The sequence below is a fragment of the Cetorhinus maximus genome, chromosome 24, assembly GCF_964194155.1.
Source record: "Cetorhinus maximus chromosome 24, sCetMax3.hap1.1, whole genome shotgun sequence".
Classification (NCBI taxonomy): domain Eukaryota; kingdom Metazoa; phylum Chordata; class Chondrichthyes; order Lamniformes; family Cetorhinidae; genus Cetorhinus; species Cetorhinus maximus.
The window spans coordinates 23,737,796-23,881,974 of NC_135902.1; the positions used below are offsets into that span (position 1 = coordinate 23,737,796).

Consider the following 144,179-nt stretch of genomic DNA (forward strand, 5'->3'; position numbering starts at 1 on the left):
GCTGAAATACAATGGCTGAGATTTTCCAGCCCTGTCATGGCAGGACCAACCGCGTGAAAGTCCATTGACTTTTGGGCGGGGCTGGATAATCCCAGCAGTGGGCAGGATGGGAAATTCCCATCCATTGTATACTGTTCCACTGCCCTGTACTACGTGGAAAACAATACTATCACTATCAAGAAAACAGATGTTACTGACAAAAGGTGTTACAGCATCAATCTATCACAGATGATCATTCAACATCACCAGAATGAACCTGTTAAAATTTGGGTGGTCACATTCGGTCTATCTTATGGAATTCGTGGAATTCAAATAAAGTTGCTGTCAGGAGCTCAAAAGAATAGATCTATGGTCATTCAATGGCCAACAATCTGTTATACAAGAAAACCATTCCACAGGATCAAAGCATATCCACCAGCTTAAAGCAACCTTCCTGCCTGTTGGGGATCACATTGATAAATGTCTTGTAAAGAACTGCCCCCTTTGGGAGGCGAGAGATCACTTTCATAGTCTCCAAGCTGCGGGGCGGTGTGATGTAGATCTCCTTAGTATAACGGACAATGCCATCCTCAAGAGCAACGAGAGTCTTGTTCCGACCTATTGCTACCTGTAATAAGAAGACTTCATGTAAATGTTCACATGTAAAGGTATTGCAAGATTAATATTGAACCATACACATCAGCAAGCGCTATGTCCAATTAGCTGGGAAGCTGGGATAACTGAAGAGAAAACAAGCCACAACTTTGATCTCTCAGTGATCTTTGCTGGAGGGTGTATATGTATGGATATCAGGCGAGGACTAGATTGGGCTCTGCTGTGATGTCTTGCTTGATCAAGAGCCTCCCAGTTCTCAACATCCAGACTCACATATCAAGAGCAGTCTCTTGGGACAAAGACCTGGAGCACAGCTGGCACACAGCACCTTAAAGATTACCCCAGCAAGAGCCAGTGCCTTCAGGAGATGAGGGGAGAAAACAGGAACAACAAGTGTCTGGTAACAAACAAGAAACTTACATTTATATAACATATTTCATGTCCTCAGGATATCAAAAGCACTTATGGCCAATTATTGTTGAAGTCCAATCACTGTTTTAATGCAGGCAAATGCAGTCAGCCAATCAGCACACAGCATTGTTAAAATAACCACATAATCTGTTTTAACTTTGCTGGTTGAGGATTAAATATTGGCCAGGACACGGAGAACTCCACTGCACTTTTCTAAATAGTGCCATTGGACTGCTTATGCCTGCTTGATAGAGCCTCAGTTTAAAGACAGAACATCTGATGGTGCAGCATCCCCTCAGTTCACCAAGGAGCCTTATCCCCAAAACAATCCACACAGGTTGTCAAAGCAGTTTACAAAAATAGAAAAGAATTTATAATTATTTTTCTTCATAGTAACTAGAAATGGGAGGATAGGTTGATTTCATTCATAGCCCTAACCCAGTTCAAGAACACCATATGGACTCATTCCACCTTTGGCTGATCTGGGGGAAACACATGGCTCACAGTGGCAAGGACTCTCTGGATTCCCCTTTTTACAAGTTGCTCCTCTACATTAACCTCAATGGCCTGAGAGTTCAAGCACCTTCTTTCAGTTAGAAATCTCACTCACTCTGTCAGCTGCCATTTATTCTCAGAATTGGCAGCCTTCCTTTTATTTGTATTCATTTTTGGAACAAATGAATGGAACAGCTGCAGTTCATCTGGTATAGGTACACCCACAGTGCTGTTAGGGAGGAAGTTCCAGGATTTTGACCCAGCGACAGTGAAGAAACAGCAATATAGTTCCAATTCAGGATGGTGCATGCACGGGGATGGTCCCCTTGGAGGGGAATTTGCAGGTGGTGGTGTTCCCATAAGTTTGTCACCTTTGCTCTTGTAGGTGGTAGAGGGTTTGGAAGGTGCTGTTATAGGAGACAATAGTACATTGTTGAAAGCATCTTGTATATGGTACACATTGCTGTCACTGTGCACCAGTGATGGAAGGAGTGTTTAAGGTGGTGCATAGGTGCTGATCATGTGGGCTGCTTTGTCCTAGATGATGTTGAGCTTCTTAAGTATTGTTGGAGCAGGACTTATCTAGGCAAGTGGAGAGTATTCCATCAAACTCCTGGCTTGTGCCTTGTAGATGGTGAAAAGGCTTTGGGGAGTCAGGAGCTGAATTACCAGCTTCTGACCTGCTCTTGTGGCCACAGTGTTTAGATGGCTACTTCAAATAAGTTCCTCATTAAAGATCATTAGTGGGAGATTCAGCAATGATAATGCCATTGAACATAAAGGGGAGACGGTCAGATTCTCTCTCTTTGGAGATGGTCATTACCCATCACTTATGTGGCGTGTGGCGTGAATATTACTTGCCACTTATCTGCCTAAGCCTGAATGTTATCCAGGTCTTGCTGCATAGGGACACAGACTACTTCAGTATCTGAGGTGTTGCAAATGGTACTGAACATTGCGCAATCATCAGCTAACATCCCCACTTCTGACCGTATGATAGAGGGAAGGTCATTGATGGAGGAGCTGAATGGTATGTTCACAACATTATCAAAGAGATTGATTATCAGCCTTTAAATCCTTCCGATTATGCTGATGGCAGGCAGTAAGAGTGGGGGAGTTTCCTGGTCAGCCATCTACAGAAGGAAATGATAAACCACTGCAGTACCTTGCCAAGCATAACCATAGACCAACAAAGAAGTCTGTGGTTGCCAATGCCCTTTCAGGGCATGGTACCTAAAAAGAGAGAGGGCTCCTTGAGGCCACACTTAGCCAAATGCTGCCTTGATGTTAAGGGCAGTTGCTCTCAGGTCACCTCGAGTTCAACTTTTTTGTCCATGCTTGGACCAAGACTATAATGATGATTGGAACTGAGTGGTCCCGGCAGAACTCAAACGGGGCACTGGTGAACAAGCTCATGCTGAGTACATGCCACTTGATAGCACTGTCTATGACATCTTCCATCACTTTGCTAATGATTGAGAGTAAACTGGTGGGGTAGTAACTGGCCGGATTAGATTTGTCTTGCTTTCTGCGGTATTATGCCCAGTGAAAGCAATTCGTATTTATAACTTAAAACATGGATGGTGTTCCTGAGGAAGCTTCTGGAACTGTCTTTTAAAACTTAAAAATGGACACCCACAAGGTGGCTAAGATGGCTGTCAAGAATCAGGTGACCTTTGCTTATTCAACACAGACTATCTTAAGCTTCTGGAAAGTTCTGATTGAATCAGCATGGGTGGAAGCCTCCCTCTGGAATGGGCATACCAAGAAGAATGCTACCTGTGGTATTTCCGGATGCTATTGTCTAGTCAATTGATCTCTAGGCTTCTCATCTCCAAGGTCAATGCTTCACAGAAGAGAGCTGAAGACATCAATTATCCACAGGATACTACTCCTATCCATCTCCTATTGTATATCAATGCGTTTAGATTTAAACCAATCTGGATGCACAATGGTCATTGATCATGTGACTGAAACTGGCCTCCAATACTAAAATCCATTTTCATCCCAAGACCCAGGAGAAGACTACGGCAGTCTGCAGAAAACACTAAAAGAGACAGCAGCTACAGAAAAGGCAGTGTCATCTTTGCCATTTAAGAACCTGGAGCCTTTGAAAGTCTCCCAGCATGATTCTAAGACTCTAAGTCCATCTGTAAAGAAATTTGACCTCCTGATATGAAAACAACAAGTGCCTAGTTTTGCAACCTGCTGAATATTCATCTCTTTGAGGGAATCCTGCAGCAGTCTGGATATCTGACTTCAGCTATTTAAACCCATCTGAACTACAATCCAAGAGTGGAAAAGGACCCCTTTCTCCACCCAGCCCACAATGATTGATCTCCTACAACAAGCCTGTGAGCTGTTAACCATTCTTTTGGTTTAACACTTATAGCAGTCACTTGGGTAGCACAGCACTCGAGTTTGCTGACTAAAACAGACATGATGTGAAGTTTTTCGCCGAGCACTCACCCCCAGATTAGATGCAAGAATGCCAAATTTCAAAGGGAACAAAAATTTAAACTGCATGAGAAAAGGGGTGCTTACTGAGTAAGACGTTGCCATGGAAAATGCGAATGCACTAGGGAGCTATTATTCCCCAATAAACAAAATAAATTGAAGCATGGGCTTTTGAATAAAAGCTCCCTAGTGTATTCACCATGGCAACGTCTCAAACAATCTGAGCCGACTTGCCAACCAATCAACACCCCTTTTCTCATGTAGTATAAATTGTTGTTCCCTTTGAAATTTGGCATTCTTGCATCTGTCCTGATCAGTGCAAGACAAAAAGCCTTCTCAGCACGTCTCCTTTTACAGCAATACTCACAGAAGTGCACCATCTTCTTTAATTGCATCTTTATTTTGTGTGTGGTGTGCGATTGACATAGCGTTTAGACTCGGGGTGAGTATGTGAATAAATAATCTTTACTTTTAAACCCACGAATGTCTACTGATGGTTCTTTAAATTGACCACATGCTAAATGGGGTTTAGAAACATACATATCTACCTTTCCAAAACAACCACACTGATTGAAGACAGTGAGGGAAGGGAATTGGGTGTTTCAGTATTTTTTCTCCTACCCTGTCTTTAACAGTGGACAGGATACCTGGCCAATTTTCCATATTGTCAGATAGATGCCATTATTATAACTGTACTGCCACTCTTAGTGCTTCTTCAAAGTGGTATTCAACATAGAGGAACACTGATTCAACAGCTGAGGGAGGGCAGTAGATGGTTGATTACAGGAGGTTTCCTTGCCTATATTTCATCTGATGCCGAGACCTCATTGGGTACGGAATCAATGTTGACTCCCAGGGCCACTCCATCCCAACTACATACCACAATGCTGCTGCCTCAGCTATGTCTGTTCTGCTAGTGAGACAGGACATAGGAGGGATGGTGATGGAGGTGTCTGGTATCTGTATGTTATGATTTGGTAAGTATGACTGTTTCAGTCTGTTGCTCGACTAATCTGTGGGACAGCTCTTCCAATTTTGGCACAAGTCCCCAGATGTTGGTGAGGAGGACTTTGCTGGATCAGCTGAGCACGATGTGCCTCATTTGATTCTAGTGCCAACGTCAATGCCAGATAGTCTGTCCGATTTTCTTCTTGAATTTTTCTGTAGCAGTTTGAGGTTTGATACAATGGAATGGCTCGCTCGGCCAGTTCAAAGGGCAATTAAGAGTCAACTACATTGCTGTGGATCTGGCGTCACTTATGGATCAGGACAGCAGGTTCCCTCTCCCAAAGGACATTAAAAACTAAATTGTTTTTTTTTAAAAACGATAATCCAGTAGTTTCATGATCATTATTGAGACAAGCATATTATTCCAGATTTATTAATTATTTGAATTTAAAATTCTCCCCGCTGACATAGTGGAATTTGAACTCATGTCTCCGGAGCATCAGCCCTGGTCTCTGGATTACTAATTCAGTAACATTACCAGTGCGTTACCATTCCCCTCCTGCTTTGTCAATCCCATCATCTCTTAACACAGCACTTGTACCCAGCTGTGCACCTTCTTTGCAGGATGCAAAGAGGTGAGAACTCCATCTGCCTGTGCTACCCACCCTGTTCTCAGTCACCTGGTTTGTTCTCTGCCAGCCTATGCTGCTGTTTGATCCCCATGACCCAGAATTGCTAGATGCCAATTTCCTGTTCTTGACACTAAGGTAACCCTCAATGCTCGGACTCCAGTAATATCCCACATTTCCCTCTCCCCACACCAAATGCACTGTCCTGCTCCCAGTTTAAACAGCTTTACAAGTACTCCAGTTCATTCCTGGACTAATCCTTCATACTTGAATTAAAAAAGGTGGGTCTAAATTAACAATCTAATACTCCAGACAGCATTCCAATTGTTAAGAATCCCCATGATTTTTTCCACCCTCCGCCACCACTGGCCATTAAGAATGACTGCCATCAAAGGTGGGAGAAAGAGAAAATGTGGGGGGGAAAAAACGGCATAAAAAGTCTGTTATCTGGAAGGATCCGAAAACGAAATGAGTTAGAGTCATTTTGGCACAGAAAGAGGTCATTCGACCCATTGAGTACCAAGTCATTACCACATGTTGCATTAAAAAAGTTCCTCCTCACATTCCCCCTGAATCTCTTGCCCAAAACCTTATAACTGTGTTTGTTGGTCCTTGTTACACAAGCGAATGAGAACAGCTTTTCTTTGTCTACCTTATCCAAACCTGTCATAATCTTGTACACCTCTATCAAATCTCTCCTCAATCTCTTTTGCTCCAAACAACCTTGCAACTAAAATCCTTCATCCCTGGAACCAATCTAGTAAACCTGCTCTGCACACTATCAAGACGTTTAAAATCGTTCACAAAAATAACATATATGAACCGTCTCCATTACTTTGCCCTAAAGGCTGGTACATTAGTAACTTACATTGGCTCCTGGATGCCATCGAATCAGGCGCTGAGTTGCTAGAATGTTTCCAGTATGAACAAAATCCCCTATAAGAATAAAGGCAAATAGTCAGTCGTTACTCCAGCTCAAGGGGAGGCTGATAACAGCAGTGCTCCAGTAAGGGAGCAAAGTAGTCTATTCCCCATAGCTAAAGCCATTAAATATCTGTAACAGACTCCAGCTTGCTCTCAGTAATATTACTAGATTGCACTTCAGGTGTTCCAGTTGGTCTGGGAACCTGAAGCAGGGAAAAGGGAAAAAATAATCAGTCAGTATTTCTGGTCCTGATGACTATCTAGTATCTTTACTGGACAGTGTGTGAGAAATAACTGTGCAATCCTCCACAGTTGAACAGCCCAACGTTCATAGCAAACTAGAAAAGTGGCAAAAAGTTAATATTTTAAAATTAAATTTAGTTGAAGAATTTTCCCACCAGCATTTAGTTCAGAAGCAGATTTTAAAGAGGTAGAAAATATCACAGAATCTCACAGTGCAAAAGAGGCCCTTCGGCCCATCGAGTCTGCACCGACACGTGAGAAACACCTGACCTACCTACCTAATCCCATTTACCAGCACTTGGCCCATAGCCTTGAATGTTATGACGTGCCAAGTGCTCATCCAGGTACTTTTTCAAGGATGTGAGGCAACCCGCCTCCACCACCCTCCCAGGCAGTGCATTCCAGACCGTCACCACCTTCTGGGTAAAAATGTTTTTCCTCACATCCCCCCTAAACCTCCTGCCCCTCACCTTGAACTTGTTTCCCCTCGTGACTGACCCTTCAACTAAGGGGAACAGCTGCTCCCTATCCACCCTGTCCATGCCCCTCATAATCTTGCACACCTCGATCAGGTCACCCCTCAGTCTTTTCTGCTCCAATGAAAACAACCCAAGTCTATCCAACCTTTCTTCATATCTTAATGTTTCATCCCAGGCAACATCCTGGTGAATCTCCTCTTCACCTCCTCCAGTGCAATCACATCCTTCCTCTAATGTGGCGACCGGAAATGCACACAGTACTCCAGCTATGGCCTCACCAAGATTCTATACAGCTCCAACAATCAGCTAGGTAAATGTGGCTGAGTGACACGACGCTGTCCTTTCTGGCTCTTGTAAAGACCTCCATGTTAGAAAGAACATGCGTTTATGCAGAACTTTACAACAATGTTCCAGATGTTCCAATACAATTCACACTGAATGATTTTTGAGAGCTGAGTAAAAACAGCCACAAAGACTGTATTGTATTATGCTGCAGATAAGTTCAGCAATAACAAGTTACTGCTGTTCTTTCACGGGATGTGGGCGTCATTGGCTGGGCAAGCATTTATATTGCCCATCCCTAACTGCCCCTGAGAAGGTGGTGGTGAATCGCCTTAATGAACCACTGCAGTCCCTGTAGTGTAGGTACATCCACAGTACTGTTAGGGAGAGAGTTCCAGGATTTTGACCCAGTGACAGTGAAGGAATGGCGATACAGTTCCAAGTCAGGATGGTGTGTGGCTTGGAGGGGAACTTTCAGGTGGCGGTGTTCCCATGCAATTGCTGCCCTTGTCCTTCTAGGTGGTAGAGGTCATGGGTTTGGAAGGTGCTCTCAAAGAAGTCTTGGTGAGTTGCTGCAGTGCATCTTGCATATGGTACACACTGCTGCCACTGTGCGTCAGTGGAGGAGAGAGTGAATGTTGAAAGTGGTGGATGGAGTGGCAATTAAGTGGGCTGCTTTGTCCTGGATGACATCGAGCTTGAGTGTTGTTGGAACTGTACTCGTCCAGGCAAGTGCTAAGTATTCCAGCACACTTTTGACTTGTGCCTTTTAGATGGTGGATAGGCTTTGGGGAGTCAGAGCCTGAGACACTACCCTGAGGAACTCCTAAAGTGATGTCCTGGGACTGAGATGATTGACCTCCAACAACTACACCATCTTCCTTTGTGATAGGCATGAGTCCAATCAATGGAGAGTTTTCCTCCCAATTCCCTTTGACTCCAGTTTTGCTAGGGCTCGTTGATGCCACACTCAGTTAAATACTGCCTTCATGTCAAGGGCAGTCACTCTCACCTCACCTCTTGAGTTCAGCTCTTTTGTCCATGTTTGGAATAAGGCTGTAATGAGGTTAGGAGGCCAGGGGCCCTGGCGGACCCAAACTGAGTGTCAGTGAGCAGGTTATCACTGAGTAAATGTCACTTTAAAGCACACTGGATTGTACAGATAGCACTGTATAGTTAGTGTAAAATCACCAGTCTGTCCTGATGCCAGGGAAGGCCACGGTGAGTTAGTAAGGGCAAAAGTGCACTGATGGCCACAGAAAGAATGTGGTGAATCATTAGCCCAACTGTGGCTAAAGCCAACAGAGTAGACTGACTTATATTCATATTTACTGCTACCATTGCACAGCAATTTCCTTCTATAGGGATATCAGATATATGAATCACTCCACAGTCAGAACTGAGCTGCTCAGATGAGCATATCATGCCCTTCTCTCGCTGATAGTCCCTAAAGAAACATCTTTTGACATTATTAGATGTCGATACAAACATTGAAACAGAAGTCACATAGGATTAAGCTTTGTTACCAGACAAAATTATGCTTGCAATATTCGCCATTCCCCAGTAAAGGTACCCATGTTTAGTCAATGACTATGACTGATGCTTCAGGCATTTTTCAGGAGACGGATTCGGTTTCTTGGCCTATTGGGAACAGTTCTGGTGTAAGAGGTATCTATTCAAAAGGGATGAGTTGCACTTCAACAGGACCGGTACCAGTGTCCTCAACAAGCTGACTAGTGTGGTTGGGGTTGGTTTAAATCAAACTGGCAGAGGAATGGGCACCAGCATATAGAAGTAGAAAGAGGAGTAAGGTGCATGAAGGAGTGAGAGTGTTGGAAGTTGGGAGTGGAGAAAGTAGTAGTATACTAGAAGCAGACTGAGAAGGACCATGAGGAATACAAAGACAGATTTACAGAGCATGTATGTAAATGCACAAATTGTGGCAAATAAGGCTGGTGAGTTACAAGTACATACAACTGTGTGGGACATACAACTGTGTGGGAAAATGATGTAGTGGCAAATTATATGGAAACCTGGCTGAAAAATGGTGAGGACTGTGCACTTAATATTCAAGGATAAGAAAAGACAGAGAAGTGAAAAAAGGGCAGTGGGTGGCAGCACTGATTAGGGAAGAGGTTGGAGTGTTGGAAAGAGAGTATTTCTTTGAGAGAGCAAGGGCAAAATCCAATTGGTTAGAGTCGAGAAGCAAAAAAGGATATGATCACATAGCTGGGGTTATTCCATAGGCCTCCATGTAGTGAGAGAGAGAAACAGACAAGAAAATCTGCAAGGAAATGACAGATGTGCAAAAACTCTAGAATGGCAGTATCGGGAGTCTTTAATTACCCAAATATCGATAGGGATAACGTTAGAGTAAAGGGTAAGGTGAGGAAGGAATTTCTGAAATAGAATTTCTGAAGTTCAGAAGAACTTCCTTGACCAGTATGTTTTTGGGCCAATTAGGAAGGAGGCATGGCTGGATCTGGTGATGGGGAATGAGGTGGGCCAAGTGTCTGTGGGGGAATGCTTGGGTAAGAGTGATCATCGTATCTTTGTATTCCTCCTTTTCCTTTTTAGTCTGCTCCCATCTAATATGGTACTACTTCCTGCTCTAGTATTATTGAATACTCTCCTCTTTTATGCACCTTATTCCTCTTTTCCACTTCTATATGCTGGTGCCCATCCCCCTGCTAACTTAGATTAAACCCTCCCCTACCTGTAATCGCTAGATGTCCTTGTATCCTTTCTTGAATAAGAACATTTGCCACTGTCCAGTCCTCTGGCACCTCTTCATTACCTCGGGTCCTTCCTCTATCTTCACTCCCACTTTCTTTAGCAACCTGGAACGCAAGCCATCTGGACCAGGTGACTTATCTGCTCTAAAATTCCTAATAACTACAGCCCCCTCTATTCAACCTCAATGGGGGTAAAGTTTTAGAGACATTGGGCAGAATTTAGCCCTTGACTGGCGGGCAGGCCCCACTGGCTCGGCAGCGGGCGGGCAGCCCGACAGGAAGCACTATGCACTTCCTGTTCCAGGAGGGAGAGGGAATCCCCAACCGTCAAAGTGCGCTTTGTGCACACGCGCGAAAGAGCACACTGCTCCCTGAGGCAAAGTCCTGTCTCAGGGAGTTTGGTGAAAGGTAAGTAAAGTCAATAAATAGAGACATTTAAAAATTATTAACATGTCCCCCTCATATGACAATGTCTTATAAAATTTATTAAATTTTTTCAAAATGGTAATGAAACTTCATCCCGCCAGTGGATGAAGTTTCATTAATAATCTACAGGCCGCTGGGGCTCCTGGCCTGCCCCCCAGCCTTAAGGTTGGCCGGGCAGGGCATTTAACTATCTTAATGAGCCTGTCAATGGCCTTAATTGGCCACTGACAGGTCGTCCGGCAGACAGCTGATTTCGCTGTCTGCCCGCCTTCCTTAAGGTGTCAGCTGTGGCTCAGTTCATAGCACCCTCGCCTTTGAATCAGAGGGTTGTGGGTTCATGTCCCACTCCCGGAAACCAAGAACTGTGATTGTACTTGAAAGAGTTGCAATCTGTGACTGTTGATAACTCGAAAGAGTTTCCTTAAGATTTAAATGGCCCGGGATGATGTCGGGGATTCCTCCCGACGTCATCCCGCGTCATTTGCCCCTCGGCGAGCGGGCCCCGCCCCTAAATCGCCGAGGGGAAAATCCTGGCCAATAATCTGGAGACACTTGGAGAGGCTTGAGTTAATTAGTGAGAACAATCACAGATTTGTAAAAGGCAGATTGAGCTCGACTAATTTAATTGTTCTTTATAGGAAGTAACACAGATAATGAAGGGAATACATTGGTTGTTGTCTATTTGGATTTTAAGAAAGCCTCTGATAAAGTACTACGTAAAAAGGCTTATTATTAAATTAACAAAATTAGGCAATGGAATAGGAGGCCCAGTGTCAACTTAGATAATAAAAAATAATTTGTCTTAAAGGCAGCAAACTGTTGTTTTTCCATGCTGGAGGATGTTAGGCAGTGGTGTGCCCCAAGGATCTACTAAGGCTACTGTTTTTGATATTTCGGAGGTGTGATTTTTAGCTCTCAATGAAACCAGGTTTTAAACTCAATGATAGTTCCTGCCACCATTGCTAAGTATGCAGCATCATTCAGCTCCCATGGAAAAACATTGCCAGTCAAGGCCAGTATATACCATCTGCCTTCTTCCATCCGTAACGTCGACCTGGGCTCTTGCCGCCGAGATTTTTTGAACTGCCTCCTGCCTTTTTGGATGCATATCTCAACGTAATAACTGCTGGCTGTGGAAAAGCCAAAAATCCTATGGGAATATTAAAAGGAGAAAGCATGTTACTATAACAAAACTATTACATTAGAAGATTAAAAACATTCAAAGAGAAATTTCATTTGGACGTTCTTTAGATTGATCTATTGTTTCTAATTTACATATCTTTAGTGGAGACAGTGGTGTAGTGGTAATGTCACTGGAATAAAAATACAGGGGCCCAGGCTAATGTTCTGGGTTCAAATCCCACCACGGCAGCTGGTGGAATTTAAATTCAATTCAATCTGGAATTGAAAGCTAATCCCAGTAATAGTGACCATGAAACCGTTGTCGATTGTCGTAAAAACCCATCTGGTTCACGAATCCCTTTAGGGAAGGAAATCTGCCATCTTTACCTGGTCTGGCCTACATGCGACTCCACAGAGACATAGGAAAGTTACGTCACAGTAAGGGGCCATTCAGCACATCGTATCTGCACCAGTCAAAAAAAAAGAAACTAGCCGCTCATTTTAATCTCACTTTCCAGCACCTGGTCCGTAGCCTTGCAGGTTAAAGCTCCTCAGGTGCAGATCCAGGCACCTTTTAAATGAGTTGAGCGTTTCAGCCTCAACCACCAATTCAGGCAGTGAATTCCAGATGCCCACCTCCCTCTGGGTGAAAACCCTCTTCCTCATGTCCGCTCTAATCCTTCTGACAATCACCTTAAGTCTACGCCCCCTGGTAATTGACCCCTCAGCTAAGGAAAACCAGTCTTTCCTGTCTATCCTATCTAGGCCCCTCATAATTTTGTACATCTCAATTAGGTCACCCCTCAGTCTCTATCCAATAGCCTATCCAAAATAAAAACATAAAATGCTGGAAAAATTCAGCAGGTCTGGCAGCATCTGTGGAGAGAGAAAGAGAGTTAACATTTCAAGTCTATATGACTCTTCTTCAGAGCTAAAGAGAAGCAGAAATGTGATGTGATGGATTTTATACTGTTTAAGAGGGGGTGGAGCAGGTGAAGCAAGATAGGTCAGGGATAGGTGGGAGATAAGGAGAGATTGACAAAGATGTTATGAGTGCAAGACAAAGGGAGTGTTAATGGTAGTGGTAAGGACTAAAGAAGGTACTAATAGTGGCAGAATGTGTTAATAGCAGAACAAGGGTGAGCACTCTGTGAAAGCAGAACATAGAAACAAGTGACATATGGCCCTGTGGGGGTTGGGGAAAAAGGATTTAAAAAAATTATGAATAAATAAAAAATACATTTAAAAAAATGAAAGTAAATATTAAAAATTGAACTATATTTTTTAAATTGGATTAAAAAAGGAGGAAAGAGTTCATGGTCTGAAGTTGTTGAACTCAATGTTAAATTTGGAAGGCTGTAAAGTGCCTAATCAGAAGATGAGATGCTGTCCCTCCAGTTTGCGTTGGGTTTCAGTGGAACACTGCAGAAGGCCAAGGAGGGATATGTGGGCATGACAGCAGGATGGTGTGTTGAAATGGCAAGGTACAGGGAGATCTGGATCATGCTTGCAGACTGAGCAAAGTGTACTGCAAAGCAATCACCCAGTCTGCGTTTAGTCTCCCCAGTGTAGAGGAGACCTCAATGGGAGCAGCAAATACAGTGGACCAAATTGAAGGAAGTGCAAGTGAAACGCTGCTTCACCTTCAACAGCATCCGCAGTATTTTGCTTTCATCCTAGCCTATCCAATCTTTCCTCATAGTTGCAATTTTCAAGCCCTGGCAACATTCTTATAAATCCCCTCTGTATTCTGTCCAAAGCAATTATGTCCTTCCTGTAATATGGTGATCAGAATTGTACACAAAATTCTAGCTGTGAATTATACAGTTCCAACATTACATCCCTGCTTCTTAGTCAATACTTCGTCCAATAAAGGAAAGCATTCCATATGATTTGCCACCTTATCCACCTGTCCTGCCGCCTTCAGGGGTCTGTGGACATGCACTCCAAGGTCTCTCACTTCCTCTCAATATCCTCCCATTCACTGAGAATTCCCTTACTTTGTTTGCCCTCCCCAAATGCATTACCTCACACTTCTCTGGATTGAATTCCATTTGCCACTTTTCCGCCCAGTCAACCAAGCCATTGATATCGTTCCAGAGACAACAGCTATCCTCTTCACTATCAACTACATAGCCAATTTTTGTGCCATCTGCAAATTTCCCAATCATGCCTCCCACATTTAAGTCCAAATTATTAATATATACAACAAACAGCAAGGGCCCCAACACTGAGCCCTGTGGAATGCCACTGGAAACCATTTCCCACTCGCAAATACATCCATCGACCATTTGATTCCTGTTGCTAGATTCAACTTGCCACTTCCCCTGTATCCCATGGGATTTCACTTTTTTCACCAGTCTGCCATGTGGGACCTTGTTAAATGCCTTACTAAAATCCATCTAGACAACAATTGCTGCATTATCCTCATCAATCCTCCTTGTTATTCCTCAAAAAATTTGATTGTTAGTAAGACATTATCTTTCTCCAACAAAACCGTGTTGACTGTCCCTGATCAATCTGTGCCTTTCTAAGTGACAGTTTATCATGTGTTTCAGAATTGATTCCAATAATTTGTCCACCACCAAAATCAGACTGACTAGCCTTTCATTATCTGGCCTATCCCTCGCATTCCTTTTAAATATTGGTACAACATTCGCAGACCTCCAATACTCTGGTACCTCACCCGTATCCAGTGAGGATTGGAAAATGATCCTCAGGGAATCCGCTATTTCCTCCCTGGCTTCTTTTAACAGCCTGGGAGACAATTAATCCAGTCCTGGTGAATTATCCAAGAATGTCAGTCCCTCCAGTGCTTCTTCTCTCATTATGCTTATTGCATCTAAAATTTCACACTCCTCTTTAACTAGAATGTCTGCATCTTTAACTAGAATCTCTCTCCTTAATGAAGGTAGAGACAAAGTACTCATTGAGAACCTTGCCCAGATATTCTGCGTCAACGCATAAGTTACCATGTACATCTCTGATAGGCCCTACCCTTTCCATAGTTATTCTTTTGCTCTTAATGCATGGGTAAAATATCTTCGGGTTTTCTTTGATTTTACCTGCCAATATTTTTTCGTAACCTCTTTGCTTTTCTAGTTTCCTTTTTTACTTCACCCCTGTGCTTTCTATACTCCTCTCGGCTTTCTACAGTATTAAGCTTTTTATGACTGTCATAAGCTCTCTTTCTGCTTTATGCTTCTGGATAACCAGGGGCCTCTAGATTTGGCAGTACCACCCTTCTTTGTTGGGACATGTCTATACAGTACCTGTAGAATCTCGCTTTGAATGCCTCCCACTGGATTGTCACTGATTTCCCTTCAAGTAGCTGTATCCAGTCAACTTTTCCCAGTTCACCCCTCAGCTTTGTAAAGTTCGTCTTTCCCCAACTTAGAACTTTTATTCCTGTTCTATCTTGTCCTTTTCCATAATGATGCTAAATCTAACTGCATCATGGTCACTATCTCCAAAATGGTCCTCCACTGCTACTTCATCCACTTGCCCAGCTTCATTTCCTAAGAATTTTCCAGAATTATGCCCACTCTCATTGGGCTTGTTACGTGCTGGCTGAAAACGTTTTCTTGAGTGCAGTTCAAGAATTTTGTGCCCTTCACACTGTTTGTATCTCAACTGATATTAGGGTAGTTGAAATCTCCAACTATTGTTTTTGAACTCAGAAATGTGTCTACATATTTGGTCTTCTAATTCCTTTCCACTATTTGGGGGTCTATAGGAAACTCCTAGCAGTGTGGCTGCCCCTTTTTTATTCCTGAGCTCAATCCATATGACCTTATTTGATGCGTCATTTAATATATCATTCCTCCTCACAGATGTAATTGATTCTTTAACCAATAATCCTACACCCCCAACGTTTTTATCCCCCTCTCTATCCTGCCTGAAAACTATATCCAGGGATGTTAAGCTGCCATTTTTGCCCCTCTTTATGCCAATTTTCTGTTATAGCAATGATATCAGACTGCATGTGTCTATCTGTGCCCTCAGTTCATCGGCTTTATTTGCTTATACACCTTGCATTTACATATATACCTTTTAACAATGTCAAATTCCTGTGCTGTACACTTTTTAACCTGTGCTTTTTCAGTCTTTCAGAGTCACTCTAATTTTCCATCTCCTGTTCCTGACTCCAGACCCACAGCAACGTGGTTGACTTTTAACTGCCCTCTGAAATGACCTAGCAAGCCACTCAGTTCAAAGGCAATTAGGGGTGGGAACAAATGGTGGCCTTGCCAGTGATGCTCACATCCCATGAAAGAATAAATTTTTAAAAAATTGATAGAACCAGAAACACAACGCAAACTAGGAAATGACACCAGACCAAGAGAAGAATGGAGTTAAAATAAGCAGCTCAAAATTGGAGACTGAGTTGGATAACATGAAAAGAATGACAGGGGAACTTTTACTGTGGACAAGTGATGATAGGCATGAAGGAAATTTAGATGATACATGTACACCATAAATGACATTGGAATAGCTTAGGATCAAGTTGAAAGTGTGTCCAAATAAGCTCAACATGCCTAATCAATGCAGAGAAACATGAAGAAAGCAGTCAGCACAATGCTTGACACATTTCACTCCTTTAAAGATACTATATAAATGCATTTTGTTATTTGATCCCATTCCCTGTTATTCCACTTCAACATATAACTCTAGTAATATTCTGGATTTTCTAGGTCCATTTCACCTTAAACAGTTTCAGAAGATGTAAAAGGCAGAGGGGCAAGAGTTCCAATAATGTGTTCAGGAAAATTTACTACAGCAGTATGTTTCCAGTTCAATGAGAAAGACCTGGTTCTTGGAATGAGCTGAGCAAAGTGACAGTAGGGGAACATTTAGGAGATAGTGATTGTTGTATCATAAGGTTTAGATTAGCTATGGAAAAGGACAGGGAACATTCCAGAGAAAGAATAATTAACTGTGGAAAAGCCAACTTCAATGGTTTAAGAATGGATCAGACCTAGATAAATTGGAATCAAAGGTTGGCAAGCAAAGCCATAATTGAATAATGGGCTGCCTTTAAAGAGACAGCTCAGACACAGTCAAGGTATATTTCCTGAAGGGAAACAAATCCAGAGCTCCCCGGATAACAAAAGAGATGAAGAATGGGAAGAAGAAAAAAAAGTGCTTATGACAGATATCAGCTAGCTAATATAACTGACAGCCAGTTTGAATATAGAAGGGTCAAAAGGAATTTGAAAAAGCAAAGGAGAGAAACAAGGAGAATGTACGAGAGGAGACTGGCAGCTAACATAGAAGGGAATCCAAAAGTATTTTATAAACATTCAAATAGTAAAAAAGGTGGTAAAAAGAGGAGTGGGGCTAATTAGGGATCAAAAAGGGGACACATGGCGGCAGGGGGCATAGCTGAGGTTTTAAATGAATACTTTGCATCTGTCTTTACTAAGGAAGATGATTCTGCACAGGTCATGGTGAAAAAGGTAATTCAGACACTAGAGTTTAAATTTGATATGGAGATGGTATTGGATATGCTGTCTGTACATAAAATTGATCAGGTATCAGGACCAGATGAGATGCATCCAAGGGTACTGAGGGAAGGGAGAGTGGAAGTTGCAGAGGCACTGGCCATAATTTTCCAATTTTCTTTCAACTTGGGTGTGGTGCCACAGGACTAAAGAATTGCAAATGTTACACACTTGTTCAAAAAAGGTGCAAAGGTAATCCCAGCATCTACAAACCAGTCTGTTTAATCTCGGTGGTTGGGAAGCTTTTAGAAACAATAATTTGAGACAAAATGAATTGTCACTTGGACAAATGTGGGTTAATTAAGGAAAGTAAGCACAGATTTGTTGACAGCAAATTGTGTTTAACTAACTTGCTTGAGATTTGCGATGAGGTAACAGAGTGGGTTGATGAGGATAATGCTGTTGACGGTTTGTGAAGATTAACTGCAGCTTCTCCAGCCTTGGACCAGGGAGATGAGCACCGCCATCTTGCTGATCCAGTGGGCTGCTCTGGCTCAATAATGTTGCGAGGTGCAAGGGTTAAAGCTGTTCCAACGGCGCATTCCCTTTAAGTTTCCTTCACAAGAATAATAGATATTTTTCTATTGACGTGATGTATATGGACTTCTAAAAGACATTTGATAAATTTTGCACAACACCTTGAGCAAAGTTAGAGCTCATGGAATAAAAGGGACAGTAGCCACATAAACACAGAATTGGCCAAGTGACAGGAAACAGAGTTTTGGTTGACGGCTGTTCTCAGATTGGAGGAAGATTTATATTTGAGTTTCCCAGGGTGTTAGAACACCCTCTATTCCTGGCACATATTAATGACCTAGACCTTGGTAGACGAGGACAATTTCAAAAGTTGTGAGCAAGACAAAACTTGGAAGTTTCTGTGAACTGTGAGGATAGCGTAGAACTTCAAAAACGTATAGACAGTTTGGTGGAATGGGCAGACATGTGGCAAATTAAATTTAATGCAGAGAAGTGTGTAGTGATCCATTTTGGTAGAAAGAACATGTAGAGGCAATATAAATTAAAGAGCACAATTCTAAAGATGGTGCATGGGCAGAGGGACCTAAGTGTCTATGTGGCAGAACATGTTGAGAGAGCAGTCCAGGCTTTGTCAAAAGGCGCAGAGAATCCAAAAGGAAGAAAGTTATGGTAAACCAGTTCTGATGAAGAGTCATACGGACTCAAAACGTTAACTGTATTCCTCTCCACAGATGCTGTCAGACCTGCTGAGTTTTTCCAGCTATTTTTATATCAAACATTGGTTTGGCTTCAACTGTACTGTGTACCGTTCTGGGACACCATAGGATGTGAAAGCATTAGACAGGGTACCAAAAGATTCATGAGAACGATTCCAGGAATGAAGAAATGCAGTTATGTAGATAGAATGGAGAAGTTAGGACTGTTCTTCTTGAAGAGAAGGTTAAGAGATTTGATTGATATTCAAAATCATGAAAAGCCTGGACAGGGCAGTTAGGGAAAAACTGTTCCCATTGGTGGGAGGATCAAGAACCAGAGGGCACAGATTTAAGGTAATTGGCAAAAGAAAAAAAGGGACATGAGAAAAAGCTTTTTCATACAGCAAGTAGTTAGGATCTGGAATGCACTGCCTGAGTGTGTGGTGGAGGCAGGTTCATTCAAGGCATTCAAGAAGGAATTGGATTATTAGTTGAAAATGAAGGAGGTGCAAGGCTACAGGGAGAAGGCGGGGAATGACACTAGGTGAATTACACTTCCAGATGGCTAGCATAGATACGATGGGCCGATTGACCTCCTTCAAGGCTGTACCCATTCTATGATTCTAAATTTATACGATTTGTTACGATTAACTGCAGTTTCTCCAGCCTGGGACTACTTCTCAGTCTCTGGGACAAGTAAGCCGTGTGTGCAGCGTTAACTCACCGCTTTGAGCATAGGCTCTGACCAAGGAGATGAGCACCGCCATCTTATTGACCTCTAACCCGGCTGGGCTGCACTGGTTCAACAACGCTGCGAAGTGCAAGGGTTAAAGACCATTCCAACGGCGCATTCCCTTTAAACTTCCTTCACAAGAATAATAGATATTTTTCTATCTTTACAAGAAAAGTAAATATTTTTGTGCGAGTTTTTCTCCTCTCATCCAATGCAAAAGAAGAAAATTTCAAACCCAGCATTGGATTTTGGCTCGGCTGCTGAGAATGTGCGCGTCCCCTTTAACAGGCACTTCCTCTGAGCTCACGCAAGCCCGAGGCCGCCGGCTGGTTATGCTGCGCATGCGTTAGTTTGACAGGCGCTGAAAAAGTAAGAAACCGAATTTAGAGCAGCGAGTGGCTGTTGTGTCTTTGGGGGTGATCAACAGGCTTAACTAATTGGATATAATTTTGTGATTGGGATATTAAGTATTCAAAATTCCTAGCAACAAAATTCGACATTGCTTTAAAAAGACACGTCATCCTTCACCTATAAATATTTCTAACGAGTCTTTATTTCAATTTATACCTTGAAGCACTTTCCGGCCATTCGGGTTCATACCATATTCATATATGGTTTTCTGATTGGTCATCTAGACTGACCATCAAATCAGTCCTGCATTTCTATTGGATTGTACTAATCGGATTTTAAACTGAGTTGATTGGATGACGGGGCTTGTTCCTGAGCCACTGGGTGGCGAGTAGGCGGGGCTTGTTACACGCAGTGGCGGTTTGGAGAGGAGCGCGCGCGCTCGCCCGCCCATTCGCCGGCGGGAGCAGTGGTACCTCAGGTCTTTGTCCCAGGCGGATCCCCACTCCCCCAGATCCGTGCCCCTGGTGGACACACACCCCCCTCCCTCTCCCACACCCGTTCACTGGGTCCACTTAGGAGTGGCCGAGTCGGGGTTTTGCCTGATTCTGTGATTGCGGCCCAGGTAGGATCAGCCTTTAGTTAATTATTTCAGTGCCCCCATATCATTCCCTACGCACTCTTTATCAATATACTCATTATATATAAATGTACAGTTAGTTTATAGTTTACCACGCTTTACACATATATTCACCTCAACGCGGATTTATATATGCATGCGTTTATATGGCACATAATGAAATTCATGGTACCTTTACTGCTGCAACCATCTTACTTTAGGCCAGGCATGATTCCTTCCATTGGAGTTAAAAGCAAATTGTGTTTAACTAATTTGCTTGAGTTTTTGATATATCAGAGCGGGTAGATGAGGGTAATTCGATTAATGTGGCTGGTGTACATGGCCTGCCAAATGTATTTGATAAAGTACTGCATAACAGGCTTGTGAGCAAAGTTGAAGCCCATGGGAATAAAAGGGACAGTGTTAGCATAGCTGTCTGGAAACAGAATAGTGAGGAACAGTTGTTTTTCAGACTGGAGCGAGTTGTAAAGTGGGGTTCCTCAAAGGACCACTGTTTTTCAAAAGGGAATTAGATAAGTGTTTGAAGAGAGCAAATTTGTTAGGTGTTATGAATTCAAGGCTTTGTAAGATGATTGTTTTGGGACAAGGTAAAATGGGGTAGTGAAGAGAGTCATGTGACCTGTTCCAAATTCTACCTGGCAACTAGCCTGGATGACTTGGTCATATGATGACAGGAGGGCCCATGGTGAGACCTACTAGGAGCAAAGTATAAAACGTTTACACTTAAAAACAAAGGCAAGAGCAGCTATGGTGACTGTAGATAGACTTTCAGTCTCCGAACCTTTTGGACTGAAAAGGAGAGAAATATCTGAGTCAAAAGCTGTGTGGTCAGCGGAGAGAATAAGGCTGTGTGTTCTCTGAGAGCTAACAATCAAAAATGTAGGAGGAAGGGCGGTCTTTGGTGAAAGAAACATAAACCGAGGCAATCTAAGAAACCTGGATGATTCACCCTGATGTGGCCGGGGAGTGGGCCGGTTGGGGGAGGAGGATTGTGGGGAAGAATCACTGGAGTGGGCTTTATTGCTGGTACTTGGTTTGAGACTTCTCCAAAAACTGAGCAATGTGAGAGAAATGCCTTATGAAGGTCATTCAATGCTATGACTTGGCAAAACATGGAGAAGCAAACCTATTGGAATTTGGGAGTGATGTTGGACTGGTTCCTGTAAAAACTGCAATTCTGTGGAGGGCAGATAGTGAAGTATAACTGGTGTGGGGTTTTCAGTTGTTTAAAAAGTTAAAGATGGGATATTTTTTCTGTACTTTATAGTACTATTTGCTAAATAAGTAGGGTTTAGTCAATGTTGTTTGATTTGTAACAGTAGAAGCCTTAATTTTAAATCTTGTCATGTAATTCTTTTAAGTTGGTCACAGGGAATCCAAAAGTTCTCTGTCTCTACAGGATCGTAACAAGGTTACAGGGAAAGGACAGGGGAGGGCCATTTGTTGAGTTCTTGCAGAGAGCTGGCATGGACACAACATGCATAAAAGGGGAGGTGGTGGCGTAGTGGTATTGTTACTGGACCAGTAATCCAGAGACCCCAGGGTAATGCTCCGGGGGTCCTTGATTGCTCTCGACTCCTGCCATGGCAGATGGTGGAATTTGAATTCAATAAAAATCTGGAACTAAAAGCCTAATGATGACCATTAAACCATTGTCGATTGTTGTAAAAACACACCTGGTTCACTAATGTCCATTAGGGAAGGAAATCTGCTGTCCTACACGTGACTCCAGACACACAGCAATGTGGTTGACTCTTAAATTCCCTCTAAACAAGAGCAGTTAGGGATGGGCAATAAATTCTGGCCTAGCCAACGATGCCCACATCCCATGAATGAATTTTTTAAAAAAAGCTGAATGGTCTCTATGATTCTTGCTGCCTCCTGTGCTATAATTTCCATATTTAAATACCAGTTCTATTGAGCAAAGGCTGCTTTTAGTTACTTGTGACTTTCCAATTCACCTGAAATTTTTCTGAATGGACATTTTATTTGACACATTCGTTCATATACTTAAAGATTAGTTAGAAAATTGTTCACTCCATTCCAATACACTAAAGGAAATGCTTTTCAGTAATCAATCAGTATCTTTGTGAGGTGCCAGAAAACTGAGCAGCAAAGAGCCTCTTCATACAGCCTCCAACTCTAATTCATTCTTTCTAGGGACATCATAATAGATTCCCACCTACCTATAAGCTCCCAGTTTTTGCATGCACTTTAGCATTACCTGATTACTATTTCCTTGCTTAGCTCTCCTTGGAAATGCCCTGCAATAAGGGACATTTTTTAAAAATTTAATTTTTAAAAAAGCTGCTAAATGTAGATTGCTGCTGTTTTACTCCCAGCCCAAGACAGGATTAGCGGATAACCACAGAACTGGTCCTCCTTCCTCCGGGTTCCACCAGAATGAATTGCTGTCCTACTTAACGATCTCTGTCAAGACTAATAACTTTTAAAGAGAGAGGAATTTTCCCAGTGACCAACTTCAAGGATTGCATTGCAAAATTTCACATTGTAAGACTTTTACTGTAGCCAACATTAAAATCGACATGGACTAAACATTACTTAGTAGGGAGCTAATACAGAAAAACTACAGAAAAGAAATTTGTTTGTAACAACGCAATCCGAAACTCCATGCTGCATTTATACATTACACTACACTCTCTGTGGACATGTAGTCTGAATTAAAAGCCCGAAGCTTCTCTTGGCTCTAACATGATCTCTTCTCCCTGCCATCACCAGGGTGAATCTTCCAGTGTCTTTTTAAACAAAATCCCCTTCGCTCAACCCTATGAGGATAATCAAATTGACCTGCCGTTGTGAGGTACTTTCTGGTGATTCTGTGATCTTTAACTCTTCATAATTTTTGTTTCCTTGAACATGGGATCCCTCCCGATTAGCCCCATGCTTGGTGGTTACCCCAAAAGCAGTTCTTTTCTTCTGCTTAACATAGCAGCACTGGTTTTAGGTCTTCCTCCCCGAACTCTTGGCTTGACTCAGTCTGGCAACAGTAAGGTCAGCTGCCCCTTCCTTTGTGTCCAGGTGTTAAAGCTGGCACCTTAGTCAATAGTTTTTGGCCTGGGCCCTTGTCCCCATGACAATCAGACCACATGGCCTGGTCTCTTGGCAGAACTAGTATGAAGTCATATGGGTTTGTCTCTGGGCAGAACTAGTAAGAAATCACACCCCCTGTTCTTCAAAATACTCCATTTTACCTTAAAATAACATAACCATCTTATAAAATCCAGCAGTCGTAACACCCTAACTAGGCCCTCTGTGACTTTGAATGTTCGAGTATTGTTTATAAATATCAATGGCTATGCTCCTCTCTCAAACCAAGTTTCTGATCATTCATTCATACATCTTTTGGCTGCTTCTGAATGCAATTTTTGATGTTCTCTGCAAGACTTTTAATCGTGATGGCTCATGGTGACCTTTTCATCTTTGAGCCTTGGGTGTGTTAGATGGACTAACCAACAAATTACTCTCTTTGGTTAATTCAGAATGCAGGAAGGGAGTGTTGAGGAAGAGAATCTGCTGAAGCTGAGCTATGTTGTTAGGGTAGAGTGCCTGACTGTGTGCCTCTAATCTATGCTGTATTTGACCTGGAAGTGCTAGATACAGATACTGGATGTCTGTAGTGGGAAGTATTCTATTCCTCAGCACAAGCATTTTTCACCTTGAGCAGCACAAAATGTACCAAAAGGTCTGTAGAACCCTCTATTTATGCCACTTTCATATTTTTTTCTATTTGAGGTTTGATAGCTTGGAGTTAACCGGGGATGCTGTGGTGTGATGATGGAAGAAGAAGCTAGTGACACTGACTTAAATAATGATTCACTCGAGCTGCCCATTTTCAGCTTCACTGGCCTTCGAAGCCACACAGCCTATGATGGCATGCTGGATTCAGTTGTCATAGAAGACTCAGTCCCTGAAAGCTGTGACCCTCTGGCCAAAACTAGGTGTTCTCAGTGGAATCTCAGCCATTCTGTTAAGTGCTTGCCTAAGGAAGTAGTAACAGTTGTGAGTAGTGAGAGTGATGGTGATGAGGATCTAATTATTCCTTTATATGATAGACTGAGGACAAAGCTCACTGGGAACCAAAATGTTGAGAAGCCTGATCACTCAATTTCTAAATTTAGTCGGGAAAATTCCAGCCATAATTCTGTGCTTGAGGCTTCAATTCCCAATAACCCTCAACTTAACCAAATCGATCCTGAAATTAAGAAGACTGATGTTGTGCTCAATAAGGACCAAACCACAGGAACTACATTCATTAAACAGAGAGCTTTTGCTTCACGCTCTACATGGGACATTTCAGACTCAGATGAGGGAGATCAAGTGTGCATGTTGCAACCAACAAAATTACATGATCCTCATTTAAATTCAGCTCAACTGAGTGTTAGGAATGTGCCATCTTCCAAGGAAGTCGCATCAGATCAGTCCCACCCACAGAAAAAAATTAAGCGGAATGTAGCAGAAATAGAAAAGGCTCAACAGGAGGCACTGAGAAAACGTCAAGAACGAGAGCAGCAGCGAGCAGAGAAGGAAATTATTCGTCAGCAACGGGAAGAAGAAAAAGTGATGAGAAAGGAGTTAGCTGGCGTTGAGAAGATGTTGAGACCAGGGGAATGTCTGAAACACATGTTGATCTCCATTGATCCAGGTGAGTGGTTTTTTAAAAAAAAAGTTTGGATGTAATGAGAAAGCAATGATAGTTATTAGATCAGGGCTTAAGTTAGCCTTTGTTAAAAAAACTTATGCCATTTAATAACAATGCAAATACATTTTGAAGCTCTTGATTATAGAGTAGTTACAGCGCAGAAGGTCATTCAGCCCATTGTATGTGCCAGCTCTCTGCAAGAGCAACTCAGCTAGTGCCACTCCCCCACCGTTTCTCTGTAACCCTTCAAGTTTTTTTCAGATAATTGTCCAATTTCCTTTTGAAAGCCACAGTTGAATCTGCCTCCACATTCTTGGGCAGTGCATTCCAGATCCTAATCACTCATTGTGAAAGTAAGTTTTTCCTCATGTGGCCATTGCTGCTTTTGCCACTTGCCTTAAATTGGTGTCATCTGGTTCTCGATCCTTCTGCCATCGAGGGCGGTTTCTCCTTATCTACTCTTGTCCGGACCCATGGTGATTTTGGTCACCCTGTATTCATGTTTCCACTTCAGCTCGGCTTCTCTAGCCCTTATCTGGTTGGTTTCTTGAGCTTCATCCTACCTAAGCTCCGACTCATTCAAACCTCAGCCACCTGCGTTATATGAAATTCCTGTAATATGAAGTGCCTCTTGGCTTCCACTAGCCCTCTGTCTTTGATGCATGTCCTTCAGTCACTCCTGAATTAATTTCAAAAGCTTTGTTTGCATTCAGAAGTTCCTCTGTGGACTCATCTCACCTTACCTTCTATTTCTTAGCTTGTACCCTGTCTTTGAGCCATTGTGAGTTGGCTGCACCTCTGGCCTTTCAATTCCAGTCTGTTCAATATTCTCCCACCACTGCCTCTTCCATTTCACTACTGGTGGCCGAGCCATAAAATCATCAACCCTCTGCATATGGCATTCTTTTCCTAACCCCTTCAGCTTGTTATAATCTCTCCCCGCCTTCAAAAATCTCAATGCTCCTTCATTCACTTCCCCTAAATTCTTACTGCTGCTCCAGTTCAGTTCTACCTCATCCTCAGTGATATGCTTTGGGGTATTTCACTATATTAGAAATGCTGTATACATACAAGTTGTTAGATTTAATGCTATGCATATAGTGTTGTTAATCATCATGTACAGTGTATCTAGTATGGATGCTACTACATCCCTAAAGGCTATTCCAGAATCCTGAGTTGGACACAGACACTTTTTTTTTGTTTTTCTTCCCATCTACCGCTCTGACCTAGTTAGTACCACACTTACCTCCTGGGCCAAAATGTTGAAATCCTGTCTAGGACTTGACCATGGCACTGCTGCATTGTCTTGCCATCCATCATTTGAGATGTAGAACTGAGGACCATTTGCCTGCTCCTAATTAACAACAGTCACATACTGCTCCAAAAGTAATTTAGGAGAAGGTTTCTTAAAATTACATTTAAATTTAACATTTTTGAAATTGTTAATTGGTGACAGGAGTGCAATACCCAGCATTTTTTTCCCAATACCTTGATGAAACCTGCCAATTGCTGCTGCACATATGAGCATGATGTGTATCTGTTTCACTGCACAGGGCTGCTTCAGGTAGAAGGAGGTGGACAATTGCTGAGTACTCTACAGGCCATGGAGGTTAGCTGTGTAATAGAAAATCAGACTATTCCCCACAGTGTGACCTGGAGGAGACAAACTCGCATTGTAGGGCAGCAGATGGTATGTGATATTTGTGTGTTCTGCATGTTGGGGTTGGAAAAACTGAAGTTAACTGATGAATTATTCTCATATCCAGAATATGTAGTGGACTTAGGAATTCCTAAAAATGAGAAAATATCACATTGAAAATTTTGTCTGCTATCTATGAAGCTTTACATCGATCAAGATGTAGGGATGCTGCAATTGTCCACACCTCATGAGTGAGAGGAGAACAGTTCAGCTGGGGTTCTGCTCCTGACTACACTATCCAGTGGCTTGTGCATTTTGGATAAAGACTGATTGGGTTCAATTATGATGTTGCAGTATCACGACCACAGTGGGAACCGGTTGCTATTCACGATTTAACTTGTGCTCAGTTGCATGTGAGTGGAGGACAGTCAGAACACTTGGAGGCATGATCAAAACATAACTTGAGGAAACTTTTGCTTCTGTGTCTCTGATCCTTTGGTAGTTCACCCTTTATTCTCCTGGTTTATGTACTGGCTCAGTGCCATAGGAAATAGGAGCAGGAGTAGGCCATTTGGCCTGTTGAGCCTGCTCTCCCATTCAAACAGATCATGGCTGATCATTTACTTCTTCACCATTTTTCTTCACTATCCCCATATCCCTTGATGTCATAAGTATCCATGAATTTGTCGATTTTTGTCTTGAACATGTTCAATGATTGAGCTTCCACCGCCCTCTGGGGTAGAGAATTCCAAAGGTCCATTCACCCTCTGAATGAAGAAATTCAGATGGGAAGAATGTTTTTTTGGCTTGACAGCAGCATCCTGTCACACAAATGAGTAATATGGTATATGAATTTCAGTGCCGGCGTGATGGCACATATGTGGGCCATACGCCCTAACGACTGGTGGATCGTATCAAACATCACGTCCCTTCGGTTGTTCGCAACAAAGTACAAACCATTTCCAACCACCCACCCCGTGCTTGCAAAACTCAAAAAAAAGTAGTGTCCAATTAGATGTGATTCCATGATTAGGCAACAGTTGCTAAACAATCCTCATTGTGCTAAGAATTACACTGAAAATCAGTTTAAGATTATCAGTGGGGCTCGCAGTGTGACTCACTTACCCATGCTAGAAGCTACATATATTCCCACACAGGGCCCTGTCCTTTGCAGACAGGTGGAGTATGTCTACGCATTGTGCCTTTTTCAGCTAAACAGAAGCTTGGGCAACAGCCATTCCCTCATTCATTCCCCATGGCAGTGCCTTGACCTGCCTGGTTTGAAATTGAACAAAAACTTGGCAGTTAACTGTTCCCTGGTGCATTCTCCATGGCAATACCTCTATTAATGAGCCCATTTGCCAACCAACCAGTACCCTCTTCTCATGCAGCATAAATTGTTGTTCCCTTTACTATTGGTATTCTTGTGAAAATGTCCTGATGAGTGCAAGATGAAAAGCTTCAACAGCATGTCTCTTTTCTCTGCAATGCTCAAATTCTGTACTTCCAAACGACTTTTATCTAAGTATGCAACTTCACATTTAATTACTTTTGAGTATATTGGATCCATTTCCCCTGCATCTCCAGATGCTGGTTTAATCTATTTTCTTTGTTTAAGACCCTGACTGCTGCACATTATTATAGCTCTGCAAATTGTATAACTGCGTTCTCCAAGTGACATAAACTGAAGGTGGAGCCCAGCACACATCTCTGAGGGATCCCACTCATCAGGCCCTGTTAGGAAAGGTCCCAATTTAAAGCACCCTTTTTCTGATGCTCCTTCAGTTAACTTGTGATCTGTCTTTCAACATTTCCCTTCACACCTACTTGAAATCATGTGTTTGTCTTGCAGGAATTTCACCATCTAAAACAAAAATTGTGTCCAATCTTATTGGATCTCTAGGTCTAGTGGCCACCGCCACTGCTGTTAGATGCTACCAAGACCTACATGGATGTTCAGTGTCCTGGGATTGCCTGTCGCACCCAATCTTTTTTAATCGCTTTTATAATTAGTCTGATCTTTTATTCTCCTGTCCGAGCATCACTCCCATTTGGGGTCCTCAGTTCTCCATCCAACTTTTTCTATTGATGTAACCCCATTTTCCCCCCAGAAGATGAGGCCAAGAGGGCTCCTTACTGCCCTGCTTTCTCCTCTTACAATCTTCAAGCTTTTAAAACCTCAATAATTTGGTGCTTTACCTTGCATGCTTTTTTTTTTTCATTTGAACCTTGATGTCTTGCCCTTTGGCTTCGTCACTTTCCCATAATGAAAAATTGCTGAGAAAAGAAACATGTCTAAGCTTTCCGTCTTGCACTAATCAGGACACTCAGAGAAATACCAATATAAGGGGGAAAACAACAATTTATACTGTGTGAAGAGTATGTTGATTGGTTAGCAAGTGGTGTTGCCATGGAGAATGCACCACTGGTGACTGATGGTTAACTGCCAAGCTGCCTGATTTAAATTTCAAACAATGCTCGGCAGTTAACTGTCAGTCACCATCAGTGGTGCATTCTCTATGGCAACGCCACTTGCTAACCGATCAACACACTCTTCACACAGTATAAATTGTTTTTTTCCCCCTTATATTGGTATTCCTCTGAGTGTCCTGATGAGTGCAAGACGAAAAGCTTAGACATCTCTTTTTTTCAGCAATACTCAAGCTCTGTACTACTAAACGACTATAATGAAAAATAAAAATCTCAGTTCAACAGTTGATGTATCTGCAGCCTGTACAATGGACTCACAGGCTGGCTCAACATCAGCCATTTTGTAACTTGTTTCTATACTTTGATAATAAAATGTGTCCTGGAAACTATCTTACAGAATGAAAAGACAGACTGGGTGGATGAGCTTCATGTTCTGATCTACATTCCACTGGAGGAGTTTGTTTCTATGGTTCACAACTATAAACAGGTAACATTACACATTAAAATTGTATACATTTTCATGTGTTTCAGCCCTCTGACGCCTAGAATGGCCAAAGTCAGGCACTCAAATGCTTCTCATAGTTTGGTTGTTTTCTAGAATTCACATTTTTTTTTAATAGTCATAGAGGTCTACAGCACAGAAAAAGGCCCTTCGGCCCATCGAGTCTCTGCTGGTCAAACAAGTACCGAACTATTCTAATCCCATTTTCTAGCACTAGGCCCATAGCCTTGAATGCCATGGCATCGCAAGTGCACATCCAAATACTTCTTAAATGTTATGAGGGTTTCTGTCTCTACCACCCGTCCAGGCAGTGAGTTCCAGATTCCCACCACCCTCTGGGTGAAAAAATTCTTCCTCACGTCATCTCTAAATCTCCTGCCCCTTACCTTAAATCTATGCCCCCTGGTTATTGATCCCTCCACCAAGGGGAAATGTTCCTTCTTGTCTACCCTATCTATGCCCCTCATAATTTTATACACCTCAATCATGTCCCCCTCAATCTCCTCTGCTCCAGGGAAAATAAACCCAGTATATCCAATCTCTCCTCAACTAAAACTCTCCAGCCCAGGCAGCATCCTGGTAAATCTCCTCTGCACTCTCTCTCGTGCAATCACATTCTTCCTATACGGATTCCAGAACTGCACGCAGTACTCTAGCTGTGGCCTAACTGGTGTTTTATACAGTTCCAGCATAACCTCCCTGCTCTTATATTCCACGCCTCGGCTAATAAAGGCAAGTATCCCATACGCCTCCTTAACCTTATCTACCTGTCCTGCTACCTTAAGGGATTGGTGGACACCAAGGTCTCTCTGATACTCGGTACTTCCCAGGGTCCTACCATTCCTGTGCCTTGTTTGTCCTGCCCAAGTGCATCACCTCACACTTAATGTTTAGAATCAATTTTATTAGTAATTTCTGCCTTGACCAGAAGCCCCAGAAATCAAACACTGCCACCTCTCTTCAAAAAAATGCCCCAGAAATCAATTGTTTACTTCATTTAAAATCATGCCAGTTAGATTTGGTTTTTTCCAACCAGTTTCACCTGCAATTTCTGGCTAACAGGCCTGGCAAAAACTTTCCAGATGGCCCGGTGAGAATACAAGATCTTGGGTTTGATTCCTGCTCTCTATCAAGACAGCTGATTTCAGCTAGAAAATCAGGTGTCCCCCAGGCTAATGAGGGAAAAAATATCAACTCTGGCGCGCTCTCCCTATTTATAACTAGTGACTGCTGGTAAAGAGCACGTGTGAGCACCAAGTGAAGATTAGATTAGGCTGTGATGCCCTACATGGATGAATAGCCTATTAACACTTTCTGGCTAGGCTCATGCCTGAAGAATGGCCAATTGGTGATACACCTTCACCTGAGTCAATGAGATAAGAAACCTGATCCTAGCCTCCGGCCAGGCAAGGTCATAGTGAACCTCTTGCAGCAATGGCAGATTCAGGTTTTAGTCTTTCTCGGAAAAAATATCTAAACTATGTTAACTTCATTTGATGCATTAAGATTACGTGCAAAACACTGAGGAACAAAAAGAATTGCTGAATACATTTTCCAAAACACTAATACAAATCCTACAGTCTAATGTAATAAAAGCAGAATTTGATGGGAAGAAATAGCTGTTAGTTTCTGCTTTCAGATAGAATACGTGCCATAAAACACCATTAAAATTCTTGGAATTCCATGTAATTAAGCAACATTAGTGGTCCCTGTTGGAACTAAAATAGCCTGGCGATAAAGGATCGAACACTGGAACCTAGTGTTTAACCAATTTAAACCTTCCCTCTAAAGTGGACATAAAAGATCCCACGGCGCAATTTGACAGAATGACAGGGAAGATATCTCCAGCTAATATTTACCCATTGATTTATACAAAAATGGATTACTTTTCCATTATCACATTGCAGTTTGTGGGAGGGTGGTGTGTGCAAATTGGCTGTTACATTTCCAACATTACAACATTGACTACATTCCAAAAGTACTTCATTGGCTGTAAAGTGCTTTGGGATGTTCTGAGACTGTGAAAGTTGTGTTGTCGTCTTCATAAACATTTATCTATAGAGACACACGTTGTGTATTGTGCACCTCCAACCAGCAGCTGCACTTTGTGCCTGCTCCAAATTGTATTATATATAAATGTGTATATAGATATATGTAAGTATATCTGCACAAGTCCCCAATGAGTACCCAACACCTGACCACAATTAACAGTCCTAGTTATAACACTCATTAAACAGGCACGCTTCCCTATTATTTCCCATCCAGGAAGTGAAAGGTGCTGTTACTGAAGGCCAGGTGACATTACAGAGTTTTGCTCTTGATATCCTCCAGAAAAGTGCTAAGAGAGTTCCATGTTTGGTTGTTGTGGAATTGGAAAAGTACTTCAGGTGAGAACTGTATTGAATCTTTTTTGAAGTGTTATCTTATACCCTAAAGCAGCCTTTGTGTGCTGCAGCTCTGCCATCCTTTCAGACTGAGGAAAATAGTTGTATTTTTGAGGAGTAGATCCATAGTTAATGTGGTTAGTGGAGATTGAAGTCTGATTTAAAAAGTAACCCAGTTGTTTTTAAATGATGCCCGCCCTGAGGCTGAGCCAGGAGATATTCCTTGAGATCAGCTACTTCTTACTGGTTCACTGTCAGTGGCTGACTTCAAAAGCAACAATGCATGCTCCTCTGCACTGAAACACAGGAACTGTCATAAAACCAAATGTTACTCCCTACACCAGGATCTTTTATTTTCTGCAATAACCTTTGATGTGGCAACTTATAAAATGCCTTCTGGACATCTAAGTACGGTACATCCGTTGGTTCCCCTTTAAGCACAGCACATGTGACTCCTTCAAAGAACTCCAGCAAATTGGTTAAACATGAATTCCTTTTCACAAAACCATATTGACTCTGCCTGATTGCCACAAAATTTTCTAAGTGCCCTGCCTTAAAATCTTTAATAACTTCTGACATTTTCTCTACAACAGATGTTAAGCTGACTGGCCTGTGGTTTCCTGATCAGATCATTTCGCACACTATATCTCACAAACTCATGAATGGGCCCAAGGCTGTAACTTTTCACAGAATCTCACAGGGCAGAAGAGGCCCTTCAGCCCATCAAGTCTGCACCGACACGTGAGAAACACCCGACCTACCTACCTAATCCCATTTACCAGCACTTGGCCCATAGCCTTGAATGTTATGATGTGCCAGGTACTCATCCAGGTACTTTTTAAACGATGTGAGGCAACCCGCCTCCACCACCCTCCCAGGCAGTGCATTCCAGACCGTCACCACCCTCTGGGTAAAAAAGTTTTTCCCCACATGCCCCCCACCAAAACCTCCTGCCCCCTCCTTGAACTTATGCCCCCTTGTGACTGACCCTTCAACTAAGGGGAACAGCTGCTCCCTATCCACCCTGTCCAGTCACCCCTCAGTCTTCTCTGCTCCAATGAAAACAACCCAAGTCTATCCAACCTCTCTTCATAACTTAAATGTTTCATCCCAGGCAACATCCTGATGAATCTCCTCTGCACCTCCTCCAGTGCCATCACATCCTTCCTATAATGTGGCGACCAGAACTGCACACAGTACTCCAGCTGTGGTCCGACCAAGGTTCTATACAACTCCAACATGACCTCTCTACTTTTGTAATCTATGCCTCGATTGATAAAGGCAAGTGTCCCATATGCCTTTTTCACCACCCCACTAACATGCCCCTCCGCTTTCAGGGATCTATGGACACGCATGCCAAGGTCCCTTTTGTTCCTCAGACTTCCTAGTGTCATGCCGTTCATTGAATACTCCCTTGTCGAATTACTCCTTCCAGAGTGTATCACCTCACTTTTCAGGGTTAAATTCCATCTGCCACTTATCTGCCCATTTGACCACCCCGTCTATATCTTCCTGTAGCCCAAGACACTCAACCTCACTGTTAACCGCCCGGACAATCTTTATGTCATCCGCAAACTTACTAATCCTACCCCCCACATCGTCATCTATGTCGTTTATATAAATGACAAATAATAGGGGACCGAGCACAGATCCCTGTGGTACGCCCCTGGACACTGGCTTCCAGTCACTAAAGCATCCCTCTGTCATCACCCTCTGTCTCCTGCAACTAAGCTAATTTTGAATCCACCTTATCAAATAACCCTGTATCCCATGTGCCTTTGCCTTCTTTATAAATCTCCCATGTGGGACCTTGTCAAAGGCTTTGCTGAAATCCATATAAACTACATCAACTGCACTACCCTCATCTACACACCTGGTCACCACCTCAAAAAATTCAATCTAATTTGTTAGGCATGACCTCCCTCTGACAAAGCCATGCTGACTATCCCTGACCAAACCTGAAAGGTGCCCAGTCTACCTCAGATTACCTTGGAAGGGCAAGGTATCTGAAAAATTTGATCAACAAGTGAAGTTTCACGCTGCTGCTATGCAGTAGCAACATGAGTGATACTTGCCACTAACAGGATGTTGCCGTCAAGCCAAAAAGATGTTCTGCCTATCTCTCAAATGAGTAATGTGGTATGTGAACTTCATTGCCGGTGTGATGCTAAGTATTTTAGGCCGTACATCCTGAAGACTGGCGGATCGTATCAAACAACATGTCCGAGCCGCTGTATGCAATGGGCAAGTTACAGACTGTACCCAACCAGCCTTTGCTTGCAAAACTCAAGCACATCCAACATTAGATGTGATTCTGTGATTGGACAACATTTGCTAAATAATCCTGAGTGTGCTAACAAATGCAGTGGCAACTAATTTGATTCAGTCAGGCTCACAGTGTACTGGAACAGTGTACAGTACATGCTCAGAGTTGGGGGAGGAACTTGCAGTGAGGAGGTGGGGGGGAAGGATTCAGTCCCATGTATGTACCAATGGCATAGGTAAGACTAGGAAAGGGGTCCTGCATTGTTAATGAGGAGCTAGGCACCAAATTAAGCAGAACATCAAAGGTAATAATCTCTGTATTTGGTAGTACAGAACTTGGGTATTGCTGAAAAAGAAAGACATGTCTTGCACTCATCAGGACACTTTGCAAGAATACCAATATAAGGAGAAAGCAACAATTTATACGTATAAAAAGAGTGCTGATTGCTTGGCAGGTGGACTCTGATCGATAGAGGCGTTGCCATGGAGACTGCACCAGTGATGGGGACTGACAGTTAATTGCCAAGCATTGTTTGAAATTTAAACCAGGCAACTTGGACCTGATCGGTCAAGGCATTGCCCTGAGGAATGAGTCAGCGAATGGCTGTCACTTATTTTGTTTAGCTGAAACAGGCGTAATGTGCTTACATGTTCTTTCTCTCTGCAAGGAACAGTGCCCTGTGATTAATATATATAGCTTCCAGTACACGCAAATGACTCATTCCTCAGGGCAATGCCTTGACCGATCAGGTCCAAGTTGCCTGGTTTAAATTTCAAACAATGCTTGGCAATTAACTGTCAGTCCCCATCACTGTTGTAGTCTCCATGGCAACATCTCTACCGATCAGACTCCACCTGCCAAGCAATCAGCACTCCATATACAGTATAAATTGTTGTTTTCTCCTTATATTGGTATTTTTGCAAAGTGTCCTGATGAGTGCAAGACAAAAAGCTTTGACATGTCTTTCTTTTTCAGCAATATCCAAGTTCTGTACTACCAAATGCAGAGATTATTACCTTTGAGGTTCTGCTTAATTTGGTGCCTAGCTCCTCATTGACTATGCAGGACCCCTCCTAGTCTTACCTATGCCATTGGTACGTACATGGACCTGGATGACTGAATCCTTCCTCTCCGCCCCTCACTGCAAATTCCTCCCCAACCCTGAGCAAATGTCTCAAACCCTGGCGCCAGGCAGGCAACACAACCTTTTGTATTCTTGCTCTTGCTGCAGGGAACAGTGTCAATTCACCTTGCTATACTGTCCCCTATAGTACCAGTACATTCCTTTTTGCTCCCCCCACTTGAATGGCTTCCTGTACCATGGTGCCATGACTGGTCAGCTCATCCATCCTGCAGCCTCCACTCTCATCCAAACAAGTTGAAAGAACCTCAAACCTGTGGACGGAAGCAAAGGCGGATGCTCCTGCCCTCTTGAGTCCCCTTACGTGCCTCACTCACAGTCACACTCCCCTGCCCCTGACCACTGACCAAATCATAAGATCCTGTCTTAAGAGGTGTGCAAAGTATTCAGTCTCCCCCTCCCTGATGTGTGCGCAGCTCAGCCTGCAGCTCAATGACTGAGTCAAAGCTCCTCAAGCCGCAAACACTTATGCGGACGTGTTTGCCCTGAATCACACTGGCATCCAGGAGCACCCACATGCTGTAGCTGACACATTGCCTGCCCTGCCATTTTTAATGTGTTTTTATTAACTACTAAAATTATTGTACTCAATTCTTTTCCTTTTGTTTATATATTTTAACCTTACCACCAGTTTGTATTCTTTTCAAACTTTAGGAATAGGACATACCTTAACCACGCACCAAATATAAACAGCTAGCTTCTACCCCTGTAGTAGAGCAAGAACCAATTCCTACAGGGTGAAAAAGTTACATAAGGCAAAAGAGCCCCTGCTTCCCTTCCTCACCTAACTCCCTTAAATGCCCAATTCCAGCATTCCATGCTAAGTCATACTGAAATGTCTGTTTATATATCCTTCTGAAATTAAGGAGTTAGCTAACCCTAGTTAAAAGCTGGTTTAGGCTACTTTCCTTAATTAGCTAACTTTGCTGCTCTTCTAGTAGAGCCCTGAAAACCTGCTTAAGGCTGGGAAATTTAGCATTTAGACAGTAAATTTCAGTTAAATGCTCAATACAAACAAAATTAGACTTTTACAAAGAGATTAACACTCCTTTACTCACCCAAACTGCCAGCAATCAATTTCAGCTAGGCCAGCAACTGTGACCTGACTGTTGGTCTCAGCACCTCTGGGCTAAAAAGAAGCAAGACTACTGATCGCTATTCAGTGACCTGTGCTGGTATTTGTACATGACTGGATGCAGATACTGTAGGATTTAGCTGTGATGTTATCTAAGATTGAATAGTTTGCTGATAATTGCTAGGAATACATGTTATGAATTGAATGACATCTAGCTTTTAGCTAGAGCAGGAGAAATGGAAAATGAAAACATTTTCTCTTTTGTTTCTGCAGGCCACAGAAGAAGCACAGGTCACAGCGGACAGCGTCCAGTGAAGAACGAGACAAGCAGAGAAAGGCAAAGGGCTTTGATCAGCATATGCCTCTGATATCACGAGTGGATGTAGAAGTAGTGAGTTTTCACTGGCTTCAGGGACAAGCTGTTGCTTTGATTTCACAAAGCATCAATGTAGTAGCTCAGCAGAGATTACACAAACTATATCATTAGGAAGCAAAAGACTATGGTGAGAAACTGAAACAAAAACCATAAGCTCAGCAAACAATCATAGATCAGGCAGCATCTGTGGGGAGCACAGGGGAGTTAGCACTAGGTATGGGCTCTTTGTCCTGAACATTATCCTATCTGTTGTCTCCACACACATGCTACCTGAACTGCTTAGTGTTTCCAGTATCTTGTGTTTTTTTGTTATTTGTATATTTATTTCCCTTCAGTACCTCACTAGTGATGGGAAGTATTGGTAGGCTATTTGACCATGGAGTCCATCTTTGCTCAGTCTGATTCTGTCTTTGAGATGTTTTATGTTAAAGCTGCTATATAATGCAGGCTATTGTTGTCCCTGCTTGCTGAGATTAGCTAGCTCACTAGAGACCAGGGGAATATCCATGAAAAAAAACCAGTCAGGCCCAATTGCAGTTCACTTTGGACAGTACACATGTATTTTCAATTGGGTCAGCAGGGCTCAGTCATTAGTTTTGCTGCTGTCAAATAGCCTATTGGTCTAGACAAGTTACCTGAAACCTGTGGAACTTTTTGTGTGAAAATAAATATCCTTCAGGATAGGAGAAATAGAGTTTAAAAACAATTCTATTGTATATCATTGAGCCTGATTTAAAATCATTGTGTAGAATTCTTACTTGCTTTTCCTCCTTGTCTCAGGCTCTCGTGCACTTGCAGCTGTCTGTCGGGGCTCAGCTCCAATTGTTGGAGACTTGGAAGGAGTTTGCAGATTTTATCAGCATGTTCACCAAAGCTGTGGCTGAGGCCCCATTCAAGTAAGCTTGAGCAGAATTTTCAGCAACAAAAATGTGTTCTTTGAAATGACAGCACCAAATCAATTCCCATTGTGTACGATCAGACAGCATAAAATTTCCCTCACTTAGAAACTAAATTCGCACTCCCTCTCCAAGCATCTTCAGGGTGGCTGGTGTGGGAAGTGGAAAAGTTCACAATGATGAGATAATGGGCTTCCTCCTGAAGCAGAATGAGGATGTGGGGTGATGGACATGATTGCTATGGTGGAATAGTTTGCTAATGCTTATGAAGAATGTGATAGCTAAAGGCTCCCTGCACCCTTGGAACAGTGTCCCATAGTCAGAGCCTTGAAGGGAAAAAACAAACCAGAGCAGTTGTTGTGATATTTGCTTGTAACATGACTGTCTAATTAGCTTTTTAATTGAGTGCCACAAATGATTTTTTGAATCTTTCTCAAAAAACAATAGCGGTGGCACACATCAATTAGTTAGCCATGGGGCACTTCACAGGAAACTGCATTACTAAAAATATTGGTCCAAATCCTCCGCTCTCTGGATTGTTGGAAGTGGGACGTATGTTGGGAGATGCACGTCAGGATCCTGCGCAAGTCCTGATGCTTGACATATGTGGAAATTGCCTGGGATGTTCCGCAAATGTCACCGAACCTGAGCTTAGGGCGGATATTTGGGCCACATACGCAGGCCTTAGCTGAATACTTGCCCCCACCCCAACTTGACCCGACTACCCCCCACCAGACCAGTCATGACTACCCACCCCCGAACACCCAATTACCTCCTCCAACCAGCTAACTACCCCCCTACCCACCAATCACACGCCTACCCAAGGACTGGATCTTGTAAAACTTCTGCCTGAATATGGCAACTCTGGTCATTTAAAAAAAATGGCGTGTCTTTTCCTTCCCTGGCTCCCTTGACTTGCCCTGGAGTGCCTGCCCTGACCATTCTTGCTTCGGCCAGGATTGGAAGACCCTGGAAGAAAATGGGTGTTATTGTTGGGTCAGAAAGAACATGACATCAGCAGTAATTGCCATTGACCAGAACGTCTAGGCCATTGTTAGTAGGGCCCTCATTCCTCCTTTGAAACAAGCAGAACTGAGTAAAAAATTCAGTGCATTGCAAGATCTATGGTATAGCAAGTACCTAAAACCACTTCAATTCTTGCACAGTCCACACCCAACTCTGAGAATTCAATGACCATTTTAAGGAATGGCTGGTTTGAGTGATTTTAGTACATATATAGCTGAATCGTCCTGCTTTGTATGCCAATGGCCATTAGTCAGGATTGCAAAGTATGATTTTTTATAAAGGCTATATTGCTTACTGATTCTACTATAATGTGTATTGTGACAGCATTTACACAACAACTTCGTGTCTGTATTCTTTATACAGTGCCTGTATTTTAAAATAAATTCATTGGCTGTAAAACACTTGAGGATATTGAGGTCCTGAAAGGTGTTATACAAATACAAGCCTTTCCTTTTAATCTGAAGCAAATCAGAGATAAAAATACTGGAGAAACACAGCAGCTGTTCGAGCATCTGATCAGAGGTGAAAGACTAGATGCTGATGACCAACTGTGTATTTCAAGCTGTATTTTTTCTGCATGCTATAAATCTAAAAATAATTTTGCTTAAAATAACAGTCTGTTTTGCAAATTGGTTGGGGGAAGAAGTGACTCCATTTCTTTCAGTTAGTTTATACATAGTTGAATTTAGAGACAAATTGGCACAACAGGGTGTTGATGAAATATTTGCTGTCTTGCCAGGAGAGGACGGGAGAACAAGGGATTCTCCGTCTACTTGGAGAGTGATGGGTCCAGAGGGATGAAGGCAGATCGTTCAGGAAAAGGTCTCCTGAGCATTTGGAAGAAACAGATCCAGCAATTAAACAGAGTTAGCTCTGAGATGGCAAATGCCATAGTGTCTGCCTATCAATCACCATGGTTACTTACTCAGGTACAAATTGTCATGATTGCCTTTTCAGTGAAATAGTACTGTTATTAAAGTTAATGGTAATTTGTTGGAAGGTAGGAGATGGTAAGTAAGGATAGATGTGCGTGTTAATTCCAATAATTGTGTTGAGGAAGAATGAGTCTGACTAGCCTGTCCCAAAAAATGAGTTTATTTTCAAGACAGCAAAAGTCACAAACTCTCCCAATTCCTCCCAGATACCTAGAGTGAACTGGTTTATATACTCTTGCAATGATTCTCTAATCCTTCCCCAATTGGGGACAGCTGTGCTTAATTACCAACTTAAAGCATGAATTCTATTGCATTTGTTGTATTTTTTACATTCCACTCTAGCATTCTGCAGTAGAGCTTTCAACTTTTGTAATGCTGGGTGTGCAAATTGTCTACGCAACTTCCAAATAATCATCTGTCCACAAAACTTTTATCCCCAGAAGTTAACAAAATTGCTTGAACTCTGACGAAAAATATCTGGCTTCCTTAATGAGCAGGCAGTAATGGCCTGACTGAGTAAAATGTAGATCCATCGTTTCCCCGAACACCATCACCCTGTCATTGTCCATGTCTATGCTTCTTTCATCGAAGACCTGCTCAACTATAGAGGTATCTCGCTAGACACCACATCAGTACTGATGAAGAGACTGATCCCAGCTATCTTACAAGGGAGGATTACTCTTTTGGACGACATTAGTGTGTTAACATCCCCAAACCTAAAGTAGGTGGAGCTTCCATATTCCTTAACCTTCTGCCGATCTGTCTCAATGAGAGATTCCTGGTAGCAGTTAAGCCAATCCACCCCGCACAGTGGAAGTGCAACCGCTATCTAAAACGGCACAATTGAATAAATCGGCCATGAAAATACTCATCATGGGATTCAAACTCCCAGTAACCAACACAATTCCTTCATGGCAATCACCTTCTTCGTTTTCAGCCTCCGAATTATCTGTTTCATGCGTTATTTCAAAAACGTGATTCTTTCTGCTGTGGCCAGTTTGTAATCACACCGATTAACCATTTCTCGGGTTCAAGCACCTACGGTCGCCATCCCGTACCCGTTTTTTGTCTCAACTCTCAAATTGCCTCAAATTTGACTGCCGATTGGCAGCCCAGTCTTTGTACTGGAATCTGCGTTAAATATTTTGGCCATCTCATAATTCGGCCACCATGGAATCGTCCATCCTTTACTTTACCACAGAGTTGCCTGTATTTGATAGGAAAGTGGCTAGATATGCCTGTTTTCCGAAAACTTTTTTAGGGAAGCAGCCATTTGATCTGGGAGAGAATCTTTCCTATGGAATTGAATTCTCGTTATTAACAAAAGTCTAGCGACATGAGAAATGCGTGCACAATTGATTAACTTAAATGCCAATACAGACTCTGGGATTTCAAGGTTAAACTTTTTCTTTCTCTTATACCACTTATCAAAGTCCATACTATACTCCTCCATGAACTGATCATCTGTTTCCTTAAATCTATCAAAGGTCAACCATGCTTCATATGCTTCCAACAAATCATTCTGTAACTGAGTTTATCAGCAGCAGGTTGCTTTTTTTTTTGAGGATAGAGACGGAAAACTTCTTATTCAGCAATCAGTCATCAAAGCTTAATGTTCATCTTCTGCTACCATGTTGATACCAATAATTGTATGTTGAGGAAGAATGAGTCTGAAGCTAGCCTTACCTTTAAAATGGGTTTATTTCCAAGGCAGCAAAGTCACAGGCTCTCCCAGTTCCTCCCAGACACCCAGAGTGAACTAGTTTATGTACTCTTGCAACGATTCCCTAATCCACCCCCAGTTGAGGACTGCTGTGCTTAATTACCAACTTAAAGGGCATGTATTCTTTTCAGCACAATTTCAACATTAACAGTGTGTATTCTCGCAAATGTGAAGGGTAGTGTTCCCCAGGGACTTACTGAAGTAATAATATAGAAGCAAAATACTGTAAATGCTGGAGATCTGAAATAAAAACTGCTGAGAAGACTCAGCAGGTCTGGCAGCATCTGTGGAGAAAGAAACAGTTGATGTTTTGATAGAGCAGATGAATGCATAGCTGGAGAGATGGTGGAGGAACATGGGCTTTAGATTCATGGGCCATTGGGTCTGGTTGTTGAGGCGGTGGGATCTATACAGATCAGGCAGGTTGCACCTTGACCCAAGGTCAATGCCCACTTAGGGTGCTTTGCCAGTGCTGCTGGAGAGAGTTTAAACTAACCTGATGGGGATGGGAACTAGGATGTAGCATTAGAAAAGAAACAAGGTGCACTGAAGGATTGGGAGAGACAGGTAACACTAGAGTAAGAGCTAGGCCCCAAGAGGGATCAAAGAGCAAATACAATATATTTATCTAAATTAGGTTTGCAGTGCATGAATGTAAATGCACAAAGCTTGGCAAATAAGGCTGGCGGGTTCCAGACATGAACATTGACGGACCTGTACCCACCAGTACCATACCCCAGTGTTATGCAGTGACAGACCCATACCCACCAGGACTGAACCCCAGTCAGTTCATTCCAGACACCAACCAAGTTTGGACGGATGCAATGTATATTTGTGCTACTGGGTTTTTTTTCACATTCAAGTGAGCACGGTTTCAGAATTTCACGTAACTGTTCATACACTGTGAAATGCTTTAAGGTATTTCTAAGAAAGGTGATTAAAGGTGCCACGTGTATAGACCATAAGACCATAAGACATAGGAGCAGAAATTAGGCCATTCGGCCCATCGGGTCTGTTCCACCATTCAATCATGGCTGATAAGTTTTTCAACCCCATTCTCCCGCCTTCTCCCCGTAACCTTTGATCCCCTTACCAATCAAGAACCTATCTATCTCGGTCTTAAATACACTCAATGACCTGGCCTCCACAGCCTTCTGTGGCAATGAATTCCATAGATTCACCACTCTCTGGCTAAAGAAGTTTCTCCCCATCTCTGGTCTAAAAGGTCTTCCCTTTACTCTGAGGCTGTGCCCTCGGGTCCTAGTCTCTCCTACTAATGGAAACATCTTCTCCACGTCCACTCTGTCCAGGCCTTTCAGTATTCTGTAAGTTTCAATCAGATCCCCCCTCATCCTTATAAACTCCATCGAGTATAGACCCAGAGTCCTCAAACGTTCCTCATATGTTAAGCCTTTCATTCCTGGGATCATTCTCGTGAACCTCCTCTGGACCCTCTCCAGGGCCAGCACATCCTTCCTGAGATACGGGGCCCAAAATTGCTCACAATATTCTAAATGTGGTCTGACCAGAGCCTTATAAAGCCTCAGCAGCACATCCCTGCTTTTATATTCTAGTCCTCTCGAAATAAATGCCAACATTGCATTTGCCTTCCTAACTACCAACTCAACCTGCAAGTTAACCTTAAGAGAATCCTGGACTAGGACTCCCAAGTCCCTTTGCACTCCAGATTTCTGAATTCTCTCCCCATTTAGAAAATAGTCTATGCCTCTATTCTTCCTACCAAAGTGCATGACCTCACACTTCCCCACGTTATATTCCATCTGCCACTTCTTTGCCCATTCTCCTAACCTGTCCAATTCCTTCTGCAGCCTCCCCGCCTCCTCAATACTACCTGTCCCTCCACCTATCTTAGTATCACCTGCAAACTTAGCCAGGATGCCCTCAGTTCCTTCATCTAGATCATTAATGTATAAAGTGAAAAGTTGTGGTCCCAACACTGACCCCTGCGGAACTCCACTAGTCACCGGCCGCCATCCTGAGAAGTACCCCCTTATCCCCACTCTCTGCTTCCTGCCAGACAGCCAATCTTCTATCTATGCTAGTACCTTGCCTCTAACACCATGGGCTCTTATCTTACTGAGCAGCCTCCTGTGCGGCACCTTGTCAAAGGCCTTCTGGAAGTCCAAGTAGATAACATCCATTGGCTCTCCTTTGTCTAACCTACTCGTTACCTCCTCAAAGAATTCTAACAGATTTATCAGGCATGACCTCCCCTTGATGAAACCATGCTGACTTTGCCCTATTTTATCATGCACTTCCAAGTATCCTGAAATCTCATCCTTAATAATGGACTCTAAAATCTTACCAACGACCGAGGTCAGGCTAATCGGCCTGTAATTTCCTGTCTTCTGCCTCACTCCCTTCTTAAACAGGGGGGTTACATTTAGCAATTTTCCAGTCCTCTGGGACCCTTCCTGACTCCAGTGATTCCTGAAAGATCACCACTAACGCCTCCACTATCTCTTCAGCTATCTCCTTCAGAACTCTGGGGTGTAATCCATCTGGTCCAGGTGATTTATCCACCTTCAGACCTTTCAGTTTTCCTAGCACCTTCTCCTTGGTAATGGCCACCATATTCACCACTGCCCCCCCGACTCTCTTGAACTTTGGGGATGTTACTCGTGTCTTCCACCGTGAAGTCTGACACAAAGTACCTATTCAGTTCCTTCGCCATTTCTTTGTTCCCCACTACTACTTCTCCAGCATCATTTTCCAGCGGCCCAATGACAACTTTTACCTCTCACTTACCCTTTATATATCTAAAAAACTCTTGCAATCTTCTTTTATATTACTGGCTAGCTTACCCTCATATTTAATCTTCTCCATCCTTATTTCTTTTTTAGTTGTCCTCTGTTGGTCTTTGTAGGCTTCCCAATCCCCTGGTTTCCTACTGCTCTTCACCGCATTGTATGCCTTTTTAGCTTTTATGCTGTCCCTGACTTCCCTTATCAGCCATGGTTGCCTTGTCCTCCCTTTAGTATGCTTCTTCTTCCTAGGATGAATTTTTGCTGTGTCTCCCAAATTACTCCCAGAAACTCCTGCTATTGCTGTTCCACTGTCTTTCCTGCTAGGCTCATCTCCCAGTCAATTCTGGCCAGCTCCTCCCTCATGCCTCTGTAGTTGCCTTTATTCAACTGTAATACCGTTACATCTGTTACCATTGATGCATCCGTATACAAGTTGATATTCTCTTTTTAGTAATATTTATATATTTTCCCATAGAATGCATCTGAGGTGCAATATTACTGAAGTTGATTCTTCTCGTATACACATTGTGTATGGGTGAAATATTGATGCATTACATATATTAGTTAGGTCAGTTGCTTGTTTTTTCTCTGGTTAGGCATATCGAATGTGCAGTTCTGAACAAGAAAAGGAGAATCTGCTTGCTGATATCCCCGTTCGACGTGGAGAGGGAGTAACCTCAACGACACGAAGGATTGGACCAGAGCTGTCAAAACGGATCTATTTTCTGATGACTTCCACGGAATCTGAAATTTTTCTTGACTAACAGAGTAGCGACTACTCCCCAGGACCTATAGCAGAAGCAACTGGAATTGTTTAGCTTTTTGATTCCTTTCCATTGAATATCAGCATTTCCTTTCCCTTCAATAACTGAGTCATTACTAAATAGGCTGATGGCAGATCAGTGGTTTTGAGAATTGGTTTGTAGCTTCACAGTAGGAGCATATAGAAACCAATTGCCACAGCTTAAGTTACCACCATAGCAGTAGTATAGTCTCAGTACACTGATAGCAGATTTGCAATTCCACTTTGATTTAGTTTTCATTGGTGGGTTTTAGTTCTCATACACACATATGTTAGGAAATTTACCTCCATCTTTCATAATCCAGGTGTGCTGGCTGCTGAGCATTTGAAAATGAGACTTGCTCTTTTTGTGCTTTGTGCCACTTGTTCCCTGGGCTCCTCACCAAAGTTGTCATAAAGCCAGGAGGTTGGAGAGGCATGAGTGACCTCCCTACAGAGACGTTGTAAAGAACAGTCAGTGCACACCTACTTTTGTACTCTAGCACAGTGATCCAACTTGTGTATCACTTTGAGACTGACAAATTTGAAGGCTGGCTTGTTCCCTGATTGGCTGATGGGTAAAGATGCTGCCTTGTGTGGTACTGAACCACATAAACCACAAAGTCTCAGCTTTGGTTGATAGTTTGTGCTGGTGGAACTAATCTCAGCTAGGGCAGCATTTGGAACACCCGAGTCCTTCAGCTGAGGAAAAGGTTGCACAGGGTTCCACACTCTGTCCAGTGACCCTTGTGTGGACATTGGGTGAGGATGAGATCAGGCTGTACTTTGATGCCTTCACATCTGTCATTCAATTATTCTTTTACTTCTCAGTCTCTAATTATAAAGAGTTTTTTTGGGTGAGTTGCTGGGACAATTATGAACTGAACCCAGCAAGAGTCAGAGTTTTAAGGAGAGAAGAAAATGTGTGTGTATCTTCATCGCATTCAGGATGAAAGAGTAGATTTTTTATAAAAGATAGTGATTAAGAGTAAATGTATTGGTAAAGCTTTTGATCATTTTCTGCATTAAACTTCATGATCATTTCATAGAATCTTAGAGTCAGAGATATTAGAGCACAGAAAGAGGCCGTTCAGCTATCAAGGCTGTACTGCTCTCTAGAGAAACCCAGTTAGTCCCATTCCCCAGCTCTAGGCCCTAGCCCTACATGATTTTCCTCAAGTGCCCATCCAATTTTGAAATCATTGATCATCTCTGCTTCCACCACCCTCATGTGCAGTGAGTTCCAGGTTATTACCACTCACTACATTAAAAAAAAGTTATTCCTCACATTCCCCTGCATCTCTTGCCCAAAATCTTAAAATTTGTGTCTCCTAGGCTAGTACTATCCGCTAATGGGAACAGCTGTTCTTTGTCTACCTTATCTAAACCTGTCATAATCATGTACTGAGGCTCCAGAAACAGAATTATCCCTTATCATTCCTGCTCCTCATCCTACAAATGTGATGTCTTGTTATTCAATAGCATCTGTATCCACCTCTCGCTTTACATGCCACAAATTTTGCCACTCTTTCTATCAAGTACTGCATGGCTAAGAATTAAGATCTTTCTGCAGTATTCCATCAAACACTCCCGCAGTGGATGTAACGTGGGTTTAATACAGAACCAAGTTTTTTTTTAAGCCCTCTTATTCGTTCATGGAATGTGGATACCTGTGGTAAGATCTGCTTATATTGTCCATCCCCAATTGCCCTTGGGAAGGTTGCTCTGAGCTGCCTTGAACCATCCTAGGCACACCCACAATGCTGATGGGGAGGGAGATTCAGGATTTTGACCCAGTGACAATTACCAGAAGAGTGAGATAATTCCAAGGCAGGATGCTTTGTGACTGGGCGGGGCCGATTTTGCAGGTGATGGTGTTCACAACCATATGCAGCTGTTGTCCTTCTCGGTGGTAGAGGTTGCAGTTTGGAAGGTGCTGTGAAAAAACATTGGCAAGTTTGCAGTACATCTTGTAGATGGTGCACACTACTGATTTTGTGCATCGGTGTCCTTGGAGCTCAGGTGATTTGACTTCCAACAATCACAGCTGTCATTTTTTGTGCTAGGTATGACTCCAACCAGTAGAAAGATTTTGCCCCTGATTCCTATTGATTTCAATTTTGCAAGGCTCCTTGATGCCACACTCTGCCGAATGCTGCTTTGATTTCAAGGCTGTCATTTCTCGCTTCACCCCAGGACTTCAACTCTTTTGGCCATGTTTGGACCAAGGCTGTAATGAGATCTGGAGCCAAGTGGCCCTGGCAGAACCCAAACTGAGCATCGGTGAGCAGGTTATTGTTGAGTAAATACTGTTTAATAAGCACTGTCTGTCAACGACACCTTCCATCATTTTGCTAATGATTGATAATAGACTGATGGGGTGCTAATTGACCCGATTGGATTTGACCTTTTTGTGGACAGGACATACCTTGATAATTTTCCACATTGTCGGGTATGTGCCAATGGTGAGCTGTGCTGGATCAGCACAAGTCTTAGTATTACAGCCAAGATGCTGTCAGGGCCCATATCCTTGACTCTTCCTAGTGCCTCCAGCTGCTTCTTAATAAACGTGGAGTGAATTGAATTAGATGAAGACTGGGATCAGTGATGGTGGACAACTCTGGACAAGGCCAAGATGGATCATCCACTCAAAACAATCTTCAGCCAGAAATGCCAAATGCTTCCTTGTCTTTTGCAGTCAATTTCAGTGGGGTGAGAATGGATCTGTCCTAGGTAGATTAAAATCAAAAATTCGCACACCTGGAGTACTGTGTACAGTTCTGATTTCCTTATTTAAGGAAGGATATGCTTGCATTGGAAGCAGTTCAGAGAAGGTTCATTCAGCTGATCCCTGGGATAAAGGAGTTGTCTAATGAGGAAAGGTTGAGAGGTTGGGCATATACTCATTGGTGTTTAAAAGGATGAGAAGTGATATTGAAATGTTAGACCCTGGGGGAAATGAAAACAGGTGGAAAAAAAAAACTCAGCAGGTCTGGCAGCATCTGTGGCGAGAGAAACCGAGTTAATATCCCAGAAGCATTGTTGCTGACCTATCAACGGAGACCCACTGTATCTCTGTGTCTATAACCACAATGCACAAATGCCTTCATCAAAACAAGCACTCATGAGTTTTGCGGCCTTACAAACCATCTAGTCATTAGATTTAACATCTGGCTAATATCAACTATTGCATTGAAATAAATAGATGGCTTGTTATAAATTGCATCTCAACATCCTTTTCTTTTATTTAATGTGACACAAGTTTATTTCAAAATAATATCATCCAGTGAGCCCCAAGTGCTAGTCCATTCTTTTGGGCCCACACTTTCTATGAGGTGTTATCCCCCTGCCTTTGGTTGATGTGGAGCTTGGATGCTGCCTTTCTTGCTCTAGTGTATTAAATGGCTGTAGTCTGGGTCTCAGGTTACCCAAACCCACCTGGGGCCCAGCACATTTGGGGCCATTTGCATCTTTGCAGGTGCTGCCTCAGATCCAAGATCAGGGTCCAGTTTTTGTGTTAATGTCAAAAGGGCTGAGAATATGTCTTCAGAGAATATGGAAGTGCCCTGAGAGAAGCTCCCATTGCTTGAAGCCTGTCTCTCCTCTGCTCTTTGAGGCCTCACATTAAATCCTGTGGTCGCCTGGAGTGGTTGAGCTGGCAATGGTGAGATACATGGATGAGGCCATGTTGTAGATGTCCACTCACAAGCTTCACATCCAGTTTGTACTATGCCACATCTGTCCTTCTATTAGGATTGCCTCTTTGTCAATGGAGGAAGCCGTGTGCTAACAAACCAGAGATATGGCACCACTCATGTCATGAATGGATTCCCCGATTGCGCATAGGACTTCACTGCCTCTAGAAAATCTGACAGATCCTCACAAATTTGATGCACCAGCTCAATCCTGTGCTGCTTTGATGGTAACACCTTAAGTCTACTCTACCACAGAATGGTGATATCTGCATGGAGCTGAGCATTGCTGGGGCTTTTCTCACTCTTCAGGGAAGTGGCTGCAGCTGTCACTGCCTCTGCTATCTCCTGCATGCCTGTGAAATGCTCATCAGATTGTACTACCATCATTCCACTTGTACTACCATCATTGCATCTGTGCTGGTGGAGAGTGCAGAGGAATAAAGTGTCTTCAGATGGTGCTGCATCCTGTGAGCTGGCTGTCTCATTGCTCTGTTCCTCATATCCTGCTGGACCTGGTGGAGATAAAATATTAAAGTGAAACGTATGTTCCTTCAACCAAGGCTTCTTGCTTCCCCACCTTGGTGGCGGTAAAGGCCCACACCCATGCCAGACAAGGTGTAGGGAATTTTGGATGGAACCATTTACCCTCTCCATTCCCTCTACACCTGACTTGCCCTCAGCAGCAGGCTCCCAAGCAGTGACCCATCTGATCTGCATCACTTCCTATCCCACTGGTGTCACCAGTGATAACAGCAACTCCACCTCTGGCCTGTTGGCACACCCTGGCATTCTGAGCACATTCCTGCAAGCATGAACATAGGTAATGAGTACTATCTTCTAGCACCTATGTGCTTGTCACTGAGCCAGTGTAAATGTGCAGCTCCATGCTGCTGCTGCAATGGCATAGTGTATTTCAGCCATCTCAATGCAGCATTCACCCATACCTAAGCATGGGTCTCGGCTGTATGATAATTGGAAGCCTCAACTTTAACATCGGCACCTGGTGCTGCTCCATGCATTGGTCTACCACCTGGAATCAGATTTCATCGCTGTGCTTCCTGTTACCAGCTGTTAACACAACTTATCTTTCCAGACTGCAGCAGGTCATTAAATCTGTTGCTCACGATGTCTGCCTCTTCCATCTGTGCCTTCTTGGTGACACTTCCTGGCCTCCTTACTTCTGTAGCCAACATCACTTTAAATCTATGTCCCCTAGGAATTGACTCTTCCACCAAGTCAATCGGGAATTTAAAGCAGAACATTTAAAAGACAATACAAGCACTGAAGACAAAAACTGGCGAATGCAAAATAATTTTTATTGTGTAGAATTTAGGTAGGGCAAGTGAGTGGCATACCCGCCCTTTTAAGGGTTTATGTGCTATATAAGAACACACAAATTAATCAATTCCATAGGAATTTCACTGACTCTTCAACTGGCGATTGGTCATGGAAATGGGATGCTGCGTAGAATCCTCTGGAGAATCTCGTTTCCCTGAAGTGCATGAAGTGTGTCTTCGTACAGATGGTTCACAGCGCTACACAGCTGCTCATGTGGGAGTTCTGTTCTCCTGCACATCACCACAGTGATTACTGTGCATAGCAGCAGAAAGAGCAGCACCTTCAGCAGCACTTGGTGGAATAAGTGTCCCTTTTGAGAAGCTGACGGACCGGCAGAAGAAACTGGTTCTAAAAGGGATTATGGGATGGAGAAAAAGCAATGATTTAATGAACACGTGTATACTTGAACATAGTACCCAACCAATAACTTTCTACTGTTTTGATTGAGAAATTGTGATAGCACAAGGCACAGCCTAAAAAAACACAGGTGATGATCTAGTATTAAGAACTAGGCACAATTCTTCTCCATGGTTAGGCTCTGTCTTCACTATAGGGGGCGTGGCTGGAAAGCCATTTTACAGACTGCTCAGATTTGACAGCTTTTGTTTACTCTTTCATGTGATCTGGGTGTCGCTGGTCAAGGCCAGCATTTATTGCCCATCAATAACTGTCCAAACAAGGAGCCTTCTTAAGCTGCTGCAAACCAACTGGTCTAGGTGCACCCACAGTGCTGTTAGGGAGTTCCAGGATTTTGATCCAGTGACAGCGAAGAAACAGCGGTATATTTCCAACTCAGGATGGTGTGGGGCTTGAGGGGGAACTTGCAGGTGGTGGTGTTCTCATTTGTCTGCTGCTCTTGTCCTTCTAGGTAGTGGCGGTCATGGGTTTGGAAGATGCTGTCAGAAGCTTAGCAAGTGCATCTTGTAGATGGTACACATTGCTGCCTCTGCATTGCTGGTGGAGGGAGTACCGATCAAGTGGCCGACTTTGTTCTGGTTGGCATTGAGCTTCATGAATGTCGGCAGAGGTGCACTCATCCAGGCAAGTGGAGAGCATTCCATCACACTCCTGACTTGTACCTTGTAGGTGGTGGACAGGCTTTGGGGAGTCAGGTGGTGAGTTATTTGCTACAGATCATTGATGAAACAGCGGAAGATGATTAAACAAGAGTTGGGAGGTACCTCCCGGGCAGGATGGTACCACCTATTATTCCCCCGAGTGAAGGTGCCTTAGCCCCCACCAAGCATAACTTTAAGACTGACCAGAGTTAAACCAACATACTCCCTGCTGTGGTATCCAATGTTAGTGTTCCAGCAATCCCCATCACAGGCACCAACATTATTCCTTTTGTTTATCAATGAGAGGTTTGTCCTTCCACTTTGCACCCTTCTCTTGGAAACATTGGCCTATCAAATGTGCACTGGTGTTTTTCTTGCCGTGAACCATCTCATCTCCCCACTCTCTTGCTCACTACCCATACCATTTAAGATCTATTTTTAAGCAAATATCTACTTCTCTTTCAAAATAAATTGTGGATTTTGCTTCAGGAGAGGGTTGCAGCAGAGAATTCCATGGTCTCACCAGCTTCCATGTAAAGAGATTTTTCTCGATTCCTCTAATTTCTTTTGTGATCATCATAAAGGCATGCGCTCTGCTGACCAATGAAAATCATCTGATCGCATCAGCAAATTAGAGTCCATGGAATAAAAGAACAATAGCAGCATGGACACAAAATTGGCTAAGTGACAGGAAAACAAAGTAGTTGTAAACAGTTGTTTTTTGAATTAGGGGAAGTTACATAGTGGGGCTCCCCAGAGGTCAGTATTAGGATCCTGTTTTTTTTAAATATATATACAAGTAACCTAGACTTAGACATGCGGGGCACAATTTCAAAATTTTCAGATTACACAAAATTTGGAAGTATCGTGAATTGTGAGGATAGTGATAAAATTCAAGAGGGCATAAACAGGCTGGTGGGACACAACGATAAGTGGCAGATGAAATTTAATGCAGAGAAGGGTGAAGTGATTCATTTTGGTAGGAGGAACGGAAAGAGGCAATATAAAATAAAGGTACAATTCTAAAGGGGTGCAAGAGTAGAGGGACCTCGGGATGTATGCAGATAAATCATTGAAAGTGGCAGGGCAGGTTGAGAAAGTCGTTAGACAAAGCTTATGGTATCTTAGGATTTTTAAATAGGGGCACAGAGTACAAAAGCAAGAAGTTATGATAACCCTATATAAAATACTGGTTCAGTCTGAACTGCGGTATTTTGTCCAGTTCTGGGGCCACACTTTTAAGAATGATGTGAAGGCATTAGAGGATGCGTAAAAAATTCATGAGAATAGTTCTAGGGATGAGGAACTTTGGTTACGTGGATAAATTAGAGAAGTAGAGGCTGTTCTCCTTCGAAAGATTAAAAGAAGCAAAAATAGAGTGCTGGAAATTATCAGCAGCCTGGCAGTTTCTGTGGCGAGAGAAACATTTCAAGTCAAATATGACTCTTCTTCAAAATGTCTGAGTATTTCTAGCACTTTTCAATTTTGTTTAAGATTTCCAGCATCGGCAGTATTTTGCTTTTATTTAAGATTAAAAAGGGGATTTAATCAATGTGTTCAAAATCATGAAGGGTCTGGACAGAGTAGATAGGGAGAAACTGTTCCTGTTGGCAGAAGGGTCAAGAAGCAGAGGACACCAATTGAAAGTAATTGGCAAAAGAAGCAACAGAGGTATGAGGAAAATCTTTTTCATGCAGCAGTTAGGAGTGCACTGCCTGGAATGTGGTGAAGGCAAATTCAATTCTGGCTTTTAAAAGAGACTGGGATTATTATCTGACAGGGGAATGGAACTAGGCGAGTTGCTCTTGCAGAGATCTGGCAAAGACATGACAGGCCGAATGGCCTCCTGCTATGCTGTAACCATTAAAATTTTATGATCGTATGCCACTTAGCTCCAGCTAAAAATATAACTTTTCAGATCTTTCTTCATATTATGCCTAAAATGTTTAGAATGCAATGCCCAGCCACACAGGCCAGACAGCTAAGCTCAAATCTGTGACTGAGTTTGCCAGTTATACAGCAGGCACACTATGGCATGCTAAGGCTAGCAAGGAGGAAGGAAACAAACAACATGAACTGGTCTTCCTACTGCTGCTTGCCATCCACTGATTCCTGCATGTGTGGACACAGTCAGGACACGTCAGGCTGGGCTTTTAAAGGCTTCTGCAATCGAGAACCTGTTAAAATGCATTCTTAGCTCCAATGGAACAGATATTGTAGTGGAGATGTCTGGTACCCATGAAACACACATCCAGCAAGTGATCAAGCCTTCAGGAGGACAGGGAACAACGATGCTAAGTGGGGGAAGGAAAATTATTATTTAAGCAAGTGATTTCAATTTTCAGGAGCTTATTGAGAGAATGATGAACTTGCTTTGACCTGCCCATTTCTAGTACCTTGCATGGCTCATGGAGCAGATGCAATTCTGAGCAAGATGCAGTTTGCAATTCTGCAAGAACTTACACAGCTCACCTACCTCCCATCTTTCACTTACTTTCCAACATACCAGTAGGTTTCTCCTCCTTTGGCTCGTTGAATCTCTGTAATTTCTGTGCATCATACTCCTTCCTGCGCCTCTCCTTCTCCTCCATTTTCTCTCGTTTACGCAGCTCTCGTTCCCTTGCTTCTTTAGCCCTTAATTCTGCTTCACGTCTTTTCTCCAACTCTGCAACAACAGACATTTAGCTGTAAAGTGGCAGTTAAAGCTTTTGGATGCTTTCTGGTATTGTTTGTCATTTGTTCTATGATACAGTGCTACACTCTTACCTCCAAGTCAGAAAGTTGCAAACTCAAGTCCACTCTAGACTTGAGTACATAATTCAAGCCGATATTCCGGTGTGTTACTGGGGAGTAATGCACTGCTGGAGGTGCCATCTTTAAGAGGAGATGCCAAACCAGGGCCCCATGTGTGTGTTCATATTGATGTAAAAGACCTCCACAGCATTAGACAGAAGGAATTCCTGCACTGTCATGGCTAGCATCTATTCCTGAGCTAATATCACCAAAACTGATCCTTTATTCAATTTTCTGCTAGCGTAGTGCTCGAGCTGGCTGCAGAATTGCCCTACATTATAACAATGAGTACACTTCAAAAATTGTTCAATGTCTGTAAAGCGTTTTGAGTAATCCTGAGGACATGAAAGTTGCTACATAAATGCAACTTTATAAGCATGGGCCTGTGTGATGTAGCATCTCTGCAATCAGTGAAGTCAAAATCAGCGATGCAATCACAATGCTCTGAACAGATCAGCTGCCAGCAGCTTTTCCCAAGCCAGGTACCGAGCGACAGATTTCCCATTCTCACGTTGTGTTCTTGTTTAATCATCCTGATCAATGGCATGGAAGATCTAGTAAATGACTTGGACCTCAAGCTGCTGCACTAGTTTATTTTGTTCATAACAATAAATAAAGTTACATCCCAAATATCTTCTCTCTGCTACTTTTTTGTACCTTTCTCGCTGAACAATAAGCTTACCCCTTTCAACCTGCAGCCGCCGTTGTTTCTCACGATCTTGTTCGGATTGAATGGTTTTCATATACCGCAGTACCTGTAGTGTCAAAGAGTGAAAACAAAGTTAACAATGGATTTTCATGAACTGAATCACTACCATCTGTAGATTTGCACACCAGATTCCTGTAAATTAGCTCTTGAACAGTGCACATTGCTTAAAAGAAATACTAGTTTCAAATATCCTCTTTCACTAAAATTACTGCCCTAACACTATTAGTGGCAGACCAGCACACACTACTCCACTGTTAAACAGTGACAGAACTGCACCCATTAGTACTGTACTCCAGTGCATGACAAGCACTGGACTTTACAAGGTTATGTTTTAAAATGTTTAATTTAAAGTGAAACAAAATGTCTTGGATAGGGGGAACGGTGATCATTCTAAACTTCTATCTGGAGACAGGCCCATTTGATCTGGTTGTCATGGGGAAAGAAACCAAAACCTATTGAAAAAGTGATAATTTTCACACCTTGAAACAGGAAAAGGGGCAGCTGTTTTTGGGAGATAAACACAGAAACATGGGCGGGGGGAGGAAACGGGACGGGAGAGAGACAGAGAAAAGCGCAAAGCAGCTACCGCTATGAAAAGCGAGATGAACAGTTTTTGTGTTAACAACTAAGCAGAACGCTTGTAAAGGTTGATTCTCTATTTGAAAGGAAAAGGACAAGACTGACAGAATCTTTGGAGATTTAAGGAACAAGGGATCACCAAGGTGGGCCTTCCTGATGCAAATCAGTTCTAGAATACTCAGGTTGAGTACAACAATTTTCAAAGGACACTGGAAGATTCAACATGACGATTCAACACCTGAAGTGAGCCTCCTGGAAAGCTGGGAATAACTTGGGACTTAATATTGTATTGCTTCAGAACTGATAGCAAAAGCAGATGTTAGATGCACCTCAATTAGATTAATTTGTTAATGCAGAAACACCTTTACTTTAGTTTGGTGTATTGGTTGCATGGTTAAGTCATGTTTGATCTATGTTGATTTTAATTTGTTAGTTATAGTATAAGTATTCAAACTGAATAGACAAGATTTCAAGTTATTTACATCGGTTGCCAGGAAATTTGTCTTTTGGAAAAAGTTGATGATCTTTACAGGGTTCATAACAAGTGTTATACAGTGACAAACCTGTGCCCACATGTACTGTACCCATATTATACAGTGACAGACTGGTACTCACTAGTACTGTGCCCATGTTATACAGTGGCAGACCTGTCTGTACCCACCAGAACTGTACAATGTTACAGTGACAAATGTGCACCCACTAGTACTGTTCTCCAGTGTTGCACAATGACAGACCTGAACCCACCATATACTGTACCCATGTCAGTGACAGACCTGTACCCACCAGGACTGTATCCCAGTATTATACATTGACAGACCTATCAGATCTATACCTGCCAGTATTGTACCCATGTTATACAATGACAGAACTGTACCAGCCAGTACTGTACCTGTGTTACAGTGAGACCTTTACCTAGTGAGTACTATAACCCAATGTTGTATAGTGACAGAGCTGAACCCGCCAGTACTGTACCCAATGTTACAGTGACAGGCCTGTACCCATCAGGACTGTATCCCAGTGTTAGGTGAGACCTATACACACCAGTGTAGTACCCCAGTGTTATACAACGATAGACCTGTACTCGCCAGTACGGTGCCCATGTTATATTGAGACCTTTACCCATCAGTACTGTAACCCAGCGTTCTACAGTGACAAAGCTGAACCCACCAGTACTGCACCCCAGTATTTTACTGCAACAGAACTGTATCCACTGTAACCCTATATTTTACAGTGACACCCACCAGTACTGTACCCTAATGTTACAAAGTGACAGACTTCTACCCAACAATGCTCCACTCCAGTGTTATTCAGTGACAGACCTGTCCCCATCAGTACTATACCCCAGAGTTATACAGTTTATATCCTGTTTTTGGATACAGCCCAAGTTTAAGGACTATAGAGGAATACAGCTGGTAGTTTTCAGAGTTCTAAAAATGTCCTGTCTGTGCTTTTCTGGGATCTCAGTCATTTTGTGACTGGACACAATTTCAGCTTAACTAAAAATGCTGTTCATTTGTTACCTAGGTTATCAAAGATAGAAATATAGATTTAGAGTAAACTAGCAAGAGGCATAAAAACAATTTGTAAAAGTTTTAATGGTTATGTAAAAAAAGTAGTGAAAGTAAAAATGGGTCTTTTAGAAGTAGTGACAGGAGAAATTGTAATGGGCAATAAGGAAATGGTAGAGATGTTGAATACTTTGTATCTGTCTTCACAGTAGCAGACACAAAAAACATTCTGGAAATAGTGGGGAACCAAAGGTCCAGTGAGATTGAGGAACTTTAAGAAATCAGTATAAGTAAATAAATATTCTACAGAAATTAGCTGATAAATCCCATGGACCTGATGGCCTAAACCTAGAGTTTTAATAGCTGTGGTAACAGAGACAGAGTGAGCACTGGCTCTGATTTCTGAAATCACCTGGATTCTCAAATTGTCCTTGCAGACTGGAAGAGAGCAAATGTAGCCTCGCTATTGAAGAAAGACGGGAGAGAGAAAACTACAAAAGGCTTGTTAGCCTGATATCAATAGCAATGGAAATGCTATTATTATTGACAAGGTAAGAGGTACTTTGAAAACCATAGGACTGTGCAGAGTCAACATAGATTTAGGGAAGGATTTGACAAATCAGTTTTTTTGAGGTTGCAATTAGCAGGGTAGATAAGGGGGGAAACCAGTGGATGCAGTGTATTTGGATTTTCAAGAAGCAATCAATAAGGTGCTACACAAGAGTTAATACACAAAATTAGGGCTCATGGAATTGGGAGTAATACATTAGCATAGATTGAGGGCTTGTTAACAGATTTTAAAAAGGGGGAGTAAATTAGGTCATTTTTGGCAACAATAAAAAGCTAGGTGAAAAAGCTGTGAAGTCACAAAGAGACTGCAAAGGGACAATGACAGCTTAAGTATGCGGGCAAGAACATGGTAAATGGAATATGTTGAAAAATGTGAAGTTATGCACTTCTGTAGGAAAAATAGAGTCATGGAATCATACAGTCATTACAGCACAGGAGGAGGCCATTTGGCCAAGGAGTCCATGCTGGCTCTGTAAAGCAATTCTTTCAGTCCCATTCTCCAGCTATATACCTGTAACCCTGCAGGTTTATTTCCATCGAGTGGCTATGCAAGTTCTTCTGAAATCATTGATCGTCTCTGCTTCCACCACCCTTGTAGGCAGTGAGAGGCAGGTCATTACTGAATAAAATAAACAAACTCAAAAAGGATAAAATCCCTTTCCCGATGGATTGCATTCACATATCTTAAAAGAATCTAGTGGAGCTAGCAGAAGCATTACTACTACATTTATTAAATACAGGCACAGGACCCCTTATCCAGTGTCCTAAAATCAGGTCCTGCCCTGGAAACTACAATCTACATCAGGCATTGCTGTCCATCATATCTGGATGGCAACGTGGTGATCCCCTGTTCTTTGGGTCGGGGATTAATGGCAGAAGCCGCCTGGTTCACCCCTCACCCTCCCTTTCCCCGTCCCAGCTGGGTGCAGCTCGACAGAGAAATCAGCCCAGCTTCAGTTATCCTAATCCCCACCATCACACCCTGCCCCAAGTCCAAAATCCAGAAAATCCCCGTAATTGGTACACATCCAGTAACAAGCTTCCTGGACATGGGGTCCGCTCTCTGTAAATCATTAGAAAAAGATGTATTGCCAGAGGACTAGCTGACAGCTAGTGTAATTCCTGTATTTATAAAGGGAGACAGAACATACCCAGGAAACTATAGACCAGTCAGCTTAACATTGGTGTTAGGAAAAATAATAGAATCCCTACTAAAGGAAAGAATAGAAGAGCATTTAGAAAAGAAAAATATAATAATAAAGTCACCATGGGTTTCAAAAGGGAAAATCTTGCTTAACCAAACTCACTGAATTTTTTGAGCTGGTAACAGAGTAATGCAGTGGTGGTAATTTACCTGGATTTTTTTTTTTTAAAGACCTTCAATAAGACTCCCCATAAGGGACTAATGAACAAGGCTAGAGAATGTGGAGTCAGGGGACAAGTGGCAGAACGGATTGGCAGCTGGCTTGAAGACAGAAAGCAGAGAGTGGGAGTGGTCGCTTGGTAGTACAGAAGTATAGCTGAAAAAGAGAGCACCTGTAGTGCTTGAGCAGGGTCATTTTCCAGACATTTACCTCAACCCCCGCCATCACCCCTGAACTCCTCCCACCAACTGAAATTAGAGCTCGGTGGGAAACGGCCCTTAAGTGGTCTTTAATTGGTTACTTAGGGGCCTAAATGGGGCAAGGTGGGGGGGCAGCCTAGGCCTCTCACATCCCACCATAAAATTGTCCAGAGGTCAGGGGCTGACATGAGCCCAATGGGAAGGTCATCTGGAGAATTTTATGGCCACCCCACCAGCGGGAGAACGTAAAATTCTGCCCATAAAGTTTGTAAGGAGATTGGCATGAGAAATGCTAAGAGGAATTTTCCCGTCTGGGAGTCTGGAGCGGGAGGTTGCAGTCTCAATATAAGGCGTTGGCCATGCAGGACCAAGATGAGAAATTTCTTCACTCAAAGGGTTTTGAATCTTTGGAATTTGCTACACTAGGAGCTCAGTGAGTATCTTCAAGACTGAGGTTGACAAGATTATTGGGATCAGGGGAGCAAGGGGATGTGAAAATAGAGCGGAAAGTTGGAATTCAGGTAAACAATCAGCCATGCTAGCATTAAACAGCAGAGCAGGTTCGAACAACAAAGGTCCCAAAGCGCTTCACAGGAGTGTTATAAAGGAAGATTTGACAACAAGCCACATAAGGCGACATTAGGGCAGATGGCCAAAGAGGTTAGTTTTAATGCATATCTTAAAGAAAAGGAAAAAGAGGAAGAGAGGCTGAGAAGTGTCCAGAGTTTGGGGCCCAGACAACTTAAGTCACAGCCGTCTATAGTGGAGCAATTAAAATTGGGAATGCTCAAATAGCTCCGCGGGTTTTGGGACTGGAGGAGATTATAGCGATTGAAGGGCAAGGTCATGGAGCAACTTGAAAACAAGGGCGAGAATTTTAAAGTGACAGGGACCTAATGTAGGTTAGTGACCACTGGGATGATGGGTGAACAGGACTCCTGCGGAGGTCCCAGGCAGTACAGATGCCAGTCTTCAGCCAATTCGATTCACTCCAATGTGATATCAAGAAACGGCTGAAGGCACTGGATACTGCAAAGGCTATGGGCCCTGACAATATTCCAGCAATAGTACTGAAGACTTGTGCTCCAGCAATTGCCACAGCCCTAGCCAAGCTGTTCCAGTACAGCTACAACACTGGCATTTACCCGGCAATATGGAAAATTGCCAGGTATGTCCTGTACACAAAAAGCAGGGCAAATCCAACATGGTCAATTACCACCCAATCAGTCTACTCTTGATCATCAGTTAAGTAATGGAAGGGGTCATCAGCAGTGCTATCAAGCAGCACTTGCTTAGCAATAACCTGCTCACTGACGCTCAGTTTGGGTTCCGGCAGGGTCACTCAGTACCTGACCTTGTTACAGCCTTGGTTCAAACATGGACAAAAGAGCTGAACTCCGGAGGTAAGAGTGACTGCCCTTGACACCAAGATGGCATTTGACTGAGTGTGGCATCAAGGAGCCCTGGCAAAACTAGAATCAATGGGAATCAGGGGGAAAGCTCTCCGCTGTTTGGAATCATACCTATCACAAAGAAAAATGTGTGTGATTGTTGGATGCCAATCATCTCAGTTCCAGGACATCACTGCAAGATTCCCCAGGGTAGTGTCCTAGGCTAAACCATCTTCAGCTGCTTCATCAATGACCTTTCTTCCATCATAAAATCAGAAGTGGGGATGTTTGCTGATGATGGCACAAGGTTCAGCACCATTCCTGACTCCTCAGATACTGAAGCAGTCCATGTCCAAATGCAAGACCTGGATAATATGCTGGCTTGGGAACACAAGTGGCAAGTAACATTCGTGTCACACAAGTGCCAGGCAATGACCATCTCCAACAAGAGAGAATCTAACCATTGCCTCTTGACATTCAATGGCATTACCATCCTGAATCCCCCACTATCAACCTCCTGGTTTTGGGGGGGGGGTTACCATTGACCAGAAACTGAACTGGGCTAGCCATATTAATACCGTGGTGACAAGAGCAGGTTAGAGGCTAGGAATCCTGCGGTGAGTAACTCACCTCCTGACTCCCCAAAGCCTGTCCACCATCTACAAGGCACACATCAGGAGTGTGATGGAGTACTCCTCACTTGCCTGGATGAGTGCAGCTCCTACAACATTCAAGCAGCTCAACACCAACCAGGACAACGCAGCCTGCTTGATTGGCATCCACAAACATTCACTCCCTCCAGCACTGAGAACAGCAATGTCTACACGATGTACTGCAGGAGCTCACCAAGCCTCCTTAGACAGCACCTTCCAAACCCACGATCGCTAACATCTAGAAGGACAAAGGCACCAGATAGATGGGAACACCACCACCTGAAAATCCCCTCCAAGTCCCTCACCATCCTGATTTGGAAATATATTGCTGTTCCTTCACTGTTGCTAGGTAAAAATCCTGGAACTCCCTTCCTAACAGCACTGTGGGTGCACCCACACCACATGGACAGCAGCGGTTCAAGGAGGCAGCTCACCACCACCTTCTCAAGGGCAACTAAGGATGGGCAATAAATGTTGGCCTAGCCAGCGACACCCACGTCCCATGAATGAATAAAAGATCTTCGGTGGGAGCAAGGGTACAGACAGCAGAGTTTTGGATGACATGTTTACGGAAGGTAGAATGCGAGAGGCTGGCCAGGAACGCCGGAATGCTCAAGTCAGAGAATTTTAGCAGATGAGCTGAGGCAGGGCTGAGTTGGGCTATGCTAGCGATGGAAATAGTCGATCTTAGTGATGGCACGAATGTGGTCAGAAATAGATTTCGGGGTCAAACATGAAACCACGTCCGGTTCCGTCTCAGACAGCTGCAGTTTGAAGGGCCAAATGACCTACTCCTGCTCCTATTTTTTCTGTTTTCATGTCATGCTTTGACAGCTTGAAAACCAGTTGCAGAAAGGGTTACTTCAAACAAGGTGAATTACATTTGTGCAGCTGATGACAAGTTAAAAATATGAGAATGCTGTTTTAGCGGAATAGGTTTACTGCTGCTCCTAGGTCGTGCGTTCATAGTGTCTTCACAAATAGAGTTGTGCACAGCTGTGTACCCTTCCCTGAATGACCAAATAGCCTCTTCTAATTTTGGGCAGTGGTTGTCTTAGTGATCCACAACTTGGAAATAAAACAGCTAGTTGTATGGTGCCAAATGCTGAAACTGTGATTGTGTTATCTTTGTGAGGATAAATCCTGAGGCTTACATTGGCTGCACTCTGTTTGCACTGCTTCTCATCCAGGCAGTCACCTGCCACCTTCTCAAGCAATGGATCAAGTGGATTGCCTTTTAAATCCAACCATTTCAAGTTCTGTAGAGAGAAAGGGGAATCAGTTAGCCTCATTGCTAATTGTGGGAAATTGCTGTCTGCATATTAACTACCACATTTCAAAAATTACCACAGTGACTGCACTTCAAAAGTATTTCATTGGTTGTAAAATGCTTTGTAATGCCGAAGTGGGGAAAGGTGCTATATAAATGCAAGGTCTTTCCTTATTGCTATTAATCAGTTATTCTATTACTTTTTAATAAATTACCACCTTCCAAATGAGATGTTAATTGCAGGCCCCATCTGCCTTCTCGAGTGTACAGAAAAGATCCCATAGCAGTATTATAGCAGTTTTCCCGTGTCTTGGCCAAGATTTACTCCTCAGTCAATATCACAAAGAGAGATTATTTGGTCATCGTTACATTACTGTCTGTGTGCAAATTGGCTGCAGAGTTTCCTACATTAATTACAACGATGACTACAGCCAATGAAGTACTTTTGATGTGTAAAGTACTCTGGAGAGCTACCTGTGGTCATGAAAGAAGCTATAGAAACGCAAGTTTTTTTCAAAAGCACAAAAGGCAGCCTAACTTAAAGTCAATCAACCACTTTGGAAGATGAGGAACCTTCAATATAGGCACTGAAGCAGAGTCAGTGGCTGAAGGAATCTAAAAAACAGCCCTCTATCTAATATGCCTGCTTCATCAATCTTATATGGATATCAGAGCAAGTGAGTACATTAACTAGGACACAGAGCACTAGAGTTAACCAACATGCAGTCAAAAAAAACACAAAACCATCTGGAACAGAAGGGGTAGAAGAAACCAAAATGTAGCAATCCCTTCTTATCCATTGCCTATGCATTAACCAGCTTTAGCTGGTTGGTTATTGATTGTAAGATTATTAGACTACCCATTCAATATCCAGCACTAGATAAATTCCGACAGGTCTACTGTGGAAAAATGCAAAAAATAATTCTGGTTCCTGTTAGTGTCTCTGGCTGAGTCCTTCAGCCTCCCTCACTGAAGAACTGTGACACTCTGCTGGATAGTGAACTGAACTTTAAACTCCACATCAAGTTCATTGCCTGGACTACCTTGTTCTACCTCCAGAATACAGACTGATCTGAGTCTTCATTGCACGGAATGTTTAAACCCTTAATTACACTGAAGATCAATTTCTGAAATGCTTTTGTCACCAGCCTCAACTCCACCCCTACTAAACCTTCAGTGAGTCAAAAATATGTGGTTTGAGTTCTCTCCTAAAAACAGTTTCAATACCACCTCAAACTTCATAGGCTCTTCGAGAAATTGTTCAAGATCCTTTGAAGAATAAATAAAGGAAATCTTAATAAATCAAAGTTCAGAAACAGAAGACGTGAGCTCAAGCTTGAAAGCTGCAGAGAGTTTAGGTTTAGCTTTTTGCAGAAGCTGTGGATTGGACATCGCAGGAAGTGGATGGGGCAGAGAGTTTAGGACAAGTAAAGGAAGAATTGGACAATGATCCGAGGGAGTTTGTGATTGATCAGTGTTAGTTTTTGGCAATGTATAAAAGGAGCTTCTGGACTCCTGTAAGCATGAATTTTAACAGAATGCTGATCATAGGAGGAAGGTAGTATTGATACTCTGAGAAAGAATGTGTTAGAGTAGGAGGCCAGGTGATTATTTTGGATTTCGACACAGCAAGTCTGAGGGGAGAGAAAAAAAACATGTCCAACAAGGCATCGTAGGTCAGACAGAACAAGAGAGGAAAGTTAGCAGCATTGGCCAAAATAGTAAAAACAAACACTACAATGATTCTCTTCCCCAATGCATGACCTGGGTTGGTACTGATAAAATGTGAATAGTGTGATTGGAGGCGGAAGGGGAGACAAATCGGCAAACTGAAAACAAGTTTTTCTCTCTTGCCTGAGGTATTAGAACAGGCTCCCTACCTTGAGTTGAGCAAAACTGACAGGCAAGTTAGTCAGTTTGTTGTTGTACAGGTCCAAATGCTGCAGGTTATGGAGACGCCCGAAATCTGCAGGAAGCTCCTGCAATTTGTTCTTGCTGAGGTCGAGTTTGATGAGGTGAGTCAGGCTGCAGAATTCTGGCTGCATTTGACGAAAGCAAGGTGTTTCATAATTGAGGAATAAAACAAAAAAAAAAATCACTAAAACACAACAGTGGCTCTGGGGAAATCCCATAGGGGGCTTGGATACCAGTAAAACCTGTGTTCATTTGAACTGCACACCCCAGTCATCGATACTCTCACATTCTTCTCATACAAAATCCTACACTCAGCTTCCCACCACAATGCTCAAGAGAGACAAACCATCATCTGCATTGCACCAAACTAACCAGCCATCAGGGAGTGGGATGCTGCGGTCAGCCAAAGTGTCCCTGAGCTGAGAAATGAATATGAAAAGTCAGCCAGGATTCCTGCTCCTGATCGTTAGCTACAATGTGCATGTGGACCTTAAGTGAGGATGGGATTAAAATCAGCTATGTTTCCCTCCATGGTCAAAGAGAAAAAGAACCTGCAATTATATCACATTGTTTATAATATTAGGAGTACATTTTAAAATGTGGTCACTGAGTAATGTAGGAAGTGCAACAGCCAATTTAAGTACAGCAAACTCTCATGAACAGCAATCAGATAAAAATTGGTCAGGACACCAAGAGGATTTTTCTGCTATTCTTTGAGTTACTGGCCACATGATCTTTAATGTGTACGCGAGAGGGCAGACAGGGCTTTGGTTTAACTTTTTATCCAAAAAAAGCCACATTTGACAGTGCAGCACTCCTCCAGCACTGCAATGGCAGTTTCAGCCTAAATTTCATGCAAGTCTCTGAAGTGTGACTTCAGCTCACAACCTTCTGACTCAGAGCGGAGTCCTGCACACTACACCATGGCAGACAGCTGCAGCATGCTTATTGTCTAGACTCAGGCATAAATAGTGGGTTAAACCACAGATCACAAAAAGATTCATAAAATCATTATCAATGTAATCAGAAGGAAGAAAACAAGCAAAAAAGTGTTCATCCACAAGGAATGTGATGGGACAGTGTAGAGGGAGCCTTACTCTGTAGTTAACCTGTACTGTCCCTGCCCCAGGAGAGAGTGTGGCTTGGCTTGATTCACATACAATGAAACAACTCTTTGATGAGGTACTGGAGGTCACCACAATCTAAAGAACTCTAAAACAGTAGGATTGAGCTCCTTCAATGTGGTAGGGTCAAAAAAGAAAATGTAAAAACTAGAGAAAGCTGACAACATTTTGTGTGCAACAAGAATTGAAAAGTAGAGAAGTTTAACTAAACTTATATTGAATCTTGGTTAGAAACCATGTGGAATACTGTAAACAGTTTTGGTCACCATATTAAAGGATTTAGGGGCACAACAGTGAGTGCAACAAAGATTCACAAGGATGATACTAGAAAAAAGTGCTGTTCCCATTAGCTGACGGTACAAAGATTACAGACACAGGTATACAGCTTTGGGCAAGAAATGCAGTGCGGGAGGGGACGCGGGGAGGTGGGAAATGTGAGGAAGAACTTTTTTTTGCACAGCAAGTTGTTATAGTCTGGAAATCGCTGTTTATGAGGATGATGGAAGTGGAGATGATCAATGATTTCAAAAAGAAATTCATGGGTACTTGAAGGTCATAAACACGCACAGCTATGGGGATTAACTGGGGAAATGGGATTGACTGGATTGCTCTGCAAAGAGCTGGGAACAGACACAATGGCTGAACGTCCTCCTTCTGTGCTGTTATGACTTTGAGAGTATTTAAATGTAAGCTGCATGAACACAAGGGAGAAAGGAGGAGTATGCTGATAGCGCTAGTTCAAAAGGGCTGGGAGAAGGCTGAAATGGAGTATGAGCACTAGCACGGACTGGTTGGGCTGAATTGTTAGTTTCTATGTAATTTCTACGTATACCAGAAGATGCCTTCTGAACATACTATATATGTGCTGTAATCTGACTGCTTTGTTGTTTTTGTAAAAGCTGAGTTTTCATAAACATGGAGTCTCCAAGCTGTATCCCGTGACAATCACACCAGGGTATTGTCACTCCCTGCAATTTATTTTAAGCCAATATTCTTTCTCCCTCTCCTGAAGGTGTTTTTCTGAGTGAGGGCTTTTTAGTTAAATCCAATTCTCCCTCCTTCCCCAATTCCCTCCAGCTCAAGAATGTTTTTGCAAACATCTCGATATCCCAGAGCTTTCCCATGATGATTGCTGAGCTACAAAATGCCCCCACCCCTGACAACAGTAAAGTTAGCACCGAACTGAATGTTGTTGTTCAGAGAATTCATGCCATGCCTCACTGAACTAATTGCTACCTTCTCCTTCACGCTTTGTCCCACAGCCCCACAACGCACATAACACATGCGCACACTTTGCAAGCACTGATAACCACCCACGGATGCAACTGCCCCACAATCCACGTGCACAAAATGCATCTTTTATAAAGCCTTACCGGCAACATGACAATACAATTACAGGACAGATCCAGGATGGTGGCCTTGGGCAGGGCTGCCTGCAAAAACAAGACATTACTGCATATTGAGATTTGACAGAATTACAACACAGCTGCTGCACAAACAGGAAACGAACTTGGGATCTTCATGGACTTGAATAAAACACAGATAATCATTTCATAAATGCACACCAATCAACTTGGCTACAACTCCCTCAATTTATCCAGTCATAGGTCTTCTGTAGCAATATGAGGGAGTGGGGCCTTACTGTAAGCCTAACCATAACATTTGATGGGGATAGTGTAGAGGGAGCTTTATACTGTTTATGACTCCAAGCTGTACTTGCCCTGAGAGTGTTTTGAGGGGATAGTGTAGGAGCAGCTTTATTTTGGATCTAACCCTGTGCTATATTTGTCTCCCAGGTCAGTGTAGGAGAGAACTGTGATTGATGTGGATTCTGGGTTTACAAATGCAAAAGTAAAAAACATCCTTCGCCTTGATGAACACGGTAATAAGAGATTTTAAAAGACACTACTGGCTGGCTCAGTGCAGACAAGCACTTTTTTGTTATTTTAAATAAGAATATTCTGCATTTACCAAATTGTTAACTTGTTAAAACAATGTAAATGCTGTTATTGCGACTGAGACCTTTCGGCCAGCACTGAGACACAGCTTGTTGTAGTGTGGTTCACTGCACACAAATGCTGGGATTCCAGTCAGCTGGGCACTGGAGCTAACTTCAGGCCAGGCACCAGCCTCAGGAACCCGGGCTGTACTTATATCATCCTCGCCAGGCAGTGAACACTAGCTGGGCCGCGGTACCCAGGAAATGCATCCCAGGCCCTTCTTCAAGGATGAGCACAGAGTCGGGAAGCTGACAGACTACAGGAGGCATCACATATGCCAGCCCTGTCCTCGCCCAGACTCCGCACCAGGGTCGCTCTTTATTGCGGGGCGGCTCCTGTTCAAGTGCCGGCGGCGGCGGCCCGGGCTTGCCCCCTCCCCAGCCGCACTCACCAGCTCCCGGGTCGGGACCTCAGTTAGGCCGCTCAGGCTCAGGTCCAGTTCGTTTCCATCCAGCCGCTCCCGGAGGCTCGGGTTCGGGTTCGGATTCGGGTTCGGGTTCAACTGCTTCCCGCTGTTCTTTGGCATCTCCTCTCCTGGGCGCCGAAGACCCGGCTCCTGCCTGAGATTAGCGCCGAAGACCCGGCTCCTGCCTGAGATTAGCGCCGATTCCCGGGCCCTCCGCTCCTTCCACAGCGGCGGCTACACGTCACACCAAATCCCAGGGACAGACGAAGAAATCGTGTGGAGACAGGAGGAGCCACTTGAGCCCAACTCAGTCCACAGCGCCCCAGTCATCCGGGAGGAGCAGTGAGAAACTGCAAACCCCAGCGACACCACTACACCCTCCTCCAAACTTGGATATAAACATCAATCTCCTATCCCCTCCTAATATAAACCAAATACAACCCAATCTCCAAACTTAAATATAAACATCAATGTCTATTCAATTCAGCCCCACATCTCCTATCCTAGTATAAACCCCAATCTCCAAACTCAAATATGAACTCCAATTTCTAAGCCAAATATTCTAAACCCCAATCTCCTGTCCATATAAAATACTAATCAAAAAAATGACAGAGAACTGTCGTCGCACAGCAGCAATGTGATAATTACCAGTTAATCTGATTTTGTGAAGTTGACTTGGGGATAAATATTGGCCACAATGCTGGAGGGAACTCCCCTACTCATTTGAAAATGTTGCCATACTATATTTTATGTTCACCTAAGAAGGCTTATAAAATCATGAGAAATACAGGCAAAAGTAGGTCATTCAGCACCGATCCTTCTCAGCCATTCAATAAGATCATAGGAGATCTAATTGTGGCCTTAACCTTTGACTTCCTTGTAGATCAAAAATTTATCCAACTTAGTTTGATTGGAAAGTGTACAGGGAGCTTTACACTGTATCTAACCCTGTGCTGTATCTGCCCTGGGACAGTGTAGAGGGAGCTTCATTGTGTATCTAAATCATGTTGTACCTGCCCTGGGAGTGTTTGATGGGACAATGTAGAGAGAGTTTTACTCTGTAATTAATCCATGCCATACCTGCCATTGCAACATGTTTGATGGGACAGTTGCATAAACACTGAACTTTACAAGACCATTGTGTTTTAAAATGTCCCCTTTATAAACACCTCAATTTGGACATAGGCCTATGTGATCCGGTTTCCATGGGGACAGGAACTCAAATAGAAACCTATTAAGGTGAGTGGCAATTTTAACACCTTTCATAATATCTCATAGAACAGTGAAAAGTCACCGCGGAGATCCAGACAGGAGAAGTGTTGGAATCCTCCCAGGTACAGGTCTTCACTGGCTCTTACCTATATGCCACTATCAGCGCCTTCTTTAGTCTTTACCACTGCCGTTAACACTCCCTTCATCTTGTGTCCATAACACCTTTGTCAATCTTTCCTGAGCTCCCACCTATCCCTGACCTTCTATTTTGCTCCACCTGCTCCACCCCTCTTAAACAGTATAAAATCCGTCACATTTCTACTTCTCTTTAGCTCTGAAAAAGAGTCATATGGACTTGAAACATTAACACTGTTTCTCTCTCCACAGATGCTGCCAGACCTGCTGAGATTTTCTAGCACTTTTTGTTTTTATTACAGGTCTTCACTGTTCAATAAGAAATATTGGAGGGCAGAAGCAAAGCTCTCTGTGGGGATAATAGTTTTACCTGGGCTGACTAAACTGTTTAAAGGGGTCAGATAGGGGAATCTCTGGAATTCTGGATCTTCCAGACTGAGGGAGACCTGACCTCAGGGAGAGGGGAACCTTGTTGAGATGCACCTTGCTGGTGATAATTGTATCCGTAAAAATTCAGGTGAGTGGTACAGTTGCTGAAGCACACTGCAAGTTTCAACATCGCATGGCAGGGTGAGGTGACCCTCCACTGGAGAATTGGGAGTTACTTTGGGATAGTTCCTTTAATGCAAGATATCTGCCAGAAGTGGCGTTGAGTAAAAGCATTTTGGTTGTGTTAGTGAATGCAAAATATACCTTTTTCTTTAGTCTGATGTACTAGTTGATGGTTAGTTAACGTTTGATATATGTTGATTTTAGTTTGTTCATCACAGTAAAAGTCTTAAAAAGTGAAATCTTGTCCATCGATTTACTTCTGTTTGTTGTTTGGGAAATTCATCTGTTAAGAGATATGGGCCTCCACCAGGATTGTAACAGTGTAGCACAGGCTTGCCCAGGCTTTTCACCGGGCTGTGGCGGGGGGTGCACATTTTCATTTTTTTCTCATTCGAAGGGCCAATAAACGATTTTCAGAAAGTTAAGGTTTGGCACAACTTTAAACATGAATTTCATAAAAAAGGTGAGGTATGAAGAATTTCTCTCACACATATTCTCTCTCACACACACATTCTCTCTGTCTCACACACAAACACTCTCTTTCTCTCACACATTCTCTCACAGACACATTCTCTCTTTCTCTCTCACACACACTCTCTCTCCCACACACATACACATTCTCTCTCTCACACACACTCTCTCTCTCACACACACAATCTCTCTCACACACACATTCTCTCTCTCTCACATACACAAAAACCCTCTCTCTCATGCATGCACATTCTCTCTCCCACACACACACGTGTTCTCTCTCTCACACACACAAACATGCGTTCCCTCCCTCACACACACACATGCGTTCTTTCACTCACACAAACACACATTCTCTCACTCACACACACACATTCTCTCTCATACACATCCATTTTCTCTCTCTCACTCACACACAAACACATTCTCCCTCTCTCTCTCACAAACACACTCTCTCTTCTCACATACACACTCTTCTCGCACACACATTCTCTCTCTCTCACACGCACACACTCTCTCTCTCACACACACACACACATTCTCTCTCACACACACACATTCTCTCTCTCACACACACACATTCTCTCTCACACACACATTCTCTCTCACGTACACAAAAACCCTCTCTCTCATGCATGCACATTCTCTCTCCCACACACACACACGTGTTCTCTCTCTAACACACACAAACATGCGTTCCCTCCCTCACACACACACACATGTGTTCTTTCACACACACACACACATTCTCTCTCTCACACACACACACATTCTCTCTCACACACACATTCTCTCTCTCACGCACAGACGCACACATTCTCTCTCACACACATACACACTCAATCACACCACAGGTTAGCATGTGGGGAGGTGGATTCAACTTCATGGAAAATTATGAAAAAACTGAAAAGAAAGGAGAGCCCAGGAGAGGCTATTAAAGTCTCCAGAACACAAAATAAGACAGAGTGTTTGGAAAGGGCTAGGAATCTAACTTCAAGCACATCAGATAAAGGGATGTCAATGAGAAAGGGGACGGGAAATACAGGACTGAAGGTGTTGTATCTGAATGCACGCAGTATACGAAATAAGGTAAATGAGCTTGTGGCGCAGATTGAAATTGGCAGGTATGATGTGGTGGGCATTACGGAGACATGGCTGCAAGGGGATCAGGACTGGGAGCTAAATATCCAAGGATATACATCCTATCGAAAAGATAGGCAGGTTGGCAGAGGGGGTGGGGTTGCTTTGTTAGTAAGAAATGAAATTAAATCGATAGCAAGAAATGATGTAGAGTCAGATGATGTAGAATCTGTGTGGGTAGAGTTGAGGAACCGCAAAGGTAAAAAAACCATGGTGGGAGTTATGTACAGGCCTCCGAACAGTAGTCAGGATGTGTGGCACAAGATACACCAGGAGATAGAAAAGGTGTGTAAGAAAGGCAGTGATCATGGGGATTTCAATATGCAGGTAGACTGGGAAAAAAAGGTTGGTAGTGGATCCCAAGAAATGGAATTTGTGGAATGTCTACGAGATGGCTTTTTGGAGCAGCTTGTGGTGGAGCACACTAGGGAACAGGCAATTCTAGATTTAGTGATGTGTAATGAGGCAGATTTGATAAGGGAGCTTAAGGTGAAGGAACCCTTAGGAGAAAGTGACCATAATATGATAGAATTTACCCTGCAATTTGAGAGGAAAAAGCTGTAATCAGATGTAACGGTATTACAGTTGAATAAAGGCAACTACAGAGGCATGAGGGAGGAGCTGGCCAGAATTGACTGGGAGATGAGCCTAGCAGAAAAGACAGTGGAACAGCAATGGCAGGAGTTTCTGGGAGTAATTTGGGAGACACAGCAAAAATTCATCCCTAGGAAGAAGAAGCATACTAAAGGGAGGACGAGGCAACCATGGCCTGACAAGGGAAGTCAGGGACAGCATAAAAGCTGAAGAGAAAGCATACAATGCGGCGAAGAGCAGTGGGAAACCAGGGGATTGGGAAGCCTACAAAGACCAACAGAGGACAACTAAAAAAGAAATAAGGAGGGAGAAGATTAAATATGAGGGTAAACTAGCCAGTAATATAAAAGAAGATTGCAAGAGTTTTTTTAGATATATAAAGGGTAAGAGAGAGGCAAAAGTGGACATTGGGCCGCTGGAAAATGATGCTAGAGAAGTAGTAGTGGGGAACAAAGAAGTGGCGGAGAAACTGAATAGGTACTTTGCGTCAGTCTTCACGGTGGAAGACATGAGTGACATCCCCAAAATTCAAGAGAGTTGGGGGGCAGAAGTGAGTATGGTGGCCATTACCAAGGAGAAGGTGCTAGGAAAACTGAAAGGTCTGAAGGCGGATAAATCACCTGGACCAGATGGATTCCACCCCAGAGTTCTGAAGGAGATAGCTGAAGAGATAGTGGAGGCATTAGTAGTGATCTTTCAGGAATCACTGGAGTCAGGGAGGGTCCCAGAGGACTGGAAAATCGCTAATGTAACCCCCCTGTTTAAGAAGGGAGTGAGGCAAAAGACGGGAAATTACAGGCCGATTAGCCTGACCTTGGTCGTTGGTAAGATTTTAGAGTCCATTATTAAGGATGAGATTTCAGAATACTTGGAAGTGCATGGTAAAATAGGGCAAAGTCAGCATGGTTTGATCAAGGGGAGGTCTAGAATTCTTTGAGGAGGTAACGAGTAGGTTAGACAAAGGAGAGCCAATGGATGTTATCTACTTGGACTTCCAGAAGGCCTTTGACAAGGTGCCGCACAGGAGGCTGCTCAGTAAGATAAGAGCCCATGGTGTTAGAGGCAAGGTACTAGCATGGATAGAAGATTGGTTGTCTGGCAGGAGGCAGAGAGTGGGGATAAGGGGGTCCTTCTCAGGATGGCGCCGGTAACACACACACATTCTCCCTGTCTCACACACACACACTCTCTCTCACACACACACACATTCTGTCTCTCTCACAAACAAAAACCCTCTCTCTCACGCATGCACATTCTCTCTCACACACACACACACTCTCTCTCACACACACATTCTTTATCTCACACACACATCCATTCTCTCTCTCTCTCCCTCTCTCATATACACACTCTCTCTCACACACATACCCGCTCTTTCTCTCTCTCACACATACACACACACCGTCTCTCTCTCTCACACATGCACATTCTCTCTCACACACACACATACTCTCTCACACACGTTCTCCCCCTCTCTCTCACACACGCATTCTCCCTCTCTCACATATGCATATTCTCTCTCTCACACAGACACATTGCCCCTCTCTCACAGACACATTCTCTCTCTCTCAGACACACACACTCTATCACAGCACTCTCTCATACACACACATTCTTTCTCTCACACACACTCACATTCTCTCTCTCAGACACACACTCTCTATCACACCACTCTCTCATACACACACAATCTCTCACACATATTCCCTCTCTCTCACACACACATTCTCTTCCTCTATCACATACACACCTCTCTCTCACACACACACATTCTCTCTGTCTCACACACACACACACTCTCTCTCTTTCTCTCACACATTCTCTCACACACATTCCCGCTCTCTCTCTCACACACAGATTCTCTCTCTCTCTCACGCATACACACACACCTCTCTCTCTCACACATGCACATTCTCTCTCAAACACACAAATACATTCTCTCTCACACACAAACATATTCTCTCTCACACACATGTTCTTTCCCTCTCTCTCACACATGCATTCTCCCTCTCTCACATATGCATATTCTCTCTGTCACACAGACACATTCTCCCTCTCTCACAGACACATTCTCTCTCTCTCAGACACACACACTCTATCACAGCACTCTCTCAAACACACACATTCTCTATCTCACACATATTCCCTCTCTTTCTCACACACACACATTCTCTCTCTCTATCACATACATACCTCTCTCTCACACACACACATTCTCTCTGTCTCACAGACACACACGCTCTTTCTCTCACACGTTCTCTCTCACAGACACATTCTCTCTCTCACACACACACACTCTCTCTCACACACACACATTCTCTCTCACACACATACATTCTCTCTCTCACACACACATTCTCCCTCTCTCACACAGGCACTCTTTCTCTCTCTCACACACATGCACACACAATCTCTCTCACACACATTCCCTCTCTCACACACACACACATTCTCTCTCTCTCTGACATACACAAAAACCCTCTCTCTCACGCATGCACATTCTCTCTCTCACACACACACTCTCACACACACACATTCTTTATCTCTCACACACACATCCATTCTCTCTCACACGCACGCACACACACACAAACACAATCTCTCACACACATTCTCTCTCTCTTACACACATACACACACACCTCTCTCTCACACACATGCACATTCTCTCTCACACACACAAGTACATTCTCTCTCTCTCACACACATGTTCTTTTCCTCTCTCTCACACACACATTCTCTCTCTCTCACATATGCATATTTTCTCTCTCAGGCACATTCTCTCTCTCCCTCTCATGCACACACATTCTCTATCACACCTCTCTCTCATACACACACACATATTCTCTCTGTCTGACACACACATGCACTCTCTCTCCCACATACACACTCAATCACACCTCTCTCTCATGCACACACACTCTGTCACACACATTCTCTCTCTCAGACACACACACTCTATCACACCACTCTCTCATACACACACATACACACACAATCTCTCTCTCACACACATCTCTCTCACACACACACATTCTTTCTGTCTCACACACACACTCTCAGACACATTCTATCTCTCTCTCTCACACACACTTAATCACACCTTTCTCTCACACACACCCTCTAACACATATTCCCTCTCTCTCACGCATGCACATTCTCTCTCACACACACACATTCTCACTCACACACGCATCTCTCACACACACATCCAATCACTGTCTCTCTCACACACACAAACATAATCTCTCACACACATTCCCGCTATCTCTCTCACACACACATTCTCTCTCTCTCACACATATACACACACCTCTCTCTCTCACACATGCACATTCTCTCTCACACACACACACATACGTTCTCTCTCTTTCACACACACATATTCTCTCTCACACACACACATTCTCTCTCTCAGACACACATACTCTATCACACCACTCTCTCATACACACACAATCTCTCTCTCACACACACACATCTCTGTCTCACACACAGAATCTCTCTGTCTCACACACACATTCTCTCTGTCTCACACACAAACACTCTCTCTCTCACACACATACACACTCTCTCTCACACACACACGTTCTCTCTCACACACATACATTCTCTCATACACACATCCATTCTCTCTCTCTCTCACACACACTCTCACACACATTCCCGCTCTTTCTCTCTCACACACGCATTCTCTCTCTCTCATACACACATTCCCTTTCTCTCTCACACACACATTCTGTCTCACACACATACATATACATTCTCTCTCTTTCACACACACACACATTCTATCTCTCTCACACACACACACACATTTTCTCTCTCTCACACACATTCTCTCACACACACATTGTCTATCACTCTCACAGACACACAAATTCTCTCCCTGTCTCTCTCTCACACACCCATTCTCTCTTCCGCAGACACATTCTCTCTCTCTCACACACAAATACATGATGTCTGTCTCGCAACATCACGCCCTCACACACACACACATTCTCTCCCTCTCTCACACACAGATATTGTCTCTCTCTCACACACACACACATTCTCTCTCTCACACTCACATTCTCTTTCTCTCTCTCACACACACACTCTCTTTCTCTCTCACACACACACTTTCTTTCTCACACACACATTCTCTCTCTCTCACACACACATTCTCTCTCTCTCACACACACATTCTCTCTCTCTCACATGAACACACGTGCTCTCTCTCATGCACACAAGTGCTCTCGCTCACGCACACACATGCTCTCTCTCTCACACGCACACACATGCTCTCTGTCTCCCACACACACCCACTCTCCCTCACACTCACATTCCCTCTCACACACACGCATTCTCTCTCTCTCATACATTCTCTCTTTCTCCCTCACACACACGCTATCTCTCACAAACACATATTCTCTCCGACACACACATTTCTCTCTCTCTCACGCACACATTCTCTCTCTCTCACACACACACATTATCTTTCACACACACACATTCTCTCTCACGCACATATTCCCTCTATCTGTCACACACTCATATTCTCCCTCTCTCAATCACATATTCGCTCTCTCATGAACACATATTCTCTCTCTCTCACACACACATTCTCTTTCACACAAACAAATGCGCATTCTCTCTCTCACATACACTCACATTTATGTACACACACAATCCCTGTTACACAGACACATCATGTCTCTCACACACACATATTCTCCCTCACTCACACACGCACCCATACATTCCCTCCCTCTCACACACACATTCTCTCTCTCTCACACACACATTCCCTTTCTCTCTCACAAACACGTCCTGTCTCACACACACATACACACACAGATTCTCCTTCATATACACGCACACTTATTCTCTCTCTCTCACACACACATTCCCTGTCTCCCACATACACGTTCTCACTCTCTCTCCCACATGTTCTATCTCTCACACACACACATTCTCTCTCTCACAAACACACATTCTCTCCCACAGACACATCTCTCTCTCTCACACACACATTCCCTGTCTCCCACATACGCGTTCTCTCTCTCTCGCTGTCCCACACGTTCTATCTCTCACACACACACATTCTCTTTCTCTCACACATACATTCTCTCCCACACACACATCTCTCTCTCACACACACACATGCTCACTCTCACATGCACACACACGCTCTCTCTCATGCACACACATGCTCTCTCTCTCACACGCACACACATGCTCTCTCTCTCACATGCACATACATGCTCTCTCTCTCTCACACACACACTCTCCCTCACACACACATTCCCTCACACACACGCATTCTCTCTCTCTCTCATACATTCTCTCTCACTCTCTCTCCCTCACATACACGCTATCTCTCACACATGATATCTCTCTCTCTCACACAAACATTCTCTCTCTCACACACATACATTCTCTTTCACACACATACACATTCTCTCTCTCACACACACACATTCTCTCTCACACACACATTCCCTCTATCTGTCACACACACATATTCTCCCTCTCTCACACATATTCGCTCTCTCTCTCTCACACACACACATTCTATCTCTCACAGACACATTCTCTCTCTCTCACGCACAGATTCTCTTTCACACAAACAAACGTACATATTCTCTCTCAAACACACTCGTGCTCACACATTTATGCACACACACAATCCCTGTTTCACATACACATAATGTCTCTCACACACATATTCTCCCTCACTCACACACGCACCCATACATTCCCTCTTTCTCTCACACGTGTATTCTCTCTCTCACACACACACATTCCCTTTCTCTCTCACACACATTCTCTGTCTCACACACACATACACACACAGATTCTCTCTCATACACACGCACACTTATTCTCTCTCTCTCACACACACACATTCCCTGTCTCCCACATACGCGTTCTCTCTCTCTCTCCCACATGTTCTATCTCTCTGTCACACACACACATTCTCTTTCTTTCTCACACACACACATTCTCTCTCTCTCACAAACACATATTTTCTCCCACACACACATTTCTCTCTCTCACACACACATTCTCTCTCTCTCACACACACACATTTCTCTCTCACACACACCTTCTCTCTCACACACATGCACATTCTCTCTCACACACACAAGTACATTCTCTCTCGCTCACACACATGTTCTCTCCCTCTCTCTCGCACATGCATTCTCTCTCTCTCAGACACATTCTCTCTCTCCCTCTCATTCACACACACACTCAATCACACCTCTCTCTCATACACACACACTCTCACACATACATTACCTCTCTCAGACACACTTTATCACACCACTCTCTCATACACACACACATATTCTCTCTCACACACACACATTCACCCTGTCTCACACACACACAGACATTCTCTCTCACACACACAAACACTCTCTCTCACGCACACATCCATTCTCTCTGTCTCACACACACTCTCTCTCACACACACACTATCTCTCTCACGCACACATCTCTCTCTCATACACACACATTACCTCTCACACACGCATATTCTCCCTCACTCACACACGCACCCATACATTCCCTCTCTCTCTCACACACGCATTCTCTCTCTCTCATACACACATTCCCTTTCTCTCTCACACACACATTCTGTCTCACACACATACATACACATTCTCTCTCTTTCACACACACACACATTCTATCTCTCTCACACACACACACACATTTTCTCTCTCTCACACACACTCTCTCACACACACATTGTCTATCACTCTCACAGACACACAAATTCTCTCCCTGTCTCTCTCTCACACACCCATTCTCTCTCCCGCAGACACATTCTCTCTCTCTCACACACAAATACATGATGTCTGTCTCGCAACATCTCGCCCTCACACACACACACATTCTCTCCCTCTCTCACACACAGATATTGTCTCTCTCTCACACACATTCTCTCTCTCACACTCACATTCTCTTTCTCTCTCTCACACACACACTCTTTCTCTCTCACACACACACTTTCTTTCTCACACACACATTCTCTCTCTCTCACACACACATTCTCTCTCTCTCACATGAACACATATGCTCTCTCACATGCACACACGTGCTCTCTCTCATGCACACACGTGCTCTCGCTCACGCACACACATGCTCTCTCTCTCACACGCACACACATGCTCTCTGTCTCCCACACACACCCACTCTCCCTCACACTCACATTCCCTCTCACACACACGCATTCTCTCTCTCTCATACATTCTCTCTTTCTCCCTCACACACACGCTATCTCTCCCAGACACACATTCTCTCTCTCTCACAAACACATATTCTCTCCCACACACACATTTCTCTCTCTCTCACGCACACATTCTCTCTCTCTCACGCACACATTCTCTCTCTCTCACACACATTATCTTTCACACACACATTCTCTCTCTCACACACACATTCCCTCTATCTGTCACACACTCATATTCTCCCTCTCTCAATCACATATTCGCTCTCTCATGAACACATATTCTCTCTCTCTCACACACACATTCTCTTTCTCTCACACAAACAAATGCGCATTCTCTCTCTCACATACACTCACATTTATGTACACACACAATCCCTGTTACACAGACACATCATGTCTCTCACACACACATATTCTCCCTCACTCACACACGCACCCATACATTCCCTCCCTCTCACACACACATTCTCTCTCTCTCACACACACACATTCCCTTTCTCTCTCACAAACACGTCCTGTCTCACACACACATACACACACAGATTCTCCCTCATATACACGCACACTTATTCTCTCTCTCTCACACACACATTCCCTGTCTCCCACATACACGTTCTCACTCTCTCTCCCACATGTTCTATCTCTCACACACACACATTCTCTCTCTCACAAACACACATTCTCTCCCACAGACACATCTCTCTCACACACACATTCCCTGTCTCCCACATACGCGTTCTCTCTCTCTCGCTGTCCCACATGTTCTATCTCTCACACACACACATTCTCTTTCTCTCACACATACATTCTCTCCCACACACACATCTTCTCTCTCTCACACACACACATTCTCTCTCTCACATACACACACATGCTCACTCTCACATGCACACACACGCTCTCTCTCATGCACACACATGCTCTCTCTCTCACACGCACACACATGCTCTCTCTCTCACATGCACATACATGCTCTCTCTCTCTCACACACACACACTCTCCCTCACACACACATTCCCTCACACACACGCATTCTCTCTCTCTCTGATACATTCTCTCTCACTCTCTCTCCCTCACATACACGCTATCTCTCACACATGATATCTCTCTCTCTCACACAAACATTCTCTCTCTCACACACACACATTCTCTTTCTCTCGCACATACATTCTCTCCCACACACACATCTTCTCTCTCTCACACACACACATTCTCTCTCTCACATACACACACATGCTCACTCTCACATGCACACACACGCTCTCTCTCATGCACACACATGCTCTCTCTCTCACACGCACACACATGCTCTCTCTCTCACATGCACATACATGCTCTCTCTCTCTCACACACACACACTCTCCCTCACACACACATTCCCTCACACACACGCATTCTCTCTCTCTCTGATACATTCTCTCTCACTCTCTCTCCCTCACATACACGCTATCTCTCACACATGATATCTCTCTCTCTCACACAAACATTCTCTCTCTCACACACACACATTCTCTTTCTCTCACACATACATTCTCTCCCACACACACATCTTCTCTCTCTCACACACACACATTCTCTCTCTCACATACACACACATGCTCACTCTCACATGCACACACACGCTCTCTCTCATGCACACACATGCTCTCTCTCTCACACGCACACACATGCTCTCTCTCTCACATGCACATACATGCTCTCTCTCTCTCACACACACACTCTCCCTCACACACACATTCCCTCACACACACGCATTCTCTCTCTCTCTCATACATTCTCTCTCACTCTCTCTCCCTCACATACACGCTATCTCTCACACATGATATCTCTCTCTCTCACATACACATTCTCTCTCTCACACACACACATTCTCTCTCACACACACATTCCCTCTATCTGTCACACACACATATTCTCCCCCTCTCACACATATTCGCTCTCTCTCTCTCTCACACACACATTCTATCTCTCACAGACACATTCTCTCTCTCTCACGCACAGATTCTCTTTCACACAAACAAACGTACATATTCTCTCTCACACACACTCATGCTCACACATTTATGCACACACACAATCCCTGTTTCACATACACATAATGTCTCTCACACACATATTCTCCCTCACTCACACACGCACCCATACATTCCCTCTTTCTCTCACACGTGTATTCTCTCTCTCACACACACACATTCCCTTTCTCTCTCACACACATTCTTTGTCTCACACACACATACACACGCAGATTCTCTCTCATACACATGCACACTTATTCTCTCTCTCTCTCACGCACACACATTCCCTGTCTCTCACACACGCATTCTCTCTCTCCCACACATTCTATCTCTCACACAGACACAAATGCACACATACTGTCTCTCTCTCACACACACATATACAAACACACATTTTCTCTCTCTCACACACCCTCATTCCTTTTCTCTCACACACACATGCACACGCATTCTCTCTCTCACACATACACATTCTCTCTCACATAAACACATTCTCTCTTTTTCACATACACCCCACTCTCACACATACACATTCTCTCTCTGTCACACACACCTCTCTCTCTCTTACACACACACACGTTCTCTCTCACACACACAAACGCGCACATACACAGTCTCCCTCTCTCTCACATACACACACACACTAAGATTCTCTCTCTCTCACACACACGCACACTCATTCTCTCTCTCACACACACACACGTGCACACACTCTCACACACACACATTCTCTCTCACACACACACGTTCTCTCCCTCTCTCACAAACACACAAATTCTCTCTCTCGCACAAACACATTCTCTCTCTCTCTCACGCACACTTTCACTTTCTCACACACACACAAATGTGTACATACAGTCTCCCTCTCTCACACACGCACATATACACACACATACACACAGTCTCCCTTGCTCACACACACGTACACTCATTCTCTTTCTCTCACACACATGCACACACATTGTCTCTCTCATACACACGCATTCTCTCTCTCTCATACACACATTCCCTTTCTCTCTCACACACACATTCTCTCTCACACACACACATTCACATTTTCTCTCTTTCACACACACACATTCTATCTCTCACACACACAAATTTTCTCTCTCTCACACACTCTCTCTCACACACATTCTCTATCACTCTCACAGACACACAAATTCTCCCCCTGCCTCTCTCTCACACACCCATTCTCTCTCCCGCAGGCACATTCTCTCTCTCTCTCACACACATACATGATGTCTCTCACGCAACATCTCTCCCTCACACACACACATTCCCTCCCTCTCTCACACACAGGTATTGTCTCTCTCTCACACACACACACACATTCTCTCTCTCACACACACATTCTCTCTCTCTCACATGCACACATATGTTCTCTCACACGCACACACATGCTCTCTCGCTCACATGCACATTCTCTCTCTCCCTCCCACACACACGCATTCTCTCTCTCTCATACATTCTCTCTCTCTCCCTCACACACACGCTATCTCTCTCACACACGCTATCTCTCTCTCTCACACACACATTCTCTCTCTCTCACACACACATTCTCTCTCTCACACACACATTATCTTTCACACACACACATTCTCTCGCACACACATATTCCCTCTATCTGTCACACACTCATATTCTCCCTCTCTCACACACATATTCGCTCTCTCATGCACACATATTCTCTCTCTCACACACAGATTCTCTTTCTCTCACACACAGATTCTCTTTCTCTCACACAAATAAATGCGCATTCTCTCTCTCACATACACTCACGCACACACATTTATGCACACACACACGTTTCACATACGTGTTTCACATGTGTTTCACATACACATAATGTCTCTCACACACATATTCTCCCTCACTCACACACGCACCCATACATTCCCTCCCTCTCACACACACATTCTCTCTCTCTCACACACACATATTCCCTTTCTCTCTCACACACATGTTGTCTCACACACACATACACACACAGATTCTCTCTCATACACACGCACACTTATTCTCTCTCTCTCACACACACACATTCCCTGTCTCCCGCAGACACATTCTCTCTCTCTCACACACAAATACATGATGTCTCTCTCGCAACATCTCGCCCTCACACACACACACATTCTCTCCCTCTCTCACACACAGATATTGTCTCTCTCTCACACACACACATTCTCTCGCTCACACTCACATTCTCTTTCTCTCTCTCACACACACACTCTCTTTCTCTCTCACACACACACTTTCTTTCTCACACACACATTCTCTCTCTCTCACACACACATTCTCTCTCTCTCACACGCACACATATGCTCTCTCACATGCACACACGTGCTCTCTCTCATGCACACACGTGCTCTCGCTCACGCACACACATGCTCTCTCTCTCACGCACACACATGCTCTTTCTCTCCCACACACACCCACTCTCCCTCACACTCACATTCCCTCTCACACACACGCATTCTCTCTCTCACACACACACATTATCTTTCACACACACACATTCTCTCTCACGCACATATTCCCTCTATCTGTCACACACTCATATTCTCCCTCTCTCAATCACATATTCGCTCTCTCATGAACACATATTCTCTCTCTCTCACACACACATTCTCTTTCACACACACATTCCCTCTATCTGTCACACACACATATTCTCCCTCTCTCACACACATATTCGCTCTCTCTCTCACACACACACACATTCTATCTCTCACACACACATTCTCTCTCTCTCACGCACAGATTCTCTTTCACACAAACAAACGAGCATTCTCTCTCTCACACACACTCACGCACACACATTTATGCACACACACAATCCCTGTTTCACATACACATAATGTCTCTCACACACATATTCTCCCTCACTCACACACGCACCCACACATTCCCTCTCTCTCACGCGTGCATTCTCTCTCACACACACACACACATTCCCTTTCTCTCTCACACACATTCTCTGTCTCACACACACATACACACACAGATTCTCACTCATACACATGCACACTTATTCTCTCTCTCTCACACACACATTCCCTGTCTCTCACACACGCATTCTCTCTCTCTCCCACACATTCTATCTCTCACACACACACAAATGCGCACATACTGTCTCTCTCTCACACACACATATACACACACACATTTTCTCTCTCACACACACTCATTCTTTTTCTCTCACACACACATGCACACGCATTATTTCTCTCACACATACACATTCTTTCTCACATAAACATATTCTCTCTTTCTCACACACACCTCTCTCTCAAACATACACATTCTCTCTCTGTCACACACACACAGCTCTCTCTCTCTTACACACACACATTCTCTTTCTCTCTCCCACACACACACATTCTCTCTCTCACACAAACACACATTCTCTCCCACACACACATTCTCTCTCTCTCACACGCACACACACGCTCTCTCGCACGCACACACATGCTCTCTCTCTCACACGCACACACATGCTCTCTCTCTCACACACACACTCTTCCTCACACACACATTCCCTCACACACATGCATTCTCTCTCTCTCGCATACATTCTCTCTCACTCTCCCTCTCCCTCACACACACGCTATCTCTCTCACACACGCTATCTCTCTCTCTCTCACGCACACATTCTCTCTCTCACGCACACACATTCTCTTTCACACACACACACACATTCTCTCACACACACATTCTCTTTCACACACACACACATTCTCTCTCTCACACACACACATTCTCTTTCACACACACATTCTCTCTCTCACACACACACATTCTCTTTCACACACACACACACATTCTCTCTCTCACACACACACATTCCCTTTCTCTCTCACACACATTCTCTGTCTCACACACACATACACACACAGATTCTCACTCATACACATGCACACTTATTCTCTCTCTCTCACACACACATTCCCTGTCTCTCACACACGCATTCTCTCTCTCTCCCACACATTCTATCTCTCACACACACACAAATGCGCACATACTGTCTCTCTCTCACGCACACATTCTCTCTCTCACACACACACATTCTCTTTCACACACACACACACATTCTCTCTCTCACACACACACATTCTCTCTCTCACACACACATTCTCTTTCACACACACACACATTCTCTCTCTCACACACACATTCTCTTTCACACACACACATTCTCTCTCTCACACACACACATTCTCTCTCACACACACAAACACTCTCTCACGCACACATCCATTCTCTCTGTCTCACACACACTCTCTCTCACACACACACTATCTCTCTCACGCACACATCTCTCTCTCATACACACACATTCCCTCTCACACACACACATATTCTCCCTCACTCACACACGCACCCATACATTCCCTTTCTCTCTCACACACGCATTCTCTCTCTCTCATACACACATTCCCTTTCTCTCTCACACACACATTCTCTCTCTCTCACACACACATTCTCTCTCTCTCACATGAACACACATGCTCTCTCTCATGCACACAAGTGCTCTCGCTCACGCACACACATGCTCTCTCTCTCACACGCACACACATGCTCTCTGTCTCCCACACACACCCACTCTCCCTCACACTCACATTCCCTCTCACACACACGCATTCTCTCTCTCTCATACATTCTCTCTTTCTCCCTCACACACACGCTATCTCTCCCAGACACACATTCTCTCTCTCTTTTCTCTCACACAAACAAATGCGCATTCTCTCTCTCACATACACTCACGCACACACATTTATGTACACACACAATCCCTGTTTCACATACACATAATGTCTCTCACACACATATTCTCCCTCATTCACACACGCACCCATACATTCCCTCTCTCTCACACACACACGTTTCTCTCTCACACACACCTTCTCTCTCACACACATGCACATTCTCTCTCACACACACAAGTACATTCTCTCTCGCTCACACACATGTTCTCTCCCTCTCTCTCGCACATGCATTCTCTCTCTCTCAGACACATTCTCTCTCTCCCTCTCATTCACACACACACTCAATCACACCTCTCTCTCATACACACACACTCTCTCTCACACATACATTACCTCTCTCAGACACACTTTATCACACCACTCTCTCATACACACACACATATTCTCTCTCACACACACACATTCACCCTGTCTCACACACACACAGACATTCTCTCTCACACACACAAACACTCTCTCTCACGCACACATCCATTCTCTCTGTCTCACACACACTCTCTCTCACACACACACTATCTCTCTCACGCACACATCTCTCTCTCATACACACACATTACCTCTCACACACGCATATTCTCCCTCACTCACACACGCACCCATACATTCCCTCTCTCTCTCACACACGCATTCTCTCTCTCTCATACACACATTCCCTTTCTCTCTCACACACACATTCTGTCTCACACACATACATACACATTCTCTCTCTTTCATACACACACACATTCTATCTCTCACACACACACACACATTTTCTCTCTCTCACACACACTCGCGCTCACACATTTATGCACACACACAATGCCTGTTTCACATACACATAATGTCTCTCACACACATATTCTCCCTCACTCACACACGCACCCATACATTCCCTCTCTCTCACGCGTGCATTCTCTCTCTCACACACACACATTCCCTTTCTCTCTCACACACACATTCTCTGTCTCACACACACATACACACACAGATTCTCACTCATACACATGCACACTTATTCTCTCTCTTTCTCACACACACATTCCCTGTCTCTCACACACGCATTCTCTCTCTCTCCCACACATTCTATCTCTCACACACACACAAATGCGCACATACTGTCTCTCTCTCACACACATCTCCACACACACACGTTTTCTCTCTCTCACACACACTCATTCTTTTTCTCTCACACACATGCACACGCATTCTCTCTCTCAAACATACACATTCTCTCTCTGTCACACACACACAACTCTCTCTCTCTTACACACACACACACACATTCTCTTTCTCTCTCCCACACACACACATTCTCTCTCTCACACAAACACACATTCTCTCCCACACACACATTCTCTCTCTCTCTCACACACACACATTCTCTCTCTCACACACACACACATGCTCTCTCTCACACGCACGCACATGCTCTCTCTCTCACATGCACATACATGCTCTCTCTCTCACACACACACTCTCCCTCACACACACATTCCCTCACACACACGCATTCTCTCTTGCATACATTCTCTCTCACTCTCTCTCCCTCACACACACGCTATCTCTCTCACACACGCTATCTCTCTCTCTCACGCACACATTCTCTCTCTCACACACACACATTCTCTTTCATACACACACATTCTCTCTCTCACACACACACATTCTCTCTCACACACACATTCCCTCTATCTGTCACACACAAATATTCTCCCTCTCTCACACACATATTCGCTCTCTCTCTCACACACACACATGCTCTCTCTCACACGCACACATATGTTCTCTCACACGCACACACGTGCTCTCTGTCACGCAGACACGTGCTCTCTCTCACGCACACACATGCTCTCTCTCACACACACACACATGCTCTCTCTCTCACATGCACATTCTCTCTCTCTCTCCCACACACGCATTCTCTCTCATACATTCTCTCTCTCCCTCACACACACGCTATCTCTCTCTCTCACACACATTCTCTCTCTCACACACACACATTATCTTTCACACACACACATTCTCTCTCACGCACATATTCCCTCTATCTGTCACACACTCATATTCTCCCTCTCTCACACACATATTCGCTCTCTCATGAACACATATTCTCTCTCTCACACACAGATTCTCTTTCTCTCACACAAACAAATGCGCATTCTCTCTCTCACATACACTCACGCACACACATTTATGTACACACACAATCCCTGTTTCACATACACATAATGTCTCTCACACACACATAGTCTCCCGCACTCACACACGCACCCATACGTTCCCTCCCTCTCACACACACATTCTCTCTCTCTCACACACACACATTCCCTTTCTCTCTCACACACATGTTGTCTCACACACACATACACACACAGATTCTCTCTCATACACACGCACACTTGTTCTCTCTCTCACACACACATTCCCTGTCTCCCACATACGCGTTCTCTCTCTCTCTCCCACATGTTCTATCTCTCTGTCACACACACACATTCTCTTTCTTTCTCCCACACACACATTCTCTCTCTCTCACAAACACATTCTCTCTCTCTCTCACACACACACATTTCTCTCTCTCTCACACACACATTCTCTCTCTCTCACACACACACATTTCTCTCTCACACACACCTTCTCTCTCACACACATGCACATTCTCTCTCACACACACAAGTACATTCTCTCTCGCTCACACACATGTTCTCTCCCTCTCTCTCGCACATGCATTCTCTCTCTCTCAGACACATTCTCTCTCTCCCTCTCATTCACACACATACTCAATCATACCTCTCTCTCATACACACACACTCTCTCTCACACATACATTACCTCTTTCAGACACACTTTATCACACCACTCTCTCATACACACACACATATTCTCTCTCACACACACACATTCACCCTGTCTCACACACACACAGACATTCTCTCTCACACACACAAACACTCTCTCTCACGCACACATCCATTCTCTCTGTCTCACACACTCTCTCTCACGCACACATCTCTCTCTCATACACACACATTACCTCTCACACACACATATTCTCCCTCACTCACACACGCACCCATACATTCCCTCTCTCTCTCACACATGCATTCTCTCTCTCTCATACACACATTCCCTTTCTCTCTCACACACACATTCTGTCTCACACACATACATACACATTCTCTCTCTTTCATACACACACACATTCTATCTCTCACACACACACACACATTTTCTCTCTCTCACACACACTCTCTCACACACACATTGTCTATCACTCTCACAGACACACAAATTCTCTCCCTGTCTCTCTCTCACACACCCATTCTCTCTCCCGCAGACACATTCTCTCTCTCACACACAAATACATGATGTCTGTCTCGCAACATCTCGCCCTCACACACACACACATTCTCTCCCTCTCTCACACACAGATATTCTCTCTCTCTCACACACACACATTCTCTCTCTCACACTCACATTCTCTTTCTCTCTCTCACACACACACTCTCTCTCTCTCACACACACACTCCCTTTCTCACACACACATTCCCTCTCTTTCACACACACATTCTCTCTCTCTCACACGCACACATATGCTCTCTCACATGCACACACGTGCTCTCTCTCATGCACACACGTGCTCTCGCTCACGCACACACATGCTCTCTCTCTCACACGCACACACATGCTCTCTCTCTCCCACACACACCCACTCTCCCTCACACTCACATTCCTTCTCACACACACGCATTCTCTCTTTCTCATACATTCTCTCTCTCTCCCTCACACACACACTATCTCTCTCACGCACACATTCTCTCTCTCTCACACACATTATCTTTCACACACACACATTCTCTCTCACGCACATATTCCCTCTATCTGTCACACACTCATATTCTCCCCCTCTCAATCACATATTCGCTCTCTCATGAACACATATTCTCTCTCTCTCACACACACACACACACACTCTCCCTCACACACACATTCCCTCACACACACGCATTCTCTCTCTCTCTCATACATTCTCTCTCACTCTCTCTCTCCCTCACACACACGCTATCTCTCACACATGGTATATCTCTCTCTCACACAAACATTCTCTCTCTCACACACATACATTCTCTTTCACACACATACACATTCTCTCTCTCACACACACACATTCTCTCTCACACACACATTCCCTCTATCTGTCACACACACATATTCTCCCTCTCTCACACACATATTCGCTCTCTCTCTCACACACACACACACATTCTATCTCTCACAGACACATTCTCTCTCTCTCACGCACAGATTCTCTTTCACACAAATGTGCATTCTCTCTCTCACACACACTCGCGCTCACACATTTATGCACACACGCAATGCCTGTTTCACATACACATAATGTCTCTCACACACATATTCTCCCTCACTCACACACGCACCCATACATTCCCTCTCTCTCACGCGTGCATTCTCTCTCTCACACACACACATTCCCTTTCTCTCTCACACACACATTCTCTGTCTCACACACACATACACACACAGATTCTCACTCATACACATGCACACTTATTCTCTCTCTTTCTCACACACACATTCCCTGTCTCTCACACACGCATTCTCTCTCTCTCCCACACATTCTATCTCTCACACACACACAAATGCGCACATACTGTCTCTCTCTCACACACATCTCCACACACACACGTTTTCTCTCTCTCACACACACTCATTCTTTTTCTCTCACACACATGCACACGCATTCTCTCTCTCAAACATACACATTCTCTCTCTGTCACACACACACAACTCTCTCTCTCTTACACACACACACACACATTCTCTTTCTCTCTCCCACACACACACATTCTCTCTCTCACACAAACACACATTCTCTCCCACACACACATTCTCTCTCTCTCTCACACACACACATTCTCTCTCTCACACACACACACATGCTCTCTCTCACACGCACGCACATGCTCTCTCTCTCACATGCACATACATGCTCTCTCTCTCACACACACACTCTCCCTCACACACACATTCCCTCACACACACGCATTCTCTCTTGCATACATTCTCTCTCACTCTCTCTCCCTCACACACACGCTATCTCTCTCACACACGCTATCTCTCTCTCTCACGCACACATTCTCTCTCTCACACACACACATTCTCTTTCATACACACACATTCTCTCTCTCACACACACACATTCTCTCTCACACACACATTCCCTCTATCTGTCACACACAAATATTCTCCCTCTCTCACACACATATTCGCTCTCTCTCTCACACACACATGCTCTCTCTCACACGCACACATATGTTCTCTCACACGCACACACGTGCTCTCTGTCACGCAGACACGTGCTCTCTCTCACGCACACACATGCTCTCTCTCACACACACACACATGCTCTCTCTCTCACATGCACATTCTCTCTCTCTCTCCCACACACACGCATTCTCTCTCATACATTCTCTCTCTCCCTCACACACACGCTATCTCTCTCTCTCACACACATTCTCTCTCTCTCACACACACACATTATCTTTCACACACACACATTCTCTCTCACGCACATATTCCCTCTATCTGTCACACACTCATATTCTCCCTCTCTCACACACATATTTGCTCTCTCATGAACACATATTCTCTCTCTCACACACAGATTCTCTTTCTCTCACACAAACAAATGCGCATTCTCTCTCTCACATACACTCATGCACACACATTTATGTACACACACAATCCCTGTTACACAGACACATAATGTCTCTCACACACACATATTCTCCCTCACTCACACACGCACCCATACATTCCCTCCCTCTCACACACACATTCTCTCTCTCTCACACACACACATTTCCTTTCTCTCTCACACACATGTTGTCTCACACACACATACACACACAGATTCTCTCTCATACACACGCACACTTATTCTCTCTCTCACACACACACATTCCCTGTCTCCCACATACGCGTTCTCTCTCTCTCTCCCACATGTTCTATCTCTCACACACACTCACATTCTCTTTCTCACTCCCACACACACACATTCTCTCTCTCTCACAAACACACATACTCTCCCACACACACACATTCTCTCTCTCTCACAAACACACATTCTCTCCCACACACACGTTCTCTCTCTCTCTCACACACACACATGGTCTCTCTCACACACACATACACACTCTCTCTCATGCACACACATGCTCTCTCTCTCACATGCACATACATGCTCTCTCTCTCACACACACACTCTCCCTCACACACACATTCCCTCACACACACGCATTCTCTCTCTCTCATACATCCTCTCTCACTCTCTCTCCCTCACACACACGCTATCTCTCTCACGCACACACATTCTCTTTCATACACACACATTCTCTCTCACACACACATTCCCTCTATCTGTCACACACATATTCTCCCTCTCTCACACACATATTCGCTCTCTCTCACACACACACATTCTATCTCTCACAGACACATTCTCTCTCTCACGCACAGATTCTCTTTCACACCAACAAACGTGCATTCTCTCTCTCACACACACTCGTGCTCACACATTTATGCACACACACAATCCCTGTTTCACATACACATAATGTCTCTCACACACATATTCTCCCTCACTCACACACGCACCCACACATTCCCTCTCTCTCTCACGCGTGCATTCTCTCTCACACACACACACACATTCCCTTTCTCTCTCACACACATTCTCTGTCTCACACACACATACACATGCAGATTCTCTCTCATACACATGCACACTTATTCTCTCTCTCTCTCACACACACATTCCCTGTCTCTCACACACGCATTCTCTCTCTCTCCCACACATTCTATCCCTCACACACACAAATGCGCACATACTGTCTCTCTCTCACACACACATGTGCACACACACATTTTCTCTCTCTCACACACCCTCATTCCTTTTCTCTCACACACACATGTACACGCATTCTCTCTCTCACACATACACATTCTCTCTCACATAAACACATTCTCTCTTTCTCACACACACCTTCTCTCTCTCACACATGCACATTCTCTCTCTGTCACACACATCTCTCTCTCTTACACACACATGTTCTCTCTCTCTCACACACACACAAACGCGCACAGACACAGTCTCCCTCTCTCTCACATACACAACACACACACTAAGATTCTCTCTCTCACACACACGCACACTCATTCTCTCTCTCACACACATGCATACTCATTCTCTCTCTCACACACACACCTCTCTCTCTACACACACATGCACACACTCTCACACACACACATTCTCTCTCTCACACACACGTTCTCTCCCTCTCTCACAAACACACAAATTCTCTCTCTCTCGCACAAACACATTCTCTTTCTCACACACACTTTCACTTTCTCACACACGCACAAATGTGTACATACAGTCTCCCTCTCTCACACACGCACATATACACACACATACACACAGTCTCCCTTGCTCACACACGCACACTCATTCTCTTTCTCTCACACACATGCACACAGATTGCCTCTCTCATACACACGCATTCTCTCTCTCTTATACACACATTCCCTTTCTCTCTCACACACACATTCTGCCTCACACACACATATACACATTCTCTCTCTTTCACACACACACATTTTCTCTCTCACACACACTCTCTAACACACACACATTCTCTATCACTCTCACAGATACACAATTTCTCTCCCTGTCTCTCTCTCACACACCCATTCTCTCTCCCGCAGGCACATTCTCTCTCTCTCTCTCACACACACATACATGATGTCTCTCTTGCAACATCTCTCCCTCACACACACACACATTTTCTCCCTCTCTTACGCACAGATATTGTCTCTCTCTCACACAGATACACATTCTCTCTCTCACACTCACACACATTCTCTCTCTCACACTCACACTCTCTTTCTCTCTCTCACACACACATTCTCTTTCTCACACACACATTCTCTCTCTCTCACACACACATTCTCTCTCTCTCACACACACACATATGTTCTCTCACGCGCACACACGTGCTCTGTCACGCAGACACGTGCTCTCTCTCACGCACATACATGCTCTCTCACACGCACACACATGCTCTCACTCTCACATGCACATTCTCTCTCTCTCTCCCACACACACGCATTCTCTCTCTCTTATACATTCTCTCTCTTCCTCACACACACGCTATCTCTCTCTCTCTCACACACACATTCTCTCTCTCACACGCACATTCTCTCTCTCACACACACACATTCTCTCTCACGCACATATTCCCTCTATCTGTCACACACTCATATTCTCCCTCTCTCACACACATATTCGCTCTCTCATGCACACATATTCTCTCTCTCACACACAGATTCTCTTTCTCTCACACACAGATTCTCTTTCACACAAACAAATGCGCATTCTCTCTCTCACATACACTCACGCACACACATTTATGCACACACACACAATCCCTGTTTCACATACACATAATGTCTCTCACGCACATATTCTCCCTCACTCACACACGCACCCATACATTCCCCCTCTCTCTCACACACATTCTCTCTCTCACACACACACACATTCCCTTTCTCTCTCACACACATGTTGTCTCACACACAAATACACACACAGATTCTCTCTCATACACACGGACACTTATTCTCTCTCTCTCACACACACATTCCCTGTCTCCCACATATGCGTTTTCTCTCTCTCTCCCACATGTTCTATCTCTCACACACACACATTCTCTTTCTCACTCCCACACACACATTCCCTCTCTCTCACAAACACACATTCTCTCCCACACACACACATTCTCTCTCACACACACATTCTCTCTCTCACACACACACATGCTCTCTCTCTCCCATGCACATACATGCTCACCCTCTCACACACACACTCTCCCTCACACACACATTCCCTCACACACACGCATTCTCTCTCTCTCTCATACATCCTCTCTCACTCTCTCTCCCTCACACACACGCTATCTCTCTCACACATGCTATCTCTCGCTCACACACATACATTCTCTTTCACACACACATTCTCTCTCACACACACATTCCCTCTATCTGTCACACACATATTCTTCCTCTCTCACACACATATTCGCTCTCTCTATCACACACACACATTCTATCTCTGACAGACACATTCTCTCTCTCTCATGCACAGATTCTCTTTCACACAAACGTGCATTCTCTCTCTCACACACACTCGCGCTCACACATTTATGCACACGCACAATCCCTGTTTCACATACGCATAATGTCTCTCACACACATATTCTCCCTCACTCACACACGCACCCATACATTCCCTCGCTCTCTCACACGCGCATTCTCTCTCCCTCACACACACATTCTCTGTCTCACACACACATACACACACAGATTCTCTCTCATACACATGCACACTTATTCTCTCTCTCACACACACACACATTCCCTGTCTCTCACACACGCATTCTCTCTCTCTCTCCCACACATTCTATCCCTCACACACACAAATGCGCACATACTGTCTGTCTCTCACACACACATGTGCACACACACATTTTCTCTCTCTCACACACCCTCATTCCTTTTCTCTCACACACACATGTACACGCATTCTCTCTCTCACACATACACATTCTCTCTCACATAAACACATTCTCTCTTTCTCACACACACCTTCTCTCTCTCACACATGCACATTCTCTCTCTGTCACACACATCTCTCTCTCTTACACACACATGTTCTCTCTCTCTCACACACACAAACGCGCACAGACACAGTCTCCCTCTCTCTCACATACACAACACACACACTAAGATTCTCTCTCTCACACACACGCACACTCATTCTCTCTCTCACACACATGCATACTCATTCTCTCTCTCACACACACACCTTCTCTCTCTCTACACACACATGCACACACTCTCACACACACACATTCTCTCTCTCACACACACGTTCTCTCCCTCTCTCACAAACACACAAATTCTCTCTCTCTCGCACAAACACATTCTCTTTCTCACACACACTTTCACTTTCTCACACACACACAAATGTGTACATACAGTCTCCCTCTCTCACACACGCACATATACACACACATACACACAGTCTCCCTTGCTCACACACGCACACTCATTCTCTTTCTCTCACACACATGCACACAGATTGCCTCTCTCATACACACGCATTCTCTCTCTCTTATACACACATTCCCTTTCTCTCTCACACACACATTCTGCCTCACACACACATATACACATTCTCTCTCTTTCACACACACACATTTTCTCTCTCACACACACTCTCTAACACACACACATTCTCTATCACTCTCACAGACACACAATTTCTCTCCCTGTCTCTCTCTCACACACCCATTCTCTCTCCCGCAGGCACATTCTCTCTCTCTCTCTCACACACACATACATGATGTCTCTCTTGCAACATCTCTCCCTCACACACACACACATTTTCTCCCTCTCTCACGCACAGATATTGTCTCTCTCTCACACAGATACACATTCTCTCTCTCACACTCACACACATTCTCTCTCTCACACTCACACTCTCTTTCTCTCTCTCACACACACATTCTCTTTCTCACACACACATTCTCTCTCTCTCACACACACATTCTCTCTCTCTCACACACACACATATGTTCTCTCACACGCACACACGTGCTCTGTCACGCAGACACGTGCTCTCTCTCACGCACATACATGCTCTCACGCACACACATGCTCTCACTCTCACATGCACATTCTCTCTCTCTCTCCCACACACACGCATTCTCTCTCTCTTATACATTCTCTCTCTTCCTCACACACACGCTATCTCTCTCTCTCTCACACACACATTCTCTCTCTCACACGCACATTCTCTCTCTCACACACACACATTCTCTCTCACGCACATATTCCCTCTATCTGTCACACACTCATATTCTCCCTCTCTCACACACATATTCGCTCTCTCATGCACACATATTCTCTCTCTCACACACAGATTCTCTTTCTCTCACACACAGATTCTCTTTCACACAAACAAATGCGCATTCTCTCTCTCACATACACTCACGCACACACATTTATGCACACACACGCAATCCCTGTTTCACATACACATAATGTCTCTCACGCACATATTCTCCCTCACTCACACACGCACCCATACATTCCCCCTCTCTCTCACACACATTCTCTCTCTCACACACACACACATTCCCTTTCTCTCTCACACACATGTTGTCTCACACACAAATACACACACAGATTCTCTCTCATACACACGGACACTTATTCTCTCTCTCTCACACACACATTCCCTGTCTCCCACATATGCGTTTTCTCTCTCTCTCCCACATGTTCTATCTCTCACACACACACATTCTCTTTCTCACTCCCACACACACATTCTCTCTCTCTCACAAACACACATTCTCTCCCACACACACACATTCTCTCTCACACACACATTCTCTCTCTCACACACACACATGCTCTCTCTCTCCCATGCACATACATGCTCACCCTCTCACACACACACTCTCCCTCACACACACATTCCCTCACACACACGCATTCTCTCTCTCTCTCATACATCCTCTCTCACTCTCTCTCCCTCACACACACGCTATCTCTCTCACACATGCTATCTCTCGCTCACACACATACATTCTCTTTCACACACACATTCTCTCTCACACACACATTCCCTCTATCTGTCACACACATATTCTTCCTCTCTCACACACATATTCGCTCTCTCTATCACACACACACATTCTATCTCTGACAGACACATTCTCTCTCTCTCATGCACAGATTCTCTTTCACACAAACGTGCATTCTCTCTCTCACACACACTCGCGCTCACACATTTATGCACACACACAATCCCTGTTTCACATACGCATAATGTCTCTCACACACATATTCTCCCTCACTCACACACGCACCCATACATTCCCTCGCTCTCTCACACGCGCATTCTCTCTCCCTCACACACACATTCTCTGTCTCACACACACATACACACACAGATTCTCTCTCATACACATGCACACTTATTCTCTCTCTCACACACACACACATTCCCTGTCTCTCACACACGCATTCTCTCTCTCTCTCCCACACAATCTATCTCTCACACACACACAAATGCGCACATTCTGTCTCTCTCTCACACACATATACACACACACACGTTTTCTCTCTCTCACACACACTCATTCCTTTTCTCTCACACACACATGTACACGCATTCTCTCTCTCACACATACACATTCTCTCTCTGTCACACACACCTCCCTCTCTCTTACACACACATGTTCTCTCTCTCACACACACAAACACGCACATACACAGTCTCCCTCTCTCTCACATACACACACACACTAAGATTCTCTCTCTCTCACACACACGCACACTCATTCTCTCTCTCACACACATGCACACTCATTCTCTCATACACACACATTCTCTCTCTCTTACACACACATGCACACACTCTCACCCACACACATTCTCTCTCTCACACACATGTTCTCTCCCTCTCTCACAAACACACAAATTCTCTCTTTCGCACAAACACATTCTCGCTCTCTCACACACACTTTCACTTTCTCACACACACAAATGTGTACATACAGTCTCCCTCTCTCACACACGCACATATACACACACATACACACAGTCTCCCTTGCTCACACACACGCACATTCATTCCCTTTCACTCACACACATGCACACACATTGTCTCTCTCATACACACGCATTCTCTCTCTCTCATACACACATTCCCTTTCTCTCTCACACACACATTCTGTCTCACACACACATATACACATTCTCTCTCTTTCACACACACACACATTCTATCTCACACACACACACACACACACACATTTTCTCTCTCTCACACACACTCTCTCACATACAAATTCTCTATCACTCTCACAGACACACAAATTCTCTCCCTGTCTCTCTCTCACACACCCATTCTCTCTCCCGCAGGCACATTCTCTCTCTCTCTCACACACATACATGATGTCTCTCTCGTATCATCTCTCCCTCACACACACACATTCTCTCCCTCTCTCACACACAGATATTGTCTCTCTCTCACACACACATTCTCTCTCTCACACTCACATTCTCTTTCTCTCTCTCACACACACACTCTCTTTCTCTCTCACACACACTCTCTTTCTCACACACACAATCTCTCTCACACACACATTCTCTCTCTCTCACACACACACATATGCTCTCTCACACGCACACACGTGCTCTCTCTCACGCACACACGTGCTCTCTCTCACGCACATGTTCTCTCCATCTCTCACAAACACACACATTCTCTCTCTCACACCCACTTTCTCGCTCTCTCACACACACATATACACACACATACACACAGTCTCCCTCGCTCACACACATGCACACTCATTCTCTTTCTCTCACACACATGCACACACATTGTCTCTCTCATACACATGCATTCTCTCTCTCACACACACACATTCTCTTTCTCTCTCACACATACATAGTCTCTCTCTCACACACACACACATTGTCTCTCTCCCTCACACATATTCTCTCTCACACACAAATTCCCTCTCTCTCTCGCACATATTTTCTCTCCCTCTCCCACACATTTTCTCTCTCCCTCACACACACATTGCCTCTCTTTCACACACACATTCCCTCTCACACACACACATTCTCTCTCTCTCCCACGCATACGTTCTCGCTCTCTTACACACACACAAATGTGCACATATTCAGTCTCCCACTCTCTCTCTCACACACACTTGTCTCTCTCTCTCTTACACCTTTTCTCTCTCACACACACATGCATTCTCTATCTTGCACACACATCCATTCTCTCTCTAACACACACACACATTTTCTCTCTCTCACACACACTCTCTCTAACACACACATTCTCTATCGCTCTCTCACAGGCACACAAATTCTCTCCGTCTCTCTCTCACACACCCATTCTCTCTCCCGCACACACACATACATGATGTCTCTCTTACAACATCTTCTCTCCCTCACACACACACATTCTCTTCCTCTCTCACACACACATATTCTCTGTCTCTCACACACACATATTCTCCCTCTCTCACACACACATTCTCTTTCTCTCTCTCTTACACACACACACATTCTCTCTCACACAAACACACATTCTCTCCCACACACATTCTCTCTCTCACGCACACACATGCTCTTTCTCTCATGCACACACATGCTCTCTCTCACACGCACACACATGCTCTCTCTCTCACACGCACACACATGCTCTCTCTCACACGCACACACATGCTCTCTGTCTCACATGCATACACATGCTCTCTCACACACAGTCTACCACACACACACATTCCCTCTCACACACCCGCATTCTCTCTCTCTCGTACATTCTCTCTCACTCCCTCACACGCACTATCTCTCTCACACACGCTATCTCTCTCTCTCTCACATACACACAGACATTCTCTCTCTCTCTCACACACACATTCTCTCTCACACACACATATTCACTCTCTCAGGCACACATATACTCTCTCTCTCACACACACAGATTCTATCTCTCACAGACACATCTCTCTCTCATGCACAGATTCGCTTTCTCTCACACAAACAAACACGCATTCTCTCTCTCTCACACATACACCTCTCTCTCACACACATGCACATTCTCTCTCTCACACACACAAGTACATTCTCTCTCACACACATGTTCTTTTCCTCTCTCCCACACACACATTCTCTTTCTCTCTCACACATACATTGTCTCTCTCTCACACACACACACACACACACACTGTCTCTCTCCCTCACACATATTCTCTCTCACACACAAATTCCCTCTCTCTCTCGCACATATTTTCTCTCCCTCTCTCACACATTTTCTCTCTCCCTCACACACACATTCTCTCTCTCACACACACACATTCTCTCTCTCTTTCACACACGCAAATTCGCTCACACACAATTTCGCTCTCGCACACACACATTCTCTCTCTCACACACACATTGCCTCTCTTTCACACACACATTGCCTCTCTTTCACACACACATTCCCTCTCACACACACACATTCTCTCTCTCTCCCACGCATACGTTCTCGCTCTCTTACACACACACAAATGTGCACATATTCAGTCTCCCACTCTCTCTCTCACACACACTTGTCTCTCTCTCTCACACCTTTTCTCTCTCTCACACACATGCATTCTCTAGCTCGCACACATATCCATTCTCTCTCTAACACACACACACATTTTCTCTCTCTCACACACACTCTCTCTAACACACACATTCTCTATCGCTCTCTCACAGGCACACAAATTCTCTCCATCTCTCTCTCACACACCCATTCTCTCTCCCACACACACACATACATGATGTCTCTCTTGCAACATCTTCTCTCCCTCACACACACACATTCTCTTCCTCTCTCACACACACATATTCTCTGTCTCTCACACACACATATTCTCTCTCTCTCACACACACATCCTCTTTCTCTCTCTCTTACACACACATTCTCTCTCTCATGCACACACATGCTCTCTCTCTCACGCACACACATGCTCCCTCTCACACGCACACACATGCTCTCTCTCTCACACGCACACACATGCTCTCTCTCACACGCACACACATGCTCTCTCTCTCACATGCATACACATGCTCTCTCACACACAATCTACCACACACACACATTCCCTCTCACACACCCGCATTCTCTCTCTCTCTCATACATTCTCTCTCACTCCCTCACACACACTATCTCTCTCACACACGCTATCTCTCTCTCTCTCACTCATATACACACAGACATTCTCTCTCTCTCTCTCACACACACATTCTCTCTCACACACACATATTCACTCTCTCAGGCACACATATACTCTGTCTCTCTCACACACACACATTCTATCTCTCACAGACACATCTCTCTCTCTCATGCACAGATTCTCTTTCTCTCACACAAACAAACATGCATTCTCTCTCTCTCACACATACACCTTCTCTCTCTCACACACATGCACATTCTCTCTCTCATACACACAAGTACATTCTCTCTCTCTCACACACATGTTCTTTTCCCTTGTCTCACACACACATTCTCTCTCTCTCCCACACACATTCCCTTTCTCTCTCACACACACGTTCTCTGTCTCACACACACATACACACACAGATTCTCTCTCATACACACGCGCACTTATTCTTGCTCTCTCTCACCCACGCATTCTCTCTCACTCCGACGCAAATGCGCACAGTCTCCCTCTCTCTCACACACACATATACACACACATACACATTTTCTCTCTCTCACACACACACTCTTTTTCTCTCACACACACATGCACACACATTCTCCCTCCCACACACACACCTACCTTCTCTCTGTCTCACACACACAGGCACGCATGAACACACACGCATTCTCTCTCAGACACATGTACACTCATTCTCTTTCTCTCACACACATACACACACATTCTCTCTCTTACATACACACACACATTCTCTCTCTCACACACACATATTCTGCCTCACACACATACACAGTCTCCCTCTCTCTCACATGCACATATAGAGATTCTCTCTCTCTCACACACACACTCATTCTCTTTCTCTCACACAAATGCACACACATTCTCTCTCATACACACACGTCCTCTCCCTCTCTCTCTCACATACGTATTCTGTCTCTCACACTCATTCTCTCTCTCACACACACAAATGCACACATACACAGTCTCCCTCTCTCTCATACACACATATACACACACAGATTCTCTCTCTCTCTCACACACACTCATTCTCTTTTTCTCACACACATGCACAGAAGTTCTCTCTCACACACACACATTCTCTCTCTGTCACACACAAACACACAGTCACACACATTCTCTCCCTCTCACAAATTCTCTCTCTCACACACACACATGCTCTCTCCCTCTCTCAGACATGCATTCTCTGTTTCACACATACACACCTCTCTCGCTCTCTCTCACACACACATTCTCTCTCACATGCACATTCTCTCTCTCTCTCACACACACACTCATTCTCTCTCACCCACACTGTCATGAAGCTATTAAAGCATATAATGTTTTTTGAAATTAGTTTTTTAAAGAATAGAGGTTTAGTCTGTGGCTGTGTCTGTTTTAATTGGATTAAAGCCATCTAGTCTGGGTGCTTTGATGTTTAGTAGTTTTGAGGTACATTTGCATTTTTTTGACTAGAGCATTCAAGGGTGGGAGTGAACCCTTGCACCTAGCTAGGAGAGACCACACAATGTTTATATTCCTAATAAAATTGGTACTATGAAAGGAGTTCAAAGGTGATACAATGAGAATTTACATTCAAAGAGAAGTGCTGGGTATAACCAGAGAGGAGTTTGTGTGTGAAAGGTAGAGGCATGTAACATCAAAGACTGTAAGCCTACAACTGTCTGCAAAGGAAGCAAAGTGGAAGGAACCTCATTTTGAATTTGTAAGGTAAAAATGCTTTGTCTGGTTAAAGTCTATGAGTTGTTGTTACCTTAGTGGAGATCAGTTTGGAAATTTGTTAAAAGTTATGATTGTAGTAATTGTAGCCATGTATATTTGTTTAAATTGTTGCAAAATAACAAATGTCTAACTTAGTTTGATATAAAACCTCTCGAGAACTGGTGGTCTTATTCCTGAATTCAGAGCTGCATCTCAAACATACCAGTTGAAAATATAGGTTATGAACTTTGTTTAAAGTTCCCCCCTGGGATTTTAAATTGCTCAGCCTTTAAAACCTGCTGTGTAATACACACACTCATTCTTTCTATCTCACACACTCTCTAACAGACATTCATTCGCTCTGTCACACACGTTCTCCCGCTCTCTAGTGATCCTATGAACAGCAAAGGCAGGAGGGGAACGTCCTATGTTTGTAGGAGCAGTTCCTTTCAGAATTTTCCACTTCAGTTCCCAGCATTTTAAAAACTGGCGCCGGGAGGCACATAGAGAGGCATGGCGGGCCGCGTCCGGCCAGTTTGGACAGGCCTGGTGAGGGAGCTCCACTCTGTAGCTAACCCCTTATTTTACCTGCCCTGTGATGTTTGATGGGAAGGGTGTACGAACAGTTGAATTACTATCAGTCCAGGCCGCACTGTATGGGTTAGTGAAGTTAGGAAGTTAGGCAGATTAACATACTCGTAACCGTGCTTGGGACATCTTTAAAAAACAGAGCAGAGGCAATTGGGACTCTTATTTTTTCCTCTAACTGTCTCTACTTGTGACTTACTTGTGAGTTTACCACTTATTTTAGTGGCCGTGGCAGCCTGTTTGTATACTCAGAATCTAAATTGGACAGCTCTTTCAATGAGCTGGCGCAGGCACGATGGGCTGAATGGTCTTCTTTGGCAAAAGCAAAAAACTGCGGATGCTGGAAATCCAAAACAAAAACAAAAATACCTGGAAAAACTCAGCAGGTCTGGCAGCATCTGCGGAGAGGAGCACAGTTAACGTTTCGAGTCCGAATGACCCTTCAACAGAACTAAGTAAAAATAGAAGAGAGGTGAAATATTTCACCTATTTTTACTTAGTTCTGTTGAAGGGTCATTCGGTCTTCTTTGGCACTGTGGTGACTGATTCTGGAAATAAGTCTCAGTGCTGCGGTATAGTTGGAGCAAGAGGCTATGGAGGGAGTTTTTCTGCTATTAGACTGTGGTGTGCTGCACAGTCCTTCCTCGGCCGACATTCTGGGATTCCAGCGGCTGTCAGCAGCTGGCACTCTAGCTGCTTTGCTCTTCCCTACCGAGTTTAAGGAGGCTGGACCCTGCCTGTGGCCAAAGAGCAAAGGTCAAAGCTGTTTGAGTGGTCTTCAAAGTGGCGTCACAATCACACCTCCTGATTTGCAGCAAGGCTTTCATTCAGGGGCATGTTCCATGCCTGTTGGTGTCTTTCCGCATGTAACTGACCTTGCTGGCAGCTGCCAAACCCTGAATGGTCCGCACAACTGTCAATCTTTCATCATCACCAACTTGTTTTGAACCCTATAACTTTGTGCTGCTGTGAGCTGGGAGTTTCCCGGGCTCGTTTCACTCCGGCTGTGGAACGATGGCTGTCGCGTTTATGTTTAGGAACTTTACGCGGAGAAGCGACCCTCGCTCTTGGAGCCACAGTTGGCGGCTTCTCCGGGAGGATTTCTGGAAAAGCAACAGTTGGGCCAGGAGGACAGTAAACATGAAAAGGTAGAGAGAGCAGCTGGCCGCGGGCATGTCACTTTCAGTTTGAAATGCAGGGCGCTTGTCCGATGTCCAGCTCTAACCACTTTCTGACCCGCTCACTAATGCACTGCGTGGGTGACAAATTCATTCTGCTGTACAGGCATCTTTGTTGTCAGACACCTGGTAGCCGCAGTTTATGGAAGGCCAATTTGGCTGATCTCCGGGTCAGTGGTTGTGTTTTGAGGATAGTGGCTGAAGTACAGGAAATGCTCAACATATTTCAGGGACTCTCCTTCAACACATGTGGGATATTTGGTTGACCAAGTGTCAGTTGATTGAGTTTTGTTTTGGCAACATTCAAGGAAAGATTTATTCTGTACAGAATTGAAGAGATCAAGAGTGGCTTGCAAAAGGTGCAGAGTGGGTAGAATACTGCAGTCACCCGCAAACTACAGATCATATATACCCACGTTGGTCATATTGTACAGAGGAATTGTTGTTACCACACTCCTGTACTGCAGTCAGACCTGGGCTGTGTATCAGTGACATTATGATTGATTACCCTCAGAGAGGGGTATAGACAGAGTAAATGTGAGTAGGCTCTTTCCACTTAGATTAGGAGAAATAAATACGAGAGGACATGGCTTTAGGGTGAAAGGGGAAAGGTTTAGGGGGAACATTAGGGGGAACTTCTTCACTCAGAGAGTGGTGAGAGGGTGGAACGAGCTACCATCTGACGTAATTGCGGGCTCACTCTTAAGTTTTAAGAATAAATTAGATAGATACATGGATGGGAGAGGTTTGGAGGGTTATGGACTAGGTGCAGGTCAATGGGACTAGCGGAATAATATTTTGGCACAGACTAGAAGGGCCGAATGGCCTGTTTTCTGTGCTGTAGTGTTCTATGGTTCTAAGAAATTCCATCAGCAATGTCTTTGTTGCTTCCTTTGGATTTAATGGGAGGACCAACAAATCCTGGTGTCTTTCTTGGAGTCAGGTTCACAAACATTCGGGCAAAAGTCCTGCAAAATCAACTTTGATAGACTGGCCACTGTATCCTGTCATAAAGCCACTAATATATATGTTATTGGAAAATATTTTTCTTTTAAAATACAGGTTTAGTCTGTGGGTGTGTCTTAATTGCATTAAAACTAGCTAGTCTGGGTGCTTTGATGTGTACTAGTTTTGGGATGTAAGAGAGGTAAAGTGCATTTGCATTTTTTTAAATAGAGCATTCAAGAAGTGGGGTGAACTTTGGCACCGAGCAAGCAGAGACCGAGCAATGTTTATATTACTAATGACATTGGAACTATGAAAGGGGTATTATTGTTAGAAAAGGTGGAGTTCAAAGAGGCTGGCGATAAGACAACCATAAGACGTAGGAGCAGAAGTAGACCATTCGGCCCATCGAGTCTGCTCCGCCATTCAATGAGATCTTGGCTGATCTGATAATCCTCAACTCCACTTTCCTGCCCAACCCCCATAACCCTTGATTCCCTCACTGATTAAAAACTATCTCAGCTTTGAATATACTTAGCGACTCAGCCTCCACAGCTCTCTGTGGTAAAGAATTCCACAGATTGACTACCCTCAGAGAAGAAATTCCTCCTCATCTCTTCTTTAACTGGGCGCCCCCTTACTCTGAGATTATGCCCTCTGGTCCTAGACTCTCCCACAAGGGGAAATAACCTCTCGCTATCTACCCTGTCAAGCCCCCTAAGAATCTTATATGTTTCAATAAAGTCACCTCTCATTCATCTAAACTCCAATAAGTACAGGTCCAACCAACTCAACCTCTCCTCATAAGAAAATCCTTCCATCCCCAGGATCAACCTAGTGAACCTTCTCTGGACTGACTCCAATGCCAGTATATCTTTCCTTAGATAAGGGGACCAGAACTGTTCACAGTATTCTAGGTGTGGCCTAACTAGTGCCTTGTATAGTTTTAGCAAGACTTCCCTATTTTTATACTCCATTCCCTTTGAAGTAAAGGTCAACATTCCATTTTCCCTTCCTATTACCTGTTGAACTTGTATGCTAGCTTTTTGGGATTCATGCATGAGGACCCCCAAATCCCTCTGTGCTGCAACTTTCTGCAGTCTTTCTTCATTTAAATAATATTCAGCTCCTCTATTCTTCCTGCCAGAGTGCATAACCTCACATTTTCCCACATTGTATTCCATCTGCCACATTTTTGCCTATTCACCTAACCTGTCTATATCCCTCTGTAGACTCCTTGTGTCATCCTCACCACTTGCCTTCCCACTTATTTTTGTGTCATCCATAAACTTGGCAATAGTACATTCACTTCTCTCATCCAAATCATTAATATATATTGTAAATAATTGAGGCCTCAGCACTGATCCTTGTGGCACTCCACTAGTTACAGGTTGCCATCTTGAAAATGCCCTCCCGTATCCCAACTTCTATTAGTTAGCCAGTCCTCTATCCATGCTAATATACTACCCCCAACATCATGGGCTCTTATCTCATTAAGTAGCCTTATGTGTGGTACTTTATCGAACGCCTTTTGGAAATCCACATGTATTACATCTACTGGTTCCCTTTATTTATCTTGCTTGTTACCTCCTCAAAGAATTCTAGTAAATTTATCAGGCATGATTTCCCCTTCATAAAGCCATGCTGTCTCTGCTGATTGTATTATGCATTTCGAAATGCTCTGCTATTACATCCTTTATAATAGACACCAACATTTTCCCAATGACGGATGTTAAGCTAACTGGCCTATAGTTACCTGTTTTTTGTCTCCTTCCCTTTTTGAATAAGAGTATTACATTGGCAGTTTTCCAATCCTCTGGGACTTTTCCAGAATCTAAGGACTCTTGGAAGATTACTACCAGTGCATCCACTCTTTGCAGCTATTTCCTTTAATATCCTAGGACGCAACCCATCAGGTCCAGGTGACTTATTGGCCTTTATCCCCATTAGTTTCCATAGTACATTTTCTCTAGTGATGGTTATTGTATTTATTTCCTCCCCCTCCCCTTTTAACCCATGATTATTTAGTATTTTCGGTATGCTATTAGTGTCTTCTACCGTGAAAACTGGTGCAAAGTATTTATTCAACTCCTCTGCCATCACCTCACTGTCCAGCAGCTCCCACATGCTGCAGCAACACATCACCCATCTTGCCATCGCTATCTTATTTAATTTAATTTATTAATTAATTACTCTAGTATCCCTGCTCTTTACACTTTATTGAAATTAATTATTTGCACCGGTATCGATCTTACTATATAGACTATAGACCTTAATTTCAATGTAAAGACTAGAAATACTCACCAATACTCACCAATCAGCTGCTGTCCGTGCTCTTTTTAATTGAAGTCTCTCTGCTCTTTGTTTTAAATGAAGTCCACAGACTCACCCACTCTCTGCTTTAAATAAAGTCCATATGCTCACTAACATCCCAGCAGCAGTCACCAGCTCCTCTCCGGCTTGATTCCCCCCTCGGTGTCCAAGCCGCGGGGCGGGAGACGGAAGGACAGGCCTCAGGCTTCACCTGAGGAAGACTGAGGAGGGAAAACAAACGCGATTCTCAGCTTACTCTCTGGGCGCTGATAAGGTGCGGCGGTGTTCAGATACTCCTCGGACAACGTTACCTTCAAGTGTTACCTACTCAGCTGGACTTCATTCGAGATTCGAGATTGTTGGGGTATTGTTTTTGTTGATGGCGAGTCTGAACACAAAAGCAGCTAGTTACTCTATTTACAGCTAATTATTCCCGTTTAGCCTAAAGTTGGGCCCAAGTGGTTAAAGAATATCTAGACCCAAAGCTACAGGTTATTGCAGAATAGCTTAAATTTAACCAGAGGAGGCAAATATCTTAGTTTATAGCAGAACTGAAGGAACTGCCATACTATGTGACTTTGGTAGGTTTATTTTCAAAGTAAAAAGAAAGGTACAGAAGAAACTGTCTGTAAAACAGTTTGTAGAGTCAAGTCTGCTAGAATTCTTGAGATGGCACTAAGAATGGAGGCTATATGTTGCCAGAGGGAACACTGTTACAAGCTCAATGAGTATGTTGTTTCTTGTACTTCATGATACAATGAGAATTTACATTCAATGAGATGTGCTGGATATAACTGATAGCAGTTTCTGTGCAGGCAGGGCAGAGGCATGTAACATCAAAGCAGCTGTAAGCCTACCACTGTCTGTACAGGAACCAGTGAGAGGAACCTCATTTTGAATTTTGAAGTGAAAGTGCTTTGTCTGGTGTTTGGTTAAGTCTATGGGTTGCTGTTGCCTTAATGGAGATTAATTTGGGAATTTGTTCAAAGTTATGATAGTGGTAATTTGAAGCCATGTGTATATATTTAACTTGTGTAAATTAATAAAATGTTTCCTTTAGTTTAATATAAAACCTCACAAGAACTGGTGGTCTGATTCCTGGATTTAGAATTGCATCTCAAACATAACACTTAAAATATGGGCCATAACAGTCCACATGGCTGAAAATCATCTCCACCGCTGGGTCCTGTTCTCTGAACTCTCAAATAGCCGACATTCCATGGGAGGAGAAATTACAGCTCAAAGAAACTCGCAAGTTCTCCTTGAAGCATGGCAGCATTGACCTGAATGATGGGCACAACCTGCCACCAATCATTTAGGGACGACTTGTCCAGCAAGCTGCATCACGCTTCGAGTCCCAGCATCTTAATGATGAGGCAGAGCGATGGCAGAGAAGGAAAGAAAAGGAACCAACTCCTGCATGTGCCCAAAGATCTGTGGGGCAAGAATTGGCTTGCTCAATCAAATGAAGCCCCATTACAGAAACTCGCAATTCTGAGGAGACCCCAGCTGAGCTTTCAGGGACAGCTGATGAATATATTCTGCGTGTGTCCCTTCTGTGTCTCTCTAATTCAGACTGCATGTCTGTCAGTCTGTCTCTTTTTTTCTCTAATTCACTCTGCTTGTGCTTCTCTGCTTCTCTATAACTGTGTTTATTCTGACTCCCTCTCTCTCACCCCCTCTTTCTCACCCCCTCTCTCTCCCCTCCTCTTGTACCCTCCCCACAGAAGCAGAGTATAATCCAGCATAATCATGTCTTCAGGTATCCCTCCCATCGACCCCCTCTCCTCTCGCCCCTGCCCTCCCCATCTTGCACCCCCTCCCCTCCTCTCATGCCCCCCGCCCCCCATCTTGCCTCCCCCTGGAATGTGCTGCCTGAAAAAAGCATGGATGCAGATTCAGTTGCAACTTTCAAAAAAAGACTTGCCTTTATATAGTGCTTTTCACAACCACCATATGTCTCAAAGTGCTTTATAGTCAATGAAGTATTTTTTTAAGTGCTGTCACTGTTGTATGCAGGAGTTGTATAAATACTTGAAGGGTAGATATATATACAGGGCAGTGGGGACAGAGCCGACAGTGGGATTAATCCGACACCTCTAGCTTCTGTGTTATTTCATTCCATTCTGTAATTTCATGTGTTATTCCAGGCATCTCTTTTGGGAATTGTGCAACAAAACCTTACAGCTAACTTGCACATTGAGTTTCGCCCAAGTCTGTTGTTCCTCTCTATTGGATCTCTTTTGCCATATTACCTCATATGGTACTTCATTCCTGAAACTGCCTTTTGTCATGAGGATTTCCTGTCTTTGTACTGCAATGAGATGAATTATCTCGAACCTCCTTCCTCCCTTCTGTGGTTCAACTCTACTTACTTTTTTACTTTAAACGTACATAATTAATCAGAAATTTAGTCTATTCTTTCCTTTCGACTGCCCTTCTACCTCTCATTATTCTTTTGTTGGTTATCAGATTCTCATTTCTCAAGGCTTTTACTTTTTGGGTATTCTTATATAGTTGCCATGATCAATGCTATAATTAATATTGCCAATTGAGTAACTACTCCTCCTATTCAGACCAGTCAAGCCTAGGGATTAATTCCTTACACTAATTCCCTCTGTTCACAGTTTCCTAATTCCTTGTTCTACCTGTTTATTATTTTGTAGCATGTGCACAACATGCTCTTGTTGTTATGACTGATGCAGTTGGTAAAGTGGAATTATTCAAAAATCCCAGAGGGAAACTTTAAACAACTGTCATAACCTATAATTTTGAGTGTTATGTTTGAGATGCGACTCTAAATTCAGGAATCAGACCACCAGTTCTCGAGGTTTTACATTAAGCTAAAGGAAACATTTTATTAATTTACACAGGGTAAAATATATGTACACATGGCTACAAATTACTACTATTATAACTTTTAACAAATTCCCAAAATGATCTCCATTAAGGTAACAGCAACCCATAGACTTAACCAGACACCAGGCAAAGCATTTTCACCTTACGAAATCAAAATGAGGCTCTTTCATTTAGGTTGCTGTGGAGCCAGTTGGAGGTTTGCAGTTGCCTTTTGATCTCACATTACCTCTCCTCTGCACACCCGAAAACCTCTCCTCTGCACACCCGAAAACTACTGAAGTTATACCTACCGCCACTGATTGAATTCAAATTCTCATTGTCTCACCAGTCTCTTTGAACTTCATCTTTTAACAATTTTCTTAGTACCAATTTTATTAGTAATATAAACATTTGGCTTGGTATGTGCTAGATAGGCATCAAGTTTTCACTCCAGTTCTTGAATGCTCTATTCAAAAAATGCAAATGCACGCTATCTCTCTTCCATATCAAAACTAGTACCCATCAAAGCACCCAGACTAGCTGGCTTTAATCCAACTAAGACACAGCCACAGACTAAACCTCTATTTTAAAAGAAAAATATTTTCCAAAATATTATATACATTTCTTCATGACACTTGTTCTATAGATTTCAGCACGGAGGATAGACAGGATAGACATTGGGGCGTAACTTCGGAGATCCAGGGCAGTTTATCTGGGGGATATTCCAAAGATGCGCTGGGGAACTCCCCCACCACCCCCTGCTTTACTGGAAGTTCCCAGGGAAGTTCAAACTTCCTTTGGGCAATTGCCCTGCACTGGGAACCATCCGTAAGTGCAATTTAAACCAGTTCGGATGGTTCCAACTGTCATACAGAAATAGTTACACAGAGAGATTTAAAAAATTAAAGCCACTTCTAGCTTCTGGGTAAGTATTGAACTGACTTCCCCCCCCACAGCCCCCCAACCCACATGGGACTCTCCCCACGCCTTCACTACCACCACCCGGCAATCTCCTCAACTCCTATGGGACTACACGCCCCCTCCGTCCGCAACCCCAAAGCCTGACCTGAACATCCTAGGCCCGAGCTGAATCCACCCCGCCCCCCCCACCCACCCGCTCCAAAATCCTACCCATTTACCTTATGCACTTACCTTCTCCCTGGTTTGTCAAAGACCTTTAAACTTGGCTGGACCTTTTAAACCTACCTGGTTACGGCAACTAGTGCCTTAAAAAGGGGGTGTGGCTTACTTACCTGTGACTGAGCTGCCTATGTCTATAGGCCTCAGAAACCTGCTGCTCTACACAGACCTTGCCCTGCCTGAGTGGGAAGGTTGGGTGAGATAGGATCGCCTGGGTTCCAGGTAAGTAATTTTGAGCGGAGTGGCAGTCTGACTCAATTGCTACTCCACTGGAAGTTATAGCCCATTATTTACCTAATGACTGATTCTGAGAGATGGTTTGGATCACCTCATTCTCCAAGGGCAGCTTCACTTGGAAGTGGGTTACATTGTGTTGGTGCATCAACACCAGTATTTTGTCACCAATTTGCATTTTTTCAGTTGGGCCACGTTGTGTTGATGTTTTGACATGTGGTACCTTGTTGGATCCAATAGTCATAAAGGTAGTTATGCTGGTCACTCAGTATTTTCCCATGCCTTTATAGGCTATATTTATCTGTTCCTTCTTCCAGAGTCATAGACTTATCTTATAATTGGATGATACCTACTTAACAATAACGTTCTAATATAACATCTTTAACGTAGTAAAATGCCCCTAGGTGCTTCACGGGAGTGTTTTTAAACAAAATTTGACACTGAGCTGCCTTAGAGGTATTAGGGCAGATAATAAAAAGTTCGGTCAAAGTGGTAGATTTTAGGGAGTGACTTTGAAAGAGGGAAGAGAAGAAGAGAGGGAATTGGGGCTTGGCAGCCTAAGGCAGGGCCGTCAACGGTGGAGCAATTCAAATTAGGAGAGCTCAAAAGGCCAGATTTGGAGGAGCACAGATATCTTGGAGGGTTGTAGGGCTGAAGGAGATTAGAGATGGGGAAAGGTGAGGCCGAGATTAGAGATGGGGAGGGGTGAGGCTGTGGAGAGATTTGGAAATGTGGACGGGGATTTAAAATCAAGGCATTGCTTTAACTGAGAGTCAGCACAGGTCAGTGAGCACCGGGATGATGGGTCAACAAGGCTTGGCCCGTTAGGAAATGGATAAAAGAGTTTCGAATGATCTCAAGTTTACAGAGGGTGGAAATTGAGAGGCCAGCAGGGAGTGGAATGTTGCTGTATCACATGCCCCCAGATCCAAGTTGTTCTGTTTATGGCACAGCATTCTATGCCCGGTCCTACCCAAGTTCTGTCATTCTTTGTCAGAGGGGCTGAATGTACTGGTTGTATATTGGGCCTATTCCAGACCTCTAATCAGTTCAGTAGACTCTGCCTTCTATACTTTCCAAGGCTGGCTTCCATTGTGTGTTCGTAAAGATAATGCTAGTACCACAAGGACGATGATTGTCATTACTCTCTTTGCTCAGGGCTAACAATGCCATCCCCAATTGGCACATCAGATCATAATCAGTGTTGTCATTTCCACCAAACCATTTCTTTAATTGCTCTTCATGGACAGAGGAGACGATACAGTTGTTTTCCATAACAACAACATATTTATATCACACCTTTAACTTAATCAAACATCCCAATGTGCTTCTTTGATTATATTAATTGCAATGCTGCATACAAACTGCATGTGATGCCTCTAGTAGGTGTTGGTTCTGGTAGAGCTTGTTGTTTGCCTGTATTATTCATTGCATAGAATCATAGTTACAAGCATAGAAGGAGGCCATTAATGTTGTCAAGTCAGTACCAACTCACTGCAAGAGCAATTCTGCTAGTCCCACTTCCTGGCCTTTCACTATAATGTCTCTCTCTTCACAATCACCAGAGGATGATTTGTTTGTTTCTCACCTTCACCTTACAATGTGGCCTTGCCTTTTTTTTAAGCAATTTTCTCTGGAAATTTTGCAATTTGAAATGAGACAATCAGTTGAAATATCATATTTTCAAAAATAAAGGGTCATAGCCTCGTGCAGGCACAACCTCCAAGCTTTTCCCTTGGTGCTGGTAAGAACAGAGATCATATTAGTCACATAGATAATCTCCAATTTCTCATGCAAAGCTTTAGAAACCTAGAAAACATACAGCACATAAGGAAGCCATTAGGCCTATTGTGTCTGTTTCGGTTTAAAGAGTTACCTAAATTATGTTTTCAAGAAGTTTGACTGAGTCCACAAGTGACTTGAGTTAGATGGTATAGTTTTGATAAAAAGTGACGTCAGCACAAAGGTGAGAACTGATTGGTGAGTAGTGGGTAAGTGTTTTTCTCCATTTTTTTTTCTCCAGTTTAAAATAGATTAAGCTAAGGAAAGGTAAGAGTTCTAGTTTTTGTTTAGAGTACATAAATAATTTAACTTTTTTTACTGTATTTAACTTAAAGTAAAGGTTTTTTTTCAACTAGAGACATGGCAGGGCAGCTCACTCCCATGTTATGTACCGCCTGCAACATGTGGGAAGCCCTAGGCGTGCCTTACGCTATGACCGACCATGTGTGCAGGAAGTGCCACCAGCTGCAGCTACTTGAGCTCTGAGTTGCGGAGCTTGAGCGGTAACTGGAGGCACTGAGGTGCATCCGCGAGGCTGAGAGTTTCGTGGATAGCATGTTTTTAGACGTGGTCACCCCACAGAATCACACAGAATCACAGTGCAGAAGAGGCCCTTCGGCCCATCGAGTCTGCACCGACACGTGAGAAACACCTGACCTACCTACCTAATCTCATTTACCAGCACTTGGCCCATAGCCTTGAATGTTATGACGTGCCAAGTGTTCATACAGGTACTTTTTAAAGGATGTGAGGCAACCCGCCTCCACCACCCTCCCAGACAGTGCATTCCAGACCGTCACCACCCTATGGGTAAAAAAGTTTTTCCTCACATCCCCCCTAAAACTCCTGCCCCTCACCTTGAACTTATGCCCCCTTGTGACTGACCCTACAACCAAGGGGAACAGCTGCTCCCTATCCACCCTGTCCATGCCCTTCATAATCTTGTACACCTCGATCAGGTCGCCCCTCAGCCTTCTCTGCTCCAACGAAAACAGGAAGTCTATCCAACCTCTCTTCTTAACTTAAATGTTTCATCCCAGGCAACATCCTGGTGAATCTCCTCTGCACCCCCTCCAGTGCAATCACATCCTTCCTTTGGTGACCAGAACTGCACACAGTACTCCAGCTGTCGTCTGACCAAGGTTCTATACAACTCCAACATGACCTCCCTACTTTTGTAATCTATGCCTCGATTGATAAAGGCAAGTGTCCCATATGCCTTTTTCACCACCCCACCAGCATGCCCCTCCGCCTTCAGAGATCTATGGACATACGCCAAAGTCCCTTTGTTCCTCAGAACTTCCTAGTGCCATGCCGTTCATTGAATACTTCCTTGTCAAATTACTCCTTCCAAAGTGTATCACCTCACACTTTTCAGGGTTAAATTCCATCTGCCACTTATCTGCCCATTTGACCACCCTGTCTATATCTTCCTGTAGCCCAAGACACTCAACCGCACTGTTAACCACCCGGCCAATCTTTGTGTCATCCGCAAACTTACTAATCCTACCCCCCCAGAGTCATCTATGTCGTTTATATAAATGACAAATAATAGTGGACTGAGCACAGATCCCTGTGGTACGCGACTGGACACTGGCTTCCAGTCACTAAAGCATCCTTCTGTCATCACCCTGTGCCTCCTACGTCTAAGCCAATTTTGAATCCACCTTATCAAATTACCCTGTATCCCGTGTGCCTTTGCCATATGGGACCTTGTCAAAGGCTTTGCTGAAATCCATATAAACTATATCAACTGCACTACCCTCATCTACACACCTGGTCACCTCCTCAAAAAATTCAATCAAATTTGTTAGGCATGACCTCCCTCTGACAAAGCCATGCTGACTATCCCTGATCAAACCTTGCCTCTCCAAGTGGGGATAGATACTCTCCTTCAGAAATTTCTCCAATAGTTTCCCTACCACAGACGTGAAACTCACTGGCCTGTAGTTCTCTGGCTTATCTCTACAACCCTTCTTATATAGCGGAACCACATTAGCTGTTCTCCAGTCCTCTGGTACCTCCCCCGGTGGCCAGAGAGGAATTAAAAATTTGGGTCAGAGCCCCTGCGATCTCCTCTCTTGCCTCCCTCAGCAGTCTGAGATACAAATCATCTGGACCTGGAGATTTATCCACTTTTAAGCCTGCCAACACCTCCAATATCTTGTCACTCCCTATATCAATTTGCTCAAGAACCTCGCAGTCTCTCTCCCCGAGTTCAATACCTTCATCCTCATTCTGTTGGGTGAAGACAGACGTGAAGTATTCATTCAACACTCTAGTGATGTCCTCTGGCTTCACCCACAGATTGCCCCCTTGGTCCCTTATGGGCCCTACTCTTTCCCTGATTATCCTCTTCCCATTGATATACTTATAGAATATCTTGGGATTTTCACTACTTTTACCAGCCAGAGCTTTCTCATATCTCCTCTTTGCTCTCCTAATTGCTTTCTTAAGCTCCACCCTGCACTGTCTGTACTCCACAAATGCCTCCGCTGATTTGCTTCCCTTGTACCTGCTAAAATCCTCTCTTTTACTTCTCATCGCATCCTGAATATCTCTGGTCATCCATGGTTCTCTGGGCTTGTTACTCCTTCCTATCACCCTAGAGGGAACATGTTGAGCCTGTACCCTCCCCATTTCCTTTTTGAACACCCCCCACTGCTCCTCTGTAGATTTCCACACAAGTAACTGTTCCCAGTCTACCTTGGCCAGATCACAGCTTACGGAAGTGCAGACAGAGAGGGAATGGGTGACCATCAGTCAGAAGAAAGGTGTCAGGCAGGTAGTCAGGAAATCCACAGGGTGCATCTTGCTCAAGAACCGTTTTCCTGTGTTTGAAAACGGTGAGAGTGACGGTTCCTTTGGAGAGTGCAGCCACGCTCATGGCACTGTGAGTGGCTCAGCTGCACAGTGGGGGAGGAAAAAGAGGGAAAGAGCAATAGTGGTAGGAGACTTGCTAGTAAGGGGAACAATCGATAGTAAGGTGTTACTGCGGCTGTAGACGTGGCTCCAGGATGGTATGTTGCCTCCCTGGTGCCAGGGTCAAGGATGTCACTGAACGGCTGCAGGGCATTCTAAAGGGGGAGGGCAAACAGACAGAGATCGTGGTACATATCGGTACCAATGACAGAGGTAGAAAGAGGGATGAGGTCCTGCAAACAGAATTTAGGGAGCGAGGAAACATTAAAAAACAGGACCTCAAAGGTAGTAATCTCTGGATTACTTCTGGTGCCACGTGCTAGTGCGTGTAGAAATAGGAGGTTAGTCCAGATGAATGTGTGGCTGGAGAGATGGTGCAGGATGGAGGGCTTTAGATTTCTGGGACATTGGGACAGTTTCTGGGGACGGTGGGATCTGTACAAGGTGGACGCGTTGCACCTGAACTGGAATGGGACCAGCATCCTTGCAGGGAGGTTTGCTAGTGCTATTGGGGAGAGTTTAAACTAACTTGGCAGGGGGATGGGATCCTGAAAGGAGGTTCAGCAGGGGGAGACGCACAGCCAAAATTAGAAGAGAGAGCAAGTGAGTCTGGAAGGCATAGAAATTATAGGCCAGTTAAGGCACAGGGGAGTTTGGCAAGGTTAGATGATATTTATTTTAATGCAAGGAGTCTGACAAATAAGGCAGATGAGTTGAGGGCACAAATTAACACATGTCATTGCTGTCACAGAGACTAGGTTGAGAGAGGGGCAGGATTGGCAGCTCAATATTCTAGAATATAGGGTCTTCAGGCAAGACAATGAAGGAGGTAAAAGGGAAGGGGGTATCGCAATATTGATCAAGGAATCAATTACAGCAGAAGGAGGGATAACATCTTAGAAGGCTCCTCAAATGAAGCCATATGGGTAGAATTGAAAAACAAAAAAGGAGCAATCACATTGCTAGGAGTGTACTATAGGCCTCCAGACAGTCAGAGAGAAATAGAAGAGCAGATATGTAGGCAAATTTCAGACAAGTATAAAAACAATAGGGTAGTAATAGTGGGGGATTTCAATTTCCCCAACATTAATTGGGTTAGCCATTGCGTGATAGGTTTAGAGGGAGCAGAATTCTTAAAATGCATCCAGGAGAGCTTTTTAAGCCAGTATGTAGAAGGTCCTACAAGAGAGGGGGCGGTCCAGGACTTAATTTTAGGGAATGAAGCCGGGCAAGTGATAGAGGTATCAGTGGGGGAGCATTTTGCAGATAGTGATCATAACTCCGTTAGATTCAAGGTTGTTTTGGAAAAGGACAAGGATGGGCCAGAAATCAGAGTTCTAAATTGGGGGAAGGCCAATTTTAATAAGACCAGATATGATTTGGCCAGAGTGGACTGGGAGAAGCTACTTTTAAGTAAACCTGTGTCAGAGCAGTGGGACTCATTCAAGAAGGAAATAGGGAGGGTACAAGGCCAACATATTCCAGTAAAGACAAAGGGGGGGACCAACAAATCGAGGGAACCCTGGATGTCGAGGGATATACAAGATTGCATAAAGAGAAAAAGGGAGGCTTATGGCAGATACCGAGGGCTCAAAACAGCGGAAGCCCTGGAGGAGAATATAATGTGTAGGGAGGAGCTTAAGAAGGAAATTAGGAAAGCAAAAAGGGGGCATGAAAAAACATTGGCAGGTAAAATCAAGGAAAATCCAAAGTTATTTTACAAGTACATTAAGAGTAAGAGGATAACTAGGGAAAGAGTAGGGCCTATTAAGGACCATAGTGGTAATTTGTGTGTGGAGCCAAAAGACGTAGGTAGGGTTCTAAATGAATTCTTTGTGTCGGTGTTCACAAGTGAGAGGGACGACGTGGGTATGGCAATCAGGCAGAAGGACTGTGATATACTTAAAGAAATTAGCATAGGAAGGGAGGAAGTTCTAAGTGGTCTGGCAGGCTTAAAAGTAGATAAATCTCCAGGCCCGGATGAAATGTATCCCAGGCTGTTGAGTGAGACAAGGGAGGAGATAGCAGGGGCACTGGCAATAATTTTCAATAGCTCTCCGGCCACAGGAGAGGGCCAGAGGACTGGAGGACAGCCAATGTGGTACCGTTATTCACGAGGGGAGGAAGGGATAAACCAGGGAATTACAGGCCAGTCAGTCTAACCTCAGTGGTGGGGAAACTATTGGAAGCAATTCTGAGGGACAGAATTAATCTACACTTGGAGTGGCAGGGATTAATCAAGGACAGTCAGCAGGGTTTTGTTAAGGGGAGGTCATTTCTGACCAATTGGATTGAATTTTTTGAAGAGGAGACCAGGTGTGTAGATGAGGGCAATGCATTTGACATAGTCTACTTGGACTTTAGCAAGGCTTTTGATAAGGTCCTGCATGGGAGACTGATAGCGAAGGTAAGAGCCCATGGGATCCAAGGCAATTTGGCAAATTGGACCCAGAATTGGCTGAGTGGCAGGAAGCAGAGGGTGATGGTCGAGGAGTGTTTTTGTGACTGGATGCCTGTGTCCAGTGGGGTTCCACAGGGATCGGCTTTGGGTCCCTTGCTGTTTGTGGTATATATAAACGATTTAGACTTGAGTGTAGGAGGGTTGATCAGTAAGTTCGCCGATGACACGAAAATTGTTGGGGTGGTAAATAGTGAGGAGGATAGCCTTAGATTACAGGAGGATATAGATGGACTGATCAGTGGCAAATGGAATTTAATCCAGATAAGTGTGAGGTGATGCACTTGGGCAGGACAAACCAGGCACAGGAAAGCAGCTGAAGTTGGTTGGGCTGAGGACACTACCCTGAGGAACTCCTGCAGTGATGTCCTGCAGCTGACACGATTAACCTCCAACAACCACAACCATCTTCCTTTGTGTTCGGTATGACTCCAACCAGTGGAGAGTTTTCTCCCTGATTCCCATTGACTCCAGTTTTGCCAGTGCTCCTTGATGACATGCTTGGTCAAATGCTGCCTTGATGTCAAGGGCAGTCACTCTCACCTCACCTTGGGAGTTCAGCTCTTTTGCCCAAGTTTGAATCAAGGCTGTAACGAGGTCAGGAGCTGAGTGGTCCCAGCGGAACCTAAACTGGGCATCAGTGAGCAAGTTATTGCTAAGCAAGTGCCACTTGATAGCACTGTTGATGACCCCTTCTATTACTTCACTGGAGGAGGAGGCTCCATAAATATTCCCAACCTCAATGATGGGGGAGCCCAGCATGTCAGTTTACTGATGATTGAGAGTAGACTGATGGGGTGGTAATTGGTTGGGTTGGATTTGTCCTGCTTTTTGTGTACAGGACATACCAGGGCAATTTTCCACATAGCTGGGTAGATGCCAGTGTTTTAGCAGTATTGGAACAGCTTGGCTAGGGGCGTGGCAAGTTCTGAAGCCCAAGTTTTCAGTACTTATGCCGGAATATTGTCAGGGCCCATAGTCTTTGCACTATCTACTGCCTTCAGCCGTTTCTTGATATCATGTGGAGTGAATCGAACTGGCTGAGGACTGCGTTGCTGGGGACCTCCAGAGGAGGTCGAGATGGATCATCCACTCAGCACTTCTGGCTGAAGATTGTAGCAAATGCTTCAGCCTTAACTTTTCCACTGACATGCTGTGTTCCTCCATCATTGAGGATGGTGATATTTGTGGAACCGCCTCCTCCTCCAGTGTGTTATTTAATTGTCCACCACTGTTCATGACCGGATGTGGCAGGACTGCAGAGCTTAGATCCGATCCATTGGTCGTGGGATCGCTTAGCTCTGTCTATCACTTGCTGCTTATGCTGTTTGGCATGCAAATAGTCCTGTGTTATAACTTCACCAGGTTGACACCTCATTTTTAGGTATGCCTAATGCTGCTCCTGCATGTCCTCCTGCACTCTTCGTTGAAACAGGGTTGACGCCCTGGCTTGATGGTAATGGTAGAATGAGGGATATGCCAGGCCACGAGGTTACAGATTGTGTTCGAGTACAATTCTGCAACATGGAACAAGTAACTGATCGCCCTGTGGGGAATGGGGTGGGGGGAGGGGCAGTGGCGGGGGGAATAAAGGATAGAAAATGGGATAAAAAAGGGATAAAACCACGGATAAATGAGTAAAAATAAAATAAGTGGATATAAAATAAAAATGAACTCTCTCCTCCATCTTCACCCCCTTTTTAATCCCCTTTTTTCGACTTTCATTTTTATTTTTTATCCCCATCCCTTATAGGGTCATCTGTTACATGTTCCATGTTGTTCTTCCGCTCAAAGCTACTCTTGTTCTGCTATAATCACATTCTGTATTCTCACCTTTATGCCACTATTAGCACTTCTTTTAGCATTAACCACTAGCATTAACCTGCTGAGTTTTTCCAGGTTCTGCCGAAGGGTCGTCAACTGATTTCTTCTCCACCGATGCTGCCAGACCTGCTGAGTTTTTCCAGGTAATTCTGTTTTTGTTTAGCATTAACACTCCCTTTGTCCTTTAGTTCACGACATCTTTGTCAGTTCCTCTTTTGACCCCACTTATCGCTGGCCTTCTATCCAGCTCCACCTGCCCCAACCCCCTTAAACAGTATAAATTGAATTACATTTCCACTTCTCTTCAGCTCTGAAGAAGGGTCATACGGACTCGAAACATTAACTCTGTTTCTCTCTCCATAGATGCTGCTAGACCTGCTGAGTTTTTCCAGCATTTTCTGTTTTTGTTTTGGAATCACAAACAGTTCTTTAACATCAAGGCATCATTCTGTGGATAGGGACAGTGTAGGGGTTCTCAACTTTTTATGCTTGTGTGGGCTCCCTGCTAAGTTTAAAAAATTCCACAGACTCCCTGTAAGGCAACTATTTTTCGAAGTGTGGCTCCTGTTATATAGTTAAAAACTCAGCAAATTCACACACGGAAAATCAGATGGATCACCATACATGATGTGAATTAAACTCCAGGCTCACTCCCCAAGATAAAAGGGCAGCTTTAAGGCTGCCTGCACCTACTATGAGTGACACCCCTGGCACTTGGACCTGTGCCGTGCGTGGATCTGTAAACAGCTGCCGAGATATCCAGCGGTCAGCCGAATGGAACGATAGGTGACATCAGCTGAAAGTTCAGACATTCTCTGATCAATTCTTAGCCCATTTATCCCACAAAATAGGCATCAAAGCCCTCTGAGCTTACCAGGTTTAAACAGTGAAGAAGGAGAGTGTGCACTGCACTGTCTGCTGGAAAATGATCCTGTGGTCCACTAACAGGAGGAGGAGAGGGGGCAGTGTGCCCTCTCTTCCAACAACATCCTTTGGCCAGACAGAAACTGGAAATGACTGAACATACCACAAATGTGAAAACCAGAAGAGCTGCAAGAAGCAGGAAACCATGCAACGATCTTCAAATCTCAAATAAGTTTTTTTAAAAATTCTTTCACAAGATGTGGGTATCGCTGACTAGGCCAATATTATTGCCCATCCCTAATGGCCCTTGAGATGGTGGTGGTGGTGAGCCACCTTCTTGAATCGCTGCATTTCATGTGGTGTAGGCACACCCACAGAGTTGTTAGGATGGGTGTTCCAGGATTTTGACCCAGGGACATATTTCCAAGTCAGGATGGTGTGTGGCTTGGAGGTTCTGATGTTCCCACGCATCTGCTATCCTTGTCCTTCTAGGTGGTAGAGGTCGTGGGTTTGGAAGGTGCTGTTGATTGGGCCTTGGTGAGTTGCTGTAGTGCATCTTGTAGATGGTACACACTGCTGTGTGTTGGTGGTGGATGGGGTGACAATCAAGTAGGATACTTTGTCCTGGTGGTGTCAAGCTTCTTGAGTGCTGTTGGAGCTACCCTCATCCAGGCAAGTGGACAGTATTCCATTAAACCCGCATTCCATTATACTCCTGCCTTGAAGATGGTGGACAGGCTTTGAAGAGCCAAGAGGTGAGTTAACTACCACAGGATTCCTAGTCTCTGACCTGGTTATGTGCATACAGTATTTATAAGGTTGGTCCAGTTCAGTTGCTGGTCAATCGTAGCTCTCAGGCTATTGAAAACGGGATTCAGCGATGTAATGCCATTGAATCTCAAGGGGAGATGATTAGATTCTCTCTTGTTGGAGATGGCCATTGCCTGGCACTTGTGTGGTGGAAATGTTACTTGGCACTTGTCAGCCTAAATATAAATGTTGTCCATGCCTTGTTGCATAAGGACATGAGTATCTGAGGAGTCACGAATGGTGCTGAACATTGTGCATTCATTAGCAAACATCCCCACTTCTGACCTTATGATTGATATGATGTCATAACCTTATTTTCCATTATTCATTCCTCAGACTCACTTCCTATCGGACCAGCGCTGACTTTAACTTTTTTATTTAAATATCTGTAGACACTCTTATTATCTTTTTATATTTCTAGCTAGCTTTCTCTTGTACTCTAATATTTCCCTCCTTATTAATCTTTTAGTTTTTCTTTGCTGTTCTTTAAATTCTGTCCAGTCTTCTGACCTGCTACCAATTTTTGTACAATTATATACTTTTTCTTTAACTTTTTTAGCTAACCACGGATAGCGGGTCCTCCCCTTGGAATATTTCCTTCTTGTTGGAATGTACCTATTCTGTGTATTCGGAAATACCCCTTTAAGTGCCTGCCATTGCACCTCTATTGACCTATCCCTTAACCTCATTTACCATTTCACTTTAGCAAGATCGGCTTTCATGCCCTCATAACTGCCAAGTTGAAAATACTAGTCTTGGAAACACTTTTCTCTCCTCAAACTGAATGTAAAATTCAATCATATTATGATTGCCGCTACCGCCTTCACCATAAAATCATTAATTAATCCTGTCTCATTGCATAATACAAAGTCTAGTGTAACCTGCTCTCTGGTTGGCTCCAGAACATGCTGTTCTAAGAAACTGCCCTGAAAAAATTCTATGAATTCCTCATCTAGGCTACCTTTGCCCGTCTGATTTTTCCAGTCTATATGTAGATTAAAATCCCCCATGATTATCACTGTACCTTTCTGAAAAGCTCCCATTATTTTTTTCTTTATACCCTGTCCTACCGTTTGGTTACTGTTAGGGCCTGTACACATCTCCCACAAGTGACTTCTTGCATTTACCATTTCTCAACTCTACCCAAAACGTTTCTACATCCTGATTTCCTGAACTTAGGTCATCCCTCTCTATTGTGCTAATATTGTCTTTAATTAACAGAGCCACCCACCACCTTTTCCTACCTTTCTGTCCTTCCTAAATATCATAGACTCTTCAATATTCAGGTCCCAATCTGTCATCCTGCAGCCATGTCTCTGTTATAGCTTTCAGATCATACTAATTTATTTCTATTTGCGCTATGAGTTATCTGTTTTGTTTCAAATGCCACGTGCATTCGGATACAGAGCCTTTAGTTTTGTCCTTTTATTATTTTTCTAACCTTTAGCCAATCTGCTGATTTACTCTTAGATCTATACTCTCTGTCTCTTCCGGTCATGGTCTGTTTACCCTTTACCATATTAATACCTTTCTCTTATGCCTTATCTCTACTCTTTGATCTGCCACATCTTCTCAAATTTGATCCCTTTCTCCCAATATTTAGTTTAAAACCCTCCTTACTTCCCTGGTCATGTGGCTTGCTAGAACTGATCCTAGGATAGCTCAGGTGTCACCCGTCCAAAAGTTCAGCCACCACTTTCTCCAGTACTGGTGGCAGAGCCCCACAAACTGGAACCCACTTCTCCCACACCAGTCCTTAAGCCATGCATTCACCTCTGTAATTTTATTTACCCTATGCCAATTTGCATGTGGCCTTTTGAAGTTCTGCTTTTTAATTTAGTGCCTAGCTGCTCATACTGTCTATGCAAGATCTCTTTCCTAGTCTTACCTATGTCGCTGGTACCTACATAGACCATGACTACTGGATCCTTCTCTTCCCACTGTAATTTCCTCTCCAGCCTTGAGCAGATATCCAAAATTCTGGCAGTGGACAGGCAACACAGCTTTCTGGACTCTCGCTGTTTGCTGCAGAGTACAGTGTCAATTCCCACCACTATTCTGTCCCACTTTGTGCTCGCCCTGCCCAAACAACTTCCTGTACCATGGTGCCATGGCTAGTCTGCTTAGCCACCTCGCAGACCTCGCTTTTGTCCACACAGGTTGCAAGCACCTCAAACCTGCTTGACAATTGCAAAGTCTGAGGCTCCTCAACTACTGCCTGCTCAGTCCCTTTACCTGCCTCACTCATGGTCACATCCTCCTGTCCCTCACCGCTGACCAAAACAGACAACTCTATTTTAAGAGGTGTGACCATCTTCGAACTAAGTATCCAGATATTTCTCCCCTTCCCTGATGTTGTGTAGTGTCTGCACTTTGGCTTCCAGATCAATAATCCTGATCGAGAATTCCTCTAGTTGTGTACACTTTCTGCAGATGTGTTTGTCCTAGATCGCCCTAGCGTCCAGCAGCACCCACATTCCACAGCTACAATACACCCGTCCTGCCATTGGTACTTATGTTATTTAGTTAATTTAATTTAATTACTTTCTTAATTAACTTGGAATAATTCCTACGTATCCTACAATGTACTGTGCTTATTAAATGCTAGTACCGCTTACAGCTAATAGTTATATGTTTCTTAATTACACAAGTATGTGTTTTAGGGATTTATCTAAATTGTTTTACTTCATTTAGTTTTAAAGTTTTAGTTTTTATTTAGTTTTATTTATTTTTTACTATAAAGTATAGATCTATCTTAACTTCAGCGAGGTCTGTGAGGTGGATAAGCAAGCTGGCCATGGCACTATGGTACAGGAAGTTGTTCGGGCAGGGCGAGCACAAAGTGATGTATTGGTACTAGGGGACAGTACAGTGATGGGAATTGACACTGTACCCTGCAGCAAAGAGTGGGAGTCCAGAAAGCTGTGTTGCCTGTCCGGTGCCAGAATTTGGGATATCTGCTCAAAGCTGGAGAGGAAATTACAGTGGGAAGGGGAGGATCCAGTAGTCATGGTCTATGAAGGTACCAGCAAGCTATTAGCACACTGTCCCTTACATCAAGTGCCTACTGGCCAATCAACTTAGTAGTTTCCTGTGATGTCAGTTTTTGTTTTACTCAGTTTCTTCAAGTCTCTCTCTCGGTTTCGCTCTCGTTCTCTCCTCTGTGCAGCTTTGTGGGCTCTTTCTCTCTCTAAACTCTATACTACTTTATGGTCTCTCTGTCTCTGTCTCTCTCTGAACTCTGTGCCTCATGGACGCCCAGTCTTGAGTTGCTAGATCTGTTCATAATCCATCCCATTTAACATGGTGGTAGTGACACACAACATGATAGAAGGTACCCTCAATGCAAAGACAGGCATTTGTTTTCCCAAGGACTGTGTGGTGGTCACTCCTACCAATACTTTCATGGACAGATGCATCTGTGGCAGGCAGGCTGGTGAGGATGAGGTCAAGTATGTTTGTCCCTCTTGTTGGTTCTCTCACCACCTGCCGCAGACCCAGTCTTGCAACTATGTCCTTTTGGACTCAGCCAGCTTGGTCAGTGGTGGTGCTACTGGACCACTCTTAGTGATGGACATTGAAGTCCCTCACCCAGAGTACATTCTAAGCCCTCAGTGTTTCTTCCAAGTGATATTCAACATGGAGGAGTACTGATTCATCAGCTGAGGGAGGGCGGTACGTGGTAATCAGCAGAAGGTTTCTTTGCCCACATTTGACCTGATGCCATGAGACTTCATGGGGTCGAGAGTCAATGTTGAGGACTCCCAGGGACTCCCTCCCGACTGTATACCACTGTGCCGCCACCTCTGCAGGGTCTGTCCTGCCGGTGGGACAGGACATACCCAGGGATGTTGATGGTGATTGCCTGTAAGTTATGATTTGGTGAGTATGACTATGTCAGGCTGTTGCTTGACTAGTCTTTGGGACAGCTTTCCCAATTTTGGCACAAGGGCCCCAGATTTTAGTAAGTAGGATTTAGCAGGGTTGACAGGGCTGTGTGTGCCGTTGTTGTTTCTGGCACTGAGATTGATGTCAGGTGGTCCATCCGGTTTCAGTCCTTATCAGTTGCGTGCCACAGCTCAACAGAACTTGCCTGCCACCTCCCCTCAGCACTGAATGGCGCTACCTCTACAAGTGTGGCTTCCAGTTGGTGGACACCATTGTCAATCTTCTGCTTTAACCAGCTGATTCCTTAGATGGAAGGCAAGGAGCAGGTAAAATGGGTGGGGCCTCAGCAGAGCTGAAAACCCAGACATTTGTAGGAAACTGCTGGGATGCCAGGATACTGAGGTTGACCAGATATCCTGGTTTGGCCGGGACCATCCGGCTTTTTCACTATCTAAGTAGCATTATTCTAGAATTACACTGCTTAAAATCTAAACCAATACATTCAAAAGCTCCTGACTCCAAATCTTAAATTCCGCTTTAGTCTTATTAATAACATATTTCTCAAGGGCTGATTTTACAGTTTCAGGCAGGAGGTGGCACAAGAGGTGTGTAGTCCGCTCGCTCTCGTCTTCGCCTTTTCAGCATGTCGAATGAAGCACTGGCTGGCCAATTAATGGTCGGCCGGCGAGAATGCAGTTCAATTATGTTATGAAAGGGGGTTCTCTGCCCAATCGGGCATCTACGGTGGGACGTCCAGCGGGAGAGGTGTTAGACCATGAACTGGAGGTCGGTTCTCACCACCAATTTAAAGGCCCAATTCTCTGTCACACTCTTCTTAATTATTACGACTGCCAATAAAATCTACTATCAGCCAAAAGCTGCTACTTTCAACTGCAGACTGTGCTGCTGCTTGCAGCCCTTTTCATCTGCCCTTATGCTGTCTCCTCATACTTGGGATAACTCACTCCCAATGTATTTCCTGCATAACTGATGAAAAAGTGGTCAACAAAAAATTGCAGTTGATTTGGCTTTTTAACAAGCTCAATAGCTTGTTAATTGTTAGGCGGGCAGGCTTCCGATTTCAGCACCCACATGTCTTCCGTATGTTGGAGACCGTTGGGCTAATGTCTGATTGCCGACCTGACGTCATCATGCCATATTTTATGTAAGTGTTTGGGTGGTTGGTGGGGAGGGTGTTGGGGTGGTGTGCCTGCCCAATTTGCAGCCATAAAATCCAACCCAAATTCCACAGTACCACCCCATAAGAAAGATGCCTTATAGTCTTTCTTTATGATGCCAATAAAACATTAGTTGAACAGAACCAATTTTCTGCAAAACATTTCACCAAAAAATATCACACGCTGGAAGCATTATTCAGGCCTTGGACACATTTGTTTAGTTTCCACAGTTTTCCTTCTCTGTTTGGTGCCTTTCAGAATCACTTCTCTGAAAAATATCACCCTGTAGAAATGTGGCTTTTATGCTCATTGATCTTTATTTCCATGAATATGTGGCCAGAAGAGCTAAAAGGATTTTCAAGATTACTTTTACAGCTGTGGGAGAGCCCACTCTAACATTTGTATCACCCAGTTGCTCTTCAAAACCCTGAGAAACTAGCCCCGGTTTAGCCTTATAAGTCAGTCAGTGCCTGTAAAACTTATTAAGAAGACGGACACTTTACTTTTAAAAGGCAGCATGAAATATGGATGGTTTACCTTGAGAAAATGGAATCCAGAAGGTCGGGTGACTTCTTTTGTGGTTTTGACACAAGCAATGATTAACTCATGTCTCTGAAAAGTCATTAAAATGTAAATGATCTTGTGGAGGACCTTCCATTGAAGAGATATCAGGATGCAAGATCACTTTGGAATTTACAGTTACTATTGTCTAAATATATACAGAAACTCAAATACAATGGTTGCCCTAGACTTGGTGTTTGCAAACTTGAAATATACGAAACATGAATGTGAAGGAACCACTTTATCACAAGCAAGTGTAAATTGTGTCATTCATGCCCCATTGTGTGACAATTACATCTGCTATCAACCCATTGTGTAGACAGTGGAAAACATTGATACTGTTGGCACATGACAGAACCTGGCTTGAAATAGAAAAAATGTTATTCGTTCGAAGGACTGGGCGAAGAGAGGGTTAGTCTGGGATATGAAGGCCAGAGGAAAGTCGTCTCTCACAAGGTTGGACCCTGTCTTGAAAATCCACCATAGGCAGAGAAGTTTGATCTACTTACAAAATTATACCTCATCACCATAGAGGTTTAACCAAAGTTTTTGACTGAAAAGACAGAAAAATGTTATTGCTTGGAATACCATTGTAAGTCCATCACCAGGAACCTCCGACCTTCGTTTTGTTGTCTTGAGTGAACTTCCAGGCTTGCAACGCTTTTGACAGCCTTCTAGGAGACACAGAGCAATATTGATTTTCAGGACTTTTAAGTAATCTAACATTTTTATAAATTCTATGTGTCATGTATGAGAGGAGTGGGTGTTTGTTGCACATATTTTCAGGTGTTTTGGGAAATAAACAGTTAACCTTTTCTTTTGATTTAAACTTAGCAGAAAGCCGGTTTTGTCTCTATTCTTTAAATTCACAGCACTCAAGGGGATAAACACTTCTCTAAAGTACATCTAAGGGGAGGCGATGGTGTAGTGGACTAGTAAAGGACTAGTAATCCAGAGACCCAGGGTAATGCTCTGGGGACCCAGGTTCGAATCCCGCTATGGCGGAATTTGAATTCAATAAAAAAATCTGGAATTAAAAGTCTTGGTATCAATTGTCGCTTTAGGGAAGGTAATCTGCTGTCCTTACCTAGTCTGGCCTACATGTGGCTCCAGACCTACAGCAATGTGGTTGACTCTTAAAAAGGCCTCTGAACAAGGGCAATTAGGGATGGGCAAAAAATGCTGGTCTAGCCAGCGATGCCCATATCTAATGAAATTTTAAAAAATCTTATGGTCAGTTGAGGGGGAAATAGGGAGAAATTATCCCACATCTCTCCCCTGATCATAACAAAGACTTCTTCAGTACAAATTCTGTGTGACACCAATGTGATAAAGCTGGTTGCCCCTTATCTGGTATCTCAAAATAAACTCCAAACTCTCCATCTAATTCCTTTTGTTTGACTCTCATTGATTTATTCTCAAATTTATTGGCAGCCACCAAAATCTCATGATCTTGAGGACTTCTGCTTCTAGTAATCTTCTGAGACTGTTCTATCGTCTTTATTTCATTGTCTAACCTATTCAGTCTACAAACTCTATTGCACTTGATGTTTGGGACATATTGGGACCCTTGCTTTTCCTGATATATATAAATGATCTAGATCTTGGTGTGCAGGGGACAATTTCACAGAACTTGGGAGAATTGTAAACTGTGAGGAGGACAGTGTAGAACTTCAAAAGGACATCGACACATTGGTGGAGTGGGCAGATAGGTGGCAGATAAAGTTCAATGCGGAGATGTGTGAGGTTATACACTTTGGTACAAAGAACATGGAGAGACAGTATAACATATAGGAGACTATTCTAAAGGGTGTGCAGGAGCAGAGAGGCCTGGGTGTATATGTACATAAATAATTAAAGGTGGCAGGACAGGTAGAGAGAGCTGTTTCTAAAGCATACAGTATTCTTGGCTTCATTAATAGGGGCATAGAGTACAAGAGCAGGGAGGTTATGATGAACTTATTAAGACACTGGTTAGACCTTATCTGGAGGACTGGGCGCCACACTATAGGAAGGATGTGAACGTATTGGAGAGAGTACAGAAGAGGTTTATGAGAATGGTTCCAGGGATGAGACACCTCAGTTATGAGGAATGATTGGAGAAGTTAGGACTGTTTTCGTTGGAGAGGAGAAGGCTGAGAGGAGACTTGATAGAAGTTTTCAAAATCATGAGGGGCCTGGACAGAGTAGATAGGGAGAAACTGTTCTCACTCATAAATGGATCGAGAACCAGAGGGCACAGTTTTAAAGTGTTTTGCAAAAGAAGCAAATGTGAGGTGAGAAAAAACTTTTTCACACAGCGAGTAGTTAGGGTTTGAAATGCACTGCCTGGAAGTGTGGCGGAGGCAGGTTTGATTGAGGCATTCAAGAGGGCATTGGATGATTATTTAAGTAGAAACAATGTGCAGGGTTACAGGGAAAAGGCAGAAGATTGGCAAAGTTAAAATGCTCAGAGAGCCAGTGCAGACACAATGGGCCGAATGACTTCCTTCTACACCATAACAATTCTGTGATGTCTGTGAAGGGAGTACTGCTATGAGATTTTCCTCCTGCATTATTAGAGGATCTTTCTCTGGTACTTGATAATTTTTTGGTGCTGAGTCGCTTCTGGACTCACTATTAATACTTGCACTGCACTCTCCATTCTCACCCCATTCTGCCAGTCCATGGGTCTCCCTTCTTGGCCATCATCCTGAACGTTCAGCGAATATTGAAACTCACTAATAACTTATTCTGCATGTCCCAAATTTGACACATCCCTCCATTCACTGGATCCCTCATGGAATATATGTCACTTGAGTACCCACTCTGAAATGTGATAGCTTTGTCCTAGGTGCCATGACCACTAACATTACTATTATCCAGCCCTTCATTTACTGTATTCTGTTCCTCAGGAGCTTCACCACAAACACCATGAGCTTTTGAGGTACAAGCTATCTTGTTAACTTTCAGCTGCTCCTCAGAGTCCAAGATTTTGTAATGAATTCCAATTAACTTTTAAAAATTTATTCATGGAATGTGGATGTCGCTGGCTTACCTAGCATTTGTTGCCCATCCTTAATTGCCCTCGAAAAGGTGGTGGTGAGCTGCCTTCTTGGACCGCTGCAGTCCCTGTGGTATAGGTACACCCACAGTGCTGTTAGGGAGGGAGTTCCAGGATTTTACCCAGCGACAGTGAAGGAACAGTGATATATTTCCAAGTCAGGATGTGTGTGACCTAGAGGGGAGATTCCAGGTGGTGATATTTCCATGTGTCTGCTGCCCTTGTCTGTGTAAATGGTAGTGGTCGTGGGTTTGGAAGGTGCTGTCTAAGGATCCTTGGTGAGTCCCTGCAGTGCATCCTGTAGATGGTACACACTGCTGGTACTGTGTGTTGGTGGTGGAGGGAGTGAATGTTTGTGGATGGGGTGCCAATCAAGCAGGCTGCTTTGTCCTGGATGGTGTTGAGCTACTTGAGTGTTGTGGGAGCTGCACTCATCCAGGGAAGTGGCAAGTATTCCATCACACTCCTGATTTGTGCCTTGTAGATGGTGGACAAGCTTTGGGGAGTCAGGAGGTGAGTTACTGAGCCTTTGATTCCTAGTCTCTGATCTGCTCTAGTAGCCACAGTATTTATATGGCTAGCCCAGTTCAGTTTCTGGTCAATGGTAACCCACTAGATGTTGATACTGGGAGATTCAGTGATGGTAATGCCATTGAATGTCAAGGGGCAATGATTAGATTCTCTTGTTGAAGATGGTCATTGTCCGGCACTTATGTGGCACAAATGTTACTTGGCAATTGTCAGCCCAAGCCTAGATATTGTCCAGGTCATGCTGCATTTGGATGTAGACTATATCAGTGTCTGAGGAGTCGTGAATGGTGCTGAACATTGTGCAGTCATCAGCGGACATCCCCACTTCTGGCATAATAGTTGAAGGAAGGTCATTGATGAAGCAGCTAAAGATGGTTGGGCCTAGGACACTACCCTGAGGAACTCCTGCAGTGATGTCCTGGGACTGAGATGATTGCCCTCCAACAACCACAACCTTTTTCCTTTGTGCTAGGTATGACTCCAACCAGTGGAGAGTTTTCCCCCTGATTCCCACTGACTCCAGTTTTGCTAGGGCTCAGTTAAATGTTGCCTTGATGTCAAAGACAGTCATTCTCACTTCACCTTTGGATTCAGCTCTTTTGTACATGTTTCAACCAAGGCTGTAATGAGGTCAGGAGCTGAGTGATCCTGGTGGAACCCAAACTGAGCGTCAGTGAGCAGGTTATTTTGAAGCAAGTGCTGCTTGATAGCACTGTTAATGATTCCTTACATCACTTTACTGATGATCGAGAGTAGACTGATGGGGTGGTAATTGGCCGGGTTGGATTTGTCCTGCTTTTTGTGTACAGGACATACCTGGGCAATTTTCCACATTTTCAGGTAGATGCCAGTGTTGTAGCTGTACTGGAACAGCTTACCTAGGAGTATGGCAAGTTCTGGAGCATAATTCGTCAGTACTATTGTTGGAATATTGTCAGGGCCCATTGCCTTTTCTGTATCCAGTGCCCTTAGCCATTTCTTGATATCACGTGGAGTGAATCGAATTGGCTAAAGACTGGCATTTGATGCTGGGAACCTCCAGAGGAGGCCGAGGTGGATCATCCACTCAGCACTTCTACCTGAAGTTTGTTACAAATGCTTCAGCCTTATCTTTTGCACTGATGTGCTGGCTCCCCCATCATTGACAATGGGAACATTTATGGAGCCACCTCCTCTTGTGAGTTGTTTAATTGTCCTCCACCATTCACCACTGTTTGTTGCAGTACTGCAGAGCTTAGACCTGATCCATTGGTTGTGGGATCACAGATCCCAGTCTTGATTTGCTAGACCTGTACGAAATCTATCCCACTTGGCATGGTGGTAGTGTCACACAACACGATGGAGAGTATCCTTAATGTGAAGGAGGAGTACTGACTCAGCTGAGTGAGAGGCAGTGGTACATGGTAATCAGCAGGAGGTTTCCTTGCCCATGTTTGACCTGATGTTATGACGCATAATTGTAAGGAATAAACCTTAACCGTTAGTACTTGTCAAACATGACAATCAATCTTACCAAATGTCATATCAGAAGACCGTGCAAGAGGAGGACTCTGGGACAGGCAATCAGCAGCACCAAGAGGAGAGTGAGAGGAGGACCCCGGGGACAGGCAGTCAGCAGCACCTAGAGGATCTAACATCTAGTCTATACACAAGTAGGAGTAAGGGTAAAATAAAAACAAGGGTCCATATTCTATTTAGTTAAGATATGTCTGGGGAGTTCAGTCCTGTGATTTTCACATCCTGCGCTATGTGGGAAATCCTAGACCCTCCTGGTGGTCTGGATGACCAAGTGTGCAGGAGGTGCTTCTGACTGGAACAACTTGAGCTCCGGGTTTTGGAGCTTGAGCGGCATCTGGGAGCACTACGGTGCATTCACGAGGCTGAGAGGTTTGTGGACAGCATGTTTCAAGACGTCGTCACCCTGCAGCTTAAGGAGGTGCAAGTAGAGAGGGAATGGGTGACCGCCAGACAGAAGAAGGGGACCAGGCAGGTAGTGAGGGAATCCCCCCGAGTACATCTCACTCGCAAACCATTTTTCGCCCTTGGAAAACGGTGAGAGTGACGGTTCCTCTGTGGAGGCCAACCAGAGCCAAGGCCATGGCACTGTGGGTGGCTCAGGTGCTCAGCGAGGGAGGAAGAAATGTGGAAGGGCAATAGTGGGAGGGGATTCGTTAGTGAGGGGCGTAGACAGGTGCTTCTGCAGCCGTAGACGTGACTCTAGGATGGTGTGTTGCCTCCAGGTCCCAGGGTCAAGGATGTTACGGAATGGCTGTAGGGCATTCTGAAGGGGGAGGGTGAACAGCCAGAGGTTGTGGTCCATGTTTGGACCAATGACATAGGAAGAAAGAGAAATGAGGTCCAGCAAGCAGATTTTAGGGAGTTAGGTAGGAAATTGAAAAGCAGGACTTCAAAGGTAGTAATCTCCGGATTACTCCCGGTGCCACGCAGTAGTGAATATAGGAACAGAAGGATAGAGCAGATGAATACATGGCTGGGGAGATGGTGCAGGAGGGAGGGCTTTAGATTCCGGGGGCATTGGGACCATTTCTAGGGGAGGTGGGACCTGTACAAGTTGGATGGGTTACATCTGAACAGGATGAAGTGCAGGGGGGAACTTAAAGCTAATGCTTTTGGGGCAGATTTAAGCTAAACTAGCAGGGGGATGGGATCCTGAAAAGTAGTTCAGAGGGGAGAGAAGCTGAGATGGAATTAGAAGTTAAAACGCTAGTAAGTGAGTCTGAAAGACAAAGGAAACATAGGCTACATAAGAAAAAAGTGAGTTTAGCAAGGCTAACTGGAATATACTTTAATGTAAGGAGCCTGAGGAATAAGACAGACGAGCTGAGGGCACAGATAGGAACGTGGGAGTATGATATCATAGCTGTGACCGAGACTTGGCTAAAAGAAGGGCAGGATCGGCAGCTCAACATACCTGGTAATCGGGTATTCAGACAAGGTAGAGAGGGAGATAGAAGAGGGGTGCTTGCAATATTGATCAAAGGGATCAATTATAGCAGTGAGGAGGGATGTTATCTTGGAAGGATCATCAAATGAGGCCATATGGGTAGAAGTAAAAAACACAAAAGGGGCAAACACGCTATTGGGTGTGTACTATAGGCCCCTAAACAATCAGGGAGAGATAGAGGATCAAATATGTAATCAAATTTCACAGAAGTGTAAGAATAATAAGGCAGTAATAGTAAGGGATTTTGACTGCCGAAAGCTTAACTGGGACAGTTTTAGTGTGCAAGGTATGGAGGGAGCAAAATTCTTAAGTTGCATCCAGGAGAACATTTTTAGCCAGTACATAGAAAGCCCAGCAAGGGAAGGGGCAGTTCTTTACCTAATGTTTGGAAATGAACCCAGGCAGGTGGAAGGCGTATCAGTCAGGGAGCATTTTGGAGATAGTAACCAAAACTCAGATTTAGAATAGTCATGGAAAAGGATAAGGTTGGGCTGGGATTAAAAGCTCTAAACTGCGGAAAGACTAATTTTACGAAGATGAGATACAATTTGGCCCAAGTGGACTGGGAGCAGCTACTTGCAGATAAAACTGTGTCAGAGCAGTGGGATGCATTCAAAGAGGAGATAGGGGAGAGTATAGGGCAAATATGTTCCGATAAAGACAAAGGCAGAGGGGGGAACCAAGTCCGGAGAACCCTGGATGTCAAGGAACATAAATGTTAGGATTAAGAAAAAAAGAGAAGCTTATGGCAGATACCGAGGGCTCAGTAAGGCAGAGTCCCTGGAGGAGTATAAAAAGTGCAAGGGGGATCTTAAAAAGGAAATTAGGAAAGCTAAGAGAGTGCATGACAAAGCATTGCTGGGCAGAATAAAGGAAAACCCAAAGGGGTTTTTTTAATATATAAAGAGCAAGAGAATAACTAGGGAAAGAGTAGGGCCAATTAGGGACCACAGAGGTAATCTGTGCATGGACCCGGAAGACGTGGGTACAGTTCTCAATGAATAATTTGCGTCAGTCTTTACAGTGGAAAAGGACGATGTAAGTATAGACATCAGAATGGAGGACAGTGAAATATTAGAGGAAATTGACGTAAAGAGAAAGGAGGTACTGGCGGGTTTAGCGGCCTTAAAAGTGGATAAATCCGCAGGCTAGATATGAGGGGCCCAGGCAGTAATTTTCAAATCTTCTCTGGCCACAGGTGAGGTATCAGAGGAATGAAGGACTGCTAATCTTGTCCCATTATTAAAAAAGAGAGGAAGGGATAGACCAGAAAATTACCGGTCATAAGATGTAGGAGCAGAAGTAGGCCATTCAATGAGATCATGGCTGATCTGATAATCCTCAACTCCACTTTCCTGCCCAACCCCCATAACCCTTGATTCCCTTACTGATTAAAAACCTGTCTATCTCAGCCTTGAATATACTTAACGACCCAGCCCCTACAGCCCTCCTGCGGTAAAAAATTCCACAGATTGACTACCCTCTGAGAGAAAAAATTCTTCCTCATCTCTGTTTTAAATGGGCGCCCCTTACTCTGAGATTATGCCCTCTGTTCCTAGACTCACCCACAAGGGGAAACAACCTCTCAACATCTACCCTGTCAAGCCCACTAAGAATCTCATATGTTTCAATAAGGTTGCCTCTCATTCTTCTAAACTCCAATAAGTACAGGCCCAACCTACTCAACCTCTCCTCATAAGAAAATCCCTCCATCCCTGGGGTCAACCTAGTGAATCTTCTCTGGATTGCCTTCAATGCCAGTATATCTTTCCTTAGATAAGGGGACCAAAATTGTTCAGAGTATTCTAGGTGTGGTCTAACTAGAGCCTTGAATAGTTTTAGCAAGATTTCCCTATTTTTATACTCCATTCCCTTTGAAATAAAGGTCAACATTCCATTTGCCTTCCCTATTACCTGTTGAACTTGTATGTTAGCTTTTTGGGATTCATGCACGAGGTCTCCTAAATCCCTCTGTGCTGCAGCCTTCTGCAGTCTTTCTTCATTTAAATAATATTCAGCTCCTCTATTCTTCCTGCCAGAGTGCATAACCTCACATTTTCCCACATTATGTTCCATCTGCCAAGTTTTTTGCCTACTCATTAACCTCTGTAGACTCTTTGTGCCATCCTTACCACTTGCCTTCCCACCTATTTTTGTGTCATCCGCAAACTTGGTGATAGCACATTCACTTCCCTCATCTAAGTCATTAATACATATTGTAAATAATTGAGGCACTAGCACTGATCCCTGTGGCACTCCACTAGTTACAGGTTGCCATCCTGAAAATGCCCCCCTTATCCCAACTCTCTGTCTTCTATTAGTTAGCTAATCCTCTAACCATGCTAATATACTGCCCCCAACACCATGGGCTCTTATCTTATTAAGTAGCCTGATGTGCGGTACCTTATCAAACGCCTTTTGGAAATCCAAATATATTGAATCTACTGGTTTCCTTTTATCTATCCTGCTTGTTACCTCCTCAAAGAATTGTAACAAATTTGTTTGGCAAGATTCCCCTTCATGAAGCCATGCTGACTCTGCTTGATTAGATTATGTATTTCTAAATGCTCTGCTATAACATCCTTTAAAATAGACTCCAACATTTTCCCAATGACAGATGTTAAGCTAACTGGCCTATAGTTACCTGTTTTTGTCTCCCTCCCCTTTTGAATAAGGATGTTCCATTGGCCATTCTCCAATCTCTGGGACTTTTCCAGAATCTAAGGATTCTTGGAAGATTACTACCAGTGCATCCACTATCTCTGTAGCTACTTCCTTTAATATCCTAGGATGCAACCCATCAGGCCCAGGGGACTTATCGGCCTTTAACCCCATTAGTTTCCCTAGTACTTTTTCTCTAGTGATAGTTATTGTATTTTTTTCCTCCCCCACCCCCCGCCCCCAACTCCCTTTTGCCCCTTGATTATTTAGTATTTTTGGAACACTATTAGTATCTTCTACTGTGATGCAAAGTAATTATTCCTCTGCCATTTCCTGGTTTCCCATTATTATTTTCTCAGCCTCATTCTCAAAGGGGCCTATGTTCACTTCGGCCTGTCTCTTTTTTATATATTTAAAGAAGCTCTTATTGTCTGTTTTTAAAATACTTGCTAGTTTACCCTCAAAGTTTATTTTCTCCCTCTTTATTATTTTTTTGGTCATCTTTTGTTGGGTTTTAAAACTTTCCCAATCCTCTGGCTTACCACTAATCTTTGCCAAATTGTATGTTTTTTCTTTCAGTTTGATACTGTTCTTAACTTCCTTGGTTAACCATGGTTGGTTTATCCCCTTCCTTGAATCCTTCTTCCTCACTGGGATATATCTTTGTTGTGAGTCATGAACTATTTTCTTAAACATCTGCCATTGTTTATCAACTGCTTTTTCTGCTAAACCGCTTTTCCAGTCTACTCTAGCCAATTTTGCCCTCATTCCATTGTAATTACCCTTATTTAGTTTAGCAAAGATGTTTCCCAACTAAGTTTCTCACTCTCAAACTGAATGCTAAATTCTACCACATTATGGTCACTGTTTCCTAGGGGGGGTCCTTTACTCTGAGATCATTTATTAAACCTGCCTCATTACACATTACCAGATCCAAAATAGCCTGGTCCCTGGTTGGATTCACAACATATTGTTCTAAGAAACTGTCCCGAAGACACTCGATGAATCCTTGCTCGTGTCTACCTCTGCCAATTTGATTTTCCCAATCTACATGAAGATTAAAGTCACCCATGATTAATGTAATGCCTTTGTTACATGCCCTCATTATCTCCTGATTTATATTCTGTCCTACAGTATAGCTACTGTCAGGGGCCTATAGACTAATCCCACCAGTTTTCCCCTTTTTATTTCTTACCTCCACCCATATGGATTCTACATCTTCCGATCCAAATTCCTTTCTTGCTTTCGTACGTATTCCAACTCATACTAACAAAGCTACCCCACCACCCTTTCCTTTCTGCCTGTCCTTTCAAAAAGTTACATACTTCTGAATATTTAGTTCCCAGCTTTGACCTCCTTGTAACCACGTCTCCATAATGGCTATAAGATCATACCCATTAGCCTTTATTTGTGCCGTTAATTCATTTATTTTGTTCCCCAGTCAGTCTAACCTTGGTGGTGGGAAAGTTACCAGAAAGAATTCTGAGGGACAGAATGTATCTGCCCTTGGCGAGACATAGATTAATCAGGGATATTCAGCATGGATTTAAGAGGTCATGTTTGACAACTTTGATTGAATTTTTTGAGGAGGTAAGCAGGAATGTTGATGAAGGTAATATATTTGATGTGGTCTATATGGACTTTGGCAAGGCTTTTGATAAGGTCCCTCATGGCAGACTGACAAAGAAAGTGAGAGCCCATAGGATCCAAGGCAAAGTGGCATCTTGGAGCCAAAAGAGGCAGGAAGCAGAGGGTGATGGTAGAGGGATGTTTCTGTGACTGGAAGTTTGTTTCCAATGGGGTTCTGCAGGGCCCAGTCCTGGGGCCCTTGCTGTTTGTGGGGCACATAAATGATTTGGACTTAAACGTAGGGGGTATGATCAAGAAGTTCACGGATGACGCAAAAATTGGTAGGGCGTTAATAGTGAGGCGGATAGCCGTAAACTGCAGGAGGATATCAAAGGACTGGTCAAGGGGGCAGAGCAGTGGCAAATGGAATTCAACCCGGAAAAGTGTGAGGCAATGCACTATGGAGGGTAGGACCCTGGAAAGTACTGGAGATCAGAGGGACCTTGGTAAGCATATCCACAGATCTCTGAAGGTAGCAGGGCAGGTAGATAAGGTGATTAAGAAGGCATATGGGATACTTGCCCTTATTAGCCGAATCACACAACACACAAGCAGGGAGGCTATGCTGGAACTATATAAAAACTCTGGTTATGCCACAGCTGGAGTACTGCATGCAGTTCTGATCACCACATTATAGAAAGGATGTGATTGCACTGGAGAGGGTGCAGAGGAGATTTACCAGGATGCTGCCTGGGCTGGAGGATCTGAGCTATAAGGAAAGATTAGATAGGCTGGTGTTATTTTCCTTGGAGCAGCGAAGGTTGAGAGGGGACCTGATAGATGTGTATAAAATTTTGAGGGGCATAGATAGGGTGGATAGGAAGGCACTTCTTCCATTAGTAGAGGGGTCAATAGCCAGGGGGCATAGATTTAAGGTAAGAGGTAGAAGGATAAGAAAGAGTTGAGAAAATCTTTCATCCAGAGGGTAGTGGGGGTCTGGAACTCACTGCCTGAAAGCGTGATTGAGTCAGAATTTCTCATAACAATTAAGAAGTATTTAGATATTCACTTGTGTTGCCATAGCCTCCAAGGCTATGGGCCAAGCGCTGGAAAATGGGATTAGTGTAGTCTGATCTTTGTTGACCGGTGCAGACACGATGGGCCGAATGGCATCCTATTGTGCTGTAAACATCTGAGTCAGAGTCTAAATCAGCTATTGCCTTATTGCCTTTTCATTCCCCATGACCCTGTCTTTTATAATACAGGTACACTGCCTCAAAACTGACAATCTTGGGACTGATTCCCATGCCAATATATGGATTTTGCTGGTCTTTGGGTTGGGCGGTTAGGTTGGGGTGGGTCAGATTGGGTCAAGGGTCACTCAGATCACAGGAAAAGACAGGCGCACGAAAACTAGTCAGTACGTCATTGCACCAGTGCAGCACCTAGCCAAACCTACCAATAAGTTATCTTACTCCTGTTAATTAAAATTATGTACAGCAAGTTAAATAATGGCTGGATTTGAGACAGTGTACCATGCACCAAATCTTCTGAATTAAATTGTGCCTGAGATGGTCTTATATGTTGCCTCAATGCTCTCTAAATCTTTTCTGAGACCCCAACCTTGATGAAGCTTGTCCCCCTGCATGGAAAACATTCAAATGTACAGAAAAAGAAATAACTGTCATGCATTCTAGAACAGAATGACTATCACAAGCATAGAAGACAACTTGGTCCTTCACTCAGACTAATTGATTAATCCTCCAAACAGCTGGATTGAATTCTTTGTATGAACCACCCATGCTAGGCCGGTTAATTTTCAGGCTGGCTGACCAGCTAAAATTTTATGCAGCATTTCATTGATCACCGCATGATTCCTTTCAGAGTCCATTGCTGGAATGACTTTCAACTGGAATATTCATGCACTGATGTTCATGTTTTCCCACATGTCTCTAATCTAGTCATTGGTAAATCCACTCCATTATCAGTAGGAAACTTCACTGGTTTCTTCATGGTTTTGTCTATATTAAGCCTTTTGTCCTTACTAAATATTATTGTAGAAAGACTTAATCTACACAATGTAGAATGAGAATATTTGTCATTGTCCCAGACCTTTAAATCCTTGGTAACTACCTTATTAAAGTCTCGTGTCAATGAAAGACATACAATAGAACATAGGCGTGTCCTCCACTTTTCTTTTATAACAGGTTTCACACTTCTCACTAATCTCTTCTGTTAGCCTTGTATACTTTTCAGCAACCACACCTACATCCTTTAGCAGGATTCTCAATCTTTGCCAAGAAGGATGAGCAAATTGTAATTTTACGACAATTTGCTTTATTCCTCTCTGATTCTCAATACTTAATGCTATTGATACTTGCCTAGCACTCTGAGAAACGTCAGGTTTTGTTATGGGGATAAATAATGGCTTGACTGGTTAAATTGCAGATCAACTGACATTCCAAAAAAAACCTTATCAAGCTCCACGTCAAGTTTCGTTTGTGCCCATAGAAGGTTTACTCAACAGCATAAGTATCTCATTGGGGACTACATCAGTACTTATAAAATGGCATACACCAACAATTTTGCATGGTAATACAACTCTCATTAGTGATTTCAATATGCCATAATCACCAAATGTAAAACAAGTCATACTTTTATATTCCTTAGCTTTGTCTATCCTCACTACTAAATGAATTAAGGTAACATTTTAACTAATCTGTTCCATCCAATGTCAAAGTGCAAGCGTTACCTAGCACTGCACAGTTAAACAACTCTGTGACTGACACATTCATTACAGGACTAAAACTCTGTCACCAGTGTAATTTGTTTGGCTTGATCATTATTTTCATTCCCTTCCTCAAATTTTCTGCACTTGTGTCATTTGGAGGACCCTACCCCTCTCTGCTTTGGGCAGTTCACAGAGATGCTTTGAATCATGCGTGAAGGCTTATGATATACAAAACCATGCAGACATGAATAGGAACCAGACTTGGGAACCAGTGAAGTTTCTTACTGAAAATGGAGTGGATTTACCAACAACTAGATTAGAGATATATGCAAAAACATGAAGATCAGTTCACGAATATTACAGTTGAAAATCATTTCAGCAATGGGCTCCGTAAAAGGAACCATGCTGTAATCAATGAAATGCTGCATAACATTTTAGCTGATCAGCCAGCCTAAAAATGAGGTATCAACCTGGTGAAGCTACAACTCAGGGTAACTTGTGTGCCAAAAAGCGTAAGCAGCATGCAATACACAGAGCTAAGCGATCCGACAACTAACGGTTCAGATCTTTAAGATCTGCAGTCCAGCCACATTCAGTCATGAATGGTGGTGGACAATTAAACAGCTCACTGGACGAGGAGACTGCACAAATAGCCCCATGCTCAATGATGGGGGAGCCCAGCATATCAGTGCAAAAAGATAAGGCTGAAGCAGCCAGAAGTGCCGAGTGGATGATCCATCCCAGTCTCCTCAGGTGATGCCCAGGATCACAGATGCCTGTCTTCAGCCAATTGAATTCACTCCACTTGATATCAAGAAATGGGTGAAGGCATTGGATACTGCAAAGGCTATGGCCCTGACAATATTCCGGCAATAGTACTGAAGATTTGTGCTCCAAAACTTGCCGTGCCCCTAGCCAAGATGTTCCAGTACAGCTACAACACTGGCATGTACCCGGCTATGTGGAAATTTGCCCAGGTATGTCCTATACACAAAAGGCAGGACAAATTCAACCCGGCCAATTACCACCCCATCAGTCTATCCTCGATCATCAGTAAAGTGATGGAAGGGGTCATCAACAATGCTGATAAGTGCAGAGAAGAAAAGAGTCGACGTTTCGAGTCATCTGTTGAAGGGTCATGAGGACTCGAAACGTCAACTCTTTTCTTCTCCGCCGATGCTGCCAGACCTGCTGAGTTTTTCCAGGTAATTCTGTTTTTGTTTCACTTGTAGTATAACTTTGTTTTCCTATGTCACAGTCAAAATCAGTGGATTTCAGTTTTCACAGGGAAAATAATCTGAGTTGTGGAATGCGATCCCCAAAATATTAATAAGCTTGGAATTTAACTGATTGTCACATCGAGCTTTGGTCTCACAACTGAGGGCGATCTGATTTGTTTGTTTATTTACATTGTCCACCTTTCTAGCAAGCTTTGTGGGTTTGACATCTATGAACTTCCTTTGTCTAGCTTCAGTTCTCAGCACCCAGAGAGTGCAGCTGAGTTGCTGGGATAGTTTGTATTAGCAAACTGGCCCTTCATTTTCTTACAAGTTGGCAGTGTGAACAAAGTTAGGATTTTGTGGTACAAGTAAACTTGCAATTTGCCATTCTTTTTGGTTATTAATGAGTTTCTGCTTTTGCCATTTTTCATTTTAGTGCTATTTTATATGTTTGCCAGACTTCCAGGGCATTTCATTGCATGGATCAATTACCAGGATAAATAATCCTGATCCAGTGTTCCCTAGAAGCCCTCAAAATAAACCCATGTATTACTGCGTTCTTGATCCTGTGTTACTTTGGCCATTTACTTTCAGCTCCCCTTTCACTAGATTGAGTTCCCACATGTCTAAAGTTAGCTGCACTTCATTTAACACCATTGCTAATCAGTGTAGCTATGTATGATACTGGGAGGACTCTACCCTTTCCTGGGGTATCCAACCACTTATAGCTAACTGCAGTTTAGGTCATGTTGCAATCTGCTCTGAAGAAAGTGGGGAGGCAGTAGCATAGTGTTATTGTCTCTAGACCAGTAATCCAGAGACACGGGTTCAAAACCCACCAATATAAATCTGGAATTAAAAGTCCAATGATGACCATGAAACCATTGTCGATTATCGTAAAAACCCATCTGGTTCACAGATTTCCTTCCCTAAGATTACCTGG

The 144,179-nt window shown here is 43.8% G+C and overlaps 4 protein-coding genes across 7 annotated transcripts in view; 2 read left to right on the forward strand and 2 right to left on the reverse strand.

Moving 5' to 3' along the window:
* Window positions 1–342: 342 nt before the first annotated feature.
* Window positions 343–19,458, reverse strand: mrpl27 (mitochondrial ribosomal protein L27). The gene is made up of 4 exons (XM_078570875.1): window positions 19,146–19,458; window positions 11,648–11,773; window positions 6,403–6,470; window positions 343–607 (listed from the first exon to the last, which is right to left on the reverse strand). Exons 1-4 carry the CDS (start codon window positions 19,186–19,188, stop codon window positions 401–403), a joined length of 444 nt encoding a protein of 147 aa, XP_078427001.1. The 5' UTR covers window positions 19,189–19,458; the 3' UTR covers window positions 343–400.
* A 460-nt stretch (window positions 19,459–19,918) lies between these two features.
* eme1 (essential meiotic structure-specific endonuclease 1) lies at window positions 19,919–47,853 on the forward strand. 2 transcript variants are annotated; one of them, XM_078570873.1, is made up of 10 exons: window positions 19,955–20,127; window positions 22,882–22,963; window positions 23,896–24,805; window positions 26,356–26,492; window positions 29,269–29,358; window positions 31,639–31,760; window positions 36,513–36,630; window positions 37,396–37,511; window positions 39,277–39,466; window positions 44,560–47,853. In XM_078570873.1, the coding sequence occupies exons 3-10, from the start codon at window positions 23,935–23,937 to the stop codon at window positions 44,725–44,727; spliced, it is 1,812 nt and encodes a 603-aa protein (XP_078426999.1). In that variant the 5' UTR covers window positions 19,955–20,127; window positions 22,882–22,963; window positions 23,896–23,934; the 3' UTR covers window positions 44,728–47,853. The 2 variants fall into 2 exon arrangements, with proteins under 2 accessions (XP_078426998.1, XP_078426999.1); XM_078570872.1 differs by lacking the exon at window positions 22,882–22,963 and having other exon boundaries at window positions 19,919–20,127.
* Window positions 47,854–49,734: 1,881 nt separating this feature from the next.
* lrrc59 (leucine rich repeat containing 59) lies at window positions 49,735–67,575 on the reverse strand. 3 transcript variants are annotated; one of them, XM_078570877.1, is made up of 8 exons: window positions 67,502–67,574; window positions 67,302–67,470; window positions 66,284–66,343; window positions 63,753–63,911; window positions 61,757–61,861; window positions 54,311–54,383; window positions 53,330–53,500; window positions 49,735–50,125 (listed from the first exon to the last, which is right to left on the reverse strand). In XM_078570877.1, the coding sequence occupies exons 2-8, from the start codon at window positions 67,434–67,436 to the stop codon at window positions 49,884–49,886; spliced, it is 945 nt and encodes a 314-aa protein (XP_078427003.1). In that variant the 5' UTR covers window positions 67,437–67,470; window positions 67,502–67,574; the 3' UTR covers window positions 49,735–49,883. The 3 variants fall into 3 exon arrangements, with proteins under 3 accessions (XP_078427003.1, XP_078427002.1, XP_078427004.1); XM_078570876.1 differs by having other exon boundaries at window positions 67,302–67,575; XM_078570878.1 differs by having other exon boundaries at window positions 53,342–53,500; window positions 67,302–67,571.
* Window positions 67,576–104,533: 36,958 nt separating this feature from the next.
* acsf2 (acyl-CoA synthetase family member 2) overlaps window positions 104,534–144,179 on the forward strand; it is a 267,757-nt gene continuing 228,111 nt past the window's right edge. The window contains exon 1 of the mRNA XM_078570862.1: window positions 104,534–104,729. Coding sequence (XP_078426988.1) covers window positions 104,596–104,729 — 134 coding nt within the window. The 5' untranslated portion in view covers window positions 104,534–104,595. The remainder of the gene's footprint in view (window positions 104,730–144,179) is intronic.

Excerpts from the sequence above, each read along its gene's own strand:
- mrpl27 (XM_078570875.1), bottom strand. The coding sequence starts at position 19,188 with ATGGCGGTGCTCATCTCCTTGGTCAGAGCCTATGCTCAAAGCG. Across the intron at positions 11,774-19,145 it reads CAGAGCCTATGCTCAAAGCG|GATTTTTGGCTTTTCCACAG; the intron begins GTGAGTTAACGC and ends ATATTCCCATAG. Across the intron at positions 608-6,402 it reads GATGGCATCCAGGAGCCAAT|GTAGCAATAGGTCGGAACAA; the intron begins GTAAGTTACTAA and ends TTCTTATTACAG.
- lrrc59 (XM_078570876.1), bottom strand. The coding sequence starts at position 67,436 with ATGCCAAAGAACAGCGGGAAGCAGTTGAACCCGAACCCGAATCCGAAC. Across the intron at positions 61,862-63,752 it reads TCAGTTTTGCTCAACTCAAG|AACTTGAAATGGTTGGATTT; the intron begins GTAGGGAGCCTG and ends TTCTCTCTACAG. Across the intron at positions 50,126-53,329 it reads ACCTACTGGTATGTTGGAAA|AACCAGTTTCTTCTGCCGGT; the intron begins GTAAGTGAAAGA and ends AATCCCTTTTAG.
- eme1 (XM_078570872.1), top strand. The coding sequence starts at position 23,935 with ATGATGGAAGAAGAAGCTAGTGACACTGACTTAAATAATGATTCACTC. Across the intron at positions 26,493-29,268 it reads GCATTGTAGGGCAGCAGATG|AATGAAAAGACAGACTGGGT; the intron begins GTATGTGATATT and ends ACTATCTTACAG. Across the intron at positions 39,467-44,559 it reads CACCATGGTTACTTACTCAG|GCATATCGAATGTGCAGTTC; the intron begins GTACAAATTGTC and ends TTCTCTGGTTAG.